This window comes from Anopheles marshallii, chromosome 3, assembly GCF_943734725.1.
Source record: "Anopheles marshallii chromosome 3, idAnoMarsDA_429_01, whole genome shotgun sequence".
NCBI lineage: Eukaryota > Metazoa > Arthropoda > Insecta > Diptera > Culicidae > Anopheles > Anopheles marshallii.
In genome coordinates, this window is record NC_071327.1 from 55,723,146 (window position 1) to 55,859,703 (window position 136,558).

At 45.0% G+C, this 136,558-nt stretch overlaps 10 protein-coding genes and 1 pseudogene across 10 annotated transcripts; 5 read left to right on the forward strand and 6 right to left on the reverse strand.

The window, feature by feature from the left end:
• Positions 1-663: 663 nt before the first annotated feature.
• LOC128712862 (phenoloxidase-activating factor 2-like) lies at positions 664-2,634 on the forward strand (annotated as a pseudogene).
• A 1,050-nt stretch (positions 2,635-3,684) lies between these two features.
• On the forward strand, positions 3,685-9,405 carry LOC128715392 (uncharacterized). Its single transcript, XM_053810285.1, has one exon. It carries the CDS (start codon positions 3,685-3,687, stop codon positions 9,403-9,405), a length of 5,721 nt encoding a protein of 1,906 aa, XP_053666260.1.
• Positions 9,406-9,742: 337 nt separating this feature from the next.
• On the reverse strand, positions 9,743-14,848 carry LOC128712864 (probable chitinase 2). The gene is made up of 6 exons (XM_053807730.1): positions 14,712-14,848; positions 13,697-14,645; positions 12,341-12,449; positions 11,087-11,251; positions 10,823-11,018; positions 9,743-10,748 (listed from the first exon to the last, which is right to left on the reverse strand). The coding sequence occupies exons 1-6, from the start codon at positions 14,846-14,848 to the stop codon at positions 9,743-9,745; spliced, it is 2,562 nt and encodes an 853-aa protein (XP_053663705.1).
• A 6,313-nt stretch (positions 14,849-21,161) lies between these two features.
• LOC128714242 (uncharacterized) lies at positions 21,162-27,795 on the reverse strand. The gene is made up of 4 exons (XM_053809117.1): positions 27,579-27,795; positions 23,095-24,784; positions 22,886-22,998; positions 21,162-21,364 (listed from the first exon to the last, which is right to left on the reverse strand). The coding sequence occupies exons 1-4, from the start codon at positions 27,793-27,795 to the stop codon at positions 21,162-21,164; spliced, it is 2,223 nt and encodes a 740-aa protein (XP_053665092.1).
• Positions 27,796-29,035: 1,240 nt separating this feature from the next.
• On the reverse strand, positions 29,036-34,235 carry LOC128711466 (uncharacterized). Its single transcript, XM_053806344.1, has 6 exons — positions 34,172-34,235; positions 33,073-33,245; positions 31,984-32,848; positions 29,827-31,892; positions 29,177-29,765; positions 29,036-29,106 (listed from the first exon to the last, which is right to left on the reverse strand). Exons 1-6 carry the CDS (start codon positions 34,233-34,235, stop codon positions 29,036-29,038), a joined length of 3,828 nt encoding a protein of 1,275 aa, XP_053662319.1.
• A 609-nt stretch (positions 34,236-34,844) lies between these two features.
• LOC128711358 (uncharacterized) lies at positions 34,845-40,156 on the forward strand. The gene is made up of 6 exons (XM_053806227.1): positions 34,845-34,884; positions 34,957-35,129; positions 35,201-36,077; positions 36,162-36,412; positions 37,574-40,016; positions 40,086-40,156. Exons 1-6 carry the CDS (start codon positions 34,845-34,847, stop codon positions 40,154-40,156), a joined length of 3,855 nt encoding a protein of 1,284 aa, XP_053662202.1.
• Positions 40,157-42,399: 2,243 nt separating this feature from the next.
• On the reverse strand, positions 42,400-47,576 carry LOC128711696 (multidrug resistance protein homolog 49). Its single transcript, XM_053806579.1, has 11 exons — positions 47,455-47,576; positions 47,323-47,383; positions 47,037-47,230; positions 46,387-46,632; positions 46,134-46,305; positions 45,246-45,905; positions 44,334-45,170; positions 43,545-44,257; positions 43,307-43,469; positions 43,032-43,226; positions 42,400-42,951 (listed from the first exon to the last, which is right to left on the reverse strand). Exons 1-11 carry the CDS (start codon positions 47,574-47,576, stop codon positions 42,400-42,402), a joined length of 3,915 nt encoding a protein of 1,304 aa, XP_053662554.1.
• Positions 47,577-62,639: 15,063 nt separating this feature from the next.
• On the forward strand, positions 62,640-65,753 carry LOC128713550 (pre-mRNA-processing factor 6). The gene is made up of 5 exons (XM_053808410.1): positions 62,640-62,737; positions 62,829-62,888; positions 62,966-65,267; positions 65,344-65,454; positions 65,529-65,753. Exons 1-5 carry the CDS (start codon positions 62,640-62,642, stop codon positions 65,751-65,753), a joined length of 2,796 nt encoding a protein of 931 aa, XP_053664385.1.
• A 9,107-nt stretch (positions 65,754-74,860) lies between these two features.
• Positions 74,861-105,039, reverse strand: LOC128715805 (cold shock domain-containing protein CG9705). Its single transcript, XM_053810721.1, has 3 exons — positions 104,879-105,039; positions 75,160-75,282; positions 74,861-75,038 (listed from the first exon to the last, which is right to left on the reverse strand). The coding sequence occupies exons 1-3, from the start codon at positions 105,037-105,039 to the stop codon at positions 74,861-74,863; spliced, it is 462 nt and encodes a 153-aa protein (XP_053666696.1).
• Positions 105,040-106,303: 1,264 nt separating this feature from the next.
• LOC128712275 (E3 ubiquitin-protein ligase RFWD3) lies at positions 106,304-108,580 on the forward strand. Its single transcript, XM_053807169.1, has 2 exons — positions 106,304-106,979; positions 107,058-108,580. Exons 1-2 carry the CDS (start codon positions 106,304-106,306, stop codon positions 108,578-108,580), a joined length of 2,199 nt encoding a protein of 732 aa, XP_053663144.1.
• Positions 108,581-111,804: 3,224 nt separating this feature from the next.
• On the reverse strand, positions 111,805-114,613 carry LOC128710764 (neurotactin). Its single transcript, XM_053805617.1, has 2 exons — positions 113,506-114,613; positions 111,805-113,369 (listed from the first exon to the last, which is right to left on the reverse strand). Exons 1-2 carry the CDS (start codon positions 114,611-114,613, stop codon positions 111,805-111,807), a joined length of 2,673 nt encoding a protein of 890 aa, XP_053661592.1.
• Positions 114,614-136,558: the final 21,945 nt, after the last annotated feature.

Consider the following 136,558-nt stretch of genomic DNA (forward strand, 5'->3'; position numbering starts at 1 on the left):
TGAAAGCCTATGGGGAAAAACGGATAATACTGCGCTCAAATAATAGTAAAACTCAAAGTGGTGTTACAAACATCCATTGCCATGTACATCGGACGAAGATAGGTCACGAACAGCATCGTGTTTCGAAATGCTCCGATGGCTTAAGGTGTGTAAGCGGTACGATAATTCGTTTGCAGCTGGATACAAAAAAAAACGTGCTACGATGGAATTTGTTATAAATCTTGGAAGTAACGAAAAACAAACTTGTTTTACTACAATCATGGAACGGTACGATATGGTCCGATTGCTGGATACAAAACATGACATAGATAAGTAACACTTACGAGCAGGTGGTAAAACAATACTAACTAATGCATACAATCCACCAGACACAAACGCACGCGTTACCGTGTGACTGTGTTTGTATGAACGGTGGAAGCAATGAAAAGTAAAGGAAATAAATATTATGTATTAATTTGTTAAAAAAAAAACACACACACACACATATTCCGGTTTGATGTCCGAAGAATACAATCATGGGAAGATATTGATTGAGAAAGACGAAACCCGTGAGTAGCACGCGGGCGATTGTCGTATAAGCAGGGGTTGGCAAACAGCAACAAGAACGCATATTACAAAATAGTGTAAATCGTAATTGAAATGTCCGCGTGGAAGTTTTCAACCATGTGTACGATCAAGTGATGGATCAAGCCTCTTGGAGACTTGATCTTATAAATTAGGGGACGCTTAGAATCGCTTTTCGGTCCCCTTTGCTATCACAAACCACATACTCTTTGCAACAGCTAACGGCTTGTATCGAGGCCCCCGGCACGGTGAGACCCACCGTTAGATCCGCCGCAGGTATGGTTTCGTCGTGGACGCTTAACTTGGATTTACCAATCCAAGGCAATTAAATCGCTATTAGGAAATACGATTCAAGGCTGCACATCTTTACTACCGATGGGAAATACGGAGTTGATTCCTGATTGCACTCCGATTCCGCAGCCGAAACACTCCGAAAATAATCAGGAATCGACTCCGGATATGATTTCGGATTTCTCTGGATTCGATTTCCAAAGTCGACATCGTTGAAAAATCTAGCAGTAAGTGGCCCACGTCAGTCCTGAAGGACAAGCTGTGAAAAGTACTGAAAACGAATCCCTCTCCCACATTTAAAAGCGTTCAGAACCGTTTTTCTTACAACCTTATCCTTTGACGGGATCATTGATATTGCTGTCAGCTTGGTGGCTTGCTGTCGAACGAATACGATTGTGCGTTAAGTGCTTCCATTTCGCGCTCACCTTCATTGCAGTGATCTTGCCAGGATATGGCGCGGTTGGTTGTGTGCTAAGCGTTTATTTTCAACCGGAATAGGTGAATGAAAATCTTATACATTTTTAAATAATTTATTATGAAAATAGGAGTACAGTTTGTACAACCACACATAATACGGGTTGAGATAAGGCAGTTAGAAAAGATTGCCAAACGAACTCTTGTTTCGTAAAATGAAACATCTGCATCTGCCAGTGCCTAGTTCTTTGATACTGCGTGTAGGGAAAATTCTCCTTCTGCGTTCTTCGTGTTTCGACCGTCGTACTGTCCAGCCGGTAGACATCATGCGAATAAGGAATAAGTGTTCGTGTAATCGCGATAGTTGCAACCAATGAATGGTTGTGGTTGAATGTGCCATATTATCTTAGCAGTTGCAATTAAATCATGACGGACCATACTGTCATAATTAATATTCGCTTGGAAGAAGAATCTAAGTGCCCGCACTACTTGCAAGTCTGTTGCGAAGAAGATTCAATGATTGATTTAACGATATCATCCGTAACCAGCGTAATGTCCGGTGGTGGATCAGAACCACACTTTCACCTGTGGACCTGTGGATTGCGCAATCCCGATAGAATTGCTTTCAGCATAAGTGATTCAACGGACAGTGAATTGGATTACGGTGAGTTCCCATGGATAATGGCATTACTACTCCAAGAATCTTTTAACAGTAGCCAAACAATCCTGTACTACGGTGGTGGTTCTCTTATCACATCGAATATCATCTTGACTGTTGCTCACTGCGCCTGGAATATTCCGAAGGACCTGCTATTCGTGCTGGCGAATTGGATTAACTGACACGCGATGAGTTATTCCCACATCAAGACAGGCGTGTGGCTAAAATCCTTACGTACGAAGCCTTCAACAAGGGTTTGTTAGTGAACGATGTGGTTGTGCTCATTCTGAACGAACACTTCCAACTGGCGAAGAACGCACAACCTATATGTCTTCCACCGAAGAGAACCTCGTTCGATTGTAGCGAATGTGTCGCTCCCGACTGAGCATGATGTCACTACGTAGTACGTAGTACGTACTACTCGACTAGGCAAGTGGTTCGTACTGCATGAGAGCTTCCTGTGTGCTGGAGGCGTTGCCGGACAAGATACTTGCCAAGGTACGATGGTTCCCCATTCATGTTGTCCGATTCTAGGCTCTCCGACACACTTCTATCAGGCCGGTATTGTTGCGTGGGGAATCGTATGTGGTGAAAATAGTATCCCCGGTGTGTACGGTAATGTGGCCTTCTTCCGCGATTAGATCGATAATCAGCTTATGGACCGTAATGTATAGGCTCGGGAATACGTCTACATGAAATTAGTGTAAGAGCGCAGGAAATAATGGACTCGCCTCTCCAAGTGGTACTGACAAACTATCTTTATTGAATCATATCAAGGACTACTATGATTCAGTTGAATAAGATTCAATCCTTGCATACTTGGATTCCTTCAATTAGCACACCCAACTATAACAGATCAGTGACAAACTTTAGTTTAAAGTCAATTAAGCAAGCGCCTATGTATCAGGGTTGCATTAAAAAGTTATAGCACACTCCGTAGTATAGTATAGTTCATATAGCATTTTAACTGTTCTTCTTCTTTATTGGCACAACATTCTCAAGAGGTCTAGGCCTGCCATTTCTGGCTTACTGTGACTTTATTAACCTGTCAGTACTGCGTAACTGTCAGCATTTTAAATGTACAGTATTTAATAATACAATAAATATTTCATCAGCATACTTATTCCGGCCGGTGGTTCAAACGAGGAGTCGATCCTAATTGCCAACAACCACTAGTGGTGCCATTCCGCTTAAGGCCACCAAGAAGGTAGATCCTGCACTGATTACGATATGAGAACGAGTATACATTTTTAATCATACCGTTGTCGAAGCAGTAGTAGTAGTGAAGGAATATATTTCTTCTACTACTCTTGCAACATTATTTAGTACAGTGTTCAATTTTTGGATAATTATGTAATTGGTTTGAATTTGTCTTTCCTCATTACTTCCTAAAACAAATTTAGAGCTTACCGATGTTGGTTTTAATTACCTGTTTAAGCGGTTTGAAGAGAGTTGCGCGGGAAAACAGGTTGAGATAAAAACTCGCATTCCGTTGTCTAAGCATGATTTAATACACGTGCTAAATACGGGCAATAGATTGCCAACCCCTGCTTTAACGCGTATGGCTCGTCGGTTCTTTAGCATGCGCTGCGTCTCTCCGTATTGGCCCCAAATAGTACTGAGAGAGAGAGAGAGAGCGAGCAAAATAGAGAGACACGTACATTCGTTGAGCGTAAACATGATTCGCGTTGGGGCATCCCCGAACAGACCGCTTGACAGTCAATCGTGCAAAAAGATTGTTTCGTTGCGTACGCATAATGTCGGACAGTGAAGAAAAGTCTGGCGATTCCTTGCGTGTCGTCGAATTGTTCGCTGCCATCAGGAATAAGGATGAACAGGCATTGGCCGTAGTGTTGGAGCATTCTACCATCAAAACCGTCCTGATGTTCCAAACAAAGTACGGCATTTCACCATTGGCGTGCTGTATACGGACGGGTGACGTGAGTCATCTTGGTTTGGTGCGCTGCTTGTTGAGAAGTGGACTGTGCGACAGTGAAGTGGTCGATGGGATCGGCGAAACGGTGCTGGCGAACTTAGCACATGCGCCGAATTATAATTTAAACTTCCTCCAACATCTTATCGAAATTGTGATCGAAGGAGTCGACGATACGACCGCTTGCTACATGATGCTGAAACATAACTCCCTAGAGCTGTTCAAGGTATTTCTCGCGGTGAAGCAATACGATGAAGGCCGGTTATTTGGAATCCTCGCAAGTGCATTAACTAAATTAAACGTGAAACAGTTTCGTTTACCGACAAACTTGAAAATGTTCGTGCTGTGGAAGTTGGGTGATTATGGATATAAGCATTTATCAGGCGATTGGATGGGATCGCGCCAGACAAGCTCTGATGCATGGAAGGCCCACGTGGATGTGATAAGCGCATGTTGGAACCACATTGCGGAGAAGTATGACACCGGGACGTACGAGAATATTGACGGTCAATTGCTGTATCGATTGCATGTCATTCACAACCATCTGTACTTTCTTCAGCACATACAGTTTCTCGAGTATCTGCCGCTGCGGGAGGCAATATTTTGTCTGGCCATTTTTATTAATACCTTCAAGCCACAGCCGAGTTTATCGTTTGAAGTTTATCATTTGACGGTGCACAAGTGTCTTGTGGTTGACTTTGTACGCATGATTTCCTTTCAGTTAGTCCGCGTGAAACGATGTCTTGAGAGCGCGGAACAAGAGCTAATGTCGTTGATGGCGGATGCAGAATCCTTTATAGCTCCCATGAAGATCGATCTGATTGAAGAGTTGGCGAAGAGGGTCGAACTTTCTGTTGTAGGGAATCAACAGTACAGCAGTCAGAATAGATTAAACAGCAATAAAGACGAGGTCATACGAATCCTGATGCAAAAGGTGAAAAAAGCCGATAGAAAATGTGGCGAGGTAAAGATGGGCGAGCTCAAGGCGATACGGGAAAAACAACACGATTATCTCATCAAAGAGCTAAAATCCAGACTGAAACACGTAGTACATCCACAAAATATCGCCGATCGAATAATCGCTCAAACAAAGCGAACCCCTTCTGCAGATCACTCGGTGATCGCCGCTGATATTGTAGCAGGTGCTTTGTTTAATTTGGAGCATTTAATGCGCGGTAAAGATCGCCGTACGAGACGAAGGTTGATCAAGTGTTACAGTCAAATGAAGCAATTGTACTCTCTAAACAAAATTATCACCACCTTCGGACATGTGGCCGCAGTTAGCCCAACAAATGTGGAAGTGTTTCGTGATTGTTTAAAGCGTGCCGTCACGGTGCTGGGAGAGACGATGAAAAGTACGAAAAGTACCCCAAACATGCCTAATGATCGCTTGCAGGATGCGCTGGAACAGATGCTTACATCGCACTTTTCTGAAATTAACATTTTACATCGAAACAACTATGCACGCGAATTCTCTCTGGCACGGTTGGTGATTAACGGTGAGTTGGAGCGTAGAGTTTACAGTGTGATACCCAAACATACGGCCTGTATAAGTATGGTTATAAATCTGCTGTTTGTGATACTGCTGGCAGACATTCGTCGCAGCTTCTACGGATTGCTCGTACGGTGCAGTACTATGCAACAGTTACGTGCCTTGCTAATTATGGCAGGCGAAAAAGATACAGTGCTTCAAATGCAGCAGAATGCCTTACAAGCGGTACATTTGTATTTCACCAATATAAGGACACTGTTTGTGGAACTACGCGAGGGACAGGTTGCACAAACCGTCCAATTCACGGACGTGGAGAAACAGTTTATCGTTCAATGTTCGATTGTTGAAGAGCTGGAAGCTATGTTGGCGGTCGAGGCTGAGTTCAATTTTGAGAGCTTAAGAAAAACATGCTTTTCATGCAACTGCATATCAACAATACGCAGGATGCTGCACTGGAAGATAAACTCGTACCATCCCAACCGACTGCTCGAAACCATCTGTACTAAATGGGACCCAAACCTGGAGAATCTGTCGTACATTGAACTGTTGGATCATCGGATAACGTGGATCAATCCTACGACTGTAACGAATAATCTCTTAATGTTGCTGAAAGTGTACAGTTCGGCTGATGAAACCCACCAACTCTATCGCACCCGGGAACTGATCGAAACTATGGAGGTAGTGGTTGCGGAAGAGGACGCAATACTGGAGCTGAATAGAATGCTACGTCCGTACTATGAGAACATTTTCTTCTTGGACAACAAATGGAAGGCGTTGGAAGCGTTTTGCAGACGGCGTCAGCTACCATGGAATACCTCGCTCGTGCGTAAACTTCGGCGAACGGATCAAGCACATTTACAGGCGCTGTTCGATGAGCGACGCGCCAAGCTACGATCCATACTAGAGCAGAACGATATACGAATGGTAAATGCTCTAGACGTCGCGGTGATAATTTTGGACAAAGATATTCGCGCTTCCCTCGAGCATCTCCAACTGGAACTGTGCGAAATGCTAATCGCGGTGGGTTACTTTGGTGATAGCTTTCACTACGTCAAGCAACGCATTCCGATGTTACAGGGCAAAAACTACCGAAATCTGCTTGCGCACGATTCACTGTCCTACAATCTGCTCACGGACAGTGGTGATGAAAAGCTTATAGTTAATGTGTTCATCTTTACCAACACCGAAGTTCGTTTGTTTGATAAAAAATGCAACGGTCCGGCAGACCTACACTTTCCCTCCCTGGAGGATACGGAGAGATGGGTTGAGGAACAACAGAAGCTACTGGCAGCCATAAGGATGAACGATTTGAGAAAAGTTTACGAGACGATGCGTTCCGGTGGTGAAATAAAAAGCTTGTTTTGTTCTTCACGAAACATTGATCACTATCCTGCGGCGAACCTTCCGATAGAATGCCATCTACAAGGAATCTGCAATCCGGATCCGTCCATTATAGCGCTACTCGGTCTTTACATTCCAAATCTTCCGCATCTGTATCAGGATTCAAAGTTCCTGTTCGAGTGTGCAATAGTGCGACGCGACTTTGATGCTGCCATCAAGTTCACAAACGAAAGTGGATTATTTTGTGAGGAGTTCTACTCTTGGCCGAACTTTACGTCGCACACATTATTCGAATTGATCGTCTCAAAAATGACACCAGAAAGAGTTGTAGAACACTTTCTGGATTACGGCAATGAAAGTGGTGTTGAAGAAATGGTCGACCACCGTAATGATCACATCATCACCGGAAGCGATCCTGGTATTGTATGTAAAGCTATTCTTCGAGGTCTCCGCTCGACTGTTGAGCTTTTCGTGCGTAAAGCGCACCGATTGCATCCGAAGTCACTAGAGTTGGCAATTGTAATGCACTGGAACGATGTGTTGAGTAAGATTGCGGAGAAAACTGATATTGATGATAGCGTGTACGTTACTCTGCTCCGGACGTCGATAAAAGCGAACAACGATACTGCTTTAAAACATGTTATCAACAACCATCAGCTAACCTCGGATGCGCTGCGCCAATGTTATCTGACGGCTGCGTCTTTTGGAAGATGTGCTGTTTTAAAGTATTTACTGAAACATTTTCCACCAATGGACAGGAGCGTACTGTCAGCTGCCATTCACAGTGCTACACTTTACAACCACTGGCAGTGTGTACGGTTGCTGTTGGATGCAGATGCGGCCGTTGATGTGCTAATGCCTGACTATCAAGGTGCGGAATCAAACGTGCTCCTGCTGCTTATCATGTTCGAGCAGAGTAGATTGATACGACGAATAAAGTCTGTAAATTGTTCTATTTACGGCACAGTTACGGATCATCCATTTGCGGTAGCTTTGCGCTACGATACGGCATCCAGCACAGTGCTACGAGCATTAAGTGCACTTGGATTTGGTTGGCTCGACAGCTCCGCAACGTTGCATGAAGCGATTTTGCAAGGATACGATCAGCCTGCTTGGAATATCATGTGGAGGGAAATTGACGATCAACTTGCACCCCGTTCTACTCCAGCTTCCGATCACTGTACACTGCACACGAATGTACTTCAGCGCTGGCGGTTGATCGCTTTCGTTGAGGAGTGTAAAATGGACCGAACTGCTTTGGGTTGTGCTGCACAACTGAATGATTCCAGAATACTGTGCACACTGCTGGATCGGTTGCGCAGTATGCGACGGTACGATGACATCGGAGTGTTAGATGATATTGCGTTTCTTGTTGGTTCCTCCATCGTAAGACACTACAAAGCAGACAAAAGCGTTAATGGAAACGTAACGTCATATTGCGAAGATATGATTAGCAGGATACATACCTGGCATGCGACAACAAACGATGTACATTGGAAAGAGCACATGATAGATGCTGGAGACATATCCATTAAGTTTGCCATACCTGCTTATCTGCAGATAAGCGACAACGCAGCTTACTTCCGCATCACAGACAGTTCATCACTCACTGGAAGCTTACAAGACTTGCATAAGATCAGCAACTCGTTATTCACCACGCATGCAATGGTATACGCTACGTTTCGTAAAGATGACCGCACTGTATATTTCTTGCGAATTGATAACGTCTGTTGTGCGTACGACATCTACGCACCGGATAGACGGATCGATTTAAGCAACATTCTAAACGCCAGAGCTGGAGGTGGCGAAACTGTTTTGATGACGGCTATTAAACATGAACGCCAGCTGGAAATGGTCCAAATGTTAGTAGAGGAGGGTGCAAACCCTTTGCTAGCAGACAGCCACGGCAGTACACCAATCGGCTTGGCAGCAGATTACCCGTCCCCTGAACTAACACTGTATTTGTTGGACGAATGTCTGCAGCGGGATCTGCGCAATGACGAGGGAGTTGATGTGTTGACCGTTTCCGATGGAACCGGGGGATATAAACTAATCCACAAAGCCACTGTAAATGGACATGAAGAGATTTTGGCTCGTTTATTTCAGCTCCAAGTTGACGCCACGACCCAAAACATTTACGGCTACACACCGGCCCACATTGCGGCAAAAATTCCACTTACTAATGCCATCTCCATGATGAAACAGTTGCTAGATTACGACCGTACACCGGTGGACATGTTGGATATCACAGGTGCCACCTTGTTGCGTTTGGCCGGTCAGGTCGGCTCGATTGAAATGCTCGACCTGTTGATGGAGTACAATCCAGATCTTACCTTACAACCCAATCGAGCGGCATTGTACCAGGCGATCGAGCTCCAACACGTCCAGTGGGCAAAACGTTTCTTGGAACATGCTGTAGACCGAGGTATCCCGAAAGTTACGAGCATGGAGGATAATGGTGATGATGCTGTGATTCTATCAATGAAATGTGCTGACCTTGAACTGTCTCGTGCCTTGCTCGAGTATGAGCTAGGACACCCATTGGAGGAGATAAATGTATGCGATCTACCGAGAATTGAAGCCGTCCTGAAAGCATCTACCTCAAAGATTCCACAAGTCCCAGTGGAGCATCTGCTAAAATTAAAAGGATTGAATGAATCAGATAACTTTCTCACATTCTTGCAGAAACTGATACAGGAACCTAACCCTTAATATGAGTATCTGGTATGTTATTTTGTGATACAATTTTTTTTTGTTTTCGTGGAATTGCAGCAGACCACTAAGCGCGATATCCCATATATGTATTATGTGTGGTAGAAAATGTTTAAGTATAATTTGAATAAATGTTACTTTGTATTGTATTGATGTATTGATTCCAAACCTACCATCTATAATGTCATCGTAAGAACGACACTGTCGCCTAGAAACAACCGAAGTCTTTTTTTTTCTAATGTTTTGGCAACATTCGTGGACATTTCATCACAAGTAAACATACAGTTTGTATCTATACTTACACAACCATGAACGTATTATGCCACAGGTTAGACTTTTACAGCCTTCGAGCGTCGACCCCGCGAATAACAACAACTTGGCCAGGAATCAGCTCGAAGCGGTGACCAATTACTCCCGATGGTTTCTTGGTCGCGCCGCGAACCTCGGGCACTTTATTCGGTTGTGGGACAATGGTGATCCTTTGCGGCAACCGACGCTCAACCGACGTCTTATCCGACGCTACGGTGATGGCGTTACTGATCGTTTTTAGCAGTGGATATTTTCCAGTAACAAGAGGTATGGATAGGGCAACACTGTTGCTATTGTAAAAATCTTTGTAAGTGTCTTGTTCTGGTGCGCACAGCCCGTTAAAATCATCTGTATCGACTGACCAAACCATAAGTCCGGCCAGCTTCTGACGAACCGCAAAGCGGACCTTGTTCGCGATGGAGCGCGTACTATCGTACACTATGACCTGTGACTTGGTACCTTTGGACTTGATCGCCACCATCTCCGATGCGGTCGGATCCCATTCGAGCGTCCAATCACTTTGATTACGTTTAAGCTCTTGGCATACCTCATTGTAGCCCATGAAACCGCTCTCCTTGGTGGCTGGTCCGGGAAAACCGACCTTATTTGCTATATCACCTAGCCGGGCTTGAGCCATAGGACTGACGAACGTGCGGCCATAGAACGGTAGTCCCAGGACGAGTTTGCTAGCTGGAGCTCCTAGCTCAAGAAGATATTGGATCGAGTACTCCACATTCCGGAAGTCGCTGCTGGTAAGTGGTGCGTTAGGGCCGATCTTACCGTCCCAGCTGCCATTGTAATCGTAGCATACGATGTGCAGGAGGTCCAGGTAGTTCGATAGCTCCCTAACGTTAAACGCTGAATCTATCGTTTCTTTGACCGCACCGATGGCCGCCGTTAGTAGCAGGTTGTTCTTCCGAAACTCCTGACTGAGTTCGCGTACGAGCGCCACAAAGTTTTCACGATCAGCCGGTTTTCCACCGTGTAGGGTCGGGTATACCCAATTCAGGTCGAGCCCATCAAACGCGTGCTGCCTGAAACGGGAAAACATAGGAAAGTGTTAGGGAAGGGAGAAATAATATCTACCCTCGAAGGCTATACAACTTACTTGATAAAATCGAGCGCATTCGTCACAAACGCTTGTCGCCGTGCGGGATTAGCCGCTAGGTTAGAATATTTTAGCGAACCGTCATTCCGGCCACCAACAGCCAGTAGGACCTTCAGATGAGGATGTGCTGCGCGCATCTTCGTCAGCTTCTCGTAACCTCCCTTGCCATAGTTATCTTTGAGATCTTGCCATGCATCTAGAAGAAGACAAGTAAAGCGTCATGTATGAAGCCTTTTATGAAAGGGAAGGACAGCATCAACTTACCGAGCGATTTGATGGTATTTTTCGCCTCATTTAATCCAGCGAAAGCGTAGATGGCATGTGTGCAGAGGGTCGGATCGAATGAGTCCAGCGGATAGGACGCACTACCGGTACGGTAAACGGCCCAGGTTGAGATGTAGCACGTCACTACTCGATCGTGGTCCGTCACTGTGAAAAAAATATAGCGGTTAGCTTAATCCAAACCCAAAACAGGATGGAAGCAAGTGCACAAAAGCTTGTTGCTTGTTTGGGATATTCAAACGCACTCTGGACCTTTCCAATTTTCAGAGAAAAAAATTCTCTTCTCTTCATTATTCTTTAAAGATTCTTCAAAAGAAGATCCTTAGTTCTCGATGCGACGGTGGAAAGTACGTTACAGTTTTCATAGTCCCGGAGGCCAAGCTAATGCTAAAGTTCGTGCTCGATGAGTAGATCACAGGAAGCACAGTGGCATCAAAAGCATCAGCAGATCGTGTGGTTCCTAACAAGAAACGACTGGATATAGGCTATAATCTAAACGAAAACATCAAACTTCAGGGCCGATTTCCCAGAATAATTGAAGAAGAAGAAACAATCGTCCAACGCGAATAGCAACCAATGTTCTGATGAACGATTGGAAACGACTATTCAACAAGCTTTTGTTGATGAAGAAACCTTTGCACACATCGGTAGCAGAGGTACAACACAATTTTTCGTCGAAAAACATAATGGATGTCCATCGATACTTCCAATTACCCTCGGTAGTTCAAATCAAAACCGTTCGGAATATTCCAGAAGCACAGCTAAACCTGTTATGAGTTCGAAGATTGGGGCAACAAACCGGACTAACTTTATGTTCGCGGATGGTGTAGTCAGCGTCGAACGGTATGCGGAAATGATAGAGATTGTAGTGTGCCGGGGGGGAATTTGAAGCGTAATTTTGTATGTCTTTGTGGATTTTGTGGACATTACGATGATATTAGGAACCCAAGCGTTGGTAGGGTTTAAGACCAATGTAAATTAATTTTGAGTAAAAGATTTACGATCATTTTTCAAAAGAAACAACGAAAGAAGGAGGGACTAGAAATTCTTGAGAGGACGTTCCGTACGCCATTCTCATTGTGACTACCGATTGTGAGACCACAATTCAGAGCACTCAGAGAACAAATCCTTTTATGAGGATTTTTAAGCGAACATTCTGCAGCTTCACTAACGTAAAATGTGAAATGGACATTTTGGACGAAATAATAGATCAGGAATACATACTTAGATACTTACCTAGTGCGCCGCTCCCAGAACCTGCAAGTAGCAATAGTACGAGCGACAGCAGCAATAGGCAACCAAGCCCACGTAATCGATCCATGGGCAACATCATTATATTGTTCCTCTGCCCCGTTTTGCAACGACTCGATCCTTTATCGGATTGCAAGCACGTTGTTGTTCTGCCGTATCACACCTTCCTTTGGCGGTTCCGTAAGATGTCCGTTTTGCTTCTTGTTTTAAGATGCCTCCGCTTCCGATCAGTATCATGCAACTTTCGTGGCGTACCTCACGGGATAACGCTTTAAACAACAAGTTCACAATGTTTGGGTCCAATTACCCGTCGGTGCACACATACACGACATCAACGCACTTCAAGAAACGAACCTCTGGTGCTCTTTTCGACCATAGATCGGATAGTGATGAATTGATGGTACGAACTGCAAATAGTACACGTTTTTGTCTCCCACAGGGCAGGCACCTAAACTGTTCCACTTTCTGAAAACACCGATCGAGGTTTTAAGAACACCAGCTCAACACAAATTCATTCCATTCGCAAGGTCGATCTCGCGGTAACTATGCTAATTCCCAAAAACACGTCTGCTGAAGCCAATGCTTGAGATCCAAATGAGCCGCTAGAACCCGAAATCTCCAGATTGTACGGTTATCGCGTGACGAAAACAGAAACGAACGTGCGCATAAATTACATTCGTACGCTCCGACCGTTTTCAGCTCACATATACACGGTCAAAGATGCTTCTTCTATACACCATGTACAAGAATACGGTAAGACTTGCAGAGGAACATCCTCGCAAACACCGTTTTCTTCGTTTTTTGCTGTTTCTTTAGGCTTTTCGCCACAAAATCTTCTGTGCTTTCGGGTCTCGCCTGATCTTCGGCTTTTAGCTTAGTCCTCCTTGTTTCTCGGGTCTCGTGTTGAGATTCTCTTCTTTCCAATGGTCCTTCGAAGTAGTTTGCACGCTCAGGTTTTAAAAATACAGGTTTTTTCGGTTTTAGCCCCCAGAGTCAAAGCTACTTCTGGTTACAGTTCTGAGTCTTAAGTATAATGTGCCGGGAAAGACGCTTCCATTGAAGTGTGACGGAAATAAGAATATTAAACGATATCTTGTTTGAATTTGAACATGAAAAGAATTAATCTTGCTCAGTGATGTCATCGTAAGAACAATGCTGTCGTCTAGAAATATTAGAACACGACTTAGATTAAAATGTTTTGGCAACATTTGTGGGAGTTTAATTACAGGTAAACATACAGCTTGTACTGTAAATAACCACGGGAGAATTATGCTAAATTTGAGAGTTTTACAGCCTTCGAGCGGTGAAGGTAATCGTTCCAATGAATAACAACACCATAACCAGAAGCGAGCTCGAAACGGAAGCCAGTGTGGCTCCCGATGGTCCCGTGGCTGTTCCACCTGCCGCAGGTACTTCATCCGGTTCGTGCGGGATGACGTTTTCTTGCGTCAACTCGTCCGACGCTACGATGATGGCGTTGCTGATCGTCTTTAGCAGAGGATATTTTCCGGTAACAGCAGCTGGGATCGAAAGTGCGACATGGTTCCGATCGCCAAAGTCTTTGTACGTGTCGTCTTCCGGAGCGCACAGCCCGTTGAAATCATCTGTATCGACCGACCAAACCATCAGCCCGGCCAGCTTCTGACGAACCGCAAAGCGAACCTTGTTCGCGATCGAGCGCGTACTATCGTACACCACGACCTGTGACGTGGAACCGTTTGACTTGATCGCCACCATCTCCGATGCGGTCGAGTCCCATTCGAGCGTCCAATCGCTTGGATTACGCTTCAGCTCCTCGCAAACCTCATTGTAGCCCATGAAACCGTTCTCTTTGGTGGCTGGTCCAGGGAACCCGACTTTATCCGCTGTATCGCCTAGCCGCGCCTTGGCAATAGTACTGACGAACGTGCGACCATAGAACGGTAGGCCCAGGACGAGTTTGCTAGCGGGGGCTCCCAGTTCTAGCAGATGCTCGATCGAATACTCGACGTTAAGGAAGTCGCGGCTGGTAAGTGGTGCGTTAGGACCGATCTTACCGTCCCAGCTGCCATTGTAATCGTAGCACATGATATGCAGGAAGTCCAGGTACTTTGAGAGTGCCTTAACGTCGTACGCCGCATCGATCGTATCTTTGCCCGCACCAATGGCGGAGGTTAGTAGCAGGTTGTTCTTCCGGAACACTTGGCTGAGTTCGCGTACGAGCGCCACAAAGTTTTCACGATCAGCCGGTTTTCCACCGCGCTGCGTCGGATACTCCCAGTCCAGATCGAGTCCATCAAATCCGTACTGCCTGAAACGGGAACAGGAGGCGTCAGGAATTGGATTTTTTTTTAACTTCCAAGGTTATACAACTTACTTGATAAAATCGAGCGCATTCGTCACAAACGCTTGTCGCCGTTCGGGATTGGCTGCAAGGTTAGAGTATTTTTCCGAACCCTCATTCCAGCCACCGATCGCAAGTAGAACTTTCAGGTGCGGATGTGCTGCGCGCATCTTCGTCAGCTTCTCGTAACCTCCCTTGCCATAATTATCTTTGAGATCTTGCCATGCATCTAGAAGAAGGCGAGTAAAGCGTCATGTATGAAGAGTATTATGAAAGGGAAGGACAACATCAACTTACCGAGCGATTTGATGGTATTTTTCGCCTCATCCAAACCAGCGAAAGCGTAGATGGCATGTGTGCAGAGGGTCGGATCGAATGAGTCCAGCGGATAGGACGCACTACCGGTACGGTAAACGGCCCAGGTTGAGATGTAGCACGTCACTACTCGATCGTGGTCCGTCACTGTGAAAGGAATATAGCGGTTAGCTTAATGCAAACCCAAAACAGGAAGTATTGACACAAAACGCTTAGCTCAAGCCGCCGAGTCACCGCACCGGGAAGTTTGACGCTAGGAAGAAACCAACCCGAGTGCCGTAATGGGGGCATGTTCGACTGACGAACACCACTCGCCGTGCGTCATGCTTCGGTGGGTTTCTCTGTGCGCGGTAATGGTACTGAACTCGTGGGAGAGCTTGTCGGCTTGTCGGATGTATACCATACCATTCATTAACCATGCATGCCAGCACAACCTCAACGCGCAGACCATCCTTGATAAGACCCTTTCGATAAGGCCATCGATAAGGCCATCGTCACATTAAAAGGTTTTCTTTGTTATGCCAAGAATCTGTGGCTGCAAGGCAAAGGACCGCAATACATTGCAAGCTATTTTGCGAGGAAAATTCGCAGCTGGAAAGTTCAAACGCTTATTCACCTGCGATGCTGGAATGCTTTGTTAACGCTTTGCCATTACTCTCTCACTGTGGAGGGCGATCGTTAATACAATCGTTTAAACAAATCAAAAATCGCTAAGAGGCAACTTCATATAATAAGCCAAATTCTTGCACCTGCCAGAGTAAGCCCTATCGTTACGATGCATGGCGAACGAATGTTGGAAAGCATTAATGCGTTGGCTTGTTTCCTTCCCGGAAGAAATACAAAAAACACACCCTTGTCAGTACATCGATTCGGTACTGTCGAAACAGCTTCTATAATGGAAGGGTTTCGCTTTCGTTCCCTGTACGTTACCGAACCGCTGACAAAAAGCATCCGTTAATTGAGGCATGTTTGCTTACAAATGTAGGTAAAACGAGCCACAACGTGCCACATATGGCCAACAGACACGCGTTCATTATCATCCGCATCCGTATCAGAAGACTGCGAAGTTTAGACAATGCTAATGGTTCATCGCCGCATGAGACATTCTACAATTCGTGGAAAACATCGGAGACTCATGAAGAACGTAAGGAAGTGCTTGGCAATGCCAAACCGGTGTGAAACCATGACGTTGTTCTAGAGCAGGAGTCTCCAAACTTTTCAGCCCGCGGGCCGCATTGGTTGAAACTACGATAGCGTGGGGGCCACTAACACATTTTCTTGCGGGTAATTTACACAGATGTTGGGCTCGAGATGACTTTTTTTCACTATTTCTAGTATTTAATGTTACTGACTGTTATAGTAATTAATATTTGAACAGTTGAACAATATTATAGCTTTTTTAATTGGGATTTTTTTTTAAATTGTAACAAGAGCGATAGCGTCGCGGACCCCACTGGATGCTCTCGAGGGCTGTAGTTTGGAGACACCTGTTCTTGAGGCTTCATTTCAATGCAACTTCCAATTATACAAACTAGCAGTTATTGGGAGGCACACGTTTGTTCTATTGAAACTTTGAACAGTAATTGATAGAATTTCGAGACTTTTTAGAAAATAAAGGCTTTGCATACTGGAACTAAAAGCGTCCCAGAGCGAGTGTTTGGTAACGGTGGCGGTTCTACTCGGTAGGATCGATCCAAAATTCCTACTTTCCAACTACGACTAAACAAAAGCCAAAGAAAGCCAGCAATTGTATCATTGTCACTGAAGACGAAGAGAAATACTGTAACTAAAGCAGTAGCTAATGGGCTGCTGGACTCCTGAGGTTAAAGTGCCACTAAAGAGTAGTGGAACTGAAGCCTACGCTTATGGACTCCTAAGGTTGTTATGCCACTAAAGAACAGGAAAAATGCTAGAACTATAGTCTATCTCTCAAGACCAAATCGTCCAAACCTAAGTAAATGTCATTTCTACTACCACTTTGCCATATTTGGCAAGATACCGTACCAGCACAACAACCTCAACTGGTCTAAGAAAAGACTTTGCCTTTTCGGACTTCCTTTAAATTTATGTACCCGGTGCTGGATATAATCAGTGAAGTCCTGTGTACGGAGGATAATGAAGCTGTGTGCTGTCCGGATAGGATTTTGGACAGGCTCTATCGTGTGGAGACCGGCTTCGCTACCGGGATTTACCACCGGACCAACAATGGTGCATTGCATTAACAGTGTTTAAAAAATAAGAATTAAACACCGAATGTCAGCAAAGACTTGGAGTTGAGAAATAGTTGACATGGAGAAAAGTTGGAGATCAAATCAACCAAAATCAACACACTTCAACCGAAAACATGTGAATGGTCTTGCAAATTAACACCTCTTGTGCGGTAAGCTATGATGTGTATTGGATTAATATTTTACAAAACTCCAAAACTTCAACAACATCTCCGTTCGCTTCGATCATCTGTGAGCGTTGTAGTTAACGAAAATAGTGATCCTATAATATTGATACGTTCTACCAGTAGAGCGGTAAGCAGGCAAACTTTCACGAGGAAACGTTTGATAGAAGCGGTGTACGGGCTCGGGTGGCAGGTTCATTTGATGCCGTATATATGATTTTATTGCTACCAAGACTTGCGGTCAGCAATGAGTCATGTTCCAGTTGCAACGGAAGCACAAGAAGAAAAGAAACATCAAGAACCCATCGTCAAATAATGGTTCAGGTGTGAAAGAGGTAGCGCGATTAGTTGTTTTTTTTTTTATGGAAACAATATTAATAAGTCGTTGAATGAGATCATGCTAAAAAAATGATAATGTTTAATACTTTTTAGATGTAATATATATTGGGTGAATATCTTGAACTTTTCGCACTTTCTAGTGAGTGCGCGCTGATCTCACGATAGATCGCGATCATGTTTAATCACATTGCCTTCCCGAGCATTTTCTCTGTTTTATAGTTCACATCCACTTTGAATCGGCTCTGTTCTGAACTTTCCCATGCACACACATTATTCTACACACGATCGTCAGTCACCAGAGTGCCCAGAGCAGCCGGTAATTGGAAGCAACCAGGAAGTCCAGCAGAGTGGATTCCAGCTTCGTTATACGACCATTTCAACGAACCGTACCAAGGCCACACCGGGTGTGTGAGTGGATCGTACACGCACACGGGACTGAGACCGCGTCAACACGGTGTTACTGCGGATGGATGAATAGCCCGCTGCGAAGATGGAGAAACTTGTTCTCTATGCAAGCAGCAAGAAATAGATGACGCCCGTTACGAAAGATGAACCGTGAGGGCCAGTTTCTGTTGTGTGACTTGTGGCCTTTAAGCTCTTACTTTCTAGCATGGTGGCTTACGGGTACATACCTATGGCGCCGCTCCCAGAACCGACGTGTAGCGACAGCAGCATTAGGCAACCAAGCCCCAGCAAGCGATCCATGGGCAACATAATTATATTGTTCCGCTGCCCCGTTCTGCAGCTACTCGATCTTGATCGGATTGCAAGTACGTTGTTGTTCTGCCGTATCACACCTTCCTTTGGCGGTTCCGTACGATGTACAGTTGTTTCACCGTTGTGCTTCTTGTTTTAAGATGCCTCCCCTTCCGATCGGTATCGTTCAACTTTCGCGGCGTACCGCACGAGATAACGCTTCTAACAACAAGTTCACAATGTTTGCGTCCAAACCACCAGCGTCATTTGCACCGTCGGGGCACACACACCTTAAATCTAAAATATCACTCGCACCGTATCGCTAGTGAAGGGGGAACAACATTCGTGCGTTGAAAACAATCGCCACGACATCAACGCGCTACAAGAAACGAACCTTTGCGAACGAAGAGGGAACGGTGCGAAGTGGTCGCTTGAGTCACTTTATATGCAGCAGGCAGAACGCCAAACGTCACACCAGTTACGAACCGCAGGCCTCCGAGTCGCGGACACAAATAAAGCTAAAGCTTTTGCTATGGCGTTCACGGTGGGCTACTTCTTGCGTACACTTTACGACCCACCAATACCACCACCAGCTTCAATCGGTCCATGCATGGTCCGCTTGACTCTCTTTGGGTCTCTTTCATGGTACGGCGTTGAGAGAAATCGTAACGCGCGTCTGTAGGCATATCGCGCGATGTTCACATGCTCTCTTTTCCGATGGTCTTTTGGCGCTCTGTTTTTTTTTTACAGAACTATCGTACATGTAAAGCATAAGTTATGCTCCATGACCCAGTTGGGAACATGATCGAACTGTTCTAGATGAGGTTCGTCTTGTGGTAGAGCAACTAGTTCACGACAGTAGAAAACACACAATATAGCTTCTATTATTGCACGATTGTGTACAAAGAATAGACACTGTTCGATTACTTTTTACTACTGTCTAATACCTATCTAACTTTACTACTGATTAGCCATTATAATTAGCTTTTTGTCATAAAAAACACTTTGTGCTGCAGCAGCACTATGGGAACCTGTTCTATATCTCGCATTGTATGGTCGTCTGGTGTCATTCGTATGGCGTTACCAAGCCACTAACGTATTGATCGTTCGTCACTTATTCAGGTAAGCACCTGGTAAAAGGACAGATGATAAGATGGATCAGCTTGCAAAATCTTTATACGTTTTTATGCTGCTTCTTGTACGCTTGGAAGACACATGTTAGCAGCAATTATTAATTTGTTAAACAAAACCTCACCTCACTGACACTGAACTAACATTGCTTAAATTTGGGTTTATCTAAAGAATTCTTCAATTAGCGCTATCCTGAATGGGAGCTTTTTTGATAAAGAAATAGAATAATAAAGAAGCGCTTCAAATCCAAATATAAATTTCACGAACATTTCTTTCACTTATCGGCGCTAACACAATTCAGATGGCTTGCTCGCGCCCTTTTTCTATGTACGTTACAACGTTTATTCATCTAACAAGTGCTGATTTGTTCCAGTGTAGTAATAATTCGACGTTCTAAGAATACCAAAATAAAGCCAATCTAATCTTGAAAACACTTTCTCTTTTTATCCTGGTGGGTGTAACATTATAAAAAAAAGATGTACTATTAGCTGTCCCCAGTACCGCGTGTCATAAAATGTTGCAATTGAATTCCGAACTGTAACGATAACTTTTGAATGTGTGAATGTGTGAACTCAGCCTCCCGAAACCTGACTCGTACAGAAGAACATCACTGATGATAGATATGCGTTCAAAGAATGAGAAAGTAATTTTGTATATCCAATTTGTTCAAGTGTTGTGTTCCCATGTGGTGTTGGACTTTAGTACAAAACTGTTCTTGGTTCGCAGTCCCGTAAGCTCGTGCCATTTAATCATTCACTCATCACTTTCACTTTCTTTGTTCTAGTCCGCTTTTACTCTTTCCTTATCATAAACCTGCTGCCATTCAAGTATTGTGCACGATGCAGTTCAGCACCGTGCTGTTACTACCAATCAGTGGAATATCTAATATCTTACACCGTTCATACATCTAGCTATGACCTACGTAACTATTCCTACACAACACATCATCACAAGGCCTAAGGAGCAATGGTTGCCTGTTGTTACGGGGGACTAAAACGTTAGAGTGTTTTTTTCCACAAAAGGAATGCGTGCTCTTTCCTAGCTGTTTCACAGTTTCTAATTTACTCACTTTGATACTTAGATGGTTTTCAACATTCGCTTGTAGCTAAAACAGACCTACCCCCCCCTGCTACGTGTGTGTTTGTCGCAATGGATTCCATATAAATAATGCTGAATTTGACAGTAGAAAAGGGAATATAAAAGATACAAAGTCTACAATCTCATAAAAGCTCACATGGAGAAAGTTGGGTTAAATAGGTACAATAGTACGGCGATTTTGAGTAGTGTTCCAAAGAGTGAGGCAGATTAAAACGTTTGCTATTTATAAAACGATTATCGGATTGAGTAGTAAAAATGGAGTGCGTTTCTGCCTCAACACCAAGAATCCTCTCCCCTATATGTGTATGTGTTTAAAAGTTAAGAATATATTAAAATCTCATCGACACTAATGGTTTCTCTAAAGCTCATCAACCCGGGTGTAGTGTGCGTGAAGGAAACATGTTGTTTGATTGTTTGAGAAGCGATATGCTGAGTGCGGTACGGTACAAGTATCACTATGGGACGCAACGGTCGCCGAGTGTCCGCCCCCGACCCATCGGGGAGGGATAGAGCTAGTATTTTAAACGACCATCAGCTGTCGCTAGAGAGGCATGCCGTGTCATCGGAACGGGTGACGGTGGACCGGACGAGTTGCGACTGTCGGACGACTGCAGTAGCGGAACGCCGGTGGCCGTGAGACGTGTCTTTGTGTCATTCTCCTGAAACCGTTCCATTATTTTGGCCACTATCATCGAAGGTGGAATGTGCGGATTACCTGGCGGAGAAAGCGTTAGCGTTAGAGAACATTTCTAAAATTTCTTACATTGTAATTATTCCTTTAAAGTTCAACACACTTCATTTAACACGAAAGCGAAATTAAAAATGATTGAATAGTAAAGTTAAGTTTGGAATATACAAGCATGTCGTATAAAGGAGCTTAAAATAGAATACATGCAACGATGTGCGCGATGGAACAACAATTCTGTTTATGTACAACAATTTGTTTGATACAATATAATAAACGTTATAAGCAATATCTAAGAATTGATTTGTTAAATATTAACTGGATTTCGTATTATAGAAATAATTTGTAAATGTCGTGCACCAACAACGTTAAACCGATTAAGCCCGAAAATAAATGGAATTCAACGGAAATGTTTCACCCAAAATGAGTGGTTCATTAGTGCTAGTGTTAAGTAGCATAATGATTATTAGTATTCTTAAAGCAAGCAACTAAGATCATTTCAAAACAGTCACATCAATCAAATAGTATACTCAGCAATTTACAATTCTACAACAGATTTCGACTTCGATTCAACTATTGCATGCCGAGAAATTTCCAGAAGAAAGAAAATTTATTATGCTACGATTTGACAAGACATACTAAAATCGACAGCGGCTGAGAAACAAAGCATGAAGGAGTTCAGTAATGAAAAGATATAAAATATAAAAGTACGTCCTGTCCATTCTTCAGTTAAACAAAGCATAAAATAATATAAAGCATATGTGCATATGCACAGCAAATTTTCGGAAACAAATTAATTAGGGTTAAAAAAATGATAACAAATGAACTTCAACTAAGTAGTTAATCGAACAAATTGAAAAAAAAGCATGAATAGCTACAAAAGTGCATCCATACACATAAAATGCTTAAACAAAAAGAGTAGCAAATTACATAAAACCAAATCCAGTAGAGGTAGGTGGTGTAAAATGGTTATTTTTGACACACAGCTTACACGTTTTCTCTTTGTGTTCCTGTTGCTAGCCTCATGTTTATGTCCTCTTCGCAACTACAGCCACCTTCCATTGTTAATGATATGCACAATATGTCGTGTAGAGTACATTAAGTAGGTGCTAATAGACTAGGCTAGCTTGTTAGAAAACATGGATGTGAGAATGTGCGCGCACTGGTACTGACGGACCCGGTAGAGATGAACACGGACACAGAAATCGATTCGAAACGAACAACGCTCGCCTCGTACCAGAACGATCCGGGATGTGTGATGAGGATGAAAGTATGCTCACGGTGGCCACCCACCATGCCCACCACCACGTTTGTGAGGTTATTTTTTACATGGGTCGCGACTGAAAACGCTGCAATATGTGCAGCTTTTCGTAATCGGCTGACGGACGGTCGTAGAAGGAAAGAAAAAATCGAGCAAAAGATGTAATTACGATGAGAGTCACCTTCACCTTAATGTCTAACCGGTACCGATGGAATCGCGTGAAACATCCTCGAATGTCCCACTACCCGTTGGTCAACTGTGTTGCTGTGTTGTTCTCTGATTGGACTTACCTACTAGTCCCCGATAGCCGAGAACACTATTCTCATGGATGTGCATCGAAAGTTGCTGCTGTCGCAAGAAAGCTTCCGTATCGACTCCTCGCACTTGGGATGGTTTTAAAAACCTACGAAAGAGAAAAGTATCAGGGTCAGTTCACAGTGCGTTTGACGGATGACCAAAAGCCGAGCCGTGACGATGGGTAACGCGTACAACTACATACCGTTTCGGTATTTTTGCCAACACATCCGTACTGTGCGGTGCCGGTCCAAAGCCCAGATTGAGCAGTATCTTTTCCGGATCCGGTTTGCGCGCGTTCAGCAGACTCTCAACGCTCGAGCATCGACTGGAATCGGATTGGAGTGAATTATCCTTTACTAGCATCGTGCTGCGACGCCGTGGAGACGATGACTGCTGTTGCTGCTGCTGCTGCTGGTGTAACTGGTGCTGTTGTGGATCCTGCTGAATGCTGAGCTTGCTTGACGTTCGCGGTATCGGACTGACAGGAACGGAACGTGTGAGATTATTGCTGCTGCCATTGTTGATGCTCGAGCTGGTGTTTAGCGACGACGGGTTCGGACAGCTGTTATTGCACTCACTGATCGCGAACGAATCATCATCATCGTTCATCTCGCTGAAGCTTCGTCCGATTTCCATTAGGTTGTAGCGCCGAGCGGTGGCACGTGGATTCTCACTCGAACTGCGCCCAATGCGTCCGATACCCATGCGATGCGACTTGGGTTTCGGTGGGTTAAGGTACGCATCGTACCCGTGCCCATGGCTTGGCATAACGGACGCACTATCGAGTATGTTTTCCTTTTCCTCTTCATCTTCCTCGCTTATCATACCCGGAATTAGCTCGTCGGATTTGGGGAACGATTCATCGAAGGAAAACTCGTACGCATCGGAAGGATCCACATCCACGACGCTTACTTCCAACGGTTCGTGGTGTTGCGGTGAAACGGATCGCTCATGTTCCGATTCACTTGCCACGGGATCCAGTTCACCATCGAATCCTTGCACGGTTCCATCGGTAATGAAGTCGTCCGAGGGTGATTGTATGTGTAAAGACTGCGGTTCATGCGCTTTCCGATCGTCAGCACTTTCACGAACGCTAGTGCCACCGCTGAGCATATTGCGAATATCAAGCTTTTTCGCTTTGATCAATCCATACTTTGCTTTGTTCATGTTGAGCTTATCGTAAAATTCATTTATTTTGCTTTTACCGACCACAAAGCGCGAAGAAGTGGGTGACACTCCCTCTTCCGTATTTTTTCGTACAGTCTCCATTGCGTCCGGATTTTCACTCTCACCCGAAATCGTTGGACCGTGGTCGAGATTCGAACCAGATCGACTAAACTTTCCCAGTAACGACTTTTTAGATAGAAAGTTACGAATTGACAAACCGGGATTTCCCTCCGTTACTGGCGATTGCTTTGCAGATTCATCAGATTTGATTGCTTTCGGTGTGCTGGTGGCAAGAGATGTGCTTTGTGGCTCGGTGGGAACACCGTAGGTGGTACCTATACCAATGTTCTTTTTGAGGTTGTGTTCGATAAGTACGCGTTCCGGATGGTTGGCATTTTCATGAGTATCGTAGGAGAAGGCAAGTTGATCATCTTCCGGTTCCACTTCAGGTTCGGATGGCTCCGCGGTTTCTTCCCATGCGTGCTCACGGTCTGGATCATCTGTTTGTGATACTGGCGCCGCTAGCTGAGTGGACCGGGAAAATTCTGATTCGTACACCGTCGGATCGTCCTGTGAGGGGGCAACGGTATTGGCACCAACCGTTCCACTCGCATTTGCGCTCGTTGGTATCTGTATTGAATCGACCCATTTCTGTACCGAAGCCGGGCTTTTCTTTCGCATTTCATCGACGATGTCGTTCAGCCAGTAGCGTACACGGGACCGAACTGCAAACAACGACAACAAGCACAATGAGTAATAGTTTTTGAGTGAAAGTTTCTAAAAATAATTATAGTTATTTGTGCAACGGCAATAGAGATAAGCTGAAACATCAAAAAAGCTAACACGCACTAAAAAGAGTACAGAGGGTTGCGAAATTTAGATGGAAGTGCACAACAACAACGTCAATTGTATCGACCATCGGAGAGGAAAACAATCGAAACTATTAAGCAACCAAATGCATCCTTAGAACACGATTAAAATGTTGTTTGTACAGATAACATGTGGAAGAAAAAAGAAAAAAAAAGCAAAGAACACCTTTTGATATAAAGAACACATGAATGCGAGAACAAATGTGTGTTTTCATACCATTTGCAGGGAAAGACGTATTTATTAACTGGGAAAAAACAACCCGACGTTCTGTTGCCTTGCGTTGAAAAGTGTGCAATTTATTATTCTGCCTTACTTCTCTTTTCGTTATGCCAGTAAATATAGTCCATTTGAATGTGTCAACAATACTTATAAAAACAAACATGAATGTCGTTGGTAATACAAGGTTCAACACGTTAGACTTAAATGTTGTATGTTGTAGACTTTAACTGGAACCTGGAAGCTACACTAAACTCACTTATATGTCTAGACCGGACTCGATGCAACTGTGACGATCGTTCCTCTGTTTCATCCCCCCCTTTTCCGGCATCCAGATATCGTAACAGATGTTCAATTTCCATCCTTTCCAAAAATATCACTTCAAACATATTGATTTCACAACCGTTGTGCACTTCGAACGAATATGTGCTCGGCGGAGCACGAGAAATGCAGAGATGTTCTCTGAAACGCGGTTAAACAAGTACTGCCACCGACAACCGACCCGGACAGTTCGACCATCGGTGTCTAAACTGTGATCGTGGCCCTGCATTGGTGTGCGTCCGAGCATACACCGGCAGTTGGGTGGTTTCGCACGGGGAATCTGTGTGGTTTCGAAGAGATACCTTGAACACGGGACAAACACAACATGTTTACCGATGGATCATCGTATTCGGAGCGCATCCTCCTCGGTCGGGGGTTAGTGGGTTTTTATGGCTGTGGGAAATGAGGGAGTAGATGTAATCCCCTGCGACCGGCAAGATGACGCTTATCAGAACCTTTTATAGACTTATGGCGTGCGTAAATACATTGCACATAGAGCCATAATTGGTGAGATGCATGCAAGGAGGGTACCACCGTTCCGGTTCCGTTTTGGACCATCAGTTCCGTTTTGGGGCAATTGTCAACAAATCCCGCGCCAGCAATGATCATTGAAATGGAAAGTTGCACTCGAATTTATGAGAACGTGCGAAAAGTACTGTGTGCGAATGGGTGAACACATAGTACCGACGAAATCTTGGAATTGCATCCAAAAGAAAACTACTCTAAGAGAGAAATCGTATCGTAAGAAAGTAATAAATAAAAATATCATTAGACGTATTTGTTTTAGTGGCGATAAATAATCCAACGAACAATTAAGCTCTAGCTGTATAATATAACCTTTGCATCATTGAGAGCACATGTTTGCAATGTGATGAACGATCGGCGAAAACAAAGCGTAATCAACAGTACTAAAAACTAGTGAAAATATTTTGTTTGCTCTTCAACACAGCCAGCTAAATATTTGAACTCTTTGATTTGGATTTATCTTGATCAATGATCGCACCCCGTCATTGTGCTTTGTATTTATCATGCAGCGTCACGCCTGATCAGAACTTTAAAAAACGTGTTCTATAGTCGCAATAATCTGAAGCAACTAAATTTCGTTATGCCACTGAGAATAGATGATGAAGCATCCTAAAAATATACAGAAACATTACTAATTATTTTTACTGTTAGCTACAATATTCACAAGAAACGATCCGCAGCCACGACCAGACAGCGTGTCATTGTAGAAAAAAACACACTCCAATGAGATTAAAACGACTGTACCTCCTTAAATCATCCTTGTGTGCGTGTGTGTTTGCGTACACATATTCACAATTCGTCATTTGAATGGACGATCATACCAGGGGTTGAGGGTGGATGGAAGGTTAGCTGATCCACCCGGTCAGCGTAACTGATAATAGTAAAAGTGCACAGAAACACGAGCCTGCACAATGTGCTCGGGATGTTCCTAGCATCTCCTCCCGCACGCATTCCGGCGGCATGTTCTCCCTGGGCCCTGGCTGTGTATGTCATTGCCGTGCCGTAGATGTGTTTTTGTTGTGTTGATCTTTAGTTTGTTTGATTCATTGCTGCTATTTTTTCTTTTCTTATTTTGTTGTGCTACAGGCTCCCGGGCCAATTCGCACCGTTTCGAAGGCGAGTGATTGGTGCGGGTAAGGGTTGAACGGTAAAGTAAACGAAAAATATTTGCCTCTCTATACCCGAGGGTTTACGGGGAAACGAAATGGGTGGTGGGAAACTGGAGAGGATCGCACTTGCATGTGCTTTTCCGATGGAGCGCGGCATGCCATCCGTGAAGGCGATGTAGAATAATAATATTGGGTGTTGTGAACGTGACGGAGTCGTAACTCTTCTAATCCATTTCGATCATGCAGTGCGATGAAACACATTTACTTCACTACATTCAGAAGAGATCGGGATAAGAATTACAAAATTATAAACAAACGTTAAACTCAACTGTGTAGACAGAGAGAAAGAAGGAGAAAGTCGGTGTAAATAGATAGGAAGCACATCTGCCGGTAATAGTACTTTTGACCAGCAGATCTATTATTGTTCATTTGGCATAGTACAGCTAAAACATTCAGTGCTTCTAGGGAAGAAACAAACCGTTTGCGGTTCCGCGAGCCGAGCCGGAGCTTTCCGCAGCGGTAGCTTCTGTGTTTCCTTCCGCTGTCAGGTCTATGCCCTGACAAGGTGTTGGGTGTTCTATTTCAGCGTCCAGCAGATCCTCCTCTTGCATCGGATTTTCCTCCGTTCGACGGTGTTGCTCCATGAACGAACGGAGATACGGCCGGTGCTGCTGTTGTTCGTTATGACGGTCCATCGCTTATTGCGTGGTTGCCAAGGTTATGGGAAACGGGTGAGGAGAAAAATCATACAATGAATGATAGTCGGATTTGGTTGCAGTGCAGGTCACTACAACACAACACAACTACTGAAAAGTGGTAGTCCCCACGAACGGTTACATAGGAACATCGTTCACGAGGTCATGTACGTGTTGCGTGACCTTCCCTAGAGTGGGGCATCATCACCAACAGCGTCTGTAAAGCTCATCCCATGCAGTGACACCACGTACGGATATGGCAGGTTGGTGTTAATGAATAATCGCGGTCATGGATATCCTTGGTGTGGTAAGAACACTGAGCAGATCTTTCCCTAGCGATGAATCAGCCCGTTTTGCACGGATGAAGTAAAGGGCTGCAAATTTCTTACCTTACACACTAGCTGGATGCAGTTGAACGCATGCACGGAATCCGTAGAACGGATTTTGATGTACAGGTTTTTGATGGATCGACGATTTTGCTCTTAATTTCACGGCCCTGCAGTCAAGGACGCGAGTGGGCGTTTTGCGCTGGATGATCGTGTAACTGATCTCGTGAAACAAAGCCCCTCCTGTATGGTTGTGATGCTTTAGGCTGCTGTTATTACTTCCACCAATACTGCTCCCATTGCCTTCGATCGCGTACTGTTGACACTGGGAACCACTTTTGGCTACTCTCTACCAGGGTCTTTAAACACAAAACTTTCCGTCGAAATAACGCTTAGCTCACGACTGGCTGCAATAAAATTTACACCTCCGCTTTTGCAAAACGGTACAAATTAAAGAAAAACAACACGAAACGAAAATTAACACCTACGAAATCCATAAAATATCCAAACAACACCACCATTCCTCCCGCACCAGCTTACATGACATTTACAACTGACAGTTCGATTGTCAGCTGATTTGTGTTGTGGTTTGCAGCACACTGGGCGTTCCCCATGAAATTTTTATGTTTTGCATGTTGCTTCTGAAATTGGTTTTTGGTGCAAATAATATTTCAACAACGCGTATAAAATATTAGTAAAACAAACCCAAATGTGTTGTGTGAGTATTCAACAAGATTATTAATGTATTCAGCGGATTCTGTTTTTCGAACCAGAATTGATGGAATTCTGTATTGTTGGTTTAGTATATTTATGCCTCTTCATACTAAAGCCAAGTAAAGTTAAACGATTAACAGTAGAAAACTTGTGATATCGGTGATACGATCAAACTGTACCACCGCTGGCTAAATGGTTCCTCATTCGTATTTGTACTGTTCGATGGAACTCTCCAACAGAGCAAATATTTTCTCCGGTGTCATACCGCTACCTAGAAATGGAAAAGTTTCTGAGTTATACAACATCACGAAGCATTTTTTTGTTGTTGTCATACGCCTTACCCATATGCAACCAGGTATCTGGTAACCCCGCATCTCGGCGGGCCGCCCGCAATGCGTTCCGGATAGCATAAATCACCACAGGACTCAGTGAGAGTGCCGGTTCACCGGTTGACTTTGAACGGAGTACACCGCCCGTGTTGGAGCTCTTGCTCAAAAACGATACACGGAAGTCTACCGGAATATCTCGATGGCCGGGTACCTTATAGTTCCAGGTACGATTGTTCACCAGTGCTCCATTCTTGGGATCGTAAACTAACGCTTCGGTCAGATAGTATCCCAGCCCCATCACGAATGCGCCCTCGATCTGGCCCACATCGATGCTGGGGTTTAAGCTTTCGCCCACATCCTCTAGAATGTCTACGCGCCGCACTAGCACCTGTCCGGTAAGAGCATCAAGCTCGATTTCACCGCAGGCCAGTCCCCAGATGGTATAGGTACGCATATCGCTGGGTGTGGCGAAAAACGAAACTTGTAGATCCACATCATCCATGCTGGCATTTCGCACCATGTCCTCCCAGCTGGTGCGCCGTAGTAGCGCCCGATAGGGTCGAAGACGTTCGAGCAGGATCTCGCAGCATCGTTTAACAGCCTGTAGGGTACGTAGAATATAGGTTAACAGTTAATTCTTACGAAGCACCTGGCACACTTACGAAAGCAATACCGTCCGTTGTCTGGGTGTGCATGGATGCGTTCGAGTTCGCATTCAGCAGACTATCGGTTGGCTGAACTACGATCTTCTCTATCGGTACACCCAACAGGTGGGCCGCCACTTGTGCCACCTTTGTGTTGACACCTTGACCCATCTCGATTCCGCCATGTGTGATCGATACCGTACCATCGTCAGTGTACACCGAAACCACGGCATTCTTCATCGAGTTCAGCTCCAACGGGTACTGCATCGGAATGACCGCGAGTCCACGCTTGCGCCACCGGTTTTCCTCATTGAAGTGTTCAATCTGACGCTTACGTTCGTCATACTCCACCTGACGCCGGAAGCGCGGAAGCAACGTATGCATTTTATTCTCGCGCGAAATGTTTGCCATCCGAACGTCTATCGGATCTAGCCCCGTTCGGTGCGCAATGTGCTCCATAATGTTTTCCACCATCGCAATGCCTTCTGAGGTTCCGGGTGCACGTGCCCATGTGTTCGGTGTAGTGTCCGTACGTGCAATCTTCGTGCGCAGCTTCCAAAAGTCCGTCCGATAGCAGTTCTTGAACAGATCGCTTGACATTCCGCCGAGCATTACATTGAGCGCTGCACCGCCATCGTGTATGAAGGTGTGCGACAGTCGACTAATACGTCCGGCACCGTCAAAGGATACCTCGTACTCGCTGACACTACCGCAACGCTTGCCGGAACTCGCCATTGCCGTCTCGAGCGGCAGGATCATTCGCACCGGTGCTCCAGTTCGGAATGCTGCCACCGCGCAAGCGCACGCAATTTGGGTGGCTCGTGTCAGTTTCGCACCATACGCACCACCAATACGCCGGACGGAAAGATTGAGCGTGCTTTCGCGGACCTGCAGTGCCTGGGAAACAGCGATCTGAACGTGATCGAGCCACTGGGTCGCACAGTACACGTCCATCGAGTCAGCGTGAGGAACGCACAGGGATACTTGCGTCTCGAGCGAGTTATGATACTGACCACGCAGATCAAACCGTCCACTGATCGTAGCCGAGCCTTCTTTAGACAGATGGTAACGTACACCGTGTCTATCGTACGGTTGATCACTGACGCGACTGTAGTCAAGCGCATCGACCACGTCTTGTACGGTTGGTAGAATGATCCTGTTACCAGCTCGCTTGTACTCGATACGAACCATCTCCACCGCCTGGTTAGCCAGCTCGAAACTATCGGCACAGAACATCCCCACAACCTGACCAGCGAATTGTATCTCACCGCTGCAGAAAATTTCCTCCACCTCGGAAAATCCCATTTCAAGTGGCATGAAGTTATTGAATCCCGGGATGTCCTGTGCGCAAAAGAACGCCCGTACACCGGGCAATGCTAACGCTTCCGACGCATCTATCTTCACGATGCGTCCCTGTACTTCGTTCGAAAGTACCAGAGCACCGTGCAGTTCGAAAGGCAGCACCGGCATATCATTGATGAATATTGCCTCACCGGCACACTGTGCTAATCCCTCCAGTTTTGGAATGGCCTGGGTGAGAGGCCAACGCTTCTGGTATGTGTCGTACGTTTGGCGACCGCTAGAAACGAGTGGCCGCTCGATCGGTTCTGTCCCGCTGCGTAACGCACGACCAAGGGCAGGATGTACACTGAGCGCAAAGCGATACAGCAGTGATAAGGCTAGCTGTTTTCGGTAAGTTGGAGATGCATCTGGAAGCACACAGTCCGGTTTTAGCTCACGTTCCAGGATCCGCAATGCCTGTGCGAGTATGATATCGTCGAACAGCGGTTTTCCGGTAAGGAATGTCTCCGTTTGCTGAGCGTGTACGAAAGCAGGATTAATGCCACCGTAACAGATGGTGATTTCAGTGCAGAGCTTCCGCTCGGGACAAAGCTGCAACAGGAAGGCGGCGTTAACATAGGCCCGAGAGTTCTGTGCAACGGGCATTATTTTATAGGACCGAAGCGTGTTGCTGACGTGATCGTGCGGTGGAAGCCGAACAGTTGTCAGTATTTTCTTGTGCATGTTGAGCTTCAGAAAGTCCGACGGTGACACGCTGAGTAGATCACTCTCAACGGAAGACACTGTGAAAAGAACGAAGAAGGTAGAGTTAAGCGTGCCTTGAAGCTTGCTATGTCCACCCGCTGAGGTACCGTAGATATCAAAGACACTTACCAACTGTTAGTGTTGCTCCTGCGGCTTCAAGCAGTAAAAACAAATCCGACGGAAACTCGGGATGTTGATGTTTGAGCATCAAATTTCCTCCAATTGTTCCGACATTTCGCACCGGAAGATTAGCCATCTTTCTCACGTGCTTAGCCAGCGGCATACAGTACGTAAAGCTAAGATGCTCTTCAGCAGTTCGCTCTAGCAGGTCAATAAACTCGGTCAGAGTAACGCCAACCCCGATGATGAGTTCACGGTCGAACATATGCCGGTGCAGTTCCTCAATCGTACTGATGTCTATGAACACCTTCAAGCGATTGGATCGTCTATATACTCCATGGGCCGTGTTTCCTGCGACGAATGTGTACGGTTCACTGTTGGCGATCGTATGCAGCACATCGAAGGTGTCCGAGAGTGTCGTCACCTTATACCACTTTCGTCCATCGGCAAATGTGAGACGGCGTGACGTAGAATGCCCCTTCCCGGCAACTGCAGCCTTGGGGGTGAAACAAACCAGATCTTCAATGTCCACAATAGGAGGCTCTTGTTCCTGATCATGTGCGAACGATTTAAACGCATCCAGTATCGGGCGGTAACCGGTACAGCGACAGATATTTCCATCGAATGCTTGTTCTATTTGAGCGGCAGTCAGAGCCGGTTCTACCGTCGCGTCGACATCCGGTTGGTCACGCTTCCGGGACGCTAGCAAACTGTACATACTCATCACCATGCCCGGTGAGCAATAACCACACTGGGACCCACCGTATTCCGCCAAACGACGTTGAATTGGATGATAGGAGTTTCTTTTATGACCGCCGATTCCTTCGATGGTGAGTATGTCCATGCCGTCACAGGAGTACACCATTACCAAACACTTGTAAACAGAGAGATAGAAACAAATTTCACATCAAGCCATTTCAGGCTTGATCTTATTATAAGATCTTGGAAATTTCGAGAAGATAAGATCTTGGAGATCGTGGACATAATACGATCTTGGAGATGATAAGATCTTGGAGATCTTGGAGATGATAAGATCATAAGATCATGGAGATCTTGGAGATAAGGTATGGGAGATCCTGTTACAACATTTATTCTTACCGAATTAGCTGCCCAAGATCGACGTTCGCGCGTGACTGGATGATATCCGGACAGGGTGACAACGCACGCACCACATCCACCCTCCCGGCACATAAATTTCGTACCCTTCAGATGTGCATGGTTGCGGATGAAGGTGTTCAGCGATGTATCCAGCGGTACGGTGCTGGCATTTACTGGAACGAGGTAACAGAATGGTAAAACCACCGAGTTTATCATACATTTAGCCGTAACCGCCATGGTACACGTGGAAGTCACTCGATCGTGTGAACGCAGTGGACGAACGATAGTGATCATAAACAGAAAGGAAAAGTAAACGGTTTCGTCGGCCGCCGTGTGGAAACGGTGTATGATTGATTTTACAACCGAGAAATCCCCAATTTCGGCAGTTACTGGATAGACCGTAACGGTCAATTGCGTTGCGAGAACATCAATTCTTAGTGTATGGAGAACTTAACCGCAAGCCGACGATTACACGGCCGGGTGGAATATGTTAACACTCTAGGTCACCTTGAGCATTGTAGATTGGGTTTCGTTCAACTTCAGCACACATGGAAATATTTGTTTTTCTTTTGGCACGAGTCATTGCTTAAGCAAAACGAACTAATTGTATATATTATTTGATAAGGTAGATTATGAAATATTTAAAGAAACATGTGAACTCTATCCACAGGATCTTAAACAAGGCCGGATTAACAGGCTGTGCTGTCCTTTTACTCTAGAGCTGAAGGGAAGAGGATTAATGTTGAATCTTTTATATTTGTTTTATTTGGATAAATTTGGAATTGGAAGTATTTGGATAAATCAATTGTCAAAAGCATATAACAATTCTATTGAAACATGTCCTCCTGAGTTGTTTATTTGCTTATTGTATTATTGTATTTAAGCGTTTCGATGAAAATACATCAGAAGCCAGAAATGCGCATGCTTCGGATGCTTTCAAATGCCATTTTTCAACCTTCTCCAATCAACTCATAAGACTTCTCGTTGCGTGAAGACATTTCTTAACTGCCAACGCTACATTCCAGCCGATGCATTCCCTCGCTGCAGATCAATTCACGCGCAATGAAACTCGATCACAGATTCGCATCATTTCTCTTACCCGTGTACAGTCGGCCATTGATCGTGAGGCGCACCTCTGCATCCATATTGATGTTTCCCGCCATAGGACACGCACTAAACACAGGGCGAAAGTATAACAAACAGCTAAACAAAAAAAAAACACACAATAATTCACTTGGCGCACGTGTCCACTACCAGGCAGGCAAGAAAACGATGTGCACTCGAACGAGGCAACTGGGGAACTGGTACCGATTTTATGGAATCATCGAACGGGAACCCAACCGAGCGTGTGTCTTCCGATGGATTCGCGTGGCGTACTCCGATCATATGTTGGGGCTCTCTGTCTGCATCAGAAAATAGCATCAGCTTCTGCATGTCCATTTAAAAGGCAACCGTAAACGCACACACACGGCTGAAACAAACCGTTTACTGTGTAAAAAAAAAAAACTCCGAGATTTCGATTCTAGCCGCTCGGAAAACGTGAAAGGACGAATCGTTTTCCTTCCCATCGGCTCCCACACAACCCGGCCAGGTGCTCGGTGAGGCGTGCAACCAGCGGAGTGGAGTGGGGGATCTACACGTCCGCGAGCAGTAGGCTGCCGCGGGCTGTCCGGTCAGTCAAACATCAGTCTTGGATTTGCGCTTGAATTGCGCACTCGGGGTCCGTGTGGAGCCACCGTGAAAGTAAAACGGTGTCGTCGTCGGACGTTGCCATGCACGTCAAGTTTACCATCAACGGGAAGCTTTACCAGGGTACGTCACGCACCGCTCCACTGTTACGCACTCTCTCTCGCATCTGTTTGTCTCTTCCATTTGTTTGGACAGCTACCCCGGATCAGCTACCGATAGATGCCACATTGAACAACTTCATACGCACCAGGGCACACCTGACGGGCACGAAGTTTATGTGTCTCGAAGGTGGCTGTGGAGTGTGCATCGTGAACGTCGTCGACACCCATCCGGTCACCAAGCAACGCATCACATTCGCCGTGAATTCGGTTAGTTCTTGGTGTGTTTGTTTACCGTGTCCGTTCCGCATTCGCTTACCAGTTCCCCAACTTCCCGCTAGTGTCTGTTTTCGGTGTTTTCCTGCCATGGCATGGACATTCTCACGGTGGAGGGCATCGGCTCGAAAGCGGCCGGGTATCATCCGGTGCAGGAGCGTTTGGCACAGTTTAACGGTACGCAGTGTGGGTTCTGCTCGCCCGGGATGGTCATGAGTATGTACAGCCTGCTCGAGGCCAACAACGGTAGCGTCACAATGGAGGACGTGGAGAAAGGGCTGGCGGGGAATATATGTCGCTGTACGGGCTACCGACCCATACTGGACGCGTTTAAATCCTTCGCAATCGATGCACCGCCGGAGGATCGATTGTCACGCCGTACTCCGGGCAGCGCTTGTCAACCGGACATCGAAGATCTACCCCGGGCGAACTGTGTCGGTTGTGAGCGGGAGTGTTCGGCCAAGAGTTACTTCGACGAATCGGTGAACCTGCAGTTCGCTCACGCCGAAAGGCGTTGGTTTCGTGTGCGTACCGTGGACGAGATATTTGACATTCTTCGGGAGGAGAACGCGGACGTTGGAACGTACATGCTGGTGGCCGGTAATACAGCCCACGGTGTTTACCGGCGAACGAAGGATCTGCGAGTGTTTATCGACGTGCGTAATGTGGAGGAACTGCGCAACTATTGGATCGGTAGTTCCGTCATCATCGGGGCCAACGTGACGCTGAGCGAGCTGATTGAAATACTGCGCGAGGCGGCACGTACCGATCGCCGCTTTACGTACTGTGTCGAGCTGGCCCGCCACGTGGAGGAGATCGCACATCCGGCGGTACGGCACGTTGGCACTATAGCCGGCAACCTTACGCTCAAACACCGCCACCCAGAGTTCCCGTCCGATCTGTACGTACTGTTTGATGCGATCGGTGTCGAGATGACTATCGGTAAGCGTCCAGTAGGGACGGAGAAAGAGGTAACTGCAAAGACAGACCACACGACTTTCACATATGCTCCATTCCATTCCTCAGCTTCGCCGAGCGGTGCGATGGAAAAACTCTTGCCCGGCCAGTTCCTCTGCTTCAACATGCACCGACGCGTGCTGTTGAACGTTACGCTACCGCCGCTCGACTCGGACCGGTGCGTGTTCCGAACGTACAAGGTAGCGGCAAGGGCGCAGAATGCTAGCGCCCATGTCAACGCCGCCTTTCTGTTGCGGCTCTGCGCACGCAAAATCAACGTCGAGCAGGCGCATCTTTGCTTTGGTGGGATCGGACCGAAGGTGAGTTGTTTGTGTAGAGTGTAATGCGAAGGGAACGAAACACTCCTCTATTACATCGAGCTTTACTACGCGAATAGAAACATGGAGGCTTATACTGATCGGAAGCTATGGCCTGATAACTGATATCAATAAGCTTGTGGTCCCGGCCTGCTGCAGGATTCCTCTAAAACGATCATGGTCGAGAGCCGTCGTCAGCCAATCGTTTATCCCTACCATTCTGGCGAACGCATCAACGCCATCACTCCATTTCAATGCCCATGTGCACGACCTAAAAGCACTTTACGGGCTGGGTCGTCCGGTGTTATTCTCGTGACATGATCAGCCCACCGGCGGCTGGTGAGTCTAATCCGCTCATCATCAATGCTGTTGTCGGTGCTGACTTTTGACCCAAGATAGGTGAAATTTTGGAGAACTTCGTAGTGTGCTCTCACCTATCTGTACGTTACCCCTGCGTATGTAAGGATTCGTTAACAGATGGTGCCACCATCAGCTTGGTTTTTGTCTCGCTAATCTTCAACCTGAGGTTTTCTGCCTCCTGCTCAATACTTTGGTAAGCATCCGCTACGTAGGAGAGCCATAAACCAGTGATGTCTATGTCATCAACGTATGCTAAGAACTGAATTGAAGATGTTCACTAAAGTTTCTACTTCCATATCGCGGTTCGTCCTCTTGAGCACTACGTTGAAGAGTAGACAAGCTAGCCCATCTCCTTGGAACAGTGCCCTAGGAATTCTATCGATCCTGGCATTATATGCATGGTTATAATGCTTAAAATCCAACTAATTTTGAGACGTAAACCATCAAATGTATTTAATTTTTCTGACAAATTATAAGGGATATGAACTCCTCCAAACAAAGGAATTCGTCTCGGAAGACAACGAATCCTACAAAAATATGAAAAGGCTCTGACGGTCCTTGCAAAATATTGGAAGAAGTTATTGTTATAGCAGCCTGATCTATTTCTAGTAAATCTATTCTATAATTAAATAGTCGCAGTATTCCTCCACGTCTTCGAGACGCAGGTTGAGCTGCAATCGAGAGGGCTGTTCTCGATTGTTAGACTTCTGCCGCAGACCAGGAACAATTATCTTGCCTCAGTTCATTCAGATTTATATACCTCAAATAGAACAATTATTCTCAATATTTCGTCCATCTTTACAGTTTTCGCGTGCCTTCCGGACAGAGCAATATCTGGAGGGAAAGAACCCATTCAACAACGTCATGCTACAGGAGACACTTGCCGTGCTGAATGCCGAACTAGCCGGCGGTCAATCGGAACCATCGGCGGATGCATCTTACCGACGTCAGGTAGCGGTCGGTTTGCTCTACCGCTTTGTGCTCCACATTGCGCCACGTGATCGTCGTGTCGCCAATCCGGTAGTGCGTTCCGGTGGTTCGGCCATGCAGCGACCACTCTCGTCCGGCGCACAGTCGTTCGATACGTACCCCTCCAACTGGCCGCTGACACAGGCACTACCAAAGCTGGAAGCATTCCTGCAGACGGCCGGTGAAACCGTCTACGTGAACGATCTACCAACCCAACCGGATGAGCTGCATGCCGCGTTCGTGTTGGCAACGGTGGCGCGTCGCCAGCTCGTTGCGATTGACCCATCGGCTGCCCTTGCACTGCAGGGCGTAGTGGCGTTCTACTCCGCCAAAGACATTCCCGGAGAGAATGATTTTGCCGCACTGAAAGGTGGTATTAATACTGCGTTCCCGTTCCGGAACGTACCGGAGCAGATCCTGTGCAGTGGGAAAGTGCTGTACCATGGGCAACCGATCGGTATTGTGGTGGCCAAAACCTTCGAATGTGCAACAGTGGCAGCCGCGATGGTGAAGGTTTCGTACGGAGAGCCTGACGGGGAACCGATTCTTCCGACGATCGAAGATGTGTTTGCCGGCAGCAACACAACGAATCGTTTCGTTACACTTGAACCCGACGTTGTTGGCCGATCGTACAATCGAAGCACCTCCGGTACGCTGAAGATTACCGGCAGATGTCACTTTCGCGGTCAAGCCCACTTCACACTAGAACCGCAGACTTGTCTCTGCATTCCGTCGGAGGATGGAACCGGGATGGAGGTGTACAGTGCCAGCCAGTCGAGTCACATGGTACAGGTGGCTATCGCGAAGTCACTTCGGCTACGCCAGAGCAGTGTGCGCGTGATTGTACGACCCGTCGGTGGTTCGTACGGTGCGAAACTATCGCGTAGTGCTTGGGTCGCCAGTGCCTGTGCGTTGGCGGCGTATCTTACCCGACGCCCCGTTCGGATGGTTGTACCGTTCGAGACCGCGATGCAGGGGATTGGGAAGCGCATCGGAGGTCGCTGCGAATACGAGGTCGATGTACGTCCCGCCGATGGACGCATCGTACGGCTTTCCAACACGTACCACGAAGACATGGGTGTGTCCAGCTACGAGGCGATGGCGATGCTGTTCCGGGAAGCGTTCCGCAACTGCTACAGCGATGACAGTTGGAGGCTGCGGTTGCGTGGCGTTTTTTCCGATTCACCCAGCACTACCTGGTTGCGTTCGCCCGGAACGGCGGAAGCGATTGCGACGATAGAGACGATCATGGAGCATGTGGCGTTTGTTACCGGGCTCGCTCCGCAAGCGGTACGGCTCGCCAACATGGAGCCGGGAAACACTATGACCACCCTATTGCCTGCCTTTCACGAGCAGGTGGACTTCAAAGTGCGCAAGGCTGCCGTTGACCGTCACAACGAAACGAACCGGTGGAAAAAGCGGGGAATCTCGATCGTGCCAATTGGCCATCCAATCCGCTACTTCGGCGGTATGAATGCTTGGGTTTCGATCTACCATGTGGATGGTAGTGTGGCTGTTACCATCGGGACGGCCGAGATTGGGCAGGGTGTCAATACGAAGGTGGCACAGGTTGTGGCCCACACACTCGGCATTCCGCTGGCGCTGGTCAAGGTGAAACCGCACACATCCAATAGTTCGCCGAACTCATTAATCGAGGGTGGCAGCATCAGCACGGATTTGGTGGCATACTCGGCACGGCGCGCCTGCGAAACGCTGCTCGAGCGCATCCGGCCAGTGCGGGAGGACAACCGAACCGCACCGTGGGAGGCCATCGTGCAGACGTGTTATCAGCGTTGTATCGATCTAACCGCCTCGTACAACGCCAAACGTGCGGATCTGCGTGGTTACACGGTGTGGGCACTGTGTGCGGTCGAGCTGGAGCTAGACGTGCTTACCGGCCAGGTGCAGCTGTTGCGTGTGGACATTCTGGAGGATACGGGCGAAAGCATGAACCCGCTGCTGGACATTGGGCAGATCGAGGGCGCTTTCGTGATGGCACTAGGATATCATCTCATCGAGGAGCTCCGGTACGATCGTGGGACCGGTGCGCTTACGAACTTCCGCACGTGGAACTATAAGCCACCGACTGCGCGTGATATACCGGTGGATATGCGCGTCCGGTTGTTGCAGAAAAGCTCCAATCCTGCAGGTGTACTTCGCTCGAAGACAACCGGCGAACCGGCATACAATTTGGGTGTTACGGTGCAATGTGCGCTACGCTATGCACTTGCCGCTGCTCGACGGGATGCGGGTCTGCCCAGTGAATGGCTTGAGCTTGGTAAGTTGTGTGTGGAAAGGCGTCAAATGATTCAAATAATTAACTAGCAATATTCCACTATCAATACAGCCACTTCTTCAACGCCGGAGAAGGTGCTCGCTCTCACCGGTACTACAATTGATCAGTTTGTGCTCCATTAAAATTATGATAAAAAGGTAAAGTACCTTAGTAGCTAAGTAGCAAGAACAGAGGAGCTTGTTTGTATCCAGCAAAATAGAAGATGGAGATTTTGGAGCTTATAGAAATCGTGTATACCGTCTTTGGGTGGAATTCCATGACATTACTTCGAATGAGTTGTAAAAGAAATTAGCTACTGTTGTTAAAACATGCTGTTGTTTTATAACCGTTTTGACAACACTCTCCAATAAATTCTTGCATTTCATTTAATAACCTATGTTTTCCTTATAAAGACAACGCTAGCCAACTCTCGGAACACAAGGGTATAATGGTCTCCGCCTTTACTCGAACTACTAAATGCAATGTTTCATTCATTCATTTCATATCATGATGGTTTATGGTGCATTAACGATACTATGGTAAAAAAGCATTTTTTTTTGTTGGGCAGCTCTCAAGCCAGGACAAGCTCTCACAATTTGTATTACACTAATATTTATCCCTTGTTACGACGCAGATCTACAAATTGTGAAGGTGGCCCAATTAGCTAATGAATAACTCAGTCACTACACTAGGGACTACAGCGCCATCTGGTTGCAAAACAGTGGATTATTTTTCACGAGCTTATTGTCAGTAATTAAATAGCAGAAATCCCTGGAAATCGGTTGAATGTGTATTTGCCACAGGCTCAAGCAGGCCCAGTTCTATTGTACATTCACCATCAGATCCATGACAAACAATGTCATGTGTTGCAAGTAAATCTTACGCTCTTATTTTCTCAATTGAAATGACTCTAGCTGAGATTAAAATTATGTGTGGAATATATTTAAAGGGCATTTTAAAAACATTACATAGAGGAACATAATGCTAAATATAATTTATTTTCTTAATACTACATAGTAAATAGTAGCATCGTGAACAGATCAATAATTCATCCAGCATTAAGAGAAAGCCAATTGAGCGAGTGGTTACGAGCCAAACGGGGTTGTTGCCAATGTGCGGTACCTTCAACAGCTGGACTGGATGCGCTCTTATCGCCAACGGTTGCTTCAATGGTGCATTCAATCAATCAATCAAACATGGCCGATCTCATTCATGCTGATCGCTTATCATAGCTACAAACCGTTTGCACATTCGTGTGCACCGCCACTTTCATATCGCGCGAGAGATAAATAATTGCCATCGTTGGTTGCGTTTTTTTTGTTGTTGTTGTTGTCCTCACCCATCACCCCTCACCCACCCACCACACCATGATCGATCGATCCAAGCGGTACATATGTACAAGCTTAAGATGTTGCGTGTTACGCGATTTTTTGTTGTTGATGCTAGAGCAGCGATTTGTTTACCAACGGTTGCTAACTAACGGTGCCTAGGAATAGAGCCGAGCGATAAAATGGAACGGTTGATAGCGGCCTCCAGCATTTATTGGGTTGGATCACTTCGCTTATCTTTCTTCTACGCCGGTGGCACAAATTGCACAACGAGCTGCAATCAGGGTGCTTGGTAGCACCAGGTAACTCATTCACTAGCAGCGTGCAGAAGCAAACATCCGGACAGATTTTCGAGAGCTCTTGCAATCCACCCACCCTATCAAGTTTTGTGTTTTCATTGTTTTCGCTCGCTAGTCTAAGTATCGTTATCACTAAGAGTTACTACGTCCTACGGAGGCGCTTCGATTATCACGTATGTTGTTTCCCGCGAGAAACCCATCCCACACACACACACACATACACATGTCACACATGTTTCTAGCGTGTCGTAAGGCGCTTGCTATGGCTATGCGAAACAACGGTGGGCGCATCACTATGCAATACTCGATTCAGCTGAAGGCGCCGGGCAAAGGTCCCGTAAAGCTGTACTGAAACATACATCTCTTTCGACCCGATTACGGCACACGACTCTTTGATTAGTTAAGTCTTTGATTTTGTCTTGTACATTAAGTTGTTGCTTTGCTTAGTTGCAAACTCTCCTAACACAGACCGCCTCCCCATTCACGTTGACACTAAACCAAACGAATGCGAAACAAGCACGCGGTAACACAAGCGCTTTCTGTGCTGTCTGAATGATGCTCTAAGTGTAATTGCTGCTTTTGTGCTGCTTGCGAGCGCATAAATACTGCTGCATTGAACCTGACAGTGCTGGACACCAACCAGCAACACGGCGAACCGGCTGTCGTTTGTCGCCTTCATCACCGACGAAGGCAGTCAAAATACGATGTGTGTGCGCATCAGTAGGAACGACATCATCTTACTTACAGCAGGTGGAACGCTTACGCCACCTGCTGCATTTGGTACAGCTTAGCATAGATTCGGTTCTTGGCCATCAGCTCGTCGTGCGTTCCCGCCTCCACCACGACACCGTTCTGGATGACGCAGATGAGATTCGCGTTCTGGATGGTGGTTAATCGGTGGGCAATGATGATACAGGTGCGCCCGGTTCGCGCATGATCGAGCGCATTCTGGACGATCTTTTCGCTCTGGTTGTCCAGCGCTGACGTTGCTTCGTCCAGCAGCAGCACGCGAGGATTGCGCACCAGTGCCCGGGCAATTGCAATGCGCTGCTTTTGGCCACCGGAGAGCTGGGCGCCCTTGCTGCCAAGGCTGGTGTCGTAGCCCTTGGGCAAGTTTACGATAAACTCGTGTATGTTAGCCATCTTGGCGGCTTCAATGATTTCCGCCATTGCAATGTCGCGCGTGTTGTCCCCGTAGGCGATGTTCTCCGCAATGGTGCGATCGAACAGGATGGGCTCTTGCGATACCAGCCCCATCTGTGCTCGTATGCGGTTGAGCGAGAACTCCGTTGTGGTGGTACCGTCAATATCCTGAGCAAAGAGTTAGTGATAAAATCGCACATTATTTGATCTAACGACGTCTGTCAGCTGGTCTCACAACCAATACTTACCACCTTGCCACTGTCGGGATCGTAGTATCGCAGCAGCAACTGAATGCAGGTGGACTTACCACAACCGGACGGACCAACCAATGCTACTGTTTGACCTTTGCCGATGTCCAAATTTAACCCTTGCAGAACGGGCACAGTTGGACGTGTCGGATAGCGGAACTCCACATCCGTAAACTTGATATCACCCTCCGTACGCTGTGAGAACGTGAACGAGACCATCATTATTACCCATCCTCGCTAACTCAAACCACCTGCCTGCAACCTGTTAATCATACCTGGGAAAGGGAATGGTACGAGCTGGAAGGGTTATGCATTCTCGGTGAACGGTCCAGCAGCTTCATCAAACGTCCCGCCGACAGGATGGCAGAATTTACATTCGGCGCGTACGCTAACGCTTGTCCCAACATCCACGCACCGAAGATAAGTGCTTCCGAGACTCTGTAATGGAGAATTAGCAAAGGAGGATTAGAAAAACCCCAATTCCTACCTCCCACAAAGTCAAGCGACACTCACTTGATGACGTCCTTGTATTCCAGCTCCTTCTCCGACACCAGCTTACCACCGTAGAACAGCGCCAGACCGTAGCCGGCAAATGGCATCACCTGGCCGAGGGCAAACACCGTACCACGCAGCCGTGTCTTGCGCCGGCAGGCATCATCTATCTTCACCGTCTCCTGGCCGTACCGTTGCAGAACATGCTTCTCCTGACCCAGGCTAGCCACCGTGCGAATGTTAGAGATAGCCTCCACCGCCAGCTTGGTAGCACCTTCGAGTGACTGTTTCTCCTTCAAGCTGCTCATCTGCGTGTAGCGTGACTCGAGCGTGATCGAAGCGAGCGTAACCGGGATTGCCACGATCGAGACGAGCGTTAGGTTCCAGGAGTAGAAGAACGAAATACCCACCCCGATGCAGATGGTCGATGCAGCCTGCAGCAGAGATCCAATCCGGGTACCCGTCGCACCCTGTACGCTAGCACAGTCACCCGACAACCGGGCACAGAGAGCACCGACAGCGTTGCGACTTTCGTCAAACCAAGCCATTTCCTGAGTAACGATCGCCTTGAATGACTTCTGGCGCAAGCGGGACGTGAGCCGCACGCCGGCAATGTTGAACAGGTACGTCTGGAAGAATGTCCCCAACCCGGTGATAAGGCCGAGTGCCAGGAACAACAGCGAATAGAAGTTTGATTCTTGCTTTACAAACTCCGGATCAGCAACCGAAAGAATCTGGGAATTGAGGGTGATACCGTTCGCATGGTAAGTGGAATAGTCTTAAAGACGCACGGTGAGCTGTACTACTTACGCCATACATTTCTCCAAACAGCACGGCAAACGCTGGGAACGATGCACCAACAACGATTGCAGCGGCACATCCGAACAGTATGTAATGCCACTCGGGCGAGTTCAGCTTGAGCAATCGTAGCAACGAAACGTGATACACCTCTTCCTGTTCTTCTTCATTCTTTTCGTCCGATTTGCCACTGTCCGACTCATCATCGGAACCATCTGCACCATCTTCAACCGAATCTTGGCGCATGGAGTAGACGCTCGGTGCCACTGGCACGTTCTCGTCTTCGTCCGCTGTCTTTTGTGAACCGCTCGCCACTACCAGCTCGTAGTACAGTCCCCGGGCAGCCATCAGCTCGTCGTGCGTGCCCTGTTCCAGCACGTTGCCCTTGTCGATGTACACGATCTTGTCCGCGTTAGTGATCGTGGACAGCCGGTGGGAAACGACGAGCGTTGTGCGCCCTTTGCTAGCCCGCTCCAACGCGTCCTGGACGCGCTTTTCGGAGTTGGGATCCAGTGCGGAAGTGGCCTCGTCCAGCAGTAGTATTTTTGGGTTGCGTACCAAGGCACGCGCGATTGCGATACGCTGCTTCTGGCCACCGGACAACTGTGCACCCCGCTCACCGATCATCGTACCGTAGGCATTCGGCAGCTTCATGATAAAGCTGTGACAGTTGGCAATTTTGGCAGCACACTCAATTTCGCTCTGCGCAGCGTCCGGATTGCCGTACCGTATGTTTTCGGCAATGGTCGTCGCAAACAGAACGGGCTCTTGGCCGACGAGTCCGATAAACGAACGAAGCCAACCGATGTTCAGTTCGCTCACCTTCGTCCCATCGATTGTAACCGTGCCCTGGAAGAACAAGAAAGAGTTTGTTTCATGGATTCGACAAAAAAAAAAACCTGGGATCCAGTAGCAGATACTTACATTCAATGGATCATACAACCGCTGAATCAGCTGCAGGCAGGTCGATTTACCACACCCGGACGGACCGACTAACGCGACGGTTTGTCCCGTCTTAATCTCCAAATTTAAACCCTGCAGCACCTGCACATCATTACGCGCCGGGTAGCGGAAGTACACGTTGCTAAACTTTATATTTCCCTGCATCGATTTGGGCCGCAGGCCCGCATCACCGAGCGAATCAATTTCCGGCTTGCGGTCGATCACGGAAAATATGGTCGCAGCCGAACCCTTTGCGGTCGAGAACGCTTCCAGGTGCGGTGAGGAAAGGCCAAGGTTTTGCGCACCAGCCAGCACCCCGAACAGGACGATGATCAGTACCGCCGGTGTGTAGTCCTTATCGTCCTTATCGCGATCCTCCAGTATGAGGCTGATGCCGTACCAGAAGGCGAGCGCATAGCAGCAGTAGATGATGAACCACATGATGCCACCACCGATGCCGGAGAACAGCCCCTTGCGGCGCCCATTCAGTTCGGCTCCGGCCAGTCGTTCCCGGTATCGGTCGAGCTCCTTCTTTTCGCCACCGAACGCCACCACGGTGCGGATGCTGCCGAGCACCTCTTCCGCTACAGCACCGGCCGATGAGTAGGACTTCAATTCCTTTTCCGTGAGCGTACTTTGCATCTGTCACATGAAAGGCACATGGAGTTAGTACTTGCATTACGGGTTTAACAGTGTCCCAATGGAACAGGAGACACTAGAAATTACTATTTCTACGTTGGACGTTGAAAGACTTGAAGGTCTTCAACTGCTGGACGAAGTTGAAAGGCAGACCATTCCTTCAAATGATCGTGTTTTTTTTTTTGTCCAAACGGCAAGGGAAAACGGAATATCGCTTAAAATAGTACCTACCTTGGCAACGAAAGCCGTCGCCAGTATGATGATCGGTGCACAGCTGAGAATCACGAGCGTTAGCTTCCAACCGTAGAAGAACGAAAATATCACAGATATCACGAATGACATCACCAGGTACGTAAAGATGGACAGCTTCTCGCCGATACCTTCCTTCAGCTTATCCAGATCGCTGTCGGGTGGGGAAAGATGATCGATCGTAACGTTAACGTCGTACAAGCGTTCGACTACGCCACCCGCACCCGGTACTTACTCGGTAATGCGCACCGCAAAGCTATCGTCGCTGTTGAGATCGTACCAGGTCATGTCTTGGCGCAGTACCGCCTTAAGAAATAGCTGCCGTATCCGGCTGATCTGCTTCTGGGCCGATCGGTTGATAATGTCGACGCTGAGTGTGGCGAAGATGAACTGCAGTATCGTGACGGCCACCACACCGAGACCGAACGCTTTCGCGTCCTCCATGATGGCGGCCGCGTTCTCCCGCTCGGTTGCATTCACCCTGTTCAACGAAACGAAAGGCATCAGCCACCGAGATTTGGCGAATTTTGCCAAACGCGTAAACACACCACGCAAGCGAATGGACGGTCCGTAAACAACCATGGCAGGTGGGGGGGCAAATTTCTCCCTTCACATAAACAACCGTACCAGCGCGATAAGTGCGCTTTTATTGATTTGTTTATGCGCGAGTCTTTGTTTGGCGTTCGTCAAACAATTACTTCTCAACCAACCACCCCGTTCGCGCGACTTCATTGTCGGTTGGTTAGTGCATTGGTTTGGTAGCGATTTGTTTCAGGTGTCATGCTGCCCTATCCATGTGTCGCGATGCGTCTTTGTTACGTCGGTAAGGTCAACAAGCAGTTGTAGCGCGCACGTGGCCACGGGCAGCATGGCGGAAATACTTACAGCACTTTGCCGCCACCGAATATCGATAGGATTGCCGTGTCGGTTGATTTGCCGATGCCGATGGTACGATCGACGAGCAGCGTGGTAAACTCACCGTACAGAATGACACCGTACGGTAGGCCGAGCGAAGCCATCGATGCCAGCAGGATGCCCAACAGTGTTGCAAAGATTTCGCCCCACGTCGCAAACCGGAACTGTAAGCGAATCGGAATTGAAACGTGCTGGCACATTGTTGCATCGAGTAACAGGGGGGGGGGGGGGGGGGGGGTCAGACTCCACTACTTACCAGCTTGAAGTACGACACCGATTGTGAGATTGGTTCTTTGGTAGGTGCTTTGCTGAATTTGCTGTGGTAGGAGACGTAATAATGTAGAAGTCAACACCACAATTCTCGCCTAAGCCGGCCGGTTATACTTACACATCCAAAATATCCTTGGTGCTTTTGTGGCTGGCGACCGACATGTTGTCGGCACTGGCACTATTTTTGAGATTCATCGTCTGGAGCGATCCGTTGCCTTGAGGATACTCTTTGGGCGTCATGATGGCGCTGGGCTAGTATTATTTTGTACGTTGAGAGAGCGATTCAGACCGTTGAAAACTGCGGGGATAAAGCCCAGAAACCGAAGAATTAAAATCCATTGAAAACTCCTCGAACTTGTTTTTCTTTTTACAAAGTGCCAGAACATTCCCGCAGTGGCGTTGAGTGCCAGAACATTGCCCGCAATTGCACCACCAACTTCGACTTGTCGGTCTGAAGCGACCGTTTTTATTAATAACAAATTATTACTCCAAAACCCCCTCGCAGATCGTTTCAACCCCCCTCCCCAGGGGCAGTGGCGTCAAAGTATCAAGTGCACTTGAACTTCATCACACGGCAAGGAGGATGCTTTCCCGAGCACCCGAAGGGCAATCAGCGCCATCGCGATCGTCACGCGAACACGCGTCAAAAGTGCACACCCCGGCGGATACCGCGCGCGCCATTTTCGACCGGGAGTTGTATGCCACCCCCCTGCCCACGGACGGGCGAACAATAAATAGATCGATATGCAGTAGCTGGTGGAAGTTGCACTGCATTAACGTACAGCAAGATCGTAATCTCGTTGCGAACCCTGCACACTGCTGTGTTACCCCGCATTAAGGCAACGGCCGACCGCTTGAAGTGGTGTTTGTTTTGTTTGAAGGTAAGACTAAAGCTAACAAGGGTTGAACAGTGCGGGGTTTGGTCTTTGCGAGGGTTCTTTAGCGCTACCAAGGAGGCCACAAGCAGGGCGCAGGTTTGTGCATCGTTTACACCGCTGGTCAATTCGGGATGCTGTGTCATGCAGTACGGGAAGCAAATCAATTAGCATTCATTGAGTCGGGGACTCGATCGTTCGTCTGCTCGCACGGGAAGACGCTACTGTTTTGATTAATGTTGCAGCTTCTGTGCGGAATGCAGTGTGCTAATCCGCCCATCGTAGGGCTCAGTGATGTCATTTTATTGCCACTTTGAAACTCCACATAGCTGGCTGGCTTTTCCCTTGGTTTCTGAAGGTTTCTGAAAGTGGGCAATATGTTTTAAAAAATCACCAAATATACGATAAAGTCCTCTATGCGGTAAAAATTCCCGCCTAACTGTTAAATAATAATCTGCCTTTAGTGATCAATCATTGGAGCGATTCGGTTGAGTACCGGCGCCGGTCTTCACACGACAGGACCAGTCCAAAATCCCATCCGAACCAATCCCCCTAACGCAGCACTGACTTTCCCGCTGGGGGTAAATAAAGTCAAAGGAAGCCCGATATGACAAACCTTAGCCCCCCCTCCTGAGGTTGTTGGGTCGATAGAGAGAAGGAAGCGTATTTGATCAAGTGGTGGTGTTCTACATTTCCCGATTATTGCATCGGCAACCAAAATTGGGAGGTTCGACTGTTTGTTTGATCATCAGCAGAATTGTGTTTACTTTTCGTTTCGCTGTTACAAAAACAAATACATGCCGTCGATTCAATTTGCTTACCAACGGAGAATTTCCATTGATGTTGATCATGTTTTTGGTTTTCAATCTATTGTGACAACAAGCCAACAATGATAATTTCATTTGAAAATATTTAAAATTTCCAAAAGTTCAACACCACACCGAAGCAATGATTTGTGAAATCTTTCAACTCGTAGTAAAACAATTCATAGCAACAAACCATCTTGCACAGCTTATATTCCGTCCAAAACCTTTTGCTCTACAGCACTCGTAACCCAAAACCACGTCATGGCGCAAAATGTCTTTTTGGGTCCGGCGACGCTCTCCCACTGGCGCCGCTAGTTCAACACGTGTGCGTGCTGAAATATTGATCATCAAACAGATTTTTGACATTCGTTTAACGCCACGCGGAATGAATATTAATCACATCTCCATCGGCCGTAACTCCACCCGTGACGTGATCCGATGGTTGCAAACAAAAAACTAAAAGAAGGAAGTAAGCACAGCTCGAAAAGGGAATTGTTACACTTGCACGGACTAATAAAATCGATTGAAAACACTGCTGCTGCGACACTGCAAACGATCGCACCATTAAAAACCGATCAATTTTGTCAATTTAAAAATCCCATAAACGTTCGTTGCGCGGGGAATGATTGGTTGTGCGCGCAAATCTTTCCACTGCCAGCACACAAAACTTCAACGCGCTGATTGATAAATCGCGACAGGAAAACAGAACAGAAGCGGGCGATAGAATTCCATTCTTCCTGGAGCAGTACTTACAAATTATGGACACTGGTTTTTTTTTTTTTGTTGTACAGTTCACTCATTAGCAGCACCAACGTCCACCGGGCTTACGACCGCATGAGGCGAAATAGCACACAGACACGGCTGCACATGCACATGGTTTTTTTTTCTGCCACCATCGGTGATTGTGAGTGGCAGCACAAGTTAATGAGCTTCAAGAATTCGAAACCCGCCTATATACACAAGGCGTAGGTACACCAAATGCCAAAGCAATCGCCGTTGATCGATAGTGGCACACTCGCACATTCAGGGAATGTGCACTAATTAAGCGTGCGGTAGTATTTGCAGAGTTTCACGTCCATTGTCCATTAGTAAGTGTGCCGGTTTATCGGAACACGTCACGTAACACCGTAGCAAAACACTCCGAACCGAAATATTTGTGCACACACATTCGCGATTGGTGTCGAATCGATGAACTGAACTGTCGTCGGAAGTTTAAGTAAATGTTGTGCACTCAAACCAATCTCTCACTCCCAGTAACAACAAATGTTGGGGACTGTTCTCAACCTGTTCAACGCCGCGATTTGTACTCGTGATGAGATTAAGCACTTGATAAAACGAAATGCCTCCCGCATTGCTTGTGCTAACACCACTGAGCCACTTCCACATTGCAGGCACACTGTTCGAGCTCCTGGCAAATACAAATTCCCTAATCCTCCCTTCAACACCCTAAAAAACGGCATCAAAATTCACCTTCTTCGTATTCGCCTGCTTTGTGGGTGGCTCCGTAACACAGCACAAACGTACGACGCACGCACAATTCACGAACCGTCTCGGATGGATCGTCTCCTTGCGCGGGCGATAAGGTAAGGTCCGGGTCCCGGTCTGCGTGTTTACATCCGATCAAAGCCGCGATCTGCCAACGACTGAGCGTCTCCGGGCAGTGACGAGTTACTAGTATCAGGACAGGCGGCTGCGTGGTTTCGCCCGTTTCGCTTACGTTTCGCTATCATCTTAAATCACTCCCACCGCGTTGGAGTGTTTGCGTTTGATTCATCCTCTAACACACCCCGTGACATCACCCCCACCACCCCTCTTCTCCCTCCGAATTCTGATTCACGTCCCTACTTCCCACCCCGAGCTCGAATAGCTGGCGTGTGGAAGGCACGAACGAACGGCGCGCCCGCAAATGAGATGCACTTGGGGCCCGGGGCGGATGGATGCGTTTGCTCAACCGGAGACACGCACCTTTCCGGGGGTTTAGTTCCTCCCGGGGTCGAACATGGTCTGTGTGTGTGTGTGTATGGAGGAGAGCACTAGCGATAGCGAGAGTGAGCACTCCAAGTAAAACACCTGCGCGCGGCTCAAGGTAATGAGGAAGAGCTCGAGTCATGTTGCTCGATCATTTCTTTTTCAATGATTTATTTGTTTAAGTGTTTTTTGTTGTTGTTGTTGCTGTTGCTGTTGCGGTAACAATTCTCGCACATTGTTCTAGTGTGCTACAAGAACAGCGTGGTGCGGTTTAGTCCGATGCATGCCCAGACGGGGGCCATAAAATGCGCATACATTGGGGGAGGGGATTTTTTGTTTCCCCGGGAAAGACACAAACAAAACTCGCGATTTCCTGGAGACGCGTGAAGAATTCACTAACCGATCGGTATTGCATGTTTCACGCGGGGAAGTCCTAACTAAGGTGTGAAGGAGGAATGGGTAATATGTCTTACGCAGCGACAGCATTAACCGTGCGCCTGAATGACGTCTAAATGTGATCGCATTTATTGACATACAGTCAATACCCGAGTTATGCGGTTCTCGACCTACTCGTATTCGAAGATACGCGGATTTTAAGCATTGCACGGAGTTTTGCATGCAGAATTCTATTTTTGAGTTGCAAATTTCAAAAATGCGTTCATAAAATTTTATTGTTATTCTTGAAATAATCGTATAAATATCAATTTTGAATGTTGTTTCGTAATACGGGAATAAGTATTCGATCCCTTAATACGACATATTAACGATGTTTTAAATGAAATTCGAGATACGCGGATATTCTAGATAAAGACCTTCCCCGCAATACGCTATTACAGCGGACCGTTATAACCCAGGAAAAACTCGAATTTCCGCATATGTCGAATCCGGGAGTAAAATCGTTTATACTTCAAAGTTCCATAGTAGATTTCCTTCTCTAAACTATATTTAGTCAGCCATTTAGGCGACTTTTCGAAAGAAAACATTAAAATAAATTAAAAACAAGTGCTATATATGACAAGGGAATGTATTTTCGACCAATTTTTAACCTTTTTACTTAGATGTTGTTTTTGTTAGATTTAGATTTTCAATAAACTAATTCAGCTCTCAAATTGCTAAAAAAATCTCAGAATCCGCGTATCTCGTTGACTGCCTTTACGTAGATTTCTTTGGACGCATTATCGGCGTATATCGGGTTTTTAGTACATATTTAGTATTTGGCAGTCAAGTGTAATAGCTAAAATAATATTAGGTTACATAATTCATTATCTTGTGAAATTAGTATTGAATATTATGGACTATAATATAAAAATATCCATTCGGGATTTGAAATTCGCTTCAATATTTACCATCTATGATTGTCTTTAACCCAATACATCGCAATACAAGAATCCAGCTGTATTTAAATAGTATCAAATAATCAATTACGACTGCCTTTTGTGCCAGTTCTCAAAGTCATATCTGAACAGATTCCATATTATTTTGTGGAATTAATTATAAATTGTGCAAGAATGATTATAAGCAAGCGAAATTTGTTTTTGCAAAACAATCCATTTTGTATGGAAAAATGGATTTTTTATTCTACAGCTGTCTCGAATTCTGGAGAAGTCAAAATGATAATAATTCCATAGCCCCCGCATTTTGGATCACAAAGTTTAATTACTTAATCCATTTGGATTAAGATTTCGTACCCCCCGGAATGTAATACTCCTTAATTGAATTTAATTTTTAAAAATAATATTTTGAAAATATATTTAATTTTATCATTTAAACTATTACAAAAAAGGAGCTGTAAAAACTCTTCTTGCAGTACATCATCCCCGTTTAATAAAATGAGGCGTACTTCAAGGGTCACCTGTATTTCAGCACTGAGCGCGTTAGTGAAAGGATCGCTGCTGAGCTGTATATTAATTCGAATGCGTTACACGATCGCATAAATTGTGTGCAATCGTAAAACTAATTAATAATTAACCTAAATTAATGCTATGACTTCGTATCAGTTTTCGCCGTAAGCAGACCGAATGCGTCGCCTGCATTACGTCTACCAGGGTCCAGGTGCGACCAATTATTCTATTCGCCAATTTGGTGCAGGAAAATGGTTCTCACCCTACCGATTATTCTGGAACACACGCACCTTCAGCTCGCTGCCGATCGAGCGAACTATGGGATCCTGACGACTGACGACTAACTGATATGTGCCGCACTAGCACCAAATCACTCACACACACACCCATGTGTGTGCACGCAAGCACAATGGTGAGAACGTGATTACTTAACCGCTGTTGCGCACCTGTTTTGCAATCCGTCGTGAGGTGCACGACGGCAGCCTAATGCCTGCATCCCTACGTTCGAATAATAGTTCCAGCAGCGGACGGATTGACGGAAAATGATTACCCCAATCAATGACCTGCGCCCGACGCAAAAAAAACCCCGATAAGATGAAAATGATCGTACAATCTGGGAAGGAAAATAATCTTTCCTAAAGGTAGCTCTGGTTAATTAGATTAGTAGCCAGGTGTCGACAGGGCCGTGTTGATCGTTGCTGATGTCTGTGTGATAGGAAGTTTCCAGTGGATACTGTTATACTGTACGATGATTGTGTTGTCTATTCTACCGACACATGATCATCGTTTGGCATCGATTAGTCTGACATTTGTGGGGAGGTTGAGTGGATGAAAACAAACACGCTGGACGACTGATGTTGGAACGGAGCGTGCTGCTGTATGATGCAACGGCTGGTCATTGCAGTCAGACGATAAGCGCGAACAAGAACTGCAAGCAATGGCTGTGTGGTGCTTTCTGGGTCAAAAGTTATCTACCGGTTATTGTAAACTTCTTCCGCTTCGATTAATTAATAAACTACTCATCTCCTCATTGAAAAGGCTTGGTCGAAACGAATGGCCAGCAGTTTTAGCGCAGCAAACGAATGCAATATGTTTCCTATGCGCTGAAGTTCGTGAGCCAGCCGTACTGGACGATCATGAATAGATTGCATAATGTTATTATTTATTATTGTAGTATTGTCTATTGTCTGTTCAGAACTTGTAGAAAGTCTTACTTTGTCGTAACCAGAGTCTCTTACTATGTAATGCGACAATCGCGAATCACTGATCTCTGATCTTTCTTTTGCAAAAAAAAATAAAATAAATAAAAACATTAAAGATGCATTTACTCTCCGTCAACCTTTATCTGGGCCGGAAATGGATAGAAAAACAAAAAAAAAAACTCATTCAAAAGATCACCTCGGCTCTTAACGATCGTACCCGCCCAGTCATTGCTCATCATACGTTTCAGCCGCGTACAGGGCTAATGAGTCGAAGTTGAAACAACCTCGCCAAACCAATTAAGCTACACTAATTCAATTATGCCTATCGATGCCCGATCAGTGTTGTGTCAATGTATCTACCGATTTTAGATACAGCGGAACAACCTGTTGCTTTCGAGCACCTGAAGCGTCCGGGCAGGCGCGCGCATTATCTCGAAACCATTTTCTGGTGAGTGCAGTTTATCTCACGCACTTGAAAAAGTTACACAAACCAAGTGACATTAATTGGGTCTACTGGCGTAGTCTTAACTGCCGGTCACTGAACGTTCATCGCCTGCAAACAAACAAATTCTCCGTGAACTCGGGGAGGGCTTTAGCTTTCCCTTGGTACGGTAAACGTTCAGCACGTTGTACGAGCGCTGGTGAGAAGCGTTCGAAGGTGAACGTCGTAAAGCGCAGATAAAACGCAACTTCCACACGCATCTCCGCACGCTGCATGCGTCAAAACCGTGCACCGATGCTAAGAATGTTTGCCTGCGGAAATGAGTGCTTGAGGCGCATCACTCCCCAAAGTCAACATGGCCCGTGTTCCAGCTTCCGGACCGGCGGAAATGCGCCGGAGAGTGCGTGAATGATGCCTCTCGCCATCGCCCATCGCTGTTGCGAGCTTTCCGAGGGTCAACACGCACCAGACAGACGCTTTCCCACCCTGCCGAGGGGAGAGAACTCCCCATTACGCAAAACCCGAGCCGCGTATCGATCAACATCGATCTAGCAGACGTCTTTGTGTTGTGCGCAAAGCCCGCACCGTAGCGAGAACACTTCCGACTTGTTAGCAACTTGTTGAGGAAGAACGTCGGTTAGGAAATGGCTTGCGCATGGAACTGTTTCGTACAGCGTCCAGACGGTTTGTGTGGGCTGTTTTCGTGGTGGCCTTCCCGGTTTGCTTCGAACAGCACTGCTCCGGGAGCCCCCACATAGCCTCACGCACTTCTGGAGACGGTAAAGATCCATGGATCGGAGGCAAATAGCTTAGCAAACATGGACAACCGTGTAGTTGCTGGTGGAAATAAACCCTTGCGAAACCTTGCATACCGTGTACTCATCGGCCGTAATGGAAATTATGGAAACAATTAATCGCAACCTTTCCGCCAACGCTACGTCCAGTGAAAGATCACAGCGCTAGCTGGAATTCATATGCTGAGGAGAACCCCCGAACGACAAGTCACCAGGTGCCACCCAGGCCGTACAAGTCATTGCGGTTTTCGCAAACGCTTCGTTCGGAAACAAGCGCGAGACGTGGATTATCTTCCCGCCACACATCATCGCCGCACGAACGACAGCTGCTTTGCGGTGACTCAATTCCAAACGCTTGCGCCCGGCCCTCTCCCGGCGCATTACATTGAATTCCTTCGTGCGCCACACGCGGGGATTTCCCCCGGGCGCCGGCTTGAGCAGGTCGCTCGAGGCCCGAAGAACTACATTTTGACGTAGTCCAAACTTTCCGCGTGTCTCGCGCGGAATATTCAACTCATTTGCATCGGGGTAAGTTTCCGAGCTGGGGAAAAAAAAAATGCATGCACATCTAGCATTGTGTTACTAACGTGCTTTTGTTCGGTGATACAATGCAAGTGGCACTCGGATTTGAAGGTGGTGATATGATGATAATAATGTAATCCATTACAATTGCAAGCCCCCCTTTTGCGGCCTATTTGTGGGCTCCAGATCCTCGATCACACGATTGGTGTTATGAATTGTGGGTACTAATGCCACTGAAAAGCACTTGAAGAGTTGGTGTTTACCCGCTCCCGGTGGTTGGTTGGTGGTGACGATCAGTGTTGGCCAGTTAATTAAAGCGTCTGAAAAATTCGCCGTATTTAAGATTGCGTTTTAAACAATTATTTGCTACCTCTTTTTTATGTTTTCTACTTCGATTAATTGAAATAGCTTTGGTTTTTGCCATTTATGTAAAGCAAATCATTGAACTAGTTAACGACAGAACGACGTGAGAACAGTTTGGCTTTGATCGCATCTGGACAGCATCATACCCATCATTATAATAATTTGATATTTTTTTTTAAATTTATATTAAATATTGCTATATTTTTTAATAACTTCACTCCAGAAATATTCATTGGACTTAAATCTTCAAAGACAGGATTTGAAGACACATTTGTTCTCCTAAAGAATTGGATTGCTGTAACTTCTGTAATCCGGATCGAGGTAAAATTAACAAGGCTTTCGGTTTACCGTTAGCATATTGTCTTGTTTCTATTATCTACATTTTGATTTGAATTCTATACCTGTTATACCTTTCCATATGTTTTCAATTCATTCAATTCAATTTCAAAGTCATAATAGCCGATGGAAGGAAAGATATTTAATAACAAAAATTAAAAAGAAAGTTTTATAATAATGATAAATTCAGCTAATAGCTTCACTTCAATGACTCTCACTGTATGTTGCGTATGTTTGTTCGTCGTTGCTCCAAAAACCAGTACAATTCTAGCTTTAACTCTTCTAATTTGTTCTAATTTATCGCATTGTGAAAATACCCGAGTCAATTGACTGAAATAGTCTAAATAAAAAAAAAAAACATCCATTTTTTCTACTTAAATCTATTCAATTTACAGAAAAATAATTAAATACATCCACTTAACATTTGTACTTGATAATTTAGAAAAGAAATTTTAGATTTGCACAAGTATCATTCGTATTTCAGAATGGATTCTGATCGAATACCATTCAACAAATGTTTTTGTTTTCATTTCCTTTCTCCTATCTATTAATTCTTCAAATCTTTTTTTCATGTGACAATTTCCATTCCATCACAAGCTGTGTGTTAAATATACCTGCGATTGTTATAAAATGAATGCGCAAATTTAATTTGTCCAAAATAAACTAGCGTTCTCTCATTCGCTTTTTGTCGCTTGCATTAAATAAAATGCTGCGCCGATAAACATTCCTGCAATAGCGATGAATATTGTTTCCATCCGCGGATAAATTACAAACGGCTGCAACAGTGCCAGTCGCAGGTGCATTCATTACATCTCACGTTATGCTAGTAAAAATTTCCCAGCGGAAGATTCCTTTCCAGAGCGTGTTACACCCTTCATCGATATCCCGCCCATTCACCTTCATCTGCTTCACTGCTTTTACTTCGATTTTGTTTCCCGCCACGCGACCACGCGAGTTAGCAACAAAACACCCAAACAAACAACCGTAAACAACCCGCTGTTCACGCATCCATCGAAAGTGATCGGCAGGTACGGTTTGCCTGACTCCTGGCTAGTTTCACGTCCCCCACACAAACGCAACGGGGACCGCCATCGTTGCATATTGTGCCCGGTGTTTTAGCACACAAATGCCACTTCAATTATGCAAATCACAAACTCTCCCACACATACACACCTCACAGCATCTTCAACCGCTGTGCTTTGCTTCCTATTTGAGTGCAAAAAAAAAAACACCCATACATCCCCACGGTGGCGATGCTGTGCCGTTTGGCCAGCGACACGATTCACAATGGCGCCCGCCATCCTACGCGGTGCTGATCTCACGAGCCTGGATAAGATCGGGATGATATGCGCACTGATTCCAATTAGATTCGATTTGTTGCTAGCGATTAGTCTACCCATCCGCACTCATAACAACACAAAAAAAACGATGATAAAAAATATGTTAAATGGGGCTTTATGGAGGCAGGGAAAAAAAAAGATGGCGGAAGAAATCTGGTACGTTCCGTGCAGTATCGCAACAGGCAGGTGTTGAACGGTTGGAGACGCTTATCAACGTGCATCGCATTTACCGCTGGGTAAATGAATGTCGAATAACCGTCATATTTTCCACTATCTTATCACAAACAAACCGGGTACAGGTACGCTTCCTGCCGCTTCGTGACAATCGATCACAGTGGATGCTGTGTTGCCTTGCTTGGTTGCGATCATCACTATGCTCCCAAACATCCCCAATGGGACACTAGAAATGGCAATGATATTTTTTTTGTAACCGAAGTCATTCTAAACCATCTCATAATGCACGATCTCATTAATGCATCTCGAGATCATCAAGCTTATTGATGACAACATTTACGACACACTGCCGTGCAGTTCGTCAGTCGCGTCCGTGCTTCATGCACGAGTGTGATTGAAGACACATCTTCCAACCCATTGCCCGTTGACATCTGGATCGTTTCGGTGCAATTAAGCTAACTTTATGATGGGTGTTAAACGCGATTTACGATCGTCATGGTTAAGTGTTTTAACTCACCCGCTCATCCGAACGGGTGACTCTCCACCGGGCAGATTGTGCACTCTGGCGCGATGCACATCCATAATTGGTTCCCGCGATGATATGCATAAGATTTGCGCATTAACAAGCCGTGTGGTTTTGTTGTTGTGTGTTGGCTGTTGTTGGCAGTACCCCACGAAAGGTAGCGGTCTAATCGTGGGAGTTGCTTATCATCATTACTCGGCGCACAGGTAAGCAGCGTGCCGGCAAATTGAAAGTGATTATGAAAGTAACCACTGCGGGCACCTGCTGTACCGCGTTCATTCATTCATAGGCAGCAGCAGATGAAGCGAACCGGTCAAAAGTGAATGAATGGCGGTGGGTTTAGCGTGATGATTTCCACGCCGCCCGGTGCAACGATTAGCCATCGGAAATTGTGATATCGATTGACCACCACCGGTTCGGCGAACCGTTGAATATGGCGGCACCGGTTCGGGGGTGTACGAAAGATGAATGAGTTGCAACAATCATTAGTGGGATTGGTTGAGGTTCAGTAGTAGTTTCTTTCTTACTCGAAAACATTCTCTACTACCCTTCCCTGGAACAGGTTCTATCTTAAGAGGCTTGCGGTTTTAGATAAGCCCAGACCAATCGATCATTATTGAACGTAACGTAACTTCGCGTCGATCGCAAATGATTTAGAATGTATTTACAATAAAAACCACATTCGCGCTACCCTGTGCCGGTGTGTAATAAGCGGGAAGAACGACGACAAATCTTCATCAATCGTGCCCAGTCACTCATTTCGCGCTTCACTAGCTCCGAAGCCACATAGTGGTGAACGCGGGGGTGACACGCCACTGGCGTCGTCGTGTATCCAGTGTAGACTCAACTGTATCCCTTGTCTGGCAAATGCACTTAATGGCAGGGAAGAAGCTGACATCAGAAAGATTTATAAACCATGCTTAAGTTTGATAAGTTTAATTCTTCCTATCACGTTTCCAGCTGGAACACAAAGAGCAGATACTACATAGCAAATGCTGCACATGTAGATAAGATGATCGTGTGGCCGGTTAATTTACGACTTTCATACACAGGCGCTAAAACAGTTAAACAATTAAAGGTACATTGCAAATCGGGTGCTTTTGCTGATTCCGCATTTGCTAACATTATCTCGTACTTCATGTCGTTTTTTTGGCACAAACGCTAGGCTTTGTGGATCTTTATCGTAATATCGATCTTATTTTGTCATGTTTTGAAAATTAGCTTTTTAGGAACGGTGTGTCCATATTTGAGGTTTACACCTGCCGAATGTCTAATTCCAAGTAGAATTATATCCCTCACAAAGATCCTAAGTTGGATCTTCCAAAAAAAGTGTCCCGTAGTGTCGTGCTTATTACACTTTTGAGAAGAAGTCGTTCATATGAATCTTTAGTGTGGAGTTATTCATATCAAGAATCGATTCTCAAAAGATTCAAGAATCCTTTTGTCAAAGCAGTGACTGATCATGCCCCTTGGAGGCCTAAAGCGGAAAGGTAATTGGGCAAGTGTACATGGCGGACAAACTCATAGGTTGAGGACATCATCTTGGATAATTCATGGATCTTCATGGAGTATTCATGAACATTTGAAATGTTACGATTCAGTTCAAAGATTTAATCAGATTTATGAATCAGATTCACCCTACATTAGTAAACAGTCCGACGGAGATTAATATACTGTGCTGATCGAGGTTACGCGGTTTCTTCACAGAGGGCGCTGACATCGTTTCGAAGAACCCGAAGGAGCCTTAAGCAACGATGGAACGATGACAGGAGAAGCCTAGGTTGATGACCGAGGATCGCAGAGTATATAAGCACGTGCCGAAGCCCGTTCATGTGAGTCTCTTTTTTCAGAACAAACGCACAAATGTTGTTGTAAACGGACAATAAAGTGTTCTTGTTAAAGAGAACTTTTTGAAGTTCAGAATTAAAAATTCGAAAAGAGTCTATTGCGGTTACGCTACTAGTATCAATGATTATGATAACATTTCTTTAAAAGTATCGCTACAGAGGTTAATTAAACCTTGAAAATTGATACATGTAGACCAACTCGTTGGCTGCTGTGTGTTGTTTTTGGATCGAGTGCTGGCGTTGACAGCAAACATTCAACCCGTACTGATCACCTACAAACCTGATCTGATCGAGTTCGGGGCGGCGGGCGTGACGTGTGACGGATTATAAATAGTTCCATACCGTCGTATGCCAAAAATGTAGATGAAGTAGCCAACACCCCGACCCGGTTCCTGTGGGCAAACGTTCTTGCATGACGTTCGTGATAGTTCGGTTCACGCCCGTGATGTGGAAAATTGATGGTAAAGGTGAAAATGTCTGTACTTTGCTACAGCTTACCTTCGCAGTACGTGTATGATTATGGTTTTCACGGCCACAACATCAAGTTCACCACTGCTCAGGATAAGTGTTCCGGGATTTCTAATTCGGGCGGTATGAGTGTCCAATGTTACTGCTTAAAGGATGTTTCAGCAGGGGTTTGTCGATAGGGTTGAATCTCGCTGGGTTCGTTGGACGCCGTTGGACGGACGGGTTAAATCCATCCAAGGAGTTTAAACACGCGAACCAACGACGTATGTTTCCGGCACTTGTTTTTGCACTGCTCTAGGACGTTTGGTTGAGGGTCAAGTTCAAGGCCCTGCGGTTGAAGCTTTCACGTACCATTAAAATGAGTAAACAGCAAAAAAAAAACACTACTTCGAACAATGGAGAGAACGGTTTGGCTTATTGCGACCTTAATTTCACCATTGTCAAAATACGTGAAAACCTTCGGAGGTCAAAACACAGTCAACAGTGTTACGAGGCAACAAATCCGCTCAGACATTCCCTGAGGCGATACGAACCCGCCGACCGGGTACTAATGTGGAATGCCAAAAGGATTATGAATCCCGCGAAATGCCGCATTGAACTGACTTTCATTCCGACACCACAACGATGCACTGCATGCATCGGCACGATACTCACCGGCCAGACTTAGACACGAACACCAATACTCTAGGGGCGAGACGTATGCGGTACGTCGTCGGATTTTCACCTGCTTTCCTCGGCGGAAAATGAGTGCCCGTAGCACCGACGCTAGACGACAATTGTAAACGAACCAGTGCACAATTTCGAAACCTTTACCAATGTAGAAAAATGCGAGTTTCCACGAAAATTTTCCGAACTATTTCCGAGAGCGTTGTTGTTTTTCGTTGCCGGGTTCGGAAAAGCAACGGTTGCTGAGCGTTTCTCGGACAACGGAGATGTAAACATTTCCTCGGGAAGAGAGAAATCAAAATCAACACCACGGATGGCATGCAATTTTTCGCGGGCAAACACAACACGTGCTCAATGCGTTGGGCCGGGGTTAGTGAGGTCTCTTTGTGTAATGTGAGTTCTACGAGACGATGTCACCGTGAACAGAACTAAAGACTACCGAGTGCAAGGTCAATGAATCAACCAGTTCAGTGCGCGAAGGTGAAAGGAATGCTTTCGGGTGTGCACGCTTTTTATTGTTGGTTTATGATAGAATTAACATTACGTTGGGTTTCGGTGGTGGGCTATTAAAACTTCTTAATGATCCTGTGGGCACATCGCTTGCATTTGATGCGTTGTACAAGGGTAGAAGCAATTGCGAATGACTAAACACTAATTGTTTCCATTCGGTACTCGTATCATCGGTCGTTCGATACGCATTATTGGTCATTCATAAAATTATTTATTCTAACACAACAGCTAGTATGGATTGTTTGCGTGTTTTTTATTAATAATTTTTACTGCAACGAGGAATAGGTCCGACCGAATTATGATGGGTCCGAATGAATTTATCTCCCTAGACAGGTATAGAAAGCAAAGGAGCATTTCTCTTATGATAAGAATTCATTTTACTATCAGTAATACAAAAAACTAGCATAATTTTACAAAATTTCATATGACCCACTATTTTCTAACCGGTACACACAGTGCAACGGTATGCGGTAAAATAACCGGTTTGAAATATTTCACCGCACCGGCAGCTGTCAGTTGGGCTGAAAGGTTTCACGCACATAAACAAAACAGCGACCGTAGAAAGGCGGGCAGTGGCGTACAATTGTAGTGATTTTACGAGAAAAAGTGTATAAATACTGCTAAAAATGGCACACATTCCTGCGGCAACGTTGGGTAATAAGAATAAAAAACATTTCCTTGGCGTTCCAGCTCCATTGGGCTATGTGGCTGGTGTAGGCAGAGGGTAAGTACGGAACAGACCACTGCAAAGCCGCTTGTAGCGAATTGATTTGGGTTTACTGGAATTATATTGGACGTAATTTATACCTTTCTAGTGCTACCGGATTTACCACACGTTCAGATATTGGTCCCGCTCGTGATGCCAACGACGTATCGTAAGTTTAAAGTCGCAAGCATTTTGGTCGCTCCACATTACATTCCGTGTGCTAATCTGGCTGCTTCTTGTTTACAGAGACGATCGGCATGCTCCGCCAGCGGCAAAACGCAAAAAGAAGGAGGAAGAGGAGGAAGACGATGAAGATTTGAACGATTCCAATTACGATGAGTTCAGCGGGTACAGTGGTTCCCTGTTCTCGAAGGATCCGTACGATAAGGACGACGCCGAAGCGGATGCCATTTACGAGAGCATCGACAAACGGATGGACGAGAAGCGCAAAGAGTATCGTGAAAAGCGGCTGAAAGAAGATCTGGAACGATACCGTCAGGAGAGGCCGAAAATTCAGCAACAGTTTTCCGACCTGAAGCGTAATCTGATTGCTGTTTCGGAGGATGAGTGGGCCAACCTACCGGAAGTGGGAGACAGCCGTAACAAGAAGCAGCGTAATCCGCGTGCGGAAAAATTTACACCACTGCCGGACAGTGTGCTGTCGCGCAATCTCGGCGGTGAAGCATCTACCGCAATCGATGGCCGGTCGGGTTTGGCGTCGATGATACCGGGTGTGGCCACGCCGGGTATGCTGACACCGAGCGGTGATCTTGATTTGCGCAAGATTGGTCAGGCGAGAAACACGCTCATGAATGTGAAACTATCGCAGGTGTCCGACTCTGTGGCCGGTCAGACGGTGGTCGATCCGAAGGGCTACCTGACGGATCTGCAAAGCATGATACCCACATACGGTGGAGACATAAATGACATTAAGAAAGCGCGCATGCTGCTGAAAAGTGTGCGCGAGACGAATCCGTATCATCCGCCGGCTTGGATAGCATCGGCCCGTTTGGAAGAGGTTACGGGAAAGCTGCAAATGGCACGTAATCTTATTATGCGCGGTTGTGAGCAGAATCCACAAAGCGAGGATCTGTGGTTGGAAGCCGCCCGACTGCAACCACCGGACACGGCGAAGGGAGTGATTGCGCAGGCCGCTCGTCGCATACCGACATCCGTGCGTATCTGGATTAAGGCAGCCGATCTCGAAACGGAACCAAAGGCAAAGCGCCGTGTGTTTCGGAAAGCGCTCGAGCATATTCCGAACTCGGTGCGTCTGTGGAAGGCAGCAGTGGAGATGGAGAATCCGGAAGATGCAAAGATTTTGCTGTCCCGTGCAGTAGAATGCTGTGGTACGAGCGTGGAACTGTGGTTAGCACTTGCTCGGCTGGAAACATACGAAAACGCCCGTAAAGTGTTGAACAAGGCACGCGAAAAGATCCCGACCGATCGACAGATCTGGACGACGGCAGCAAAGCTGGAGGAAGCGAACGGTAATATTCATATGGTCGAGAAGATTATCGACCGAGCACTGTCATCACTCAGCGCGAATGGTGTCGAGATTAACCGAGACCAGTGGCTGCAGGAAGCAATCGAGGCGGAAAAATCGGGAGCGATCAAATGCTGTCAGGCAATCGTGCGGGCCGTCATAGCGACCGGTATCGACGAGGAGGACCGCAAGCAAACGTGGATCGATGATGCGGAGAATTGCGCCAAGGAGGGTGCATTCGAGTGTGCACGGGCCGTTTACAGCTACGCACTGACCGAGTTCCCGTCGAAGAAAAGCATCTGGTTGCGTGCAGCATACTTCGAAAAGAATCACGGAACGCGCGAAAGTTTGGAAGCGCTGCTGCAGAAAGCCGTCGCACACTGTCCCCAGTCGGAGGTGCTGTGGTTGATGGGGGCCAAGTCGAAGTGGTTGGCGGGTGATGTGCCGGCGGCCCGAGGCATCCTTTCGCTCGCCTTCCAGGCCAATCCAAACTCGGAAGACATTTGGTTGGCTGCGGTTAAGCTGGAATCGGAAAATGCCGAATACGAACGTGCTCGGCGGTTGCTCGCGAAGGCACGTGCATCAGCACCGACACCGCGTGTGATGATGAAGTCGGCCAAACTTGAGTGGGCTCTCAACAATCTGGACGAGGCGCTTAGCTTGCTCGAGGACGCGGTAAGAGTTTTTCCCGAATTTGCCAAACTGTGGATGATGAAGGGCCAAATCGAGGAGCAGAAGGCGATGCTGGAACGTGCGGCCGAATCTTACAATGCCGGTTTAAGGCGATGTCCCAACTCCATACCGCTGTGGCTGTTGTTGGCCACACTGGAAGAGAAACGGAACCTGCTGACCAAGGCACGTTCCGTGCTGGAACGAGGTCGACTGAAGAACCCGAAGAACGCACTGCTATGGTTGGCTGCGATACGCATCGAAATACGGGCCGGAATGAAGGATATGGCCAACACGCTGATGGCACGCGCGTTGCAGGACTGTCCGAACGCTGGCGAGCTGTGGGCGGAATCCATCTTTCTCGAAGCTAGACCGCAAAGGAAAACAAAATCGGTATGTTGCTATATTGCTTAATTGTAGGTGCAAATGCCATTTAAATCCGTTCCCTTTTTCTGGCTTGTTTGTTTAGGTGGATGCATTGAAAAAATGCGAACACGACCCGCATGTGCTGCTCGCTGTATCGAAGCTATTCTGGAGTGAGCGAAAGTTGCAGAAATGTCGCGACTGGTTCAATCGAACGGTAAGAGCTAAACCGAGTCGAAATGCCTTCCCCAACTAATATCTTTTTCCGTTTTACTTCTATGTTCCAATTAGATAAAAATCGATCCTGATTTTGGTGACGCGTGGGCATACTTTTACAAATTTGAGCTTCAGCATGGTACCGAGCAGCAGCAGCAGGAACTAATCGAGCGTAGCAATGCGGCGGAACCGAAGCACGGTGAAGAATGGTGCAAGGTTAGCAAAGACATTGCTAACTGGTGCTTCAAGACGGAGGACGTGCTGAAGGCGGTGGTTCGTAATCTACCCACACCGATCTAGGAACCGAACTGACCGACCAACGTCAATTGCATTCTTTACAAACCTATTTAAACTTTTTCTAGCGCCTTCGTGGCCGCACACAAAATGGTTATCTGCTAATAGATCGAATGAATGGAACAAAAATAACGAAATGTTAGTTATAAAAATGGAAAATATCACCACTAAATATAAGAGCTCTCCTGGAAACGGTCACAGAAATGAAAATTGGAATGTGGATGTTGAATTGAAGGAAAGATTCGAAGTCCGCAAAAGTGTTTACTTCAAGATCAAAAGAATTAAATAACACTAGCCAAACACCGAACACCGAAAAGCTACAATCAAACACTCATCAAACCACCATCATCACGTTAGGTAGCACCCTTTTGGGCGAAGCGTAACCAAGAGTTGACATCCTTCGTTGTACAGTTTGACTTTCCAATTAACCCGTCCCATGACGAATCATCCGGGTCGCTGTGCCACTACGCAACAACTCCTACCGGTCAATACCATGCGGACGGTGTGGCGCAAAAGTTTGGCTACCGAAATAAATAGTTCCGCATGCTCCAAAGCCGCTCGGTGCAGTAGTAGCTGTCAGCCTTCTGACATGGTACCGGTGAAGGAAAATTAATCATCCTTTTCGCCACTCCCGTTATTCGCCACCCGTTATGAACGTGACACCCGTGAGGGAGCTGGAATAGTTTTCCATACACCACCCATCGCGTAACTGTGGGTGACATGCTGCTGGAGAGGATGACTTTCACTGCCGCCTAGCTGTGTTGACATCGTTATTCTTGCTGCGATCAGGGGTTGTATTTGATGGAAACCTTTGATTAACTGATTCTAAGAGTGAAGTAAGCAATTTTGTGAACACGCTCCTGTTTTGTTGTATTATTGAATATTAATGTTCAAAATATATCTAAGGAAGGAAAAGGAAGATTCCTTGGACTGTAACAGCTATTGAGGAATTATATTGATGAAGATGGATGTAAGATACACTCTCTTGTTGAATTATAACTTACAAGGTCTTGGCTGAAGTTTGATGATCATATTTACGAAACCCTAGTGACCCTGCTAGAAAATCCCAACTTATATGTATTGAACATATAATTTACATAATGGAGACGCCTGGTGTTTTAGTAGTACCAGGGCCGGTCGTCACATGGTAATGGACCGGTACGTAGGACTGATTCAAAATAAATAAATTAATAAAGTCAAGGATAGCTCAAGATGATCTACTGAGGATATAGTGCAAAAAAATATGAAAAGATCCTATAAAAGCTGTGTGTGTTTCTTAAGAAGACTCTTGAGAAAGAAGGAATACTTATGAAATTCACTATCCCTGCGAGCTTAGGGCAAGGTTGAAAATTTAAACATTTGCTGGGGCATGTAAACGCTAAAACTGGATTTCTCCTATCTTTCATCAGTTTCAATAGTACTTCAATAGTACAGATCAATAGTACTTTTCACAAACAAAAATACATTTAATTAGCAATTTTATTTACAGTTTACTTTCAATTATGCTCTGCGCATACGATCTCAAAAGCATCCGGACGCGTGGAAGTAATGATTCCCTGTGCAATGCACTTCGGCAGTAGCAAACAGCACGAAACTGTCTGTCACCGATTGCCACAACCCCCTGTAGTACCGCATTGTCCCGCTCAGCAGGAACGATTGTTATTCAATCACCACCACTTATTTACTCTACCAATCGAATCGTACTGCTTTCAATCATTGCACCGAACGTCATCCTTCCCTTATTTTGTGGCGATTGCGGTTTCCATCTTCGGGCTGAGCCACCGCCACCCCAAGCATTACCAAGCGTAAATCAGACGAAAGACGGGCCACGTAGAGTTTGTGGCAGCATGCATACACCAGGGCAACTCAAGCAAACAAGCGAAGAGAAAAAACACACTCTAACCGAAGCGGAACGTGATTCTTCGGTTCAAAACACGCGGTGTGCCTCCGCTTTGTCGGACAATATTGTAGCGAGTTCGGTATCAGCATGGACATGCATTCCCCTAGCCATCACCGTAGGGAAACTGTCCCTTGAGATTTGCGGTTTGCGTTGCATGACGGTGGTAGAACCTGTCTGGAAGATGGTAGCGGAACTACCGCCGTTTGTTTGCCGTCTCCCAAGGGTGGAAATAGTTACGTGGTAAATATTTATAACAAAATGGTTGCAAAACAAGGAGAGAAACCGAAACGCGCGTAATTGAAAATGGGATTGCACTTTTGCTGCAAGTGAGTCGAATGCTGCAACTGTTTTTTTTTTCTTCTGCTAGAAACAGGCCACCTAGTTCAAGCTGTATTGGTTAGCTAAAAGAGGAACAGGTCCGCCAGTTGTAATATACCACCAACCTACGCTACAGTCATTTAGTCATCTTGAAATGTTGCTGTTGTTCTGAGTATTTCCTCTATTTCTATACTTGTTTTTCTCTTTTTTCTGAAAAGGGTTTCGACTCATTTATTTTTTCAACAGGTGTTAGGGGTTTCCAGAAGATTTTTACAAGTTTTCTCACATGCTACCGCAGTTTTGTCATGTCAGAACACTCCTCAACAACAACAGTATCCGTTAACGTAATGCTGGTGATGTGAGATCCAATGTTGCTTTGAGCAACTCATAGTATATAACTCCTTTTTGATCCCACCACCGTATGTAGAGCTTCAGTTCAATCACATTTCTTCCCATACGGACTTTACGGGCTGGGTCGTTCGATATCATAATCACCTATGACCCAAGATAGGTGAAATTTCGGACGACTTCGACAGGGGCGCTCACCTATTTGTTGAAGATTTGTTACAACTTTTGTCAAATTTATATCAACTCCATTTTTATTTTTAGCGAGCGGGAAGAGGAAAGAGAAGTTGTGATCAAAGTAGCAACAAACAGCCAAATTCCCAATGACAACTCTGGGAACATACAAAAAAAGGCTAACTCAACAATTCAAACCCACCAAGAAGAAAAAAAAAGAAACCAAGAAACCCAAGAAAACTTTAAGAAACTTTGCATGTTTGACATATTGATAATAAATAGTGTCTCTAATAGCGCAGCAAACAACATGAAAATCCTCTAACATTTCTCTATAATTCGTGAAAAACTTCAAAAACTCCCCAACAACAACAACAACAAAATTGCGCAAAATACGAAACGTGGTCTCAAGCCCACCAAAGAACCACCAAAAGCGGAATAATAAATTATTTTAAACGAGTCGCTGTTGTTGACAAACCCACTCCAGCCCATGGATCCAGGGCAAAACATCGCGATTCCCGACGGGATCACAAACAAATGGTCATTTCGGAGTAAAAAGTGTTCATCGAATGTTTTTCCACCAACCAGGAAGGCTTCTGGTGAGACAAATTCATTTTTGTGCTTCATGGGAAAGGTGAAGTGTACCAAAGTGCGTTGTATTATTTTTTTGTTTGTTCTCTTGATTAAAAAAAAACAACAAATGTAAGTGTATACCTGCGCGAATATACGATTACAACGAGAAAAATAAAGTTAAGTTGCCTCCCTAAAATCGCATGAGAATTAGAGTTAGAACTTTATGAACGAGATCAAGTATGAGAGGCAAAAGGACCAAAGATCTGTACCGTTCGTTCAGTGCTTCGCAAAGAACGAACCAGTTCATACGAAAGTAATGATTTATGTTCATAGCAATGCATAATTTCATCCCACAACACGGAGCTTGCTCATGGATATGTTTTAGAAATAATAGCATCCTCCACTGTAGCATCTACATTATACACTTAAAAAAAAAAAACATTTTATATTATCCTGAACAAAGCGGTGCAACACGCTTGTATTTTAACGTAATGAATGGTCGTTATTATATTTTGCTACATTTTCTTTTCTGCCAAACAATATCAATGCATTGTCCGTACGCCGACACAGCGCAGAGCAACATTTCTTTTCCGCCTTGTGGCGATTTTGTTTTGTTTCGTTTAGTGCTTTAGTGTGTGCCTCGGGAGATTTTCGTAGCATAACTTCCACTCCGTACTCCGGGGTTTTAAGCACTTTTCCCCGTTGACTGACCGTGACGACGAGCTGCACAAATATTTGCGGTTCAAGGGGAAATTAGTTTACTCTGTACGATGGTATCAGTACGAGCTGTTGCTTTCAAAGCAGTTAGCTAATGTTTAAATTATGTTTATTTATTTTCAAAAAGTAAGCAGCTAACATTAGTGATATATTTTTCTGCTCACATGGTTCTACAAGCAATGGTAAATTACTAATTAAACTTCGTTTTCTAGCTAAAATAACGCTCACACACTGTAAATTCCCAGAGAAAATAACTTCAGCCGTGAGCATATTTTGCAAATTAAATACAGCATAAAACTAATATTTAACATGTTACAAACACAATAAAATACTACCATCTGGTTAAGAGAGCTATAATGAAGGCTCAGAAACATAAAAAATAAACAAAAATAGTAAAAAAAGCATCTCGCAAGGTTAGTATGTCGGTCGCAGGCACATACGGTGCCGTGACCAGGATCCACTTAGTTCGGACATTGTTTGTAAGAGCGGTAGCAGAAATGGAACTAAACGCGGCTCAAGTTTTAAAACATTTAACGAATTCTTGGCGTACCGATCTGCGCACACGTTTATTGAAACCAATGCGTCTGCATATGACTGAGTGTTGCTAACACTTCCTTGCGGCGTTAGTCGTTTTGCATCGTATCGTTCCTTTATTTCTTACACATTTTAGTTTAAATGTGCCTGTGGCTCCCTATTCCTCCATACACATCGGATCCGTCTTCGGCCCTTTTTTCATTCCTTTTCATAGTTGTTTCGAATCTCTCGTTCGTGTTCCTCCCTGCACTAAATGTGTGTGTGTGTGTGTGTGTTGACGAACCACCCCGTTGCTTAAACGTAACTTACAAAAATGGTATATATTTCCAACATTCATACATCTAATGCAACACTACTAACAGCAAACATTCAATGATTTTCCTGTGTTGTTGTTTGTTCTTTTTTTTGTTGTTTGTTTTGCTTGCTTTGCGCTTCCTGTTCTGTTGTTGGTTCTGCTGTTTTGGCCCTTTCGTTTTACATCCAAATGGCATTACATCTTCATAAGCAAAAGTAGTCATTAAGGGGTTTAAAAACTCCCAAAATTTATATAACATTGTGAATAGAACGCGCACTAAAACACAATGCGGAATAATAACAAAAGTACGAACAAGATGCCGTGGACGAACGAAGAATCCGAACAATTCTAGCACAAGTTTTCCCCGTTCCTTCCGAATCGAGTTAACGATAAAGTTTCACACGAAGCAAAGTGGAATGAAATAAAATCGAACCTTTTTTTTATCGCTTGCGAAAATATAATTACCTAGATCAAATTTTCAGCACGAACGATCTCCCGTACCTTTCGGTGCTGCCGAAATCCAACACCGTACACTGCCGGAGAAGGAATAAAATAAAAGGAATTTGTGTGCGTACCACGTTTGTGGTGGTAGCAAAGGAATTGGAAAAAAAAACATCCACGCCACACCGAATATCTACCGGGAGAGCCAAAGGACACCCGAAAGGATTATAAAATTAGTTCATGGTCTTGTTTTAACGATAACTGCTCACTGCTACTCAAGAACATCACGTTCGAGTTCGAGCCTTGTTTCGTGCGATCCTTAGGAAGGTTATCGAATTTTCGATAAAACTCCATTACGTTTATTCAACCGTTCTGAAGCAGCGTGCGGCAAGGAAAACATAAATTCACCATTCCACCGTTTGCTCTGCCTGCCCCGAAGATGAATTGGATGCTGTACGTGGCAAATGGGGGAGGGGATTGAATTTATTCGTCCCGTTCTCTTGGTGCTGCTTGCTCTTGTTTGTGGCATTAGCATTTCACACCTTAATGTGATTAGCAAGCAACAAAGCAAGAAAGTAAATGGTTGGTGCAATTTCTGCATGTTTTCGTGATGCTCTGCTTTGCTTTTTTTTTGTCCACATTTGGTCCACAACGTACGCGCAATGGGAGGATCGGTTTGTTTTCGGGGGGGACAGTTCCTAGCAGGATTCCCCCGTGACGGGCAGGGAGTACAGATACGGTGCCAACAACGTGATCGTTTGCTTAATGTTTTCACTAGAAAACGGTACTACGAATATATTGGTGTACTGAGGGAAACATTAGGTGTGAGGCGCTTTACGGCAGTTTACTTCTTATAAGGATGTATATGTATATAATATGTATGTATATATATATCAGTATTTACTTTCATTTCGCAATCACTGTTGTTGCGTGCTGGCACCAAGCTTATGCTACTCCTGGCTCGAGTTTAAATAGCGGAATTTTTACGTCCAAATCCCCGGGCTCACTAATCGCCGTACCGTTTTCTTCTTCGACCTGTCGTCCGTTCCGTTTCTTCTTCGATGAGGTAAGTAGAAATTTTTCACTTTTGTGCTTTTCCCCCATCAGGTTGGGAGTAAGATTAGTATGTTTTTTTTCCTTTCCTCTATTCTTTCACCTTTGTTGACCCTTTGCCACTGTCGGGGAGGGGGAGCACACGTAACCGGATCCGGAGCGAACCGCCTTTGCATTACCGATCATCCGAGGATAATCCGATTATTTAACCGACAATGGGAAAACAGCGAAAGATTAGGGAAAGCCCGTACTGTTACGAGGTGATTATACGTGAGCTTTGTGGCCATTGTTTGTGGTACACTTTAAACACACACCCACACTACCTTTCTCCCTCGCTTTGTTGCGCCATTTGGTTATTTAGTATAAAGCTCGCTACCTTCCTGTCTCGTGGAAGGGTACACCTTCCGGCCGTTGTTTATGCGTTTTAAATATTCATTCTTCGAGGGATTGTTTTCCAATTGCGTTCACTACCCTATCATGCGGTGATGAGCGTATCGCTACGTGCACGGTTTTGTTGGATGGATCGTGGACAATGTTTATACCTGGTCAACGATTATTCCGTTGCTTTTTTAGCAAACAAAAAAACCGCTTTAGTTCTTTACAGCTGTTTTGCACAATTTGGTGCCATTTATAAACGTGGTCGACCACGCTATTGAAGAGGACACGTGCACTGGAAAAGGATAACGAATGCCTTTCCTAGACCTGTTGCCCACATTTAGGCGCACCGTTTTATAAAGCCACACACTCATCAATTGCCAACCGCACGAGTAAGCGCTCTTGCCTTTCTATCGGACGAAAAATTACTCCAAAAAGATGTACAAATAGGCACACCGTAAATTCTCATGCCAAACATCCCTATCTTTTTCTTTTTGTTCTTCAGCATAATATGCGCGGTTCTGCTTCGTATTGTAATTCGATAAATCTTCTACAGTCTAGCATTATTTGCTCTTAAACGTGTTGCGCGCGCGCGCGCTCTAAATTCTTACAAAAAGTATGTGGTGCTTGTATGTAGTTGTAGTTGTTTGTTTTGCTGGATGGCTGTTACCTGTGTGGATAAGTAGTGCGTGTGACCTGCATCGTTCCATTAGCCGTATGATTTGAATGTTTTCCAACACCTTTTCCAACACCAGTATGTTGAATGGTTCAAACCTTTGTTTAGTGTGAATTTTGTATGCAAAAGGAGTTCAATCAATAAAACGTTCCGTTTCATTGTTGCAGATTTTGCACAATCAAAAGGTTTTGTCACCCGAACCGAACGACGATAAAGCTTGATTGCGATTGAATTAATGTCAATTATCATCATCACTGTGTATGTTCGTGAGTGTGTGTGTGTTTGTGTGTAAGTGTGCGCTTTTCTTATGTCTCGTCGCGTTGCTTCCGCTCTAATTTTCGTTGTACAATGGATTCGGATATCTTTAGCTTCTTTTTTTACCATTTTTCCCTCTCTTCAGGCTTCACACAAAACAGCGAACAAATGAACGGTTTTTTTCCATTTTCCTCTCCTTACCGAACAGTTTTCACCTCAGCTCCAAAGCACCGACACCCGGCAAGAGCTTATTTCTCTAATCGTGAAGGTTTTTCTTCCTACCTGACAACGACTGCGACCTGAATTATAGCATTCTGGCGTTTTCTTCATTTATTTTGTTTTTGCTTCTTCTCTCATCCTTGCTTCTTTTACAGCACATAACGCACCAACAAAATGTGTGGAAAGCAGTAAAAAACGATAGCAATTAGCGATAAGAAGAGCGAGGAATCGCTCTACCATTGAGCAGTATATTGTGCACGTCCCGTGTGTTTCAGCGCAAAGTTTTTCCCCCCTCCATCACAAACGGCGTCAGTCCGCTCAGCTGGCGATTCATTGTCCTTCCGAACCGATTCGCTGGATGGTGTATGGTTGCGGGTGGACAAATTAGAGCGCACCAGCATCGGTGGAGACAATGAGCTTGGGGGGGTGGGGTTGGCTGTGGATGCTTTTTCTGTTCCACACGGACAGCTGCTGCAACGATTTATCCTGCGGCTAATCCCTCTTGACTTTGTTGCTTTTGCCACGTTCGTGCTCCGTGCTCCACCGTAACCGCCGCTTGTTTAGTGTCCGTGCCGCCATTTATGGGCTAACGTTTTCACATATTAATTAAAATCTTCCTGTTTGCGCGCGCGTACAAAGTTGTGAGTTCCCATCTCAGAAGCGTGTGATGGCAACAACTTGCCCCACACGAACCGTTTAGAAGTTGTGTCCCTGCTCCCTATCCGTTTCTATCCTATCTTTGTCAGGCTAATCGTAAACAATCTGCTGAAATCTACTTTAAGAGGGTGCAACCCAATGACGGCCAATGGCTGTTTCAGCTCGTTTCGTTCTGCGCATATGACGGCCGTTTAACCGTTGTGGTTGGGGGGTTTTACTTGCGAACCGATCAAGCAATAGCAATCCGAATCGATTATTTGTGTTTGTGCATCAACGGAGCACTTCTACGCTGAAACTAAACAGAACAAGCGTCTACCGCAACTCTATCTAATAAACAAAAAAATACTGAACGCATTATGACGGTGTATATGGAAAGTGCCCCTTTCACCTCGCTATTTCGTTTCTATACTATTCTCTCTCTCTCCACACTCCGCACCATTTGCTGCATGACAAAACAGCTTGCTCGCACCATTCTACGCAAAATCGAACGATATATCGGGCCACCGGCGTGAATCTTGCTTCCCTTTCGCGGCATACTGCTGTTGCTGGTGAAGCTGATCCGGCGCCGGTTCGTTCCACCGACCCTAATGCAGCCGGTGACCATCGTCGTGGCTCATGCACGTTTCCCAGCGCGAATGCTTTTCCGGCGTCAGGTGCGTTATCTGCACGTGGATTGCCTGCACCTTCTCGTACTTTGGCGGGATCGAACAGAGCCGATAGCTGACCTCGTCGCCGGGCAGTGGTACGTACTCGCCCTCGATGCTACACACGGAACAGTGCGGCGAACAATATGCGAACGAAAATCAAACGGATAGCGATTATTGTAAAACCGAGGAAAAATAGAAGAAAAAACACAACAATGACACAATGGGAAAACACTCACTCGGAAATGTGTACAAAGAGGTCGTCACCGCCGGCATTTGGAGTGATGAAACCGTGCCCTTTGCTTCTGCTGAACGACTTCACCTTACCCTCCTCGATCGGGTTACGCATCGCGCGATCGGACCTGCAAAAATGGAACAGAACAAGAGAAAAGAAAACGAATTGAAATTGAGTTGTCTGACTGGGACGGACATTAAAATTGTAACCGAAAACACGAGGTGCGGTTAACGCTAAGCGCGAACTAAATGCTTATCCAAACAGAATCGCTCGTTGCGAGGTGGCAACCGGGTTCAATATTGACACAGGAAGGCAAAACATAATATTAGCTTCATCGCTCAAAGGTATGGATAGATGATCCCGTTGCCCTTTTCAGTGTTTTCCGCCGCAAGACAAATGTTTTTTTTTTTTTTTCCAGTGGAAACGATGTACAACACGGAAGGATACCATACCGCCGTTCTCGCATTGCTTGCCACTCAAAAACACTTCGCTGTTACACAAAAGCTTTTCACCAAACGTCATAAACTTTATTGGATGAAAGTTTATGTTGCATACAGAAACGAAAAGAAAATCAACTCAATTCGTGGCATGATTTGATTGTGCCGGTAAAATAAAAGGCAAAAGGCAACCCACATACACAGCGGCAAAGACAGGGTTTTCAAAGTTTGATGGATATGCACAGGCGGCGGCGTGTAGCCTCCGCCATTTTGGCCCCATCCAAGTTCTTCCCGACCCCTGTACTCGAATTAACTTGCCACGGCTTTCAAGATGCAACACATCACACCGTGCACGGGAGTGTGACGCTTGTGTGGACGTGTCTGGTGCGGGATAAAGTTTTATTTCCGTCATCAACATGCTTCCTTCCAACGGGTTCCGATGGAGACGCCAGGTGATTTGTACCGTTGAGTGCATCCTCCGTTCGGTGCCGAGTGAGGTGCTTCCGCATGCAATCTCGACACATACGCGCACCGTTGAAACGCAAACATTAATTATTTCTGAACATTCTACCAGCCAGCAGGACAACCGAACCATGTGCGGGTTCAGGTCAGGGCGAAAGAAGGCTAACACAGAATGCATCAAAGTAAAGATCTTAAGCGAAGAGTTGTGTGCACATCACGTGAACGCTTTCCAAGAATCTAACTAATTAAACACAATGTAAAAGCTCTTTCCTTCTTGCCCCATTAGGATGACAAATAACAAATATCACGTTACGCTCGAGGGGTAGGTATGTTTGGGCAGGTTGATGTTTGCCGATGTGGAATTGATACTTTGGCTGAAGGGAAACAGTAAACAACAATTCTTCCAATAAGAACACGTGCTTCTATCGATTGGCACTAGAAACACCTAATACCACAGCGAATGGCTAATGAATGCCCATCTTCCGGCGGCACGCAAAAGGTGCTTTTCCTGTTTCTATTTCGGCGAAGGACGGATATGTTTACTATCATTCTAAGCTTGGTAAATTATAACTATTTCTAGTTCCACGTCAACCCACTATACATACCTCGCTTGACTGTATGCAACTAAAGAAGGTATCTTTACACTTCCATGACTTTTATGCTCACTATCATTAAAGTTAGGCCATAATAATTCAACCTGATGTGGGCGTACACCTACGTAAAGCTGCTGTGTGACGAACGAAAATGGTTCAGAATTTCCCGAACTGATGACTTTATGTTTTCCGCTCTCAAACAGATGGTTCCCATTATGCTTCGCGCTCCCAAAAATATATGCTTGCGGGCAAAGCGAACAACGCAGCTGACGGGTGATTAGGCGACGGGCGGATACACATTTATCATAAACACACGGTCGCTAATTACGTTATCTGCTCATCGCGAAACAAACAAGACGTATGGCAGCAATCACCCACCCAACAAACGCATATGTCCCCCCCCTGCAGGTGAAAATTTGGACCGGGCCATTAAATGCGTTTGCCCATCAATCAGGTGAGATGGCGGAAACGTGATTAAGTTAGCATAATTTGATACGGTACGAATATATTGCCGTGTGACTGTGCACGGTTTTGATTTTATTTTCTGCTCCCAGCAATGGAACTGTTTCTCTTGTGGAAGTAATATTTTTAAATAAATAATTGATAATTATACTTAATCATGGTTTTGACTAGTGTTTAACTGTTTTAATTTCAATTGGAGCGGCCCGGTGGTGTACACGACTGGATCGGCCCTAAAATCCCATCTGGACCAATCCCTCGTACGTAGGACTGACCTTCCCGCTACCGGGAAATAGTGTCAAGGAAAGCCACCTCTTGACGTTGTTGTGCCGATAAAAAATAAAATAATAGCTAATTTAATTTATTTTAATTTAACTGAATGAATGAATCTGGTCCTCTATTCCAAAGATTCATGATTCATTCTCATCCTCTAAGATCCATTGAGCAACAAAGATTCACGAATCATCAGCTATGAGCCTCTATTTTGCTTAATGTCTCCAAAGGGCTTGATCCGCCACTCATGGAGGGTTTATTAATCTGTTGAGAGGCGACTGCTGATTTGAATGACTAAAGCTCCATATGAAAGACTCTTATCAAAAGATTCATATGAATGACTCTTCTAAAAAGATAAATATTAATTATTGTTTTTATAAGATTCATATGAATGATTCTGCTCAAAATATTCATAAGAATGACTCTTCTCAAAAGATTGATATGAATGACTCTTCTCAAAAGATTCAAATGAATGACTCTTCTTAAAAGATTAATATGAATGACGTTTCTAAAAATAATTATATGAATGACTCTTTTCAAAAGATTGATATGAATTATTCTTCTTAAAAGAGTAAAATAAATGATTCTTCTCAAAAGATTCATTAAGCACAACGAATGTTTTATTGAGCAACAATGAAATTTAACAGTTAATCATGTAGAGCTCATACATTCACAAATATTTTTTCTAGGAATTTGGGTACGGACTCGATACCTTCCGAAGGATGTTCTTATTATAATGCTGCTTAAAAGGTCTATGACGCACGGAACAATAACATACTCCTTCGAATATCTAAATTTACGTAGACGGACGCACCTAACCTTTTGAAGGGCGGGGTGACAGTGAATAATTACAGTAAGAAGATTCCTATCGGAACAATCGGTTAAGGCCTACGTTCACATAGTCGATGTATATAACTGCAGATCCATCATGTACTTTGGACGAACATAAATTCTGAGTGACTGAGAAGTACAACCAGTGAAGTCCTTATCCCAGGTACATAACCTTACAAGCACAACAAAACGGACGATTTGATAAATAAGTTGTACGCGTTACGATTCATCAGAAGTAAATATTTGTACCAGTAATATAAAAAAAATAAATGTCCTATTATTTTAAAAAAGTTTATTCGATGCACTTCCACAGCACTCCAGTGCAATGTACAAAATGCTCCCAGGAAGGACATTTTGTTAGCTTGAAACGCCAACAAACCACCTACGAAAGTGGCACTGGGTGTGTGTAAAGGATAAAAGGATTTTAAAAGTAAAACAAGACCAAAGTGTCCTTTTTCGTAAGTGAAAAGGGATTCCCAATGTAAAGCTAAAGTGAAGGTACACATATCACGGGATTAGCGCAGTGCAAAATCTCTCCACGTCGGGTAAGTGTCATCCACTGTTGGGGGACACTAGGCGAACAGGCACAAAAATTCATCCTGCAAAGTTGAGTGACTTCCCGACAGTCTCATGAATGATGCATAAGTTATCTGCGGCCCTCCATTGTTGGGCCGTGTTCCTTCAGCAGCACGGTGCACCGGAAAGCAGTTTTACTTGAACAAACAGAGCGTACACGTGCATTAAAGTCTGTTATGTGTTTTTGTACTTAAAACAAATGATGGGAATTAAAAATTGCTACGAGAACTTGCTGCAGAGAAGTATAATGACGGCCGGCCATCGAGAGATTCTGTTTGATCTTCGCTAATTTACTTTCATATCCCATTTACTGTTCTGCTACCAACAATTGGTTACAGTCTTTGTACTCTGCGAGACTTAAAATGTTTTTTCCCATACCTCACAAATCAGATTAGCAACCACCTTCAGCAACGCAAAGTACGTGTGAAAAGTGTTAAACGAATAACAAAGTGTCACCACCACACCACTCGATACGGCGTTCCTTTGCGTTCCTGTTTCCTTCTCCGAATAGCAGTTCCATTTAAGGCGATCGTTCGTAAACACACTTCCCCATCTCAAACCATTAATGTCAGCAGTACTGCACCACAGCGGTATGCATCGTGACCCCGTCATTGCGGGACTAGGATCATTGACTCTTGCAGGTGTCCATCCAAACGCAAGCATGAACGAGACAGGGAATAACAACAGCAATCTCTACTTTCTTCAAGGATTCACGACCGACCGAAGTGGGGAACGAAAACATTCCTCCTGGACGATGCCAAACAACGTTGGCGGAGTTGTGTCTGTGGCGAACTGCTTCTGATACGGTGGTACACACAGCAGCAACGGCGAAGGTGACATTTTCCAACGTAACCAAGTATAAACCGGAAGCATTCATTGTAGACATTGGCTGTTTTCTCTCTACTTAAGCTCCTGGAACGGGTAAAGCATGCCGTCCATAGACGGTATTGCCAGATGGTGTGCAGCAGGAACTATTTTTCACCTGCTTAACACCTTTGATCGATGGTGCGACACTACAAGGAAACAGTTTTCAAATCAGTCTTTGTCCGTTTGTTTGCGGGAAAGATGCTACAATGAAATTTATATTTATATAAATTTATATTTTCGATAAGAGAGTTGTTATAAAGCTCGTTGTAAGTATTTATTAGATCGTACGTACTATTAAAAGGTTGTTTTGATCCTATTTCCCAAGGTTTCGCCCAATAATAGACAATTTCACAAAAGATTGCATACGTTTAGGCGTATACATTAAGGGCGAGAGGGCAGAACAAATTCTAACAAAGTCCGGAAAATAACATTTGTTGTTTGTCATGTGTTATCAAATTTAACAAAAGAATCCAAATAGACAATTATACTCAACTGAGAATTAATAGCAATTCAATAATGGGTTCAATCCCAATACTGGGAATCAACTTGTTCGGAACAACCTACGAACAGCCCGGCCTTAAAATCCTTGCACGTGGGTGTATTTCAAAAACCTTGAAAAGATTGGAATCAATATTCGAAACAAACAAACCATCCTTGTGTTCGAAGATCATCATATCGATACATGTGCTCTTTTCCCGTTCTTGCGCATACACGGTTGGAGCAATTTGTCGGTGTTGCTGCACACCATTGTGCAAAATTATGCTGGTACATACTGGGCTTTCGCGTACCGGCCATTGATAGAAGCTCCATTTGCTTTGCACAGGCAAAACGTAGCTGTGACAGTTTACCGACCCGCACGGGGCTCTTCTCGCTTCTTGGCTACATTCTTAAGTGCATCCGTTTTGCATTTTGCACCAAGCGCTCGGTCAAGTGTGAACACAAACGACTACTCTCGGGACACACTCCCAGTGCTGCTGCTCGTCCGTGGAAAGTCCATCTAAACGGCACACGGAACACCGTGCGGGAAGAGGAAAGATCGGCTTTGAATCATGAATAATAAACCCTGCAGTGGCACGCTACGGCAACCAAGCTGCCCTGAGCGTTATCTCCGTGGCAGGACCATGCAGATAGTCAATGCAGGGCAACCTTTTGCCTTGTTTTTTTTATTTCAAAATTTAAAGCACGGGTGTACCATACTAAATAGAAAAACTCAAACGGGTCACACCGTACACAGTTAGTCACCGGTTACACAAAAACTCTAAACGTCCAACACACAACTAACGAAGGACTTGTGTAGCAAGCGTATGTCTCCCGGTCAGGACACGCTTCCGGCTACCCGGAACTGTGGCCCGGTGAAAAGTAAGCAACGAAAGACTAATTAACACGCCATTTTGGTGAAATATTAACCCTACCACGCTTGCAGGGCACGGCGTACGAGCGGCGTAAAACGGTGAGGCCTTTGCCGGTTTCGCTGGAAGTCGTATCGGGAGTAAATTAATTACACTTGAGACGGGAACGCTTGGGCGACCTATTGAATATGCAAATTTATGCTGAGTTGTCACTCGGTGCTGGTGATATGACCAGAATGCGATATGAGTGGAAGAGGCGCCTGGTGTGTTGTCACTGTACGCTGAAATTCTATGAATCTATTTAATGGTTGTACAGATATGGCTTCCAAAATAAGGTATACATTAGAATACGCCCAAAAACGTAACCTGCGAAAGAAGAGCCAAGCAATTTCACGAATTTAAGCATTATTTGTATCGTTCTAGACATTTCATTGCATACATTTAGGCGATTTTCGGGCGATTAGTTGCTGTATAACACTGTTTAAACTGTTTCAAATATGTTTAGCAGAAGAAAGTCGTTCGAAAACGATAAAGTCAGTCAGTTGAAGGGTGCCCTCTACAGATATTTACAAACGAAAACACTTTTACAACACGCTCAAGTGAAGTATGTTTGTTCTGGAAATTTTTATCGAATAAATCGTTATGTTACGTTTCACCCACACTAGATATAAGAGTACGGCACACGATAAGCGTGGATAATTATAGCTAAGTCGTAGATTAAAAATCAATTATCGAGCACGTTGGGCGAATCCCGATAAGCTCAGCTGTCAAGCCATAACCAGCAGACCATTCTTTTCGCCAGGGGCACACAATCTTTACGATGATCCCCCACCACTAAAGGTTGGATGATCTCGCAGAACACCAACTGTCGTAGTCCGGATGAATTGATTTCCGAGTGCAGTTTGCATTGAGCCGCGGTACGAAGTGAACGTTTCTCGCATTAGTGATTCAGTGAGTGAACGAAGATGGCACATTCAAGTACATTGACGCTGATAGTGGCTACTGTTGCGTTGCTTGCTGCCGCCGCTGCACTCGTTGATGGTGCCCTTTTCCAGGATGCGATCGATTGGAGCCGGGTTAGGCCTTTGAATGAGTTTTCCCACATTGCGGAACGTGTGGATCGGCTGAAGAAAGGGCAGCTGGATGGTGGTTTTAAAGCACCCTCGTTGCGTATCGTTGGCGGATCGATTGCTACTGCTGGACAGATCCCTTACCAGGTAATTTGGAATGCACACCCGGTTTGCTTTTAAAGTTCACTTTTAATTTCCTGCCCTTTTTGAACATAAAAATAAAAAGGTCGCCGTACTCTCAAACTTAGAAGCCGGACAGGCACTGTGTGGTGGTGTTTTACTGTCCAACAATTACGTCTTGACGGCCGGTGTTTGTGTCGAGAACACCTCCGGGGGTGTGGTCGTACTCGGAGCACTCAATCTGCAGAACGAGGCAGAAGCGGGACAGGTTAGAATCACCTTTGCTGCCGGTGATGTGCGTCTGCATCAGGAGTTCTTGGGTGTAATCTTCCGGAACAATATCGCTGTCATTCGTCTGTCACAATCGGTCACATTCAGCGATCGGATCCAGCCGGTGCGTATTCCCGCAGCTACCGATAGCCGTACGTTTGCTGGTGCGCTTGCAACGGTTAGTGGTTTCGGACGCACGTCCGACTCTAGCACGTCCTTCTCGGATGTGCTGCGCTACGTGCGCAATCCCATCATGACCAATGCCGATTGTCACGATACGGCGTGGGGTGGTCTAATCGACGGCCAGAAGATGTGCCTGCACTACATGGAAGCTCGTGCACCTTGCGATGGAGATGTCGGTGGCCCCATGACGGTGGAGGATGGTGGCAGTACTATGCTGGTCGGACTGTACTCCTTCGGGTCGGTGTTGGGTTGTGAAAGTGATTGGCCAGCAGTCTTCGTGCGCGTCACCTTCTATCGCCAGTGGATCGTTGCTAATACGGATGTATTGTAAGGAAGTCCCTCATGTCCGAAACTTATTACAGTTGGCGGCATATCACCGAGCGGCAGAAATGGTTTATTATTATACCGACGATAAACCAAAACACCTGGACAGGAGTAACCTAGCCAATCATGGCTGTAAACAACATAAGCGGGAACTGATAAGATAGAGCAGATGCAAGATGAAAGATTATGAATAAACTAACCAATCAGTCGACGCGCCTGTGAGAGTGTTGATTCGAATCAATCAAATTTCGTAACATTGGTAAATTATTCGAAGTAAAGAAAGGCTGTTTTTGAAGTCGATTTTGAACCACTCTGGGTGGAGTTCCATTGTGTTTAGAATAATTTTCCCGGGGTTTATGGCGGGCCGGGTCTGATAACTTCATTACTCCATCTCAATTTAGACCTACAATCGCACGCTTTACGGCATATCCGGTGTCATTCTAGTGACATGACCAGCTCACCGAGATATGACGTTCCTAATTCGTTGTGCAATAATGACACGTCGTACAGCTGAAGATCTCGTCTTGGACGCGGATCCACCATTGGGGTAGATCACGGTCTAAGCCAGATTTTTGTATGCGTTTTGACGTTTCCAGGCTTATCCGCTTACAGCTCGCCATACAAATGGCAAGCCAAGTTAAGCCTAGGAAAGAAGGATTAGATTGGTTTCTCAATGAAAGTACTCAAGTACCCAAAACCCAAACTCGACAAATGTCAAAACAAAGAATTTGGTAGCTGGTCTGAGCCAGGTTAGGCCATGTTTCCCGTGTGCGAAAAAGGTAAACAATTTTTTTTAACGAAAACAGCTTAAAAAAAATTATTTTAATAATCAGATTTGTATATTGTTTCATTGCATTGAAATTAAAATTAAATTACGAAACTTAAATCGATTTTTCTCAAATTTTAGTTTCACAAAAATGATCCCTTGTGTCATTCTTTATGTCAAAATACTATGTCCTTTACGAATCTGTACAGAATGATACCGCCCGGTACCTGGATTATTTGACAGATACAGGCTTAAAGCTTAAGCTTTCTAACTTTTGGGATGATCTACCCCATTGTCCATATTACATTACAACAAATTAACTTTAATGTACATCCAGGTCACGGCACTTATTTCTGTTACTAAATTGCTGAATTCAGACAACCGTAATTTGTAAGCTTTTACATACTATAACAACATTCATCAGGGGGCTTACCTAACTTCACGGTAGGCAAGAACAATATTTAGGACATTTTGATGTTTTCTATTCTATCTTCTACTATAGGTTTGGTATAAATAAAAAAAAAAATGGTGCAGAAAAGTAACCCAAAACCTACGCCATAACCGAATCACCAACAAGCAAACTGCTTCAATCATCAGCTTTGTTCCAATTCCATCACTTCACACGTCCAATATTCACACCATGCGTTATCATCGTTTTCCTGTTTACCGGCAAATACACCACAGGTTGGCCTGGAACATGGAACACTGATTTTGTCAGCTTACGGAAGACGTCATTCTGCGGGTGGATAGATATTCGTTAGCATTTCTTCTACTTTCGTTTCCAAAGCAGCATGGAAGCTTGTGATGTGTCGCACAAGGAAAAAATAGTTGATTGAAGCACCAAGGTGGCGGTGTGGTTTCGTGGCTTTCGTTGACGGTTCTGTGACAGGCGCACAGAACCTCATTTAATCTTATACGACACGGTACGGTACGAGCTACTGCTTCATCCGTCGAAAAATGGCCAACGTTAGCTACTCAATGTTGGTTGTTATATGGGAAGCTGTACCCTGTTTATGTTTATGGCTAGCTGCTGAAACATAGCGATAAGCGCCAGATTTGTCCACAGCACGGGTCAGGGTCAGTTATGCGAATGTCTTGCTTCATCGATTGTGTGCGTTGCAAATGTTTTCCTTTGGTAAACATCTTACCGGATAGCGACATTCGCTCCGAGGCACCGAAAAGATACCAAGTGGTTGTTCATCTTACAGACGGCTCCCGTTGAAGCTCAAGCCAATGGAAGATGAAAAGGACAACTTCCAGGCAGGCATCAGAACGAACAACGGCGTGCGGATCCCTTTATGGGAATTTAAGGACCCTTAGGACTGTGGGCCCGAAAAGGAAGTGTGCTTGGCAATGATTTCTATCATATTTACCCTTGTTTTGATGGGTTTTTTCTGCTTTCTTCCGCAATTCGTCGTCACAATAGCCACATTGACTGTGTGTGCTCGCTCTTTCGCTTCGATGCTGTTCTATTCCCCGGCCCGGTACTGCTCTTTATAGGCGTCGGGACACCAAAATGGCTAAATAAATTGGCGAAGGTGAGGCCGCCGTTTCGTCCGCCGAAAGAAAAAAAAAACCTCCCAAGAAGCTAAACTTGATTTGCTAAACCGGCATTACACGGCGGGGATTTGTGAGTTGAGCAAAACTCCACTCAACGTACACCGATGTACTCCGGTGCTCCGGTAAAAGATGATGAATTTTTGATGATCAATGATATATAAAGCAAAAAAAAAACACCTAACAGAAAAACTTAAACTCCATCTCAGATGGTTGTGGGGGCAACCATGGAAACAACGATTTGATGATGATGTATTATAAATTCGATCGAATGATTGAACACGTCCGACGGCCGGATGTAAGAAGCACATTATTGGGTTGGCATTAAGCATGTGTATGGAAAGGCTTTCAGACGTCGTCAGGTTCCGGATGAAGCAAGTTGGCCTGGTTTTACGAAATGGTGGTTTTGCATTAATGATTCAACTTTTATAAATAGCATATGCCACGAACATTTTGATGTGTTTTTTTTTCTCCCCACTCTTCCAGGACCTCCGTATCGCTTGCAAGCGGTCGTTAAAATCCAGCACAATCGGAACGCCAAAATTGACACTCATTGAAGCTGGTAAATGATGGAATGATCACTTCACCTTAAACAAGCCACCTTTGGCAACGTTCAGCAGTTTCCCTTTTAGTGCGGTGTTTATGTATGTATACGTTTGAGATATTGGTATAGGTTCCGTGTTGTTTGTTCTTGTTGTTGAGAGATTTCCATTTTTCACGTTGATGTTTATTCAAAAATGTTTCTACTCCCATCATCTCCACAGTCGAACGTGATCGTTCTCGTACCATCATTCGGTTCCACTTTTCCAAACATCATTCCGAAGTATAGCAACACGCTCCGGAACCGGTGGGCAATTTTTCATTTCTAAGAATGTTTTCAGCTGCACACCTGCAACGAGTTGAGATGCTTGTAAATAATAACAAAAAAAAAAACAACCAAATATATTCCCGGACGAGCGAAAAAGAAACAGATGTGTTTATGAAGAAATAAATTTTTAATTTCAAACAGCACGTTCAGTTCACGCTCGCGTACGGTCCATTTAACGCGGATGGACGGTTGAATGTGAACGAGAAAATTCAATATCCTTTTGGCCACGCCGTTTTGCCGTTCGATACCGGAAACGGGAAAGACAAAAAATGACAACTTTGAGGGCAAAAGCAAAAGTTTTTTTTTTTTTACTTCAGAAAACAAACCGACCAGACATGGGAGCAACATGGTCCAACGAGTGCTGAATGCATTCGAACGTTCATCGATTTAAGCACACACCTCGAAACGTGTGAAACATTTCCACACCTGCTCCAGAGTGCGAGGAAAAATGGCTGCGCGCATCATACACCTTTATCTTATGTCTCTGACCGTGGAGTTTTCCTCGCGAAACGACCACAAATACACAAACACACGCAATGGGGCAAGGGAACAACAGCAAAAAAAAAACCACCACGCAAAAGCAAACTCCACCGGTACTCGAAAACCAATCGTTATAGATAAAAATAGATTCCTATTAGACCGGTCACCTTGCTGCTTTCCGCTGCCACCGCCGAGGTGTGTGCCAAAGTGTTATCCAATACGCTTCCGATGCGCCCGGCTCTCTTTCGCTCCATTGGCAGGCTCAGCTAATAAACCGGCCTCGGGGTCAGTTCCAGTGTCTCGGAAAGCAATTCTCCGCCCCATTGGCATGCCTTCAGGATAGGATTGTGATTGAAGCTAGTGGAAAGTTTTGATTGTTTTTCTGCGATCTATTTATCCTGAACACCGGTTGGCATACAAGGGCAACCGAAAGTTGCAAGATCTCGAAAGGAAGCGGAAAATTGACTGTTGCTGATTTACTGATGTAATTATCGTGTCAAAAATGAGTTATTGTTCTAAAACTTTAATGAGTTTTGGCGTTACAGAATAAAAACCTAAAACAGATGAATACAATAGTATGTAGGATTAGATTTAAACTACCAATCTCAGGCTTTTAAGGATCCCGTCTGACTGACTAATAACTAGGGTTTTGATTTAAAGTATAATCAGCTATTGCTTGGTCTAATACTAACGATCGAATCTCATCTGAAATGAGATTGTATGATTTACAATGTAATTACAATGTGAACTTACTAAGTTTGGAAGCTCTACAACCGCCACCTCTTTGCCTGGCCTATCTGGCGGTTACAGCAACGCCATTACTCCATCATAATTTGAGCCTACCACGTCCATGTGGACGAAGGGCTGGGTTGTCCGGTGTCACTGTCATGACATGACCAGTCGCTCGAAGCCTATGCGAATCTAATCCACTGTACGACAGCTCGTAGAACTCGTCATTGTGGCGGCTTCTCTATTGTCATTCTACACAAACCTTTGTCAAGAGGGTTTGGGTTTGTCAGTTTTACACGAAGATCGTCTCCCTGCTTCTATTCCATTAGAGTTGGAACTGTATCCTGCTATGGCTAGCTGTACTTTGTTCATCCGTCCATACTCAGAGGCTTACTTAAACTCTGTTTTGCCTCTCGACTTCATAGAGTTACATTGGCGAGTCCATGTCTCAGAGGCGTATGTGAATACTGGAACTAAATACAGTCAAGTCTCTCTAACCTGTAAACTGAAGGGGCCGCTATCTTAGAGAGACTTGCAGCTTTGAGAGACAAACACATTTGGTTGGTATACCATTTATGTATGGCAAAAATCTTCAACCATATTCTGTAAACGAAGTGCAGACGAACTGTCATTGCCAAACACCAAAACAAGGCTACCTTAGAGAGACATTGTTGTATAAACATCGTGTGCAGCTTACGGAATGCCATGTTAGGGAGACTTTGCAGCTTTGAGAGACAAAAAATGTATTGAAAATTAAGGGACTGTCAAAAATGTTCATCTTAGGGAGACACTACCTTACAGAGACTTGAATGTAAATGTAGTATACGTAATAATAGTAAGTACTATGTATCAGTGATAAGCTAGGTATGGAACTCTAGCTGTAACCTTAAGCTGCGCGTTCAGAACTACTTGAGCTCCAATCAAGGATAGATGACGGAAACACATAACCATTATTTTCTATATAATCTTGAACGGCAGATATCAAAACCATAAAATATTCCACCTTGATCCTGTTTCATTAGAACAAAAAGCATGGTGGGATCAAATAAAAATCATGTACTACGAGCAAAGTAAATATGACAAGATGTATAGAGCAATGCAGTGGATGCTTTTAGCTTTTAGGAATGCTTTTAGGAGTAAAACTGAACTATTAACGTTGAATAAGCTTTAAGGGTAGATGCATATATAATGTATGTATACAGTAGCAACCACCATTTGACTTAAAAGCAAAGTTTTTTTTTTATTTTATTTTTTTACATAACGAGTTTAGTTAAACATATTATCGACAAAAAATAACCTACCACAACGAAGAAATAATCCAAAGAAGGAGAGAAAATAACCTGAAACCACACGAAAGATCTAGTCAAAAGCGTTGATTTTGTTAAAGACACGAAATGTTCAAATGTATTTTGACAACAACAATGGAGAAAAGTAAATACTGGCCTGATTAGAATTCTTACCACAACCAGCATTTAGTAGCGGATTTCAGTAGTTAAAATTTGCAGAAATTGAAGGCGCCAGATTATCCACTGTCTAGCCGCTTCGTAATCGAATCCCGACTGTTTATCCAACCATCACGCTCGGTTCGATCGGCAAACAGACTCTACAAAAATAAATCGACGTTATGTATCAAACGATGGAATATGAAATCCCACTTGGGACAATATTCAGACACCTCTGCCACCTCTGATTTCTCATCGTTCCCCGGAGAAACCTGCGTTGTGCTTGAACAACGAGTTAAGGGCAAAGGGTTGCTTTCAATTTTCCCTTGCGTCAAAAACACACATACCGCCAAGCACACATTTGATTGAATTCGATTTTGACAGCGTCCTCGATCTCATGTCATCTTAAGCACCCGAGCCACCCACCGGAGCATACGGATAAAAGGATAACGGAAATGCGATAGGAGGATTTACGTGAACGAGTTGTTGGTTCAATTGCTGAAGCCTCAAACCACCCCAAAAATTCAACCGAATCGACCATATATCGTGAAGTGACACTCTATCAATCGGTTAAGTTCTTAACCAGACGCCAAATTACAAGAAACGAGTGTTTCTGGTCGATTTCGATTCAATAGAAGCCAAGCTACCGGCTACCGGATGACGGACGAGGGTGGTGAACGCTGGTAGAAACTAATTTCAATTCATCGAAGCACATTTTACCTCAGCAAAGCATTGGCAAAAGTTCCCCAATCATGTAAAATAATAAATCTCGTTTCGAGAAAAATGTAACGAAAATACACAACACCCATACACAAGCGCCACACCAACGGATTAAACCATCAACCCGCGGAGGGGCCTCTGTCGAAACGAAACAGATGACCCGAATCAATCAAAATTCGTCTCAAAGCGATTTCATACGCAACTGCGTCGGGTTGACGGCAGCGGGTTGATGATGAAAACTCGTTGTTTTATTTGAGTGATTTGTCCATAATAAAATAAATATTGACTTTTAAGTAACTTTCTCGCTCCGCCATTGAAATCGATAATGTGAAGCATTGATCGATGTTGGGGGAGGAGAAAAAAAAAACGATAATAAACGATGCCGGTCGAAATCGATACGTTACGACAAAAGTGTGTAATGAAACGAAGTTTTATCATCGAAGACACTGAGACTTGGGTTTATGTGGCAAAATCCATAATAGCTTTTGGAATTGATAGAGATAGTTACAAGATTTTATAAGAGATTTTTTAACTTTACTGATTTTAACGATCAGTTCTGTTGAAGTCATTGTTTTCCAGATGTATTTGCCCAATCTGACAAATCCATGATCTACCGATTATCGTTTAGTTTGAATCGCTTGGATCGGCTGTCGATGCAACCGTAGATACGAACGATCCCGGTTGAAATTTAATTTCGATAGTTTAGAGTGTATTATTTACAATGATTTTTGTTCGTAAAAAAATGGCGTTACCTTAAAAACACCGTCGCAAAAATAGTTCTTGAAGAAAATCGCCTCCTCCCTAGGCGCTGACGAAGCCTTATTATCGCTTCATGGATCTGGGACTGTTCTTCACCGCCAAGGACTAATTTGATGTCCAGAGGCATTCAGGTGACAGAATCGTACAATTTTTTTCAAGAAATACATGATTTGAATTGGTCGTTGCTACCAATACTATAAAACGAGAAGATCTCCCTCCAGGAAGTTTAACAGATGCGACCTTTTCAAACGCACCGGATTGAAAGCCAAACGGAAAATACTGGAATATTAAGAAGTTGGTACCACGAAACCATCTGAAAAAGGTCAATTCTTGAGCAGACATGAAGAAAAAGTGAGTTTAGGTACAGAAGAAACTGCAGCTAGATGTTGTACAGTGGAGTGGAGTAAAGCGTAAGTTATGAACACACGGTTGTGGTATTGAGGCTGAATGAAATGAATATGCCAAAAGCTTACTTAAGGGTTATATTTTATTGCCTGAAAAGGATTTGAAAAGGATCGGTCAATTAGTAAATTTTCCAGTGATGTGGGACACCCTTTACTACTTGACTATTACAACTACAATAATCGAAAACACAGCTAGAAACGTTAGAATATAACCAATAATTACCAATCACACAAGAGCAAACAAAAAGAACCTTTAATCGCAGACAACATTTTGCTATGCGAAGCACAAGAAAATACTCAGAAACTTTTCACAAAGGTACGAACAAAAGCTCAAAAGCATCTTAGCAATCATGGCGGAAAAACAAAATACTTGTTAAGAATCCAAAAACGTGAGACGATGGAAAAAGTCTAGCTTGGAAAAACGCAAAATAAAAAAAAAAACCTGTTCAATTGCCGTCTGGAATTCGCATTCGCAGCAAACAACAGCGAGCAAGCGAAATGAGATTGGACGAGAGTTGGACGAAAGAAGCAAAAAAACAAAAAAACCCCCTTCAACACCGCCATCTATCGAATGGTGACAAACGAGAAAATGGTAAATCGTTGCCATCAATTCGGTTCTCATCTGTACCCAGTCGACGCGACGAGACGAAACGCTTGTTTTCGTTGCGTGCGTGCGTCATCCGCGGTGGCCGCGACGGGAAGCAATCGGGCAAATTACAAACCCACCCACCCACCCGAGTACGACTAAGCAAGCAAAGCCGAAACTGAGCATTTTCATGACTTTGTTTTTAGCGACAAGCGACAGGGAAACCCACCAAATGCTGCCGAGGGTGCGAAAAGTGAGTTTGCCGAACGTAATTCTCACGTCGCTAGACATCCTCCCTCTACGTGGGTTGTTATTAGCAAGTCGGGAAATTTTGGAAAGAGATACTTTCTATCCCACTCAGCGTTTGTATCTCGGCCACGAGAAACGGGCAGGGAGTGGTATCAATGCCGCACCAATAGTTAACCATCTGTAAAATTAGCTCGGAACATTTCCATCCCAATTTCCTTTTGCGAGTTGAAGCACTTTTAACCGTGAGAAGCTATTGCAAATAAACAAGGATACCGTCTCCGGTGAACAGACATAAGTGCCGGTTAATCGCATAGGCTTCAATTCAAAGCAAGTGCTTTTCATCCTAACCTCGAGCGGTCACGATACGATCGACTCTTGCAACAATCGGATTCCACTCACAGGAGCTTAATGCCTCGCGCTAGGACGTCAAGTGCGCTCTTCCAAGACTACTACTAGCCCCAAGCATCACGTCCACCGCCATGCCCATTAAGCGCACACAGCATCACCTTAAATGCTTTCTCCTGCTTTACAGCTCACTCGCGCTCTCTCTCTCTCCTACTTTCATTTTCTCTACCTTTCAGCCTCATTTTCATGGTCGATTTTGTTTTGCAACAACATTGTACCTTTTCGCTATTATGGTGGTGGTGTATTTTTTTTTTTTACAGTGTCGATATAACTTGCCACGAGTGAGCTTTGCCAAACGGTGAGACAAATTACCATATAACCCCGCCACAGTGACCGATGGCCGTAGCGATCGGTTTCCCCACCCGGGGGCGGCGGTGTGTGAACAGCGTAGTAGAATGGGCACTATTTTTAGGACGCTCGTAACACTTTCCCCACAACCCCTTCGGGCGCACGTTGGCCAGGGTGATTAAAACCAATCCGCGTACCGTGCGCTTGCGGCCCATCGGGGCTTTACAGTTTGTATCGATTTTTGCTCCTTTCGGGGCGTTCGGTCGAATGATTTGTGTGCCTGCCGTTGGCACACAATGTTGCCGAGATTCACCTATCACATCACTGAAACGAACCGAGCAGGCAAACTGCTGGGATATGGCATCGTCGGAGACTTAGTCGCACTGTTGTTGACTTTGCGGTCAACAACATCCAAACAGTACGGCGCAGCCAAACAGAAACGGAAAGGGTGAACTTGTGCCCGATATGAAACATTCAAATCGAACTGTAACGTTGTGGGTGAGAATTAGACAACTTTCAGAAGACGACAACGATATGGTTAGAATGATAAAAGAACAGATGCTGGCAAACGAATGGTTTCGATTTGAATGAGAATGTTAGTTTGACAAAATTGACAAAGATTGTCTTGATTTTTTTTGCCAATATTATACTGTATTTTTATGATAAATCGTTCATTTAAGATGTAATGTATTTTTTGTTATTGAGTCCTAAATGTCGCACTATTTAATGATTTGATGATACCTTAATCTTATCGATTTAGGTATTATCTTGCTGAAATTATTTAATTTATTCCAGTATGTCGGCAGTTATTTAATAATTTTATTGTTTAGTAATGAATTTTAATGATTTTTTTTTAAGATAGAACAACCCTAGCGCCTATGACAACACTACCCATGACATTTCAACGACCTTAGAAGACACTACAACCGCAACAAGTAGGCTTTTAAATAGAAGCACATGATATCACAACGGCAACGCATCTTAATACCTGTACGACGGTATAAGTGAAGTACGATCCGTCAAGTATAAACATTTCATAGAATGGATTTTGACAGCCAAACGATGTTTGTTTTGAAACGAAGAATTTACTTCACCCACATCAACCAAAAAACCCTGTATTAATTACACCTACTTTCAGCCATGCGGTTGAATCGCACGCCACTACGTTCGAATCGCACGCCAGTAAACTTGAATAGCAAACCACTACGTTCGAATTTTGACAGTTCCAGCTGAATACATTACTATATCATTAAATTGTTTACATTTTTGTATGAAAAAGCTCTAGAATTAGCTTTTTTTAAAATAGTTTACGATATCGAAAACGTCTAAACGATGGTGTTTTTTGTGGTGTAGGATTTGGAAAGTAATTTTTAAACAATGGGAAGAATACAAACAAAAATCACCACATACAACGAAATTGCAATCTAACAGCTCGCATGGATTGCAATTCGATGGCAGCGGCGTGTGTTTCGAACATAGTTGAATTTATGTGTAATTCTATCAACTTTTCAACTAAAGTACTATCAGAAAATTAAACTTCAAAGTTCAACTCATTCGGAGGGATATTTCTGTTCTTTTTGCGTAAAAATTACCAGCTCTTTAACCAGACTCCGAAAGTGCGATTAAAGTTTGATGTCCGAGTTCTTCCGCAGTTCATGAACAGTAATCGGACCCGCCAAGTTTACGCGTTTTTTTCCAACGAAAAACGCAGTTTATTTCACTGTTGCTTCGAGTACGAGAGATCACTCGTGTAAGCTAACTTCACAAGAAAGTGTTCTTGCCGTGAAGTTGGATTGTTTGTTTGTTTGTTCCATGAGTATCATGTGTCCTGAGATGTGTACGCAATATTTGACAAGCACGTTTTACTGATTTTGGGTGTGTAAAAACTTGCTTTATTGTAGTGATCTTTTTTTCTGTTAAACCAAGCTAAGATATCACAATAGATGAAACAGAAAATATTATCTCCACAAGCAGGGCCTTCAAGATTTCGCACGCAGAAAAACAGTTCGATACATTTCGAGCGTGACATGTATTAAATCATGCAAAAAAGGCTTAATTTCGCAGTATAATTTATTGTTCAAATTATAGCTACTTTTCCTATGTTGTGCCAATTCAACCATCAAAAAGGAATCAAATAAACACGCGTACGTTATAAAGGTCTACCATACATAATGAATCACTCACCCATTTCCCACCCTCTCCGCACACTATGTGCTGGATGTACTGCTAAAATTCATATTACCGTGGAATATAATTCCTAGCAATTCAGATTCTAATGTGACAAAAAAAAAGTTTCCCACAAAGAGTGAACCGGAAAGCGACCGAGCAGTACAGTGCGCCGGCAAGCTTCCTTTTCTTTCCACCTCGTCATAAATCAATTGATCTTGGGGGTTGCGTCCCACGTAAACTTTCTACGTACCTCAACCATGTGGACGGTGAAGTCACTGGCAGTGAGGGGGAACTTTCACAATAAGGAAACATCAGCAATAAAAATTGCCCAATGAAAAAGTGGAGGGAAAGTTTTTGGGATGCCCAAACCCAAACGCTTCCTTGAAGAATAGCGACGAGGGCGTAACCTAACATCAGTATGCTTCCTGTTGGACTACGTATTCCGTGCGACAATCAACGGGATTGCGTCTTTACGGAGTGATGAGATTCTACGTTTTTGGTGTCTGGCATAGGATGGATAAATAATTGGGCATCTTCCATTCTGGAGATGCAAAAGAAACATAAATATTACAACAAATTCATATACTAACGCTTTGAATGTTGAAGAAAGTGTAAGCAGGGATGATGGGAACCACTTTTCAGGAACCATCTAATTAAAGATAACAGATAAATGGAAATAGCATTCACACTCGGGCAAACTTCATTTTGATGGTCGTCTTTGTTCCAATCGATAACACGATGTTTAGTTTATCGCTTCTTCACCATCGGTGCGTCATAACACTTCTGTTCCTTATTTCAGCTCACCGGTCCTCACGTCAGCAACCCACTGGCGTGACGTCTTCCCTGAAGATCATCCTTTGTGCTGTCTCTAGATAATATATTTCTGTACGAAACCCAGCGGGGAGCTACAAAAATACTATACACACGGAAATACACTCCTGACCGGAACCGTGGCATCACCAAGTAATACCGGAAGCGTACACCGCTCGCCTTCTTGGTGCTGGTAAATTTGTATCCATTCATCTTGATACGTCCGTACCTCGCATCGATCCATCTGGCACGACCATTGAAAGTAAGACACCTGGGAAAATGATAGCTTCGTACTGCTTTGAGGGGGAGGCGGGGGAGTCTTTTGCTCGGTGACGCGCATCCATGTCGAAAAGTTGAGTGTTTCCACGTCTGGGAAATCCAAACCAGCGTGTACTTCACCCTCGTTGCAGGTGGTATGTGTACATACCGCAGCTAGCGTCCAATGTCTTTCCCAAATACGTTCGCCAAAACCTCACCAAAGTCACCGGAGGTTCCGCGCACTGGAATCCTTGGAACGGTTAAGCTGCCGGAAGTTCGTGCCGTAACTTTGAAGTCCTTGCACATGCGGATGTGGCCTGTGGTTGGCATACTCGGTGGAACTCGCACACGCAATCAGCTCGGTCCGGTGCAGGTGCGTGTACGGCCAACGGCTGTCGCTATCGCTGTCAGTCAGGCAGAAACGCGAATCCTTGCACGGCCAACCCCTTGGCATCGTGTGTGAAAAAGGGCAACATACGTACCACGGCGAGCCAGCACATGTGCATGGGTAAACACCCAGGGTGGTGGAAAATGTTCAACTAATGATATTTATTCTGAACCTCTCCCCCAGAATGACCTACGACGCGAACAGAAAGATGGATGACGCTCACCGTGCTGCTTCGTCCTTCGTACTGGACTACTGCACCATCACACCAAAACTCGGTCCGTACCGTGCCCGAAACGGAACCAGGAAACCTACCAGACAATGCAATGCGCATCATGCATATGCATGCGCATGGATTGCCCTCCGGGAGAACGGACCAATACTATTCCCTCGTTTTTACTGCTTGCTTCAGGCATTGGAGTGTTATGGGAATCGCAGGGACGAAATACTGCGACACAGCGCACCAAATGCAGATAAAGCGTGATGGAAGGAAGGCACATACACAAACAAAAAACTCTCTTGATTCGTTCCTTCTTTGGGGTCTGTGTTTTATATCCTAGTTTTTTTTCCATAACCTCATTGTTTTTTTTTTGCAGGTCGTGCACCATCATATCCCAGACCGGTGGTACGAAGCAGATCCAATTTTCCGTCCTTTCCAATCATCCAGCAAACAGCGAACAGTCCCGACGGAAGAGGTGTGGATGGCCTGTGAAATGTACCGACTCTCCTTGATGGAAGGCTCAACACAAGTGGGAACCCCAGCTGCACTGTGGTGCCGTTCGCGAACCTGCCCTAAAGCGTATCCTTTTGGGAGAGGCAAATGCAAAACGAAGCAAAACAAAAACTTCCCGGTGGCAAAAGCTAAAATAAATAAAATTGACAATTCAACGGGCACGGATGGGAGGCAGGTGGTCGAAGTGAGAGACAAATTGGAACGGAATGGCCCTTAAAGCCTTTGGCTCAGCGCTCCATTCCTACACCTGTCCTGTGCACGTGGCGCCCGGGAGAGCACATTGTTGCTGTGTCATTTACATTTTGGACTTTTTTAATCCCGTTGTGTGTGCTTTGGGCTTTACATTCATGTGGTTCGGGTGTATAAGTGCCAACTCACAGACAGTTGCCGAACCCGAAACCGCCCAAAACTGTCCATCACGCACCACTAATTGCGCGATGTGGAATGTACGCCATTCAAATGTTTTCTTTTTGCTATACCGCGAACAGAGCTTCGATAGCGGTATGAACATGAACAAAAAGGCACACGCAGGAAAATGGTCCGATTTGCAGCGTCAGCATTATGCGTTTATGATTTTCCCTTTTGTTACACGTGTAACGATTCTTGTTAAATTGGATTTAATTTCACGGAACGTGATGTTCCTGCCGTTAACGTGCGCAACATCCAGAAGATGAGGAAGCGTTATCTGCTGGAAGAGCCAACACACACAGCCGGATTAAACCTTCGTTGTGCAACCTATTGACATTGGATGTGGATTAAGCAAACGTACCACGCACGAGAAAAGAACACGTGTCATTGCAGACAGAGGGAAGTATGATAATTGTATATGTATATAGTTTCCAATTGATTATAAAACAATTCTTTTTGAGTTGGAACTCCATTCATAATGTTAATTACACCTAAACATTTTACGAGCTTCTTCAATATTTTTAATGAATAAATTTTTTTTTTGTTAGCGTCCTTTGCGATTTTTTTTTTTTTTACAAAGTCAAACAAAAACTGTATTTCAATATAAAATAGCTTAGTCTAAAATTCTATACTTAGTAATTCTTCACTTAAGTCTACATCGGGATTTTGACTAACTGCATTTATGTAGTTGACGAAGTGTTTGAAAACCGCTCCTTTCCTGGTAGTTTCGGGGAAAACTAATTCCTCCCAGATTTGAGTTTTTGTTTTTCGATTGAATTGCTTGGTTAATTTTAGAAAAAATTCCCATTTTTGTTTTATCATGGAACAGGTTGCGTACTTGTGTTCTAACGTTTCTATTTCATTGCACCTTTCACATTTTTCTGAGTTTCTGATGTTCATTCGTTTGAGTGTTTCGTTGTTGTGTACCTTTCCGTGAATTAAATAGTAGTACAGGTTTTTCTGATTGCTTGTCATACTATTTTTGTGAAGATTTCTCCATATTTGCTTCCAGTTTTTGGACGGGTATTGCGTACATATTTTCGGTTTTTGTAATTGTCTTAAATAGTGTTTGTAAATGCCTTTGCTTGACGGATTTTTTATTATTTTCCTCGGAAGATATGCTGTTTCTTGGATTACGGATTTTATACAGGGAAGATTTGACGCTGAAGTATGTGGTGGATTTTCTATTGTTTGTAATGCAAGCTTGGATATAGAATAAATCGTATATCGAAATCTTATATTAATACTGCAGTAAAATACTTTTAATTGATGTATAATTCTAACACTTCATTTCATATTACTGCTGTGTGTTTTAGCGTAGCAGTGCCCGAAAGTATGCAATCACTATACACATATGTTCGATATGGGTTTATCAGACGATTTGAAGCGAAGCCGAATCATGTGTGATTGCATACTTTCAGGCGTATTTCCTTTTTTTAATGTTTTACTATTTATAATCAGTGAGAGATTATTTTTACAACTAGATTTTATACTACAGCCCTAATCCTCCTCATTATTTCTATTGAAAAGCTAGTTGTTAGGGCTTTTTCCGAATAATGAAATAATGTTCACGAATGAGGCATAGGTACTGTTCAAATTTGCAGCTGACTGACTAGTCGTAAAGTGCCTATCCCCATTTTGAAAACTTCAACATTATTTAATTATTCAAAAGCAATTTAAAATAAGAAAAGTTACTTTAAAAAAACCAATAACCGATAGCATCTAAACATAATTTATTGTACAGGATTAAATAATAAATCGATTCGAAAACACGTGTTCTATTATGCATATGCATTCGATCACACACACACCCTTGTCAAATGTAATGCGATAAAGGCCGCTGTATAAATCAGAATTCATTTGAATAATTTATGACATAGGTAACATTTCGCTACAAAATCGTACCCTTACGTACAATGTGAAAAGGTAGTATATTCTACCGGGAAATGGAAAATTGCAATATTTTCCATCGGAATGATCGTAATGGAACCTTTCGCTATTTCTCACGCATGGAAAATTGACACAACACGCATTGACACATGGATTAATAATGACCAGCCGGAAGAGATGTTGTTTGCAAGATTTATCCAATCAGCCCTATGCTCCACATACAGCCCACACAGCACCAACATGAATTAATATTGTATGCGATGCAATATTTGTCTGCGGTGTCATAAACTGTTTAACGCATTGATTGCACTACCGCTGGCGGTCGCACTCAGGGAGGACCCGCTATATTTATTGAGCAGGCATGTGGTCTTGATTTCATAACCAACAAACCATCTAAAATCGAGTTTCCCGTGTCCCCTGTTACTTCAGACTATCAGTCATTGCATTGTTTGCGCTTGTGGCCATAATTGAGTACCACACTATGCAGAGTAAAAATGGTAAAAGAAGCCAACCAGCTACCAGCATGTAACAAGTGGAAGGGAAGGTTGAAAACATTATGGAAATAAATGGAACCTGCGTACCTGCGAAGTGACAATGTCCTGGTAATAAGCTTCGGAACGGACACCGTATCAAACCTATCCGATGGCAAAAGGATCGAATTTTGGGGGACCCAACACCAACAACGCTCTCTAATTTTTAGTCCCCTTCACTTAAAGCCACCTATTTGGAAGTTTCTGCTCCGAATGAGCTGCAATTGGATTACCATTGCTATTTGAGCCCAGTGTGGAAAAACGGCACAGTGTACGGCACGATGGGAAAGGTCATTTATCGATTGGAAAATTGAACAAAAAAAACTACCAAAAAGTAGGAGGGAAGCATATGATAAACCAACCGGCACTTGAACCAGTGGTCGTTGTGGTGGTAACATCCGTTCATTGATTCCAAACATCATTTAGAGGTGGACCGATTTTAGGGGAAGGGCTTTATAACACACTCATGCACAATCTCCTCCTATGGCCGAACTCGGAACAGATAACACAGTTGAAACTGTTTGTCACCAGCAGGTCGTGAGTAGTAATCAACTGTAATGAAACAGACAATTGCCCAATACCATCATTTGTGTTGTGTTTGCTCTCCGATTAACTATTGTGCAATGATCAATTTACATTATCTAACAGCAAAAAAAATCAGACCAAAGGTACAAACCTTGTCATTAAATATCCTTTGTATACCTTTTCGAGTTCAATGAACGCCCGCAACCATATGTTGCATCATACAAACGAACACAACACAACATCGTTTCATTCTTTCTCTGCTCTGACTCCATAGGCTTAAAATATACCGTACGAGCTGTATATTTAAATTGCGTCATGACAAATTCCTCTACCGCACCTAACTAGAGCAGTCTCGGACTTTAAACAGACCGGTTAGTGCGTACACGCACTGAACAACGAATGTGTTTGTACTTTTCCGGTGTTTCATAGAACATGAGAATCCGAAGGATGTAAAAACAGAACATGTCTGCTGTGTGGCGTTGGGTTTGTGTTGCAACCCAAACAAATGCTACCTTTCTCCCACGGCTAGGTTCTCCCGTCCGCTGGACCGAAGAGTCAAACTGCGTAACAAAAGTTCCATGTTTCGAGCGCGTAACGACCTACACATTCGAGAGCTAAATGCCGACGAAGAAAAACATTCCACATACCGAACGGGCGTGATGTCTGCTTGAGAAACCGGCAAACGGTATCCGCTATGCGACATAAACAGCACCATTGGAATGGAAAACATATCTTCCAGCATCATGCAGCAATGTTGTCGATAGCAAAAAAAATCGAAATGTGTCGATCGAGTGAATGATGGGCACACCGAAACAGGTTGCCAACCGATGGCGTTGCACCAGGCACGATCTCCATCTGCAACACCAAATGCATCGTTTCGCTTTGAACGTCGGATGGCAACTTTCCTATCCAGGCCAATCTTACTGCACCACCGCAGGCGCGTGCTTCGAGCATTTTTCAATTGACGATGAGTCTTTTATTTCCTTTCCTTATTCGAATGCGGGTCGCAGGGGAGGATTAAGAAGCGCGTCCAATATGTGATGACAATTTTCCACATCAATATGAGCGATGGAATGCCTACGGTGAGATGGTATATAGAGGGTACATTTCATATATTATTAGGTGTTTGCAAATGTACGTAAAAAGGATAAAGTTTAAATTATTTCACATGATACAAATTTGTTCCAGGAATATATACGCATAGTTTGTACTGTAAGTCAATGAGCAAACAAATAGAATTTTATGTAACTCTTAATAACCCCTAGTATATCCAACCTATAGGATAAAGACTTACATGAGTTAAACTTTTAATTTCCGGTCAACTAAATAAATTAAGCTACCAAATTTAAATTATACCCTGCAATTAGTGATTGATAATTCGGGTGGCCTGGTGGTGTATCGGTAGCTACACCGGTCTGTTTGTCTGACAAGACAGGACCGGTCCAAAATCCCATCCGGACTAATCCCCCCGTACGCAGGATTGACTGTCCAGCTACGGAGTGTAAAATAAAGTCAAAGAAAGCCAGAAATGGCAGGCCTTAGACCTCTTGAGGATGTTGGTGTGGATAGATTTTACCATGGTAGTAATTAATAATTGTTACACCGGATTGGATATTGGACTCGTTTCCAATTTAGACAAATCTTGAAGTAATCACTTTACAAACTTGGAATTGATGTATAATTAAACCACAAAACTAATAAATACATGTATTTTTTGCAACAGTTTTAACGTTGTTTGTCAAAACGTTTACGCTTTATTGTTTTGTCCGTAGATATTTGACAGGCCTCAAATTATAAAACGATGTATTCAATTAATGGTTCAATAATGTGACAAAATGCATTACCGATAACCCACAACTTACGCATCTACCTAAAACCCACAATGACTGTAAAGAGCGAGCAAGCTGAAAATTTAGGCCAACATCATTTTATTACCATCCGATAGTATATCATGCAAGGCTTCCCCAAAGTTCATTCGATTTATGATACACTGCAATGCACGGCCCAGTGCACTCCGGGTACATCCGGTACCTATTATGACTGTCGTCCAATGGCCGCTAGGTTTGGCGGAGGTTCGAACTAAAACCGAAAAGAAGACCATGGAAAATATCTCTCGCCCAACCACCCATCACCTTCTGCTGCCAACAACTCTCCTACATATAAACTACCGTCGAGAGTATATGTAATAACAATTAGCACTTCCGCCCGTCTGTGGGTGCAATGTTGTTTGATTTTTTTTATGTTGCTGTTGTTGTTGCACTCTTACCATGCCGTTCCGACGTTTGGTCCTATTTTTTTTTTTGGCACCGAACGAGCAAAGTTGCAACCGTATCGTAGGGATGTGTTGTCTAAAGCACGAATCGAGCGCTCGTATGCGATGGTTTCCGGACCATGCCTTCGGACGTTTTTACTCACTTTTTTGTTTTGATAAATTTAAGACCCAATTTTGCGAGCAAACCTAATTCCATTGGGCACACTCGGTTGGGCTTCGTCAAAGTTTAGCACCTATTTAAGAGGATTTATTACGGAGCGCAAAAGGGCGCTGTTACTCGCTGGTGAAAGCTTATTAATATCGCTCGGAAGTGCACTGAGTTGTGGAAGGAAAAACTTTGTCGAATTATCAGCACATTGATTTAGTGTCGCTGCAAAAGAAGAGTGTCCGTAGCAGAAACATTTCATTGTCAGTGAGAAATTATATCACAATCCCACAAAATGCTTCCTCACCCAACATTATTGATTTGACGCTCGTTCGGTGAAAATAATGGAACGATTAAATCTGATTGGTCGTGGAATGAAATAAAATTCCTCGTCAAATAAGCAACTCTCCCAAACGCACCTGGGGCTGCATTCCCTTTGATGTAAGGATGGTTTAAATTAGCAATCTCAACCCAGGCGGAACAACCATTGTCGGGTGTTGCATAACATTATTAATTCCTTCGATCGTAAATCCGGCTTGCCGGAATCATCCGGAACGCACACACCCTGCTCCCATGTCACGTGAGCTCTCCCCTCATCAAAACCCCTGCCACCGCTAATAAATATTGATACCTTTACGTGGGCCAGTGGTTTTACCCGGTGCATGTTGTGGTGTCGAACACGAAAGCTGTATCGATCTTGACCATTTAAAATGACAAATTGAATTGTACCTAGAAAAAGGTTAGCTTACAACGGCGTAAAAACAACCAACCTGCATCGCGTGCACTGGTGAACCGGTTCGTGATGAAGGTAGCAATAGTTTATTCAAGGGTGTTAATTTTCCAATAAAACAGTGGTAGGCATAAAGCTAGGTACAATCAATAGGTATAAATTAACGCTTTTATAAACGCAGCTTCCGACACGACGATCAATTGAGCAGGACGTCTCATAAGCTGTGCTTAGCAATTAACACACCATTGTAGTGCTACATGACCTTAGCATTGGTAACACTCTCAACCACCTCCCGCTAATTGGTTTAGCGAAGAATCAACTATAAAGCATTCAATTATCGTCTGACGGGCGTCACTTTTTTGTCTTGGCTGATACGTTTTACTTTAATCAGGCAATGCATTCGCCATCACTAGAGAAGGAAGTTGTTATAAGGAAGATCACTTAAAAACTCTTACCGTATAAGTATAATAAAATGTAGCATGCTACTGTCCTCTTGTGAACATCACACGCGCAGAACACGACAGTGCCGATAGGGAATCCATCCCCTTTAATCGCTTTATCATCGTCTCCTTCCGATGGGCATATTTTCTCTATCCATTAAAGCGCCTTCCTGTGGTTTTCCGGTTCTTTTTGCTTTACCGTTCTGGCTTCTATTCCCCCCGACTAATGATCTACGGAATGCGCCATCAAGTACAAACCATCGCTTACTTCCCTTCTATCGACTGTCGGGAGCTTACAAGTGTACAAAATTAAGTTATGCTGTCTCCGTGGTTCAGAGTGATAGACCGGAGGGCAGTTGGAGCGTACCGGGGAACGGGCCGTGATTAATAAATCGTTTCCTCATTTAGCCAGCCATTCTGCCGATGCGGGAAGATACAGTGAATACAATGGAACGATGCAGTTACACACTCACCAACGGGATAGTAGGGGGGCCAGATCAAGTAATTGATTCAGCTTCCTCGCAAAGAGGATATCTTGGAATGTGGATGATCCAAACTTCATCGTTCAGCAGACGGTCAATTCCCCAAATGGGTGAAGTGTACACACCGGTGCTAACCAGGAAAAGTGTGAGAAATTCCAGGAAAAAACGTGCCATTTCGTTAATCGGCATTGTGAATGACACCCACGTCTGACCGATATGTTTCCGGGGCCGGTCGGTTACGATTTGTTGCACGTTGAACGCATAAATTGTGGGATTTTTTTTAGAGACGATAAGGGATGTGTTTTCGGTTCGAGGTTTCATGGCTGATGCAACAAGCGCGACGGCCACCTTTGGCACTCTCCCTGTAAAGGTCTTCAACGGTAGCAAATAAACTCGGACTTGTAAAATCTTCTTTGATGTTATCGTACGCACCTACGGTTAACAATGTAAGATAATAAAAGTTAAAAGTTTACCCATCTATTTGCGGTGTGATAATAAACGGGAAGACGTGACAGGGCAGTTTTCGGAAACGAGCAGCCCTCAAGAACCGATAGACCAAAACTAATCAAATATCTGTTACAAGGATTTTTTCCCATTTGTCTTTTTTTGTGGAGGAAACATTGCCGGCCAGACCTTCTTCCATGCCGTACGCATCTGACCTTCGCGTCGACCCCCGGGTGTGACGGGTGTTATCGGGTGTTTTGTTTGGTCTCCAATCAAGTTTTCAGAAGCACCAACACAAAACAACAGCTTAACCGACAGAGTAAGCGATAACCAACCGCGCTGTTGACGCAACACAACGCACACACCACAGACCATGAGTATTTTCGGTTCAACGATTTAGATTCGACCTCGTCGGTCGGGAAAGAGTTTACTCACGTCGAGGCAGTTCTGGTGCGGCGCGTAATAATCGGCGATGGCAGCTGCAGATGCGACGGGCTGGAGGGAATGCTAGACACCGGTGGTACCGGCGTCTTAGTTGGTGTGATCAAGCCGGTTGCCGGTTTGTCATCGGCCGTAATCTGAATACTGCTGGACATGGTGATGGATGAGATGCTGTAAGTTTCCGGTGTTGAGTATTTCCTGCCTTTGTCCGGCGTTGAACGTAACAGACGCTTTTATTCGTGGATGTGTCTAGCTGTAACACTTTTTACACACAGTTGGCAATGATCAATGCACGTTTTTATTAACTTTTCACTACGAAACAAACGAAATTAACCGCGAACCTTGTGCACCAAACACCGTAGGTAGCTTTAATGCGTGCTTCTCGTACGGCGTTAAAAGAGGCAAGATGGTGACCACTTGATTATCACACGGGAGTAACACACGGATGAACGATTGCCGCACACTTTGATACGCGTCGTCTGCCGAGGAAATATAGCTTGCACTAACAACGCACCACAGACTCGTAACGGGCGAACTATGCTCAACAACTTTCCGAACGCAACTGAAAATCCCGATGCTTTCGTGCGCTGTTCACGGCGACGGTATGTTGGTTATGTCGTTCGTGCGTGCGTCGATGCACGCGTATGCTGTTTGTTCGACGCACAACTAATTTTACGACAACGGGTCGGAAATTTATTATAATTTTTTAACGCAAGTAGAAAGTTAAGCAGAATAATTATGAAAAATTGTGAGCACTTTCGGCTCGGGTATTTTAAAATAAAGCTCGTTTTTGATCAACTTTTGACCACTGTACGAAACTGTCAAACTCGCTGTCAAACGTGTGTTCGGTTTGACAGTTGGTATGATTTGAATTATATTTGAATAATCTCGGAATTGTTGAAAGAATATTCAAACCATAAACTTTCAGCTTAATGTAGGCAAAGTTAAAAAACAAAGTCAAAAGTTAAAATGGAGTTAAAAAACAAAGCACCATGAGCAAATCACGTAAATTTTAATGTTGATTCCATTCCGTCCTTTCGAGAATCGTTGCCATATCTACTCAAACGATAGCGTGGATGCCATTTTTAAATTGGGGTTCATACAAATCCAGAAAAAACACAAGAGCAATGGAAAACTGTTGACACTTTCCGATGATATCATTTAAAACAAAAAGTTTGCGTGAATTTGTATGCAATAGAAAAGCAGGAAACACTTGTAAAATGCAAAAAAAGTAGAGGCAATTTATCGCACGAATCACCCTGTACGCGCATAAAAAATGAATTCATTATTTTGGCTCGCAAATAGCTGTCATCTCCTTTGTTTGCGCTTTTTTCATTGGACGGTTTGTGTGCGTCCCATTGCGTCCATTTAAGCGAAATTGTAACAAATGGAGCTCTAGCAAAAGTTTTACCACACGGAATGGAGGAATCGAACGATGGATTGTCCGAAGAATCGGATGAAGCGACCAATTCGGATTCGTTGCCTGATTTCTTGCATTATGACGAAGAAGAGTACGTGGTCAGTAACGAAAGTTTGCGCGAAATGATTTTGCCACGACGAATCAATGTGCTTGATAATCCTGTAGTGCATATGGAAATCGAGCTAGCACGCGTACAGCAGGGTATGTTGTCGCCAGTAATATTGCTGAACAACGTCAACAACGTGCCGGAAGTGCAAGCCACGATCGAGGTCCGAACGGATGGCAGTAATGATGATGAAGACACTGAATCGATCCCGCTAGGGTCGCATCCAAGCGACGAGTCGGATCGACAAATAACGAACAGCGTGCCGGAAGCACAAGCCACGATCGAGATCAGAACGGAAGGAAGCAATGTGGGAGAAGACACCGAACCGATTCTTTTAGCTTCCGCTCCGAGTGGCGGTACGAATCAAAGAACAGCAAACAGTGTTTCGGAAGCTCCGCTCGCAAATAACCCCAACGACAATGATGACGAAGAAATTATAGCGATTGGACTGGGATCAGTTTCGCGCCCGGGATCCGATCGTCAATCGTCTGATCTTAGCATGGACCAACCGATGGTTCTTTCGGACAGTTCACCAAACCGGTCCGAAGACATGGTTACAACACGACGAAGTCAGTCTAAAGGACAGAGCGGTCTGGAAGGAAGGCAATCTCATGTTAGCTAATTTTCCTCATGTATTTATATTTTAGAAAAGCGTAGAAGAACTGCCTCGCCTATAAAGGTCCCTAGTGCCTCCATCCACAAGAAGGAAGACGACGATGAAGGACTGCTTTGTTCGATCTGTCTGGACGAATGGACGTTGACGGGGGACCACCGGGTGGTATCGCTAAAGTGTGGTCATCTGTTCGGTATGGCCTGTATCAAGCGCTGGATGCAGGATAAACCGGCCGCTAGTCGTAGCTGTGCAACGTGTAAGGCTCGGGCCACCATGCGGGACATTCGGTTTATCTATGCGCGCTGTGTAAAGGCGGTGGACAATACGCGTGAGGAAGAACTGATGCAGGAGTTGAGCCGCGAGAAGTTGAAGGTGATCGACCTGAACGTGAAGCTGCACATTGCGAACGAGGAAATTGCACACCAACGCAACGTGATTGCGTCAATGAAGCAAAAGTTTGATGCGGTCAGTCGGGGGATGGATCTGTTTGGAGATAAAAAACTCGAATCATCGACGGATCGCCGAATCAGCTACAAACTGTTCCTGGAGAAGAATATGGAGATAGCGCGTGAAGGTGGCAGTCGGGCGTTAGCGTACTCGGCCAAGCACCAGATGCTGCTCATTTCGCAAAAGTCTACCCAGCCGCTCTTTCCTGGGTTCTGCATCCGAATGGTGCAGGTGCCTGAGTTTACGACCAGCACTGGAGCGACCTCGATGCTGGTATCGTCCCGATCCGTGCGTGACATTGCCGTCGATGCGTCGGACGATCTGTTCGCGTGCGCCACGATGGAGAAGATGGTGAAAGTTTGTTCGATCCCAAATCGCTCGGTTCAGTGTACGATTACACCGAACCAGGAGGAGGTACTGTGGTCCTGTGCGTTCGACAAGGAGCGACCCAAGTTCCTTTACCTCGGAGGCCAACGTGGTTCCGTGTACGTGTACGACATTCAACATCCAGAGCAACTGTTGAAGGAGTTCCGCGTGGGACACGTGCAGCACGACTACACGGCTGTTATAAAGATTTGTTCCGTGGAGCCCACGTCAACGATCCCATGCGGTGGGTTTCTGGTGTGCAAGCTGAAATCCGTATGGTTCTTCGAGTACACACCGACCCAGCAGATCGAAAGCCATCTGCTCAACATTACCGGTGCTTTCAACACCATGAGCTACAATCCGGCCAGTGGGCTCATTCTGTTCAGTGTGCGACCAACCGTAGATAAACCGACCACATTAGTGCTGGCGTCGCTCGAGAAGCTGAACGGTGTATTCGCGCTCAGAGTGCAACACACATTCGAAGGATCTCGCTCACAAACCGTCATGTACCGGAGTGCACAGGCGTACCTGAACAGTGCGAACACGCTGGTTGCGGCGTACCAGGAAGATGCCAAGGTGCTTTCAATCTGGTGCACCAACAGTGGACGCCGATGGCTGCAACAGTTTCCAACGGGCGAGCCCATACTCGACATTTGCCCGATAGTGATTCCGCCACCGGGACAAACGTATCTGGCCGCACTCAGCGAGAGCCGGTGCCGTATTTACCGTCTTAATGTAGAGTGAGACTGAGACAACACAAAAAAAACGGTCAAGTTACCGACAACGCGTGTACTATCGAAACGAGATTTGGGCGGACAGGATCCGGAACGACAGGTGCACCAACAGTGGACGCCGATGGCTGCAACAGTTTCCAACGGGCGAGCCCATACTCAACATTTGCCCGATAGTGATTTCGTCACCGGGACAAACGTATCTGGCCGCACTCAGCGAGAGCCGGTGCCGTATTTACCGTCTTAATGTAGAGTGAGACTGAGACAACACAAAAAAAACGGTCAAGTTACCGACAACGCGTGTACTATCGAAACCAGATTTGGGCGGACAGGATCCGGAACGAATTGTAAATTTTAGGGGGGGGGGGGGGGATGCAAACGAAATAAATTCCAAACAACCGACTGTATGATACTGACCGCGCTGACTGCCAATTTATTCCTGGGATGATTGGTGCGTGAATGCAAGGACGATTCGCGATTGCTATTGATTTTGATTTAACTTCTTCACAAATAAATGAATAAGATGTTACTAATAAAATTAAAAGTAAGATTTTCTTTGTAAAACAACTCAAATGTAAGTACAAATAATATTGACGATATGAAGAAACCAGGACTACTCTTTAGTATCATTTGAAAGAACGAACTAAGCAATACCTTGTGGACCTACATGAAGGCCAGGGATGTCAAACGCGCCGTTTCAATAAGGACGAAAAAAATATTTTTTCGGATTGTTGTTTCGTTCAACTGTCACTGTTATTACTTTCCAAACAAGGGTGTATATTTTTACTTCATTTCATTTGTTTTAGTAGCATGCTAAGACTTTACACATTGCATTGCTTTCTTTCCCTTCTATTTCTCTATCTTGCGTTCTATGCACTTGCTCTTTCTCTCTTTCGCTCTCTTCATTCTACTGCTCGCAATCACCTTTGTACGCTCCGTACTACTTGCACGTACTGTACCTTATTATGCTGTTTTTGTCTGTATGAAAAGTGAACAAAAAGTAGTTCAAATTGTATTGATTTTGTAACCGAAACACTTTGCTCAAGGTGTTTCGCATGCTAAAACACAATCAAAAATCATCACTTTCATCAAGCGGTATGAGAAAGTATGCAATAGCGTAGAATGTCATGTAGTACGATGAAAACGATAGCTTAAGGGTGGTTTTATTCTTCCCTCCCGGAAGGGAGACTGACTCAAATGTAAATGCAGTAGATTTGTCAGTTGCTGAGTATTGTGTCGATCTGCCGTGAACGCAAGGATAGTTAGCTTCTAGGTTCCTAGTGCAACACTTATTACAAGTAACATCTGACTCGAGACACTGTCAAACGTTCTTTTTTATCCATATTTTTAAATTATCGCTCAGTAATAGAACATTACGGGATATTAGAGATAGAAATGGACGAAATGTTAAAAAAAATATGTAAAAAATAATAGTTACACAGCATAAACATACACGCAAACTATAATAGGATTGGGACGCAGGGAAAAGGCAGGTTAGGATTTACACACTACTTGGAGCAAAAAAAAAACGTATCGGAGTCGTAATCGGGAAGGAGATAGCATCATGTCGGGGACATAAAATAGGACACATATCGTAATTAAAAACTACCAAATAGATTATAAATTACAACAAATACACGTAGGATGTGGTTCGTCTGCAGTATGGTTTGTGTGCATGTGGGTCATTTTAGTTATGTTTTGCTAAAATTACGCTCACCTTGCACCACATCTTTCGTCTGTATTTTGTTTCCTTGCCCTAGTTATCTAATCACATCCGAATCAAGCACACGTATGCTGCTGATCCTCACCCATTCTAATGTTTCCTCTTTCGGCTTTGTTTCGGTAGTGTACACTTTGCTCTATATGTATATCATATGCTTTCGCTAGCGAGTTTGCATTACCATACTCTACTGTTTTATCTAGTTTCATCTTACTTCTTGTCTTTGTAATTTTTGTTTTTCTTCCACATCCCTCACATTACGCTGCGGACGAGCACATCTTGTTATGAATTCTTGTAGCGCAATTCTAGAACGTATGCTGCTGCTTGTGTGTTTGTTTGTATGCTTAAAAAATTGAGATACTGTACTTTGTTGTTCAGTTTGTTCCAGCGGTAGCGTTACGATGAACCGCCGTTGTAAATTTATCTTGCTTTTAAAAGTAGTACAAAACAGCCTTATTTACCCACCGGTTTTTGTGTAAAAGTTTAGTTACGTTTAGCAAATTTGAAGCTAGCGAGCAAAACAAAGAAAATTGGTTTTAAATTCTAGCTTTCTTTCTCTCTCTCTCTCTTTTGCTTTCCATCACTCTCTAGAAGAGAAAAATGAACTACCATTGTGATTGAACAAAATAAATTATAATCAAGCTAGTAGAAGAGCCCATGCTTGTCAGGCTTGTCAAACATCTTCCGGAAACATAGCTCCAGGTGGAACTCTACAAACCATTTGCTTACAAAAGCGATGCGCTTATGCCTACCGAATATAACAGTGCGCGGTATTAACGAAAAGCTGTACCACGGTTGTTGAAATCTTCTGCTTGCATCAACTGCGTTCACCGGTGATGCGGATGAAGTGAGTGTGTTTAGGATGAAAGCGGATGGGATGGCAGGTTGAGCACATGATGCACGCCACATTTAGAATACTGTCACTGTTTGAACACTGCTACAGCTATTACTAGTTCATACGTTTCCCCTCAATCGAAGACCAACGCAAAATGTTGAATGGAAAAATTGTTTTATCAAAATTCGCCCTTTTCCACCTTCCAGCCGCGAAGAATAAAAATGGACTACCGTCACTGCTAGTAAGCGCTATTTAAAACATGGTTCGAAAAATGGCATGTTTACGGTACAAACGGGGAAGGAAAAAGGAACATCCTTGCCTTTGCCCACCTAGCCATTACGCTGGCAAACTGTTAGCCTTCCCTTTTTCGTTTTGAGCTATAGCCGGCTATGGGAGGTGCGGTAATGTTTCACGGGGTTTGGCAAGTCAGTGGTGTACGTACGGCTGTGTATGTTCCCGTGTTACATCTTGAATACTGGCCGCCGATCGACTACGATTATATACTTGTATAACTGTATATAGTGTATAACTGGTCGTGTCTTAAAGATTGTAGGTTTCATAATATCCGCGTTTTCTTAACTGCTAGAAGAACTGTTCCGTGTCTTCCGTGTCTACTTTTGCATTCGTCCACGTTGTCGTTGAATTTTTTTTTTGGTTAGCTCGCTTAGCCCTAACTGGCACCTTAATCTAACCGTGCGTAACGCGGCACTACATCGTTCTTGATCCAGAACAGGCAGTTGTCGGTGTTGTACGTCGGCAGCGCATCCTGGCCAACGTCGAGCAGCTTTTTCCGCAGCTCGTGCTTAATCTCGCCGTGCGACACGTAATGGTAGAACAGCTGCTGGATAGCCGACACGTACCGCCGCTGTTCGGGCGTTTTCGGTTCGTAGCGTCCAAGAATAGCCTGCACGTCCGAATCGACATCGGCCATGCCGAGCTCGCCGCCCGTCTGCGACACGACGTAGAACTGCGAGCTTTGAAGCTTCTGCGTGATCGTCAGCAGAGGGCAGATGGTGCGTATGTCCGATACCATCGCGACCAAACCCTGGTAGGTGGCGTTATACCGACGTAGTGCCTCCTCCGTGAGCCCAAGCCTACCGACAACGCTCTCGTTCACGTGGCGCGTTACCAGTTCCGGGGTCCACTCGGTGTACTTCAGGTGTAGCTTGGTGTTGTGCGCTTCGTGCGTGGTCGACCCGATCACGTACCGTACATTGTTGGACACGTCCGCACTCCACACATCGGCCGGATGCTGCTGCATAATGTTCCCGTCCAGCACCAGCCACTCGTGGCGCGCGGTTGCATTTTCGTCCGCCGCCGGCAGATCGGGGAAGGTACGACGCCACACATCCGGCACCGCATCCAGAATGTCCTCGTCTTCCTTCTCCATCAGACAGTTGCTGTCCTCGCAGCGGATCTTGCTCATGTACAGTGCGTTCTCCTTCTCGGAGTCGGCCAACGGTTTGCCCGGGAAGATGGACGCGCCGGACGATATCCAGGTGCGGGCGAACAGTTTGGTCGTCTTGTTGGATGAGGCGAGCGCCGTCACGATGGTACCACCGGCACGGTGTCCAAACAGCGTTACCGACTTTGGATCACCGCCGAAATGGGGAATATTCAGCTGAATCCACTTGAGCGCAACAATCAGATCGGTCAACCCGTAGTTGCCGGAGGTCGGTGGGTGTGTGCTCTTCGTGAGCTGCTCCAGCGCGAGGAACCCGAACACATTCAGCCGGAAGTTTGGCCGCACGAAGATAACGTCACGGGCACGGGCGTAACGCGTGGACGGACGCAGCTTGCCGGGTGAATCGCCGGTGAACGATTCGGCCCCGACCAGCACCACCACCGGCAGCGGGTTGTCGTAGCGCACGTGCGGTGTAATGACGTCCAGCGTGAGGCAGTCCTCGGCCCCGTCCACCTTACCGTCGGCGTAGATCTGCCAGCAGACGGGCGTGGAGTTGTGGGCCTTTAGCGTGCCGTTCCAGCAATTGTCGATACTTTCGATCGGTTGGGCTGCCTTCCAGCGGTTCGGACCGACCGGGGGCACTGCATACGGGATACCGCGGAACGCGAACGAACCATCCTCCAGGATGCCTTCGACCCGTCCACAATTCGTTACCGTCTCGATGTACTTGCCGTCGCGTACCGGTGCGGTGATGGGTTCACTTTTGCCAACGAACGTAAACGCGATGATCAGTGCTACCAGGATGAGGAAGATCACCACACCTGCAATGATGGCGATGTCGTCTAAAGGAGAGCAGATAGAGAACAACATTAGTTGAGAAGGTCGATCAATGTTTAAGGTGAATAGCTAGAACTTCTCACATCAGCACGACGACATTAGACCAAAAAGCCTCAACAAAACGGGACATTCTTAACTTACCAACTGAGCACCGGTAAGACTGCACCCGCTGCAGCAAACTACGCTCCTGTGCGTCTTCTTCCGCTTCGGCTGCCTTATCCTTAGCCTCCTTGTCTTCCGGTTTGACCAGCGCCTCCCCATCCGTTCCGTTCGCACCGGGCTTGTCGACCGTATCCTTCGTGTCCGCATCCTTCAGCGAATCATCCAGCGTCTCCATCGAGGCAAGTCCCGCCCGGTTTTTGGGCGTCTTGCCCAGCTCGATGTCATCTTCCGGATCACCACTGGCGACCGGTTTGAATCGCTTCGGGATAATGCTTGCCAGCGGTACACGCAGCGCCTCCAGCAGTCCCTTCCTTGGTGCCTGCACTTCCGGCTCGTCCTCTGCCGGTTTCTTCTCGTCCGTGCCGTCCCCGCCGGCTTCCTCCGCACCGCTCGCTTTGTCCGTTGCCTCTGCCGTCACCTCATCCTTTTCCTCCTCTTCCGCCGCTTTGTCCACCGTCTCACCGGTTGCGTCCGGCGCGGTCGCCTTTTTGGCGAACGGGTTGCGCAGCTTCAGGTTGGCAAAGAACCCTCCGGCACGCTTCGGCTTATCGTCTGCGCCCGGTTTGCCCTCGTCCGCTGTCTTGGTGCCACCGTCCTTACCCTCACCATGCTCACCGCCGTTCTTCTCCAGCAGCTCATTGTCCGCACCGTCCGCTTCCTTCGGTTTGTCCTTGTTCTTGTTGAAGAAGCCGGGCAGCTTGAACGCACCCGCCGGTACCTTCTTCGGCTTTACCTCGCGCTCCTCCGCCTGCACCTTGTTCGGTTTGTCCGCCTTGCCGGTTTCGTCGGCCGTGTCCTTCTTGCCGTTCTCGGCCGTCACATCACCGCCGGTGACCGCTTCCTCCGGTATGTTGATGATTTCCTCACCGTTCGCTACATTTTCACTGCTCGCCTTCGTTTGTGGCTTATCGTCACCGGTCGGTGTTACGGGGGATGGACGCTTTTCCTCCACCTCGGTGCCGAGCAGCTTTTCCGTCTCCTTTGCCTCTACCTCTGGCCCGTCCGCGTTCGATTGCGGTGTTTCCGGGTTTTGCGTATCGTTTGTGTTCGCCGCCGGTGCGGTTTCCTTCTCATCGGTTTCGCCCATCTCGCCGTCCGGCCAACCGTTTGTCTCTGCTGGGTTTGTGGTGTAAAGCGTTAAAAGCACCTGTGAGAGCAGCGGACAGAAAATTGTAATCTCATTAGTACATTGACACTCTTAAAGCGGCACATCAGTGCGCCATTATAAGTAGGGCGTAACAAAATCTCATTAATATCCTACGTGTCCCCGATATTCAGCTGCAATCTCGGTCAAGAGATTACGTCCAAACTATGGGTTGGGTGAGCCATTAGTTTCGTATGAACTTGAGCGAACTGGTTCGTTCTTTGCGAAGAACTGAACTTCGTTCTTTTGTCTCTCATAAAATTTGGGTCACTCAACCCTCGTTCATATAGCTCGCTCAACCTGCCGTTCCAAATCGTGCACCAAATGCTCCTACATTCGACGGGTAGTTCACTCAACCTGCCGAACGAAGTTCGTTCGTCCATTTAAAAGAACTTACCGAACTGTACTGGTTTAATTCTTGTGACTCAAATTGTATTCCTATCACAACTGACTGTCCTGAGGATGAATTACTTTTTTCCACAAAATGGTCATAAATTGGTCCCTCATGCAGTTGAGTGATCAGTGACCTACCATCGATTTCTGATTGATTCGGTTAAGATACATATCAGTGAAGGTTATAAAAGACTTGGCTTCAAAACTAGAACTCAACCCAACAGGAAGAGCTTTCGTCCGTAAACCTTTTACGCGATGGAACCGTCCACCAACAGGTGTACTGTTCCCGTTGGTGCGCTGACGTTCCTTACCTTTTATGGCCCTTTTACGGTCAGTTTCGCGCGCAACAGCTGACCTCGATCGTTTTCAAGCCACCGGTGGTTTTGCTTTCAAGGGTCCCTGCCATCGCGGGCTAGAAACAAGTTCCCTCGGCTGTTCTATTTTCCGCCGTTTCCACCACGACTTGAAGCACCGAAGTTGCAATTTAAATTCTGCCCTCGTGAGCGTGCTCCAGTTGGGAGTACAACCCTTCCCTCCCCGGGAACCGACTTCGATTCTGACCGTACCTGATGTTCAGCTGAACCCGCTTTCAATCACCCCGAAAAAGGAAGTCGGAGCAAACGCAGCAAACGGAAGGCTTTGGACGCGTGGTTGATCGAAAGTAGGTAATGGCAGATCATAATTGTTCACCTCGCAATGCTCGCATTACGCGTGCCGCTGCCAACGATTTCCACCCGATGGCCCCGATTGCAGAAGCCGGTTTACGCGGTACGCGAGTAAATGTCCGGATTCTTACACCACCACCACCATCATCGGGCGTTCGACCCGGAACGGACGGATGCTTCCTTCCTATCGTTCATTTCAAGCGATCTGCACCGCACCTGATCATGCGATCAGTGCGGGAGCAGAGAAAAAAAAACAGATTAAAACGAAAGAGGTAAAATGTGGCCACTCATTCCCATCTGATCTCTCAATCTAGCGATTTTCTTCGTGTTTTGCTGCACTTATACGCCAGATTATAAAAAGTGTTACCACGTTTGGTGGGCCGTTTTTTCTCGCTCTCTCTATTAAGTTTTTTCACTGTTAGAGAAAGGTGCAGCAATCTTCAATCTGCTGCGCGTCCAATTCCGGTCATTCGGTTAATATGGCAAGCCAATTACGGCTTTATCGTACGGCTACAACCACATACCGCTTTAGCGCCAGCGATGCGTTTTTTTTTTCTCTCTCCCAAAGTGTTGCAAAATGGGTGAAAAATTGAGAGATTTTCCACCTTGACGTTGTGGAAAAATTAGTTGCCCACTTTCTACCGCAAGGAATGAACGCTTAACGCAAACTGGTTGAAGGGCAAATTTGTTCCTCACACGACGAACCGATCGAAGGGTCACAAGAGAAAGGCTTCCCAGCAGCGATTACCACAAAAACTGTTTATTCCCAATTTGTTACAACAAATCCACGAGGCGCACGAGTGTCAATTTGTTCGAAGGGAAAATCTCACACTTGTTCGATAGATTCGCTTTCGCCCTTCTACCGGGGGAAAAAGGGCCTTTTAATTGAAACAAATCAAGGCCCGCGCAGTTTACGCACTCATAAATAAAATTCCTTTCCGAATGCATCATGCCGGTACCGTCATGTTTCGGTGCTGCCACTAGTGTCCGCGTCTGTCTAACGCTGATGCTCGAATATATTCTCAATATCACGTTGAACGTATAAAGATCACAGATTTATTTATGATCCCGTGAACCGATCCAAAAGAACATCTTCCACATTCGTGTAATCTAAAATCACTCCTCAGGGGCACGACGCTTGCCGCGGAATGCCACGGCCCTCTTGACTCGGGAGCTGACCGAGGAATTTGGCTTTGTCAGAAGTGTTGCCGCCAATGTTTGGCCTGACATCGAAGCCACCGAAAAGCTATTATGTTTTAATTAAACAACGACACAAAATGGTCCCACCAGTAGTCGGCGAATCATGCCCCAATGTGTGATCTTGTTGACGGACCGGTGGTAATGCTGGGTCATGCTACCCCGTCGTATCGTGTGGATGTTGCAACAATGGATGCTCAATTACTCGACGACGGGTCCGGGGGGAGGTGGGATTGTTCAATTAGATCACAATCGGGCAGCAATGCATGCGCGTGATTCATGCAAACAGCATAATTCTCACGGGACCATTCTTGGGCTGTGTTTCGTATCGCCCAGCTGGCACATTGAGAAATGTGTAGAATCGCAAGGACACATAGACCTGTTGTCGTTTAGATTCAATTGAGCAGTGTGTCGACAAGACACTTCTACCAGATTGGCATAATTTGGAGAAAGGATTCGTTCATTATCGCTACACATTCACGTTAGAGAGTGTTTAATCTTCTGTCTAAGGCGTACCTAAGCAATATCTAAGCGACAAGCTCTTTTTAATAGACATACGAGCGAGCTAATGGATTAGTGACAACAATGACAGTCTTCACACAGTGATACTAAATCTTATCAGGACCATTTCACGGTAGATACTACTAAAGGGTGTCCCACATCAGATTGCATCATTCAACTTCAACACCATAACCGTACTCCACTCGTCAGATTCTGTACAACATCTGGCTGCAGTTTCTTCTGTACTTAAATTCACTTTTGGGTCATGTCTGCTTAAGAATCGACTTGTTCAAATGCTTTCGACATACATTCTTCATAATATCCCAGTATTTTTCGTTGGGCTTTAGATATGGTTCATTTGGCCGGTCATGTTCTTGGGTAAGTAAAGAAGCATCTTGACTTCGTATCACTCCAGGAAAAAGAAATTAATAGTAGCACGAAATTAGAACTGGAAAGAACATTGTAGAGGCCTTTGTGCTGTTTCTACAGAGGAAACAGACGCATCCGTAGGCACTTCTTGACGTAACCAACTAAGCAATGCTCATCTTTGTTTGAGCACAAGAGAAGATTCCTTGCCAAATCATGTACTTTTTGGGAAAACTTTGTAGGATTCTCTTTATTCTTTATCATCTTTATTCCTCCAGACCGTCAATTTATCCTTGGTGGTGAAGAACAGTAGCCCCGGATCCAGGATGAGACAATGAGACTTCGTCCGCATCCGGTGTTGAGACGATTCCCCAACATGTTTGCACAAATATTTGTGGCGTCATTTTTCTAACTTTAGAAAAATTTGGAAGCGTACAAGAAACAATACACTCTAGACTACTTCTACTCTAAATTTCAAAAGAAAGAATCCAAAAGGTAAATTGCGAAAATAAAGTCAACAAATGTCAGAAATTGCAAATCAAGAAGGGAGCTCCTTAAGTTGTCAAGCATTAGAAGAACTAACTTCAAGTTATGAGTCATCGCAGAGGATAGACTTCAAGCACAAGTACAGCTGCAAAACCCTTCCTACCATCATCTCATCAAACACAATGGGTCGTCGTGTGAGTCATGCAAATGTTTGCTTCTTCCCAGTCTTCAGCATGTAGTGTTTTGGAGTTAATTTTCACTCGACACTTACCACCATGGTACGCTCGTGAAAATAATTCCCCGAAAGCATCACTCTCAATGGGCTCCCCGGTTAGTCAAAGCGGTCAAATTTGTGGTTATTTTGTTTTTGTTTCAGCGTTAGTTTCATAACGCTCACTTCGGAACCAGTTGCTGCTGGAGCTGGCGATGTTTCGAACCCTTTACCAAAGACTTCTTGCGAGTGTAATACCGTTGAAGGGAGTGGCAGGGCGAAAGCACGGAGAGTGGTGCCATAAAAGAAAGGAGGACGAACCGTGGGTTCATTCTCGGGGGTCATGGCGTTGATGGCGTTGACCAAAGTAAACAACATCAAAGTACCACAAACACTTCCCCTGCAGCATAAAGCGACTCAGCCGAGCGGCTAGTAGCGCAGACTAGGCCTCCAGGCCCTGCTAGGTTGGTCGACAATATTTAACCTCACGGAAAAGGGTCCGGAGTTCTTGGAGATTGAAACCAGATTGGGAGCAAAGGGTTCATTTGCTGTACTTTCGGGTCGTACGTTCTCCTGCACGCGGGCAAGGTTCATTTCTTTTATGACACCGAAATTGTTTCCTGCCGCGTACGGCTGCCCGGTTTGGCTGGAACGCGGTGGGAAATAAGATGGGAAAGATTTCAATCGCGAGATCGCAAGCACAAACAAAGCCACAGCACTGCAAGCGATGCCCTTAAAAGGTGCTGGAATGATGGTTTTAGAAGATCATAACAGCTTAACGCGATATGATACTCGGGTAGCATCGGGGAAATTCTATTCCAGATGCGGCGATCATCGACGTACGTATCATCAGCATAAAAAATCAATTAAAGATATTCCTTTTCAACTCCACACGGAGACATACGAATGCAGCTTCGATGTCACATTCCGAAGGGTAGGGTATCTTGACTGACATGAGCACACACCTACCAGTTCCATTAAAATGAGCAACATCCTGTCGCGGGTCGTTCAAGATGCTTTGGAGGAGGATGCCCTACCGGATGGACTCGCATAGTACACATAGGTGGTCATTTAGAGTTGGTAGGGTGACCATCCAATGTTTAATTTGGTACAAATCGTTTGTTCGAAAGCATCCAATTCGATAGCCACAGCCAGGGAACGTGGCAGTAAGAACGGTCTGAACATCCCCACAAAGATGATGAAGATCGTCGTACATTAAGCCACCCCAAAGGAACGGAACAAAGTTTTCCTTTTCCAAAAAAAGGTACAATTTATGATTTAAAGAAGCTGTTGGAACCAACAAAAAAAAAACCTTCACGTAATCGATGTCCCTCGATCGACGACGATCCGATGGCGATCGAAGGGCACTGGAAGAAGCGAAAGAAAGTAAAAAAAAAGCCTTCCACAGTGTGGAATGGCCGGGAATGTAGACACAACACACGAAAGGACGTACGATTGCGTGGTTGTGTTTTCATGCGTGGGGAGTTTCCAAATTTATGATCTTTTTTCTGGGTCTTGATGCTTGAAGCCTTCGGGAAGAGCCGTACTTAACGTAAACCAAACTTTACAAAAAAAAAAGCCACCAAGAATGTGAATGAACACGCAAGAACGAAAATAGGGCGAATGGGAAAGAATGGACGTAGACGAGTGAAAAAAGGAACACGAAAGGCCTGCAATGATCGGCTAACCGATCGGCTGATCCTTGGTGTTTTGCTTCGCTGGTTCGTCTCGAACTACGTCGCGAAGCAATCTTTCGATGCACATGCCCTCAACAGCTCGGTACGCCCGAAAAAAGATTGTTGGCCACTCTTGTTTGGGTGTGAACTACATAAACAAACATTGGAAATTTATCGGTCTACATGACACCAACGCAATCCCGCCACAGTTTTGTCCGGCAGAAGCAGCAACAAGCGGGAAGGTTTCTTCTTCATCTCAAGCGTAGAATTTTCTTCATGTCGTCCAGACGCATTTAAATTGAAGAAAACTTTGTTGCACTTTTATACTACCGTGGTCAGATCTTGAATTCCGTCAATTTAGTGTGGAAATTGAGCCGAAAGCGAGCGAGAAATTAAATATTGGTTAAAGCGTGGATAATCAAGAGAACAAACCATCAATTTGATGCCATCCAAAAGCATCATAAAACTCACACATTGCAAACGTTTCAATCGAAAAAAAATACGATTGAAGCGTTTGCTTTCTGTTCTGCCTTCACGTAGAAACCGGAAACCGGAACTGCACACACTGTTTGCAACGATCGGCTCTTGTTCGGCGCAATCCATTCTTAAAAGCATCGCTTAATATCGGTTTTAAGCTGGACGGAAATGAAAGTTAATCGAACGATCAATTTGGCGTTCGATTGTCGGCACTTCCTACAACAGTTCTAACCCTCTCACGATGGAAATCGTCAACACCTGTGTGCCAGGGTGGCTGAAAGCAATAAACAATCGATCGGTGGCCACCTTACCATATCCGTCACCAAGCGAGTAGTACATGCAGTACCGGGCGCGAAGATGTCTAAAAATAACATAGGAAGTGACGTTTATTCTAATGAGCACCGTTGCTACTTCGCTGCGGATCTAGATGGGATTAGTGTTTGTCATCGATCATATCAAACGCTCGCGTCAAACGCGGACCGCAATCACTTTCCACCATCAACGGCAGCACCGGAATCAGGGTTCGAGTAGGCAAGAACCCAATTTATTGTGGGAGGACCCCCGTGTGGAGAGCTCGTTAGCTAGCGGGCGGTGGTGCAGTGCCATAATTTATGTGTCCCTCGGTCCAGGCTGTGGCTTTTTTAACGCTCGTACGATAGATAACATCAACTCGTGGAGCCCTCGTGCCATTCGCGTGCGTCGCTACGCTTATCGCGACCGGTTGGGTTCCCCTTCGTCACCAAACGTAACACACGGTTGGTGGCATTCAACCTTAATTACCCACGCTGCCAACTAGGCGGAAGCGGGCGCTATGCTGCATGCACTTTTCTTTCCCAACAATTACCGAGTTGCATTGTGGGATTGGAGTCCATGGCGTGCACCGGAATGACGTTTGCGTGTTGACACATCCATCTGTTACAGTTAGCTTGTCACTTCCAGATCGCCCAGATCAACAAGATCACCCAATCGTCAGCGCATCGCCGCCACCGTTCCTCTATCAACGGATGAGAGGGAGTACATCTTGTACTTTAGTGCCATCCCGGCACTTTCTTTCCCGTCTTCCCGCGTCCGGAGCGTGCGAGAGAGGCTGTTTATTTTCATTTCTTCCATTGTAAATAGTGGCGCACGCTGATGCGTGTCGGAGTGTGAACCGATACTTAACATCGTACCACGGGAGATACCGTATCCTCACATAGCTGTGAACAATTCACTTAAGCCAAACGGCAAAAAACGCTCGTAAATAATGCACCCCAAACAAGACGTCTCCATCCATCCAACCGCTACCGGAACAACATACTCTTGGATGCGTGTCATTCCGAAACCCTTCTTGGAATGCTCTTAACGGAGCATAGTTTACCGTGATGTACTTCCTTCGAACATGCACACACACACGTATATGCGCCCTTGAGATAACATTGCTGGCTTGGTTTGGTAACGCAGCGATGAACGTTCACGGTGGATGTTGGGAGTTAGTGCAGCAGTACCCTTCCCAGTAAGTATGCCAAGAATTTGACAATGACTTCTTCTCCGGCATTAAATAGACTCCAATCAGAACTCGGCAGGGAATTACCAAAAAGAATCTTTAACGGCACGATTGTGGTGAGACTTGCAGTACCTTACGAGTCATGCAGCTGGGGACCTTTACGGAAGTCATGCTACAACTTCTACGCAAATCTCTATGAATCTACCACACGAAACATCAAGGGCTACTAGCAAACTACCGAAGAATTTAATAAATTTAAAGCTCATGTCGCCAGTAAGCGAAAACTTGAAGATTTCAGACTTTAATAGGTGAAGATGCCAAGATCGTCATTATCGTCCGACCAAGAACTTTTTATTTCCCTCAAATAAACAGACCGATAAATGAACTGATGAATCAACCTCCTACAAAGTTCGTCCTGCACATGGTCTTCTAGCGCAGGGAATTATGTCAGGTGCAGCGTAACGGTGAGGACCCCACTCCTAGCTCACCTGTGCGCAATTTTGGGTGGCGTTCTGCGTGCGTTCAGGCACGTCCCAACGAAAAGCGACGATCCTCTTAACCGATACGGTTGTAATTGATCCGTCGCCCGGTTGAGGTGAGGGGTACCAGGAGGGAGCGCAAAAGTTATCATGTTTCAGCACGCCACACCGTACCGTTTGCTGTTCTCCCTCCCCCGGCGTGCGACGCACACCATCGATAAGCGATTACAACCCAAGGGAATAGTGGCTTACCGCCAAAACGAAAAAAAGAAAAGGACCGTGAGCACGGAACCTGCTGCAAAAGGCTACCATTTGCTGGCATTTTGTTTACGTCTATACTTCCTCCCCTTTCGGTATGGTAATGCAATCTCACTTCCGATCGGTTTACGAACAACTTGGAGTGGCCGTCGAGTGGAGCTAATAAGTCGGCTTTTTTAAGTGAAACTTCATAAAGTGAAGTACTGGCCGTGAAATATGATCCGTGCTGCATTGGTAGCTGGCAGGTAATAGTCGTTAAGGAAGGAGCGCTTGTAAGGTTTTCCATTGACGTCGATTTCGGACGATTTTCCACGCGTCATACGTGCGCCATTTGTAGCACACCAACTAGATTTGGTGGTGCGTTGTTCTGATATTTTTGGACCGAACCGAAGTGAAAGTTTTGGTCCTTTAGCATGTCAACAAATTAGATCTCATTAGAAGGCTCTTTTGCCGGTTTTGTGGCTGGCATGCGCATGTTGACAGGGAAAGCTTTGTCGCTTTATCATCCATCGTCGCGGTCTCCCCCTTCGGAAAGGAAACTTATCCGGCGGAATCTTAAAGCCGTTAAGACACACCGTGGGCGGAAGTGTGAACGATGGGTTCCCCGATTTATCAACTCAACGAACAAACGGCACAAAACCACCCCCGCAGCGTCACTAGGAAAGGGAGGACAAAAAAGGAACCTAAAACATAACCAAAAAAAAAAAACGTTATTTTTGTTCTGTGAAAGCGTCAGCTGTGTTGCCGCGCGATCCTCAATGTCAACGGGCACGATTGTATCGGGCGCGGGAAGAAAGGGGTATTCTACCAATACGAGTTCCGGACTCGATGCAGTGTGCGCTGAGTGAAATCCTGCACTGACAGTTAATTTATTTTGTTCACGTTCAAGCTTCAGCTGTTAATTTGAAGCAATTAACTGGTAGCATTTGTTTTTTTTTCTCTTTTGAAACGGGGGATGTTGTTTTTTTCGAGAGAGATTATGTGATGTTAAGTGGGTCTTATTTTGTCGATCATTTAAAAAGCAATTTATAACTCACACGAAAGGGTACAACAGCCAGCACCATCATTAATGGTTGTTTTGTGCTATAAAGCACATTTTATAGCATTAATAGTACAACTTTAAGTGTACGAAACAATGACATTTCATAATCGATTAAACGATTCGTCGATTCTCTCTGAATCTGTCCTACTACCACTACGCAGTACTAAGTAGAAACGTCACATTGACATCAGAAACGTCAGATGACTAACTTGATCGATAGGAAATAAAATATAAAAAGAAGCGATATGCGATCTCCTCATCGCACAAGTTTAATCAGCAGAAAATGTGCTCCTTAAAACATTTCCCACCCTGTGTCAAAGATGTGGAAATTGGATCGCTTTTAATCAAAACATCGTTGAAAACGTGCCCAAACAAACCTTATCGGTATCATCTTACCGTACCGCCTGGAGATCGTCCATTGAACCAGCCGCCCACGTTTAACAGTGACATTGTAGTGGAGATTTTTACCAGACTCATCAAAATTCTCACTAAACTTCACCTTCAAAACGAGCTGTGTCTGTTTTGTGTCTCTCACACAACCGCCGCCCGATCGTGGCGCGCGTTCAAAACCATTGCCCCGAGTTGTATCAGTAGTTTGCGTACACCCAGCTCAGCCAAAGCCAGAGGCCATTGCAGGGTCTTGCCAGACTACATCCATATGTTTACTTTCTCCATCTCACTGCACCGCGATGCAATCGAGCACTGTCAGGCAGCGCACGAACGTTTCGTTCGATTGGAATTGTCCGACAATGATTCATGGTACTGCAGCACAGACGCCACGATCATCGCGTCGACAGTAGCTGATTTTTGACTAGCGTCAAATTTATCTCCAGCTACCCGACAGGCGGCATTTTCTGACCCGCATCATACTATGTTTCCTTTGGCTGGTCGTTTTTTCCTGGGGGAAGTTTGATTCAACGTCCTCAGCTAGACGCATGAGACGCGAAGATCAGCCCGGAGGCGTCGTAAAATAAATCAACTGAGTCAATCGTCGACGGTGAAGCTAGTTCGGATTCAAAAGAAACCTTCAGGAAAGAAAAAGTGCCCGAGACTGTAAGAAAAATCGTCAGTTTTCCGACTCTACCGCGTTCGCCGAGGGGTTCATCCCATGATAGCTTCATTGCTGCGGTGGGAGCTGTCGCGCGCAGTACCAATCGGCACAGGTCGCTTTAATTTCTGCTGGTGTACATAGTGGACAACACACACACACACACACCACAAGTGCAATCAAGTGCAATAAGAGGTGAAGGGAGAAAAATATTGTAATTTATTGCCTGTCGGTCAGTTTTCCATCGGCTGAAGAATAGCGTGCCCCGGGTTGGAATCTTCATTGCCGTGAACGGACCAGTGTCCGCGACTGACCGACGAGGGATTAATGCTGTCATGTGCGTGTGCAGTGTACGTTGGTAATTGGATTCAGCCTCCCCATCGCCAGAGTGCATTACCTCGGCGCTTGCTTATGTCGGAAGGGTCTCCTGATGGTTGGACCCCGAGGCGACCCCGAAGATTGTCAATGGTTTAATACACCAGACCACGAGAAAGATACACACATTTTATCGGCTGCTACCCGGTGAAGATACCCGGAGGGACGGGCTAATGACGCCTGATGACGAGCCCTGGAATCGACCCGTCCAGCGACAATAATGGTCAATGGCACAAGTTCAAGCAGCAAGCAGGATTCGTAAATTGAATTTTATTAGCATCAACATATTCACCAAGACAACATCTTCAGATCCGTTGCGAGCGCACTGAAACTCACACACCCCGTATCCCCACCAGCCTGTTACACGCCGTGCCGTCTTACGTTGGGTCGGTTTTTTTTCACTTCATTCTTTTGTTGCAAAAATACACTGCAATGGAAACGGGATCATTCATTCATTTCCTGTCCGAAGCGAGGAAAGCATGATGTCTTATGTTGCCCATTCTCCGTGGCAGGAAAAGGGATTTGCATCCGTCTCGAGTGTGATCGACAACAAAAGAGAATTCTTTACACCCGTTTGCTGCCAGCCTTCCCGCCCCACCGGTCGAACAATGGCGGTGGAAGCTTAATGGAAGCGATGGAGAATGTAAAGACCCACTAGAGACCACGGGACGGCCGAGCATTAATGCGCGTAGCGATGTTTCATCAAAGGATCGAGAAGATGCGCTTTCCCTTCGTTTATGGTCGCTCAAAGGGATTTGCCATTTGTGGCTGTTGTGGCGGGTGAGCAAAAAAAAAAATATAATAAGAGAAACGCTCACAGAGGGACGAAGATTTGATAACTTTTCCTTACCAAAGGAACGTGAACAGAGTTTGCATTACCACACGAAAAAAAACCTTTGAATCTCTGCAAATAATAAAGCCAACGAAAGATATTCAAATCATCTTCGTCGGGTAGTACAATCTGTTTTTATCAAATAGCAAATTAAAGATTGTCTGCCATAAAGTACTTAAATAATTTATAACATAATAGAATCTTAATTCTACCTTTGATCCTAAGTACTTGGTCTAGTTCCAATGGTGTACAAATATGTAACACTCTTTTTTTGGGAACTGATTTTGACTCAAGTCTGTCGAAAAATCCTTGCGATTATAAGTATTCTAATGGGAACAGTTAAAATTGTAAATTCCATACATGCAGGCGGTTCCATTCCACTCAGTTTCATGGGTCAAGCCTGAAAATATGCAACTCTTATTTTTGAAATTCCTTTTCGAAGCTTATAATGTTTAAGTATGGAAAATAGGGTAAATTAAACTGGTTTTGACTCATTTATCTCAGGAAATTCTCTAAGGACAAAACACCAAACATCAAAATGTCACTCGATATCGCAAATAGCATCCATTCCAGGCGGTTTCAAGGGTGCGTTAAGACTGGAAATATGCAAACTTTTTTGATTTCTTGTTTCGTGGCGTATAAAATTGAAGTACGGATAAGAATTAAGTTAAACTGGCTTTGAGTCAAGTTTGTGGGAAAATCCGTACATCTATCTAATGGGAACAGCCAAAAGCTTAAATTGCATACATTCAGGCAATTCCGTTCCAGACGTAATCCATGGGTATTAGGGGTACAAAAAGCATTTAAATCATTCGCAATTCCAAATAGGTACAAATGAAATCAATCCAAGAATTAGATTTATTATTTTAGTTCAACTAATTGTTAAACTTTAACTAATTCTTCCCACAAAAAAAAAACACATTTTATTCAATTTTAATTAAACCAAACAACATTAACCGTTTCAGTGTTATGACCCTCCAATCACCAAACGCCCAGCAACAAACACGTATCCAATACATCATGCAAGAAAAACATGTGTTTCCATTTAAGTGCCCCCAGCACAAAACTGAACACCCGAAACGATCGCTTCGTCGTGGCTACTGTTTCAATCTGTTTAAATCCCAATCCATAGCCCAAACTTGTGCTTGAAAACGAAATTGTCCCTCCCGGTTCACGTTCGTACATTCAATAGAAATAAAATCAAACCCAAGCACGGAAAATTCCCGTCCAGCTGTAATGGATGGTAAGGAAGCGACGTTATTTAATAAAGGTTTTGTTCTACACGCTCATTCCGTGTGGTACCGAAGTTTTTTTTCTCCCCCACCCGTTTCACTCTACATCTCACCAACAACGATCAAACCGATCTTCCCTGGCAGCGGAGGGCCGCCCGAAACAACCGACCGGTCGAAGTAAATCATTATAATTATGCTTTTTAATCGTCCTACGGGTTTTGTTGTTGGTGTTCGTGTTGTATGCTGCTCCCCCCTCCGTCTTTACATACACGCTTAACTATAGATTTATGAGATACGACCATATTCCTGCTCAACGAGTATTCCTCTTGGGGTTCTCCTAAAAACATCTGGATCAAAAAGAGGGGTCGTTTTTACTCGTTGTAATCTTTCCATCTCCGCAATCTGCTGTGGCACTTCTGCACAGATCCGGACACGATTAACATACGAATAAAAAATTAATTTTCTTTCACACTTTCACTCAACGGCCTGTTTTATCGACCCAACCCATCAAGGACACGTACGGAGTTGTGATAAAGCTGCTAGGTTCCCTTGTTGTTCGATAAAAATCGAAACTAGTTTACCTTCGCTGATATTCGTTCACAAAATCCTGCCTCTTCACGTAAAAGGACGGCGTAATTATGTCCACGGTTGCGGGAAAAATTTGGACACCACTTTGGTGTAATTATTTTTTAAAAACATTTTTAACTCCACTTACAAACGAACTTTTAACGGACGTGTGGTACACTACACGTGTTCAAATTCTCGACCGGTTTGCTTCATGTTTTTCTTCGCGTTCTACAATTCTACAGCCAACAAGGAGTGTTGTGTGGTTTCAACCAGTGCCAGGTATTGTCGTGTACATAATTGAGGAGAGCGATTTGGCGGGGGGGGAGGTTGGAATGGTGGCTTGAGAGCAACACAAAGGAAGCGTGTCCGTGAGGAAAGCTATAATCATAGCCGGGATATTCATCAAAGAAAGATAAACCAACACGAACATGAGAGAAATGGGAAAGGCAAGTGAACGCTCACTACATGGCGCAGTGTCGGGCAGACCGATGTGGTTTGTACAATTGAACTTCAACGTCCATAATGACACGGTTGAGTTGCATAATTTTCCCTAGAAAAGCCTTCCTCAACAGAGGTTTGTACCGCGGATCTACACCGTTTCCCAGCTTTTTTTAACCACCATTCTCGTCTCAACCTCGCATGATCATGTATGTGAAAGAACGTACGAAGTGGGAAATGTTTGAAATCTTTCCCTCCCAAAACACAATAAAAAACTGGCCCCATCCCGGACATATGCACGTGCGCGCCCGTTTGCCGCTTCGTTTGCGCTCGTCCGCATGCTGCGTTGCGTGAAGCATCGGTGTAATAATTGTTTTTCCGTTTAAATTACATAAAAGCAACCGACCGCCAAAAATTAGACCCGACTTACCTGGTCGCTGGTTTCCCGCTGGTGCACCGCCGCTCAACTCGTCGCGCTAGAATCGCCCGGATTCACACTTCGGTACCGAATTCCCGGGGGACAATAAATAGACGAACCACAACCGGTCACCGTTTGTGTGTTGTCAGTGGTTTTTTGTTGTTGTTGCCGTTCACGCCGCGAAACACTAGCGTTGGGTTGGGTGTGTTGTTGAAAGGTTCCGACCGTTCGTCACCGACCGACTCATCAAGCTGTCGGGGAAGCGTGTGGCGATCGCTGTAAAAATGAGGCAAACAGAACCAAACGGGGTTACATATTATTTAATACATGTGCATCTAAATGAGACATCAGTTGGCTCTAACAGATTTCACATAAACAGCTATCGTGTGGGTGTTTTATGAGAATTTAACGAAGCAGTTAAAGGTAGGTAGGTAGGTAGGTTATAGATACGTTTAACAGATTCGTTCCCGTTAGGCTGAATAAGTTTTTGATTTTCAATTAATTTTTCTTTATGCCACGAGTGAGCCCATGAGCGGCCTGATTGACTGCTATTAGTACCTAAACGTAATCACAAGGTGTATAGATACTGCTTCATGTGAATAAACTAGAGTAGTGTTGGGTAAATCACACTCAGATTCATTAATCTTAATGAATCTTTGAACTAAATTAATGATTCTGAATCTTTATTTCGAAGATTGATGAATCATCCAAGATTAAGGATCTTCAAGGAGTTTGCGGTAGTGCGGTCCCCTCTCCTCATTATTATTTCGCTTAGAGCCTTCCCTTCACCCCTAGCTCCGAGGATACATGAATCTTTTGAGAGTCGATTCATAATTTGAATGACTCCTCAGTAAAGATTAACATAAATGACTCTTCTCAAAACCTTCATTAGCACTACACTAAAGTCTTTATACATACACTAGGGACTTGATTTTTGTAGCGGGTCGGTGTGTAGCGGCGCCGTTCTTCACACGACAGGACCGGTCCAAAATCCCATCAGCACCAAACCCCCTTACGCAGCACTGATTTTCCAGCTGCGGGTAAATAAAGTCAAAGAAAGCCAGAAATGGCAGGCCTCTCTAGACCTCTTGAGGTTGTCGTTGCCGATAAGAGACGAAGAAGAGAGTTGATTTAACGTTTAGAAACAATAATACACAATAGAAAAATTACTCTTAACTTTTATAGTATAGTCAAGATAGTATCTCATTTGTATTGTTTCATTTCTTCGTGTTTTACGGCAATACTAATACAGAAGATGACGATCGGATATCGGAGACTCAAAAAGTACTGTAAAGTCTATTTCTTATTTTACACAATTATCCAAATTACATCCACAACCAATCAGAAGCATTCAATTCTACAGTCCTTCCCAACACTGTGGCCAATATTTAATTGCATGTACTAAACGATTAAGGTGTGTAACAAAAACAACGCGTAAAACCAATCCGCCAGCCTGATGAGTCTCGTAAGCAATCGAAACAAAACGATACAAAACTAATTTCTGTTTGTAAAAACTTCCTTACGTCTAAAAACAAAACGAAAACACAAATAAAAACAACAACATTCGTACACATTCAGCTCGTCCTAATGAATGGAATGATGTTGGGAGGATTGGAGACGAGCCGGAAACTATATATTGCACCCAAAACGGTTAACAGTCGGTTTCGGTCGGATAGGAAAATTGCACATCATCACGCAATAGAAAGGGGAAGACTGACAATGAAGTACAAAATAAAACACGGTAAGCACAGCGAAGGCGAACTACAGACGATGCACGACTTTGGCAATGCCGACCTTATATCCGGCCCAGCTCGGTGGAGGTGAAGTATAGAACTTCAGCCGTCTGCACGGCACACACACACACACACAAGAAATAGGGAACGATAGAGACGGTTTCTTACGGTGAATGGGGAGGACGATTTCCGCACGCTTCTCGGAAAGGTTGCTGAACTAACCCCAACCAACCAACGAACGCAAATACTCACTTTACCACCCTTCTGTTCGGTACATTACTCCGTGGCATTGTAAATGGTTTTTAAATACGTTTTCTTCTCTATTTTGAATTTCCCAAACGTTCCCAACACATTCGAATTCAATTACACTTGCGCAGGTTCTCCCCATCGGTGCAGGGTGTGCAGAACCGTCGACGATAGCAATCTCGAGCAAAATGGTACAACCGTTTTCCGAAGTAGAACTATTTTTTCGCCTTTAACCTATGCGAGTTTAATCTCATCTCGTACACCTCGGTACAATTTTACCCATTGTTCTGCACTGCTAGCAATTAAGCAATGTTTATCTTCCGAACCTCGACCGCGACCCAGCACAAAGAAAGGTGCTGTGCGAAGCGTTATCCCAAACGGTAACTGCAGCTTGCAACTAGATTTAACGCTTACCGCCCTTGCATTATGCACCCGTTGGATAATCTCTTTGAGCGACAACAAAAAAATGGAGGTCAACGGAGGGTGGGAGTGTGGTCGCAGTAGAACGATAAAATGCACTTACAAGTATTCCATTTTTCCAATCACGTCCCGGGTCCAGGGGTGCATCGGGGAAGGTTGCACCAATGGACGGCCATTGTTCTTGGATGGGGTGGTTGTTTCCCTCGCTTCCCGGTTGTTTATAAGGTCGGTAAAAACGTTAAGACACAAATAAAGCGAGCTGCACCGCCAAACCGGGTGAATTTATTTTGTTCTCCCGCTTTCCGATAGATAGTTTTGTGTGTTGTTAAGGCTTCGCCAGTTTTCCACCGAGCTGCTGGAAAAGTGGTCGACGCATGGGGGAAACTGCGACGACGGCCCTGGACCTATCGAAGCCTTAGAAAGAACGTTCAGACAACACAACGAAGCGAACGCAACGTTGTTGGTTTTATGTCGTTTTTCGTCGAGACAGTGTGTTAATGCACCTTTCGTTCGGCTATTTTCACCATGCACTCTCACCCAGCAGAGTAAATAGATGGCGTGCGCAAGAAAGTAGTAGCGTGCGAATGTCATTTCCGTTTGTAAACTCCGTCGTCTGGGCTGTTCCAGAGGGAAAATGAGTAAACAAACGCCACATGCCAACAAAACAGAAACCGGTCTCGGGAGAGAAAAGTTAAATTTGCGAAATTCGAAGCCACTGTCTGGCCGCTCCACAAACACACAACAAACATCCATCGCAACCGGGGCCAAGTTCAATGCAAATCGTAAACCCCCCCCCCCCCCCCCCCCCACACCTTTACCACCCGGTGTGCGTGTCTTTCAAAACAAGGGTGTGTGCTTATAATGGCAAAACAACCGACCGAACGAACGGTCATATCGATCGGACCGATTTTCACGGACATTAAACGCATGGGTGGCGAGAAGGGAGGAAACGTGTGTGTGTGTGTAAGAGTGCGTTCGTGTGCGCATCGATGCAGTTCGCTTGCAATGCAAACCGTACGAAGGTGCTTGTAATTATGGCAACACGCCATTACGCCATGTCCTCTCCTGAGGGGGTTGCATTACCGGGCGACAATGTAATGGGTTACACCGGGCACACGTGTGTGTGTGTGTGTGTTAGAACAGAAGCGTGTCCATTGCATAAAATGGCGATAAAACAAATGCATGCAAGGGTTGGGTTGAATTGTTTTTTTTTCCTCCCTCTCTTAACCCTTTCCCTACTCTGCGCCGCTTGAGATGGGGTGCAGTGGGTGATTGCCACCGGAAATCCCACCGATCGGTTGCACACGATAGCGAAATGCAGTTTCGCACTGTAACGCCGGGTGCACCAGGTACCGGCGCTCTTGTGTACTTCCGGTGCGGACTCAATCCGAGTGTATATGGCTGCTTTTCTTGCGCGATGCTTGGGGATGGCTGGGGTTCCCGTTTTTCTCCATAAGGAACATTTCTTTTTTTAACTTCAAGTTCTCCATGATGAGGACGTACATTAACATTTTATTTTTCTAATTTGAGCATGGAGCATAATGAAGTACGAGAAATAAATCAAATAAAAAGCCCTCGCTGCATGCTTACTTTGCATCTTTGGAGCAGCGTTGGGAATAGTGCGGGCAAATTGATTGGATTATTATCGGGTGCACGTGTGCGGAAGTGCATTTATTGTGATGATTGTGCTATTTTTGGTTGAAAACATTATGTACACGAGCAGCACGAGAAGAAGCAAAGGTGCATTATTGATTTGATCTTGATTTGAGCGTCGTTCGAGTTGATGAGGTCGTATTTAATACGGGTTAAATCGGTATTAATATGTTCATCCAAATCTCTCCTCACAATAATCACAAATTTTAGGGAAAGGCATCTCATGACAAGGCAAAAAGGTCTAGCTAAAGAAAACGATAATAAATCGTTAGAATTATTAGACCTTACCGGGATAACTCAAACTTTAATCTCAATGTATTGTTACACGTTTAAATTCGTGTGATGAATTCATGAATCTGAATCTCTATTCTGAAGATTAATGACTGCCCAAAGCTACATGAATCCTCAAGGATTTATGGATGTTATGGGCATTCCTTAATAGTTAAATATTCAAAAGTCTTCAAAGATTCTGGAATTCTCAAAGATTCTGGAATCGTCTAAGATTCAAGAACCTTCCATCTATGAGGATTCATGATTCTGTGTGGATTCACGAATATTTTGAGAGTCGATTAATGATTTGGAAGAGTCTTTAAAGAAGAATAATATGAACGAGTCTTCAAAGAAGAAGAATCAGAATGACTCTACTCCAAAGATTCATTACACACAACAATAGTTTATGTCCTTGAGTTGAACATAAAAATTAGGCAAAAATGGTCAAGTATTTCTGCGTGATACGGGAGTAGAGATTTTGACTAAAAGAGGATGTAGTTTCGAACAATTTCTATGTTTCCTATTAATACGGCTCTAGAAATGTTTTAAGAAATGCAACCAATTCTCTGCTTTAAGAGTTACAGCACACAAAAAAAAGCACCACAAAACTCCCCATTCATCGTAAAATATACGAAAAACACAGAGAATATTGTCACGTTAAAAATGGTTAGATCGACACTATTAATTGCCATCAAATGGGAAAAAAGCGAATGTTTACCAACAGATAAAACTATATTCCCGCTTGGATCAAGCACCACGACCTGGTAACGATCAATTAAATAGCAAATCGTGAAAAAAGAAAACATACCTGACAACCGTCCGAAAGAATGATAAACAGTACGCTTCGAACTCATAACATCGCATCGCAGGAATGGAAGCGTTCGACGGAAAAACGGAAAACAACTTCAAATTCTGCTGCAATCCTCGATAAAAAAAAACGAACGTTGGGAGGAAAATGTGGAAAAAATTAAACATAAACAATGCCCACAGTCATCTCGGCTGCTGCTGCTGCTGCTGTGGCACTTTTCCGATGATGTACACGCGAGGTGCGCGAGTATTTATGAAAACATCCTTCATCCTACCTCCGTGACTGTGGACAACTTCAAATCTTCCCAACCTTTGCCCTCTCGCTTCCCCGTTCGCTTGAACCTCTTGTTGATGTTGCGTGTTGTTAACACTCGTTAGCATATGTTATGATACGGTGCGATGAACAAGCTCGGATCGGAGGCACACAAAAAAAGGGGGCAAAGAGAATCCATCTCACTGGCCGATGGGAATCGGCACGCTTCACTTTCACACCTCTTCGAAGATCGTGTGGTTCTGCGGATGAGGAAGGATTCGACCGTCGATCATCAACCCTTATGCATTCCCTAGCCACACCATCCCAACAACACACGGTAGCCTGGCGTATGCAATAATAAACACAGAGATTGCAGTGCGTTTGTTTTATTCCATCCAGACTGGGAGTGCACATGCAACGGGGTGAAATGTCGCAATCCGGGTCAATCTGGGTGAGCCGGAGTGGCCACCACTCACTTGGAGGTTTCAACCATGGGGTGAGATTGCTATATTTTTGCTTCCATTCTCTTGGGCAACCACTAAGCAACACAAAGGAAAACAAGCTACACGCAAAGCAGTGTCATCACCCATCGAGAAAAGCGGGTCAAACATATGTCCAGCGATGTGACCCCGGGGCTGGAGAGCCAGAAACAAATTCCCGAAGCATGATGGGGAAGGGTTTCTCCGCACTCGGAAACAGCAAAGCGTTAAATACTCTTTGGATCCACCCAACATTTCCATTTCCTTCAAATTTCGCTCATTTGTCACATATTTAAAGTTCAATTTCATCCCCGTCATCCGGCATCGAAATCGTGTGCTGCGGGTGAAGTACAACCACACACCGGGGGTATCGAATTCGATCAGTTCACCCATCGACGCCAGAAGAGGAATTGGTCAAAACAAATCGTGTTTGCTTTGGAAAGCTTTCTGCTCACATCAAATCGTACAATCTTTAATTTCATTCCTTCCTTATGTGAAGGGAAGCAACGCACACGCCGCAACACGAACAAGAAGCGGGAACCATGTTTCGCAGCTTCGGCGGATCGGCTTTCGTTTCCTTTTATTTCGTCAAGCAGCAAGCATACACAAAAAAAAGGCTCCCACAATGTAGCAAGTCTTCTGTTGAAAATAAAATGTTGAGCAACATTAAGATAGCGATGGATGAAGGGTGGGTTTTTGGTGTGTGTGTGTGTGTGTGTGTGTGTGTGAGTGGCACACGAACGGATCCGATCTAGCGGTGGTCCCAAAGGAATGAGTGGACTGGTGGAGCAAGCTGGAAGCCTACGGTCCACAAAGATCGACAATCTTTACGACAGACGCGTAAACCAAAAAAAAAACAACTCCAAACACTGAACTCAGGCTCCAGTTCTAGGGTGCAGGGAGTTGTGTACCAGTTGCTGGCCGTACTGTTTGGTGAACTCTTTCCATGTGCCAAACCTACCGTAGATGGTGCGAAAATCCCAGAGGCAATCGACTGAGGGAAGATTTCGGCAGACGGGTTTTAATTTTTGTTGCCCCCGGCGGCTGTTGTTTGGCGAACGATCGCGTATGTGCTCCATTTTTTTTTTAAAGGAACCGGCAAGGTGGGTTCGCTACTCTTTAAGGAGTGACGTATTTTAAATGTTTAAAGCAGCCCCGGGGAAGTTTGTCCTCTCAGGGGGATTGAATGGTGGAGGTGTTTTTTTTTAAGCCAGTTGATAGGTAGACAGCTGCTTAGCACTTTTTCCTTTTGAGGGTGAAAGGAAGCAACACTAGCAAAGGCAGAATCAGCCCGACTCGCCAGCACTTTATAGCACACCGTGTTTTTTTTTGTTTGTTAAATGAAAGATCAACAAGAAATCCGATTCGCGAATAGGACAAAGAATGATGTGCATGACATTTCAGCGGAATAAACCGATCATTTCTCATCGTAAGCGTGTTGTTGTTCTCTCCTATAAATAGAAACAGGAATAGTACACCCAAGAAGCTCCAGCTTCTCCAGTTGAGAAGTTGAAAAAATTGAGATCATAATGCACACTTAAGGTTTATAAATGAGGAGACCATATTAAAGTTAATCTCATATAACTCAGTGGGAACCATTTTAAAGTTATGTACTGTGAGCTGCTAAAAACATCATTGTCGAACAGCTTCTAAAGTTAAAACTTTCATCAAAGTCCATGTCTGAAGTCAAAACTCAGTCTAAATTGCGCTTAATTCTTCAATAGGAGACCTTAGGGGACATTATTGGGCTCTTCTTATTCAAGAGTTTGAAATGTATTCGTTTTATCTAAACTCTAAAACCACCTGAAAGTAATCGATGCACGGATAAATCAACAACAAACGTTGTCAATGAAACAATCCAAAAGATGTGTATTCTGATGTGT

Excerpts from the sequence above, each read along its gene's own strand:
- LOC128715392 (XM_053810285.1), top strand. The coding sequence starts at position 3,685 with ATGTCGGACAGTGAAGAAAAGTCTGGCGATTCCTTGCGTGTCGTCGAA.
- LOC128712864 (XM_053807730.1), bottom strand. The coding sequence starts at position 14,848 with ATGCGCGCAGCACATCCGCACCTGAAAGTTCTACTTGCGATCGGTGGC. Across the intron at positions 11,252-12,340 it reads TTCTGGGAGCGGCGCACTAG|TGACGGACCACGATCGAGTA; the intron begins GTAAGTATCTAA and ends TTTTTTTCACAG. Across the intron at positions 10,749-10,822 it reads AATGCGCTCGATTTTATCAA|GCAGCACGCGTTTGATGGGC; the intron begins GTAAGTTGTATA and ends TTCCCGTTTCAG.
- LOC128714242 (XM_053809117.1), bottom strand. The coding sequence starts at position 27,795 with ATGGACCGTCATAACGAACAACAGCAGCACCGGCCGTATCTCCGTTCG. Across the intron at positions 24,785-27,578 it reads GGCTCGCGGAACCGCAAACG|TTCGGTCCCGTGTACGCTAC; the intron begins GTTTGTTTCTTC and ends CGTTGTTTGCAG. Across the intron at positions 21,365-22,885 it reads CGGCTATCGGGGACTAGTAG|GTAATCCGCACATTCCACCT; the intron begins GTAAGTCCAATC and ends TTTCTCCGCCAG.
- LOC128711466 (XM_053806344.1), bottom strand. The coding sequence starts at position 34,235 with ATGGCGGGAAACATCAATATGGATGCAGAGGTGCGCCTCACGATCAAT. Across the intron at positions 32,849-33,072 it reads GATCTTGGGCAGCTAATTCG|TGTTTGGTAATGGTGTACTC; the intron begins GTAAGAATAAAT and ends TCTGTTTACAAG. Across the intron at positions 31,893-31,983 it reads AGGAGCAACACTAACAGTTG|TGTCTTCCGTTGAGAGTGAT; the intron begins GTAAGTGTCTTT and ends TTCTTTTCACAG.
- LOC128711358 (XM_053806227.1), top strand. The coding sequence starts at position 34,845 with ATGCACGTCAAGTTTACCATCAACGGGAAGCTTTACCAGG. Across the intron at positions 35,130-35,200 it reads TCACATTCGCCGTGAATTCG|TGTCTGTTTTCGGTGTTTTC; the intron begins GTTAGTTCTTGG and ends ACTTCCCGCTAG. Across the intron at positions 36,078-36,161 it reads CGGTGTCGAGATGACTATCG|CTTCGCCGAGCGGTGCGATG; the intron begins GTAAGCGTCCAG and ends TCCATTCCTCAG.
- LOC128711696 (XM_053806579.1), bottom strand. The coding sequence starts at position 47,576 with ATGACGCCCAAAGAGTATCCTCAAGGCAACGGATCGCTCCAGACGATG. Across the intron at positions 47,384-47,454 it reads ACCAAGGATATTTTGGATGT|CAAATTCAGCAAAGCACCTA; the intron begins GTAAGTATAACC and ends CTCCTACCACAG. Across the intron at positions 44,258-44,333 it reads TGTTTGGAGAAATGTATGGC|ATTCTTTCGGTTGCTGATCC; the intron begins GTAAGTAGTACA and ends CTCAATTCCCAG.
- LOC128713550 (XM_053808410.1), top strand. The coding sequence starts at position 62,640 with ATGGCACACATTCCTGCGGCAACGTTGGGTAATAAGAATAAAAAACAT. Across the intron at positions 65,268-65,343 it reads CGCAAAGGAAAACAAAATCG|GTGGATGCATTGAAAAAATG; the intron begins GTATGTTGCTAT and ends TTGTTTGTTTAG. Across the intron at positions 65,455-65,528 it reads GCGACTGGTTCAATCGAACG|ATAAAAATCGATCCTGATTT; the intron begins GTAAGAGCTAAA and ends TGTTCCAATTAG.
- LOC128715805 (XM_053810721.1), bottom strand. The coding sequence starts at position 105,039 with ATGTCCAGCAGTATTCAGATTACGGCCGATGACAAACCGGCAACCGGC. Across the intron at positions 75,283-104,878 it reads CGCACCAGAACTGCCTCGAC|GTCCGATCGCGCGATGCGTA; the intron begins GTGAGTAAACTC and ends CCATTTTTGCAG. Across the intron at positions 75,039-75,159 it reads CTCTTTGTACACATTTCCGA|CATCGAGGGCGAGTACGTAC; the intron begins GTGAGTGTTTTC and ends TTCCGTGTGTAG.
- LOC128712275 (XM_053807169.1), top strand. The coding sequence starts at position 106,304 with ATGGAGGAATCGAACGATGGATTGTCCGAAGAATCGGATGAAGCGACC. Across the intron at positions 106,980-107,057 it reads CATGGTTACAACACGACGAA|AAAAGCGTAGAAGAACTGCC; the intron begins GTCAGTCTAAAG and ends TTTATATTTTAG.
- LOC128710764 (XM_053805617.1), bottom strand. The coding sequence starts at position 114,613 with ATGGGCGAAACCGATGAGAAGGAAACCGCACCGGCGGCGAACACAAAC. Across the intron at positions 113,370-113,505 it reads GTCTTACCGGTGCTCAGTTG|ACGACATCGCCATCATTGCA; the intron begins GTAAGTTAAGAA and ends GCTCTCCTTTAG.